General features: G+C 34.9%; 3 protein-coding genes and 1 long non-coding RNA gene across 4 annotated transcripts; all 4 read right to left on the bottom strand.

The window, feature by feature from the left end:
• Positions 1-5,681: 5,681 nt before the first annotated feature.
• Positions 5,682-15,254, bottom strand: LOC118280774 (homeobox protein B-H2-like). Its single transcript, XM_050699493.1, has 7 exons — positions 15,131-15,254; positions 12,879-13,006; positions 11,302-11,438; positions 10,961-11,003; positions 9,475-9,598; positions 7,796-7,946; positions 5,682-6,446 (listed from the first exon to the last, which is right to left on the bottom strand). Exons 2-7 carry the CDS (start codon positions 13,004-13,006, stop codon positions 5,782-5,784), a joined length of 1,248 nt encoding a protein of 415 aa, XP_050555450.1. The 5' UTR covers positions 15,131-15,254; the 3' UTR covers positions 5,682-5,781.
• Positions 15,255-17,870: 2,616 nt separating this feature from the next.
• Positions 17,871-22,939, bottom strand: LOC126911594 (uncharacterized). The gene is made up of 2 exons (XR_007706129.1): positions 19,753-22,939; positions 17,871-19,643 (listed from the first exon to the last, which is right to left on the bottom strand). It is a non-coding gene; the product is annotated as an uncharacterized LOC126911594 (long non-coding RNA).
• Positions 22,940-23,652: 713 nt separating this feature from the next.
• LOC118280576 (IQ motif and SEC7 domain-containing protein 1) lies at positions 23,653-109,126 on the bottom strand. The gene is made up of 19 exons (XM_050699532.1): positions 108,773-109,126; positions 43,289-43,464; positions 42,819-42,963; positions 39,777-39,997; positions 39,377-39,497; positions 38,106-38,235; positions 32,744-32,840; positions 31,020-31,170; positions 30,219-30,363; positions 29,460-29,618; positions 28,665-28,882; positions 27,924-28,104; positions 27,152-27,361; positions 26,514-26,651; positions 25,912-26,038; positions 25,069-25,272; positions 24,468-24,546; positions 24,071-24,198; positions 23,653-23,684 (listed from the first exon to the last, which is right to left on the bottom strand). Exons 1-19 carry the CDS (start codon positions 108,922-108,924, stop codon positions 23,653-23,655), a joined length of 2,814 nt encoding a protein of 937 aa, XP_050555489.1. The 5' UTR covers positions 108,925-109,126.
• On the bottom strand, positions 52,568-53,123 carry LOC118280577 (NADH dehydrogenase [ubiquinone] 1 alpha subcomplex subunit 5-like). Its single transcript, XM_035600686.2, has one exon. The coding sequence runs from the start codon at positions 52,964-52,966 to the stop codon at positions 52,607-52,609; it is 360 nt and encodes a 119-aa protein (XP_035456579.1). The 5' UTR covers positions 52,967-53,123; the 3' UTR covers positions 52,568-52,606.
• Positions 109,127-121,896: the final 12,770 nt, after the last annotated feature.

Below are 121,896 nucleotides of genomic sequence, written 5' to 3'. Positions count from 1 at the left end.
CGAAAAGCAGGAGAAGGAACGGGGTGGTTTTTAGTCAGTAAGAGTCTGACACTCCCTCTCGCCTCACCCAAGGCGAGAAAAGTCATTGGATGATTTTCCCCCTCAAAAAAAAAAAAAAAAAAAAAAAAAAATATCGGGTTCGTTCCAATTCAGATTGTCATTCACTGCACGGTTGGTGTGGTTGCTGGGCAACTGGCTGTCATGCAACATGTAGTGGGTTTGATTCACGGAGCAACTCTTTGTGTGATCTACAAATTGTGGTTGCGGTGGTGTATGTTTGTAATCGCACCCACGACACAGGAGAAAATCCTAGTACAAAGAAAGTAAAAAAATACACCGCAGCCCATGGATAACCTTTAAAGCCATTGCTACTACAGGTAAAATATATTTTGCTCAGAGAAGATATGATGGTTAATTTCTAATGTTCATATTTTAGGAATCGTTTTTCACTATAATTAAAACATTACTCTTCAATGATCACAACAGTAAAATCTTCATACTCTATCCAGATCCATCAAGCTAAATCTCTAAGCAAATACTCTCAAAATAATATTTTACATAATGGAAGCCAATTTCCCAAAATAGATCATCAATGTCTAAACATTTCACAGATGGTTGGATCTGCTACGTAAGTGTAGCAGGCGTAGCAGTGACGTCACGTAGTCGCTACGGCGTAGCACTTCGTAGGTCTATTTAATAAGCCGTTGCAGGGCCATTTTATTATAGGATCTTATGCAACAAACACGTCATGAATTAATTTTATACCTGCATATGTGTGAAGTATGTATGATTGTTACTAATTGCTGAAATAAGTAATTATGAGGGGCTTTGAGTTAACAAATATAAGTAATGACTGAAACTTACTGAAATTCATGCCCTTAGTTTTTATTTTATCTGCAGTTGTTTTTTATATAGGACTACCTTAAGCCCACAACTTCACTCGCGTTCTCATGGTATAAAAAATAGCTTATGTGATATTTCAGACCATAATCTACCCTTGTTCTAAATTTCATCCCAATTACTTAATCACGTCAAAATGGTCTTGCCATTTTAACAAACATACACACAAACACATAAACTCACAAAATTTCGCATGTTAAAGATTTTCACAAAAATCTTTTTCACGAACATTTTCACGAAAATCTTTAACTGAATCCCAAACCACTGAGAATCACAGACCCGAAAAAAAGATCAACAATATTTTACTTCAAAATAAAATCGAAATTGAGACCATTTTACTCATTAATTATGGTATGCTCTATTTAACAAGCCAGTAATCAACAGAAATACAAAATACTTCCATAATATACATTTAAAACTTATCAAATACCGGAATTATAACAATTTTACAAAATATGAAAAAAAAATAACAAAAAGCCTTAACAGACTAAATTAAAAAAAAATATGATTCAGTGTTCAGCTTTCATAAAAAATAAAACTATTTCAGTTCATAGCGTGACTCCAAACTGTAAGCCTGCAAACGTGTTTAAAGCAGGTTTTTTCAGCCGACGGGATTAATTTTAGGGCTATTACGCATATTACGATTACAGGCTTTATCGATTTTTTCTATGAAAGTCAGGTAAGTGGTAGTCTAAGGGCGAAACATGATAAGCTTATATTATGCTTCATATCAATCACACTATCACACATTATATTTAAAAAAATATATGTGAAAGATTGTTTGTTTGGATACTTGTCGGTCAGCCATGAAACTACTGAACAAATTTTGATGAAATTTGGTATACAGACAGAAATCCCGTGGGATGTAATCCTACGAACTAACTTGGGTAGTCAGCTCATAGACTTGGGTGATAGGATTTTAATCCATGGGAAGTCGCTGACAGATTCTAGTTAAAAATAAAACTTTTATGAGTCAGAGACTCAGAGACTCAGAGTTTAAATTTAGATTAATCTATCAGTTGTATATTGGACTTACTGTTTAAAATAATGTCACTGCGATTCCTTGTAATAATCACGAATCTATTAATAAACATCGATCGAATTCCAAAACGTAAACTATTATTATTTTTAGTGTTCAATATATTTATGTAAATTTCAGATAGAATTAAAAAATCTATTTGAACCACTGCCACCGGTAAAGGTCGACAAGTGAGTAAAAGTTAAGAAAAAAAATCTAAGAAAAAATATTCATCGTCATAAAATTATTACGTAAAATCGTATGTGTGTAACAAACCTTACCCCTCAGCACTAATGGTGTTTACATCAACCATAATGGCCGGCGCGCACTCGAGATTTAGATAAAGTTCACGTTTAAATTGTTAATTCACTCCTGTGGCCACTAATTGAACGTAATAAGCGGGTTTCTAAAGAATCCGTCTGAGAAAGTAGAATATATTCACATGGACGTGAAATATTACTAAACACATTGCAAATATTTTACTTGAAGAATTCGGTTTGAAGCACAAATACCGAAAGATTGAGCGTGCTAATATAATTAGAAATTATAAGCCTAGGTTTCCTCACGATACTGCGTCGCGCGCACCTCAAAGAGCCATCAGACCACCACAGATGAGGCTCAGTAGGACTGATGCCTGGTTCGGAGCTGCAGACTCCATAGCGGGTTTACCGGGGCTCCAGCTCGAAAAGCAGGAGTAGGAACGGAATAGTTTTTAGTCAGTAAGAGTCTAACACTCCCTCTCGCCTCGCCCAAGGCGGAAGAAGTCAATGGATGATTTTCCCCCCTCAAAAAAAAGATTTCCGTTTTCCTTCAACGTTTATCAGTGATGTCGAAAGAATCTAAGAAAGTACCGTACTTATAACTTTAAAAAAAGTCACATCGATACCTGCCGTTGGTAGGTTTCGAACCCGCACCCTTATGCATGGGCCACCATAACATTACAGTATACGAAACTAAAACTATTTCGTGCCAATAAAATTGCAATAATGCTTGATAAACTTTCTAAAATACAAGACCAATTCATAAGGATCACATTCAATGGGACACACATCGGGAGTCAAACCTGAGACCGCTGGCAAGCTGCCAAATTGCTACCGTCGGCAATACGACAGAAATGTGATCTGGACAATTTGTAGTTGATTTTGTATCTATATATTATAGTCATTAATTTGGTCTAGTTCAATAAAATATAAATGATTTTTATTTATTTGGATTTTTTATTTTATATTTTAAGTGTGGGAGAGCCATGCTTTGGCACGAATGGGCCGATTCGACCGGAGTAATACCACGGCCTCACAGAAAACCGCATTGAAATAACCGTTGTGTGAGTGGGGTTACTGGAAGCCCAATTACCCTTCTTTTCAATCCCTGATTCCCCAACAACCTCCAAATTCCTAACCCTCAAAAGACCGGTAACGCACTTCTAACGATGCGGCGGCGGCGGCAGCGATTGCGCTTACCATCAGGCGATCCGCAGCTAGTTTACCGGTTTCTAACATAAAAGAAATTCAATGGCATAGTTTTTATTACATATGTACATATATATGTTGTTAACATCGACCCCATATAAGAAACACATTGTAACTTCACGTCTAGAAGTAAAAGTATTAAATAGTTTTACTTGAAAACTTTATAACTAACACCTGTGCTCCATACAACACTACAACTCGTTTGAAGTCTTGTTCTCTAAGCGTTGTACAACTTTATTCAGCGGTTTGTTTTAATTATTTGTTCTTTCATTCGTAAATATTATTATATTATTTATGTATAGACGGCTACTTTCAGCTCTATGAAACTGTTAGTTGATATTTTAATTTTTACTTTGACTCAATATAAAATTTTGAATCTAAAGTGCACAAGAGTTTGCGCAAACACAGGTGCACGCTTTGTTGCCTCACTTTCTGAACCCGATGGGAGGGCAGATATACACAACCGGAGAGAGATCAGGCGCAGAACTAACGGCTTTACGTGCATGACTCCGGGCTAGTAATGATTATTTAATCACGTGATTTTTCACTCCATATAACATGGCATGGCTTTTTCAAACCAAGAGTCAATAAAAAAATGTTAAATAAGTATAAATCTATACTAATCTATACTTAATATTATAAAGCTGAAGAGTTTGTTTGTTTGTTTGAACACGCTAATCTCCAGAACTACTGGTCCGATTAGAATAATTATTTTTGTGTTGGATAGCGCATTTATCGAGGAAGGTTATAGGCTATAAAACATCACGCTACTATCAATAGGAACCGAGCAGAGCGGGTAAAACCGCGCGGAAGCAGCTAGTCTTAAATATTTAGTAACTTAACAGGTACAAAATCAAACAAGAAGGTCTCTTTTAAATGATTATTTATTTTTGACTAGATTAACCCTTAAATTGGCACTGTACTCCACTAATACCATACATTTAAAAAAAATCTTATGACCCAAATATTTAAAAAATCCAATTTTTTTTATATTAAATAAGTAGCAATAATTGTCATCTTGGTAGAAATTTATTGTAAATTGTGATAAAATCGAAAATAATTTGTCAAATTCAAAAGGTTTTCGAAACGGTCTGGTGTCTCTGCGACCCGGATAAGGTTTTTATTGTTTTCTTTTCTTTTTCGTTTGGGACTGCTGGGTTTTTGGCTTTGAGGCACAAGGGGGCCTAACAAGTAACATAAAATATTCGATATTATTGCTCTAATTTACGTAATAACAATATTATAAGCTAGAATCAAAGTATGTACTCCGTGAATACCGTTGCCAGATCAGTACGAAATAGACTTTGGTATACACGAAGTACATTGCCAAATGCATAGTGTTAATCAATATGTATTTTATTTCTATATTTTATATATTATAATGACAAAAGTGGAATTTTTTTTTTATTTTTGATGGGTTGACGTTTGACTGCTATCTCGCCTGTTCGTACGTGATGATGCGGCCTACGATGGAGCACGTCTGCCCATAAGCAACCTATTCACTCGGACTTTGAAGACACCCAGGTTAAACCCATCTGGAAACACAGATTCCGGCAAAGAATTTTACTCTCTAGCAGTTCGCATAAGGAAGCTTGAAACAAAGCGCTTGGTGTGAGTGGGTGGGATATCTACCATGAAGCGGTGGTGCTTCGCAGATTGTCTTGTGATTCAATGATTTAAAGGACTATGGGGAATCAAGTTGTGCAATTCCACCTCGCACTCTCCGAAATAATCTTGCAGAGTATGAACGTGACTGATGACGTCAATTTCATACTAAATAATTTTTGTTTGTGATGATTTTTTTATAAATAAAGTAATAAATTAACAAAATGAGTATTAGTGATATATTGGCAGTGTGCTACACGTAGTACAAACGTAGTTTACACTATAATTGGCAATGTACTCTCTGAAGTACACAGGTTTTCGCGAAAACTGTAATATACAGATTTTTTCCATAATTTTTTTCACTCCTCTGGGATCATAATAAATACAAAAATAACATTAAAATGACAAATTTAAGAAATAAAAGTGCTTGCCAGTTTAAGGGTTAATCGTATATTTACATATGAGAACAACATTATTAGATTATTGTAACAATATCACAACTTAATAATATTTGTGTAAAGATAAGAACTTACATTTAGATTAAATAATTCAACCTTTTCACTGTACATACAATTATCTACTCTTAAAATAATAATTATGCTTTAGTCTTTAAAACGATGATCAATAACTATACATTCCTTGTCTTTTTAATTTATTAAAATAACAATATACAACATACTACAATAAACCCTTATCGTAACATTAATTATGGATTACATTACATTAGTTATTATCTACAATAAATAAAATACCTTAATGAGATCACAATAAAGTTACTTATCCAACAACCTACAAGGCATTTTCAAAATTACTTATACCTACAGTATTATCACTATCTAAAAGATGGCACTCTTCGAATTCATTGCGTTTCTCGTCGACTTTTTCAAAATTATTCTTACAAAGAAAATCTCCATCGCACACAAAGTCATTTCTACCATCCTCCATGATGGAATCCTCAAAACTCTGTTCTCTAAATCGTTTCTCATTCTCATTTTGGTAATTTTGAAACCTTTGTATTTCAAAGTCCGGTGATATCGTCTGCCCTTCATTCACAGTCTCCTTACCAAGTAAATCATCAGTCTCTATAGCTTGCACCGTTTGTATTTCATTGAAGTTCACTCTATTTTCATTTTTCACTTCATATTTTAATTCCATGTCCACATTGTCTCTTGTTTCTATTAAAGGTTTTAGGTTCATCAGATTGAAATTAGGTATCATTCTAGTGTCCCAGTTATTTTGGTCTGTGGTTTCTAGATCTAAGTGAACGTCTTCGCCGATTTTCTTGAAGCTTCCTAGGTTGTATTGTAGAGGTATGGAAAATGATGGGAGGTCGACTTGAGGGTTCTGCCTCGTTGGCAGGGCTGATATGTGGATTGCTGGTGGTGATGGCTTGGACTTAGTTGCGTATACTTGTGTCTGAGTGTCGTTCAAGTTTATCATTTGAGTTGATGATACTGTAAAAGAAAATTTGTTATTAATAAGACAAGCAAAACGAAAAGTTTTCAAAAATAAACTGCTGGCTGAGCGGTTCGCCGCATCGTATGTTAGGCATAGGAAGCAAACGCAAAAAGGAGATGTCATAACTGGATTTCTCTTTAGCATAATGCGTGACAGTTTACGGAGAGCGTGGAACGTTAAAAACCAAGCTCATCTCTATTTTCCATCTAGCGATTCCATACTACAAAAACATCGTCAATTATGCACATTTTTTTAAATAGCTTTGTAACTAAAATTGTCTAAGCGCTTATAATCTATATACCTTTTTACTCATAATATCATAGGACAGGGCAAATTTTTTGTGTCACAGTGCACAATCACATTATGGCATCTCCTCTTTGTGCTTGCTTCTTAGTCAGGCAGTCCTTAGCGTGGCTTGAAATTAGTCAGTACCTCTACCATAAGTTTGAAGTAAATTTTAGTTCCAAATGTAACCGGTAGAGGCTTTGTAAAATTTGACATACAATAAAATTACGCAGTCGCTAGCAACTATCGACAAATACTTTTGATTAAAACTCATGATAGGAATGTACCCCTATCTCTCTCTTATCTCGCCAAACAGCTATTTGACTAAACCGTTAAACATATTAAAAAAATAAAACTACTAATGGACGCGATGTAATAATTTAAACTATATAAAATACTAAAACGTAGTTGATAATGTTGCTGCCAGTGGTAAGCGTTGAACTGAATAGTTATTCAATGTTTCAAACTTTTCCTTTTAAAACAGACAACTATTGTGAAGTGGTTTCGTGTTACAATGTTGTGGAACATTTCACATTGTATCTATACTAATATTATAAAAAGGAAAGATTTATGTGTTTATATTTTGCAGCGTAAAGGCTCCGAAATTAATAGAATGATTAAAAAAAATCCTTAGAAGGTTTTAGGTTTGGAAGAGCCATGCTTCAGCAGAGAATGGGCCGGCTCGACCGGAGTGGCCATGGCCTCATAGAAAACCATCGTGAAATAACGCTTGCGTGATGTTTCATTGTGACAGTGAGGTTACTGGAGGTCTAATTACCCTGTTCTCCATCTTCCCAATACCCGATTACCCAACATTCCTTAAATTCCTATCCCCCAAGAGGTCATGGGCGGTGACGATTGTTTACCATCGGATCTGTCTGCTCGTTTACCAGCTTATACCATATATTTGGCCCAAAATCTGTTCAATCATCAATATGATCATATCAACCATCACTGCTGAAGACAGGTTTCATCCAATGACTACCAGATAGGCATGTAGCAAGTGACCTGGATCTAGCCATTAGCCATTAGTTAAGATATTTTTAACTTCTCAACTTACCAGGTATAGTGATAAAATCCCTCATCTCCAAAGCTAATGCTGATGGTGATCTTTCATCAGGAGACCGTGGTCCTCTCGGAGCAGCGGAGTACCCTTCACAGCCAGCCTTCTGCTGCTTTCGCCATTTTGCTCGTCGATTTTGGAACCAGACCTAAGAAGTGAAGAACACAGAAGAAATAGTTAATTATACATACATCAAATTTAAACAAATCACAATTTGAACAATAGCAAAAAAACACAGCTGCCTCGTTGGCCAAGTGGTTGTAAGTGCGACTGCCAGGAAAGGGGTCTCTGGCTGAAGTTTTAGTGGCCTTTTCGGTTTTTTTCGAAAATTTCTCAGTAGTAGCACGGGGTCTGGAATTGTGTCCAGTATATGGTATAGGCTCACCACCTATTACATGGGACTTACAACATAAATTGTGAATAGTGGGTGTACATTGTACAGTGGAATTACGTGCCATAATGTGCACCTCTACCTACCCCTTCGGAGATAAAAGGCATGACGATATAAGAATAAGAATCAAAACAATATCAAAATAAGTCCAATCATAAATTATTCTATTTAGGCTCTGTCAATTACACAACAGTGTTGCCAACTAAAATAATTCACAGTTTGGACACTTTGTCACAATGGCCCATAAATGTCATGAAACTTCGTCAGATATTTATCAAGGCAAGAGGCGTATTTAATATAACAGGTATAAATAACAGATATTACAGAGATATTAGGTAACAACTTACTGTTCTCGTGGTTATAAGTTACAGGTATTTTACAGATAAACAATATTATGGTTTTTTTTTAATAAAGTTGCCCCACACTTAAATTTTCTTCTGTGTCGTGGGTGCATTTACAAAAACCTTCCATACAGTCATAGTTTATTCAAATTACAGTCATATATCAAACAAGAGCCTGTTATGCCATTGTCAATTAGGTATTATAATACCAAAGAATAAAATTTTATCAGAATCCGTTACTAAATAACAGGTATTGAGAACTGTGATTTTTCTAAAATGATAACGCGAACAACAGGTATTATGTTTGAGCTGTTACAACCCTAATTGTCTATTTTCGTAGACATCGTCGGGACGGCTGCAGTTAGCGGCTGCGTCCTGCAAACTATCCAAAAATGTACCCGATCATTACTCCGCTGGCTATATTTATTGAGACGCGCCGATCGATCTTTGGACTCTTTTTCTTTAATCGTTGACGATCTATCGTTACGAAATGTGACTTTTTAGAATAGTATAGAGTAGAATAGATTTATATATTTGGAATGAAAGAAGGTACAAATTATTAGGTGTTACTTTTTTGGTGTCACTCTAGGTGTCTCTTTTGAGTGATGTGTGCTATCGATAGCTTCCCTACTATCGATGCACCACATGCTCGAATTGCGCATCTTCCTCGCACAGCTACATAGCTTAGTTATCAGTGGAAACGATCATATAGTTTCACAGCTTAGCGTAGCAAAGCATACCACATCTCTGGAGGATAATCACCGTTATTTATAATCACACTGCATAACTATTAAAATATTATACGTATTGTGTTCCAAGTTATTTCACTGAGTGTAATTTCAGAAGTAAAAGGTAAATGCCGTAATGTGCACCTCCGCCTACCCCTTCGGGGATAAAAGGCGTGACGTTGGGTAAAGAGTAAACGCTTTGGCATCTCGCATTACCTGAACCCTGGCTTCAGTCAGATCGATCCTCATAGCCAGTTCCTCTCTGAAGAAGACGTCAGGGTAGTGTGTCTTATGGAAAGCTGCCTCAAGCTGCTCCAGCTGCACGTTCGAAAACGTGGTTCTGCAACAAGAAGGGATTATGCAAATGAGAGTGGCAAGGAATTACAAGATGCGCAAAGTGCAAGACGTGTGCAATTAAGATCTGCTCTATTGTCTGTTGAGAAGTGAGAATTTGTTTTGTTTGTTGAGTTGTAGCAATTCTTGAGTGAGGTAAAGTGTAATTATTATGAATTTCTTGGTTTTTTCACGGACTTGTTGTGGTAGTGCGGGAGAAAACACGGGAGTGAGGTGGACGTTTAAATACCGGCTATATCCATTTATCATGAACAACATCAGAAACCTGGGCTTATAATTTCTAATTATAAGTTTGAAATCGTGGTGAGCAATCATGGTGATTAAAGCTTAAACCTTCTCCGTATAAGAAGATTAGATACAATTTCGAACTGAACAAAAATATCAATAAAATTAAATAAATTATAACTACTGCCTCGTTGGCCGAGTCGCTGCAAGTGAGACTTGGGTTCGATTCCCGGGTTGGGTAAAGAATTGGTGGACGTTTTTCGGTTTTTCGAAAATTACTCAGTAGCATAAATTAACATAAATTGTGAAAAGTGGGTTTATATTGTACAGTGGCATAAAGTGCAAAAATATATACCTCTGCTTACCCCTTCGGGGATAAAAGGCGTGACGATAGTTAAATTATTACTATGACTGAGCCGACAATCATACCGAAAACCTCACAAAATACCACTTCTACGACACTATAAAACACACAATAAATGCACCCCCTAACAGACCACAAGAATAACAATGATAGTTACAAATGATGGAGTCCAGCAGTGGACCAAACGCCCAATTAATATTGTAGCGAGCGGTGCTGCTGTCTCTCTCATTAACTATGTAAACCGTAGCGCAGGAGCTCATTTGTCTTGCTGTTTCTTCTTATATACCTAATATATAAGTATAGAAGAGTAAGTTAGGAGAATTCTTCTAAGGTTGGTTTTATTTTTAAATATTATGATGAATTTTTAGTTTTTATACGTAGTAATATACATATATGTAGGTACTATGTAATATGATACTTGAAAGAATGTGTAAGGAATGCGCAGTTTACACTCAGATTTTTATAAAATTTTATGATTCTCTCATTATAGTATCGGGGTATATATTTTTCTGTTATAGTTCTATTCTTTTTATTGTTTTTTTTTATAGTGAAATTTTTTTTTAGATATCTCGATATAGATTTACGATAGAGTTTCTTACTCGTTCTTATCCATTTGAAGCTACACTTTAGAACGAGCACCTGGCTTCACTGACAGACAAACTGACGAACAATTCAGTTTGATGTTTCAAAAGCGCCTAATTCCGAAACTATTAGTACGGTACAGTAACGATAAACTCATGTAAAAAGATAAAAACAAACCTGTATCGTCTTTGTTTTCGTTTGGGAATATCTCCTTTGGCATCTGCAAATAAAACATTATATTTTAATACACTATGAAGTAATATTATTGTAACAATGGGTCGTATTGAAAATGACACATTTTTTAAGGTTCTCCTATGTCGTGGTTGCCTTTACAATCATATAATGCACATGCCACCCAGACCCGGAACAACAATTTGTGGATCTCACAAAGAGACCGACTGTTATTCCGTATGGAAATCGAACCCGAACACTTAGCACGGCAACCAGTTGCCAAGATCGCACTAACCGTGCAGTCAAGTCAATAAAACTTTCTAGATATGAATAAAATCTATCCTCACTTGATTTCGGAGAATACTCCTCATCATCTTCAAACTGCTGGTGCTCAGTAGTTTCATCAGTGGGTTCTACATTCGGTGTGTACGTCTCACTGGGTTCATTGTCTGAACGCTCACATAGGACGGATCCAGGACCCAGACTGGAAAGATAAAGATAAAAAACTTAAGATAGCAAGACATAAGATGTAACTAATTGTGGGAGAGCCATGCTCGACCAGAATGATACCACGGCCTCATGGAGAACTGACGTGAAACAACGCTTACGTTGTGTGAGTGAGGTTGCCAGAGGCCCAATTCCCTTCCCAATCCTCGATTCCCCAACAACCCTTAAACTCCTAACCCCCAAAAGTCCAGCAAAAAAAACTAATAACATAAGACATACCATAACTCTTTCACCGATAATATTGTAAGTAAAGGATAGGCCTATTTTTTATGTTATAAGTCAGTAAAGGAGCTGATGCATCACCTGATGGTAAGCAATCGGCGCCGCCAAAGACACCCGCAACACCAGAGGCGTTACAAGTGCGTTGTCGGCCTTTTAGGGGGTTAAGAATTTAAGGGTTGTTGGGGAATCAAGGATTGTGAAAGGGGTAATTGGGCCTTCAGTAACCCAAGTCTGAATCACTCCCACAACCGAAGCGTTGTTTCACGTCGGATTTCTGTAAAGCCGTGGTATTACTCCGGTCGAGCCAGCACATGCGTGCCGAAGCATTTCTGCATATCGGACACATTTTTTGTGCCTAATCCAAGAATGAAAACCGAATTTGCTTAGTACAAACTAAAAACTAAATTTTATACGCCAAAAGCCTTTGCTTACACGCTATTTCATTATTTACGAAACGACGTGTAAAAAATCACAGACGACTCTACAAAACATTGATTTTTCACAAGTACAATGTAAGGGCGAGTCGAATAAAAAGTTTAGAATAATAGGTTAGTAACTATGGTACCTATATGATAGTCTAAACCTCAAGGAGAAATAGTACGCACTGTCAAAGAAGTCAGACCAGACATCGATCAATAGAAAACTAAAGAATAATGACTTGCATGAAAATCAAATTTAAAATTTCCATTTAGTATGATGTAACTATCAAATTACCTTACATTTGATGTTACTAAAGTGTATATAATGTAATGAGTTACAAGGAGAATTTTAAAATAGGTACTATAAGCAATTACATGATTTGTTTTTATGGAATAGAGGGCAAACGAGCAGACGGGTCACCTGATGGAAAGTAACCAGCGCTACTCATAGACTCGATGCCTGCAGACTGCAACATCAGAGGTGTAACAGATGCGTTGCTGGCCTTTTAAACAGGAATACACTCTTTTCTTGAAGGTTTATTTAAAATTGATTTTTTTTTTTTACTTTTTTGAGGGGGAATATGTTTATCATCCTTACTTCTCTTACTGACTAAAAACTGCAGGTCCGGATATGTGTGATGCCTGCTGTTGCGTGTATACTTAAGCTATGGTGACCGTGATCAGATGAACCGTAAGTCCTGTTGCTGCCGACATTAGTTTAAAAAATACCCTACGATATACGATACAAGAAATGCAATAAATCTACAAACACTCACCTATTAAAAAGATTAGGGATGTTATAACAGAAGCTGGTAGTTGGTGATACGTCATCATTCAAGATGGCCGCCGAGTCGAAACCACTTGCGCCTGCGCCTCCCTCGCGACCGTCCAATGATTCCTCCATCTAAACAATGGAGTCACAAAAATAAAAGTTAGGAAATCTAAAGGAACTTGAATTACAGATACATAGTACGTAACAGACAAATCTTTGCCCAACCCGGGAATCGATCCCGACACTCTTTACTTATCAGTCGCTTTTTAAATACCCTAACAGACAATACTTTGCCCAACCCGGGAATCGATCTCAAGGCCCTTTACTCGGCAGACGCGATTGCGACCAACGAGGCAGGTCCTAAGATTGTATGAACAAAAACCTTGCAGAGAAAGAACAAAATTTTTATTCCTACTTTGTCCATATGACGCAAGCTCACAAACTGAGACTAGTTCATTTATTTTGTATGTGATGAGGAACAATGGAAGCAGACAGTCGAAGATGTGTAAATTACTTAAGTACTTGTATATCACACACACACACACACAACTTCACGCCTTTTATCCCCGAAGGGGTAGGCAGAGGTGCACATTACGACACGTAATGCCGCTATACAATGTACACCCACTTTTCACCATTTTTGTTATAAGTCCCATGTAATAGGGGGTGAGCCTATTGCCATATCTGGACACAATTCCAGACTCCGTGCTACTATTGAGAATTTTTTCTAAAATCCGAAAAAAGCCCAGCAATACTTTGCCCGACCCGGGAATCGAACCCGGGACCCCTTGTTCGGCAGTCGCACTTGCGACCACTCGACCAACGAGGCAGTCACTTATATCAAATATATAAATCTATCATTGTTTCAAGTAATTGAGTTTCATTTGCGTTTTCAGATTCAGACAGACTGACGGACAATTCATTTGATAAATGCCTTGACTTTGATTTTAAGAACTTCGATTTTTATGCTCATCCTTAAAACCAATTCTCAATCTCAAGTATAATAGAGAACCAACAAGGCCATTTTTTTTCTAAACCCTAGCAAGACGTGACATAATTATATCGCGTTGTTAACTTCCAAAGACTGCATAGTAATCAGAATACGTCAGTAAAGGGATTTACTGCAAGCATTCAAAGAAAATCATATTATCGTATTAATAAGTTAGCGGTAGTAGTAACACAATACTCCCAGGGTGGTTGACCCGCCCCTCGCCGTCGACCAGTCACTTAAATTGAATTAAATGCCTATAATTTAGTTAAGTTTATTAAATTACCACTAAATGAGTATAATTTGTGTTGTATTCCCATTGACTTGTTGCAACGAGAACGTTTGGATCGCGTCGCGTTGAGCGCCATTTTGGCACCGAAAAGTTTTGACAGCGAAATTGGCGGGAGTACGGATACGCGTTCGGAAATGAGTTTCGAATAGCGGTTGATATTTTGTCGCGGTTTTATTAAGTGGGGTTTTTATTTGATATTTCGGAAATATGTGTTAAAGAAACTGTTGCTTTTGAGTGTGAGTGAAAATAGTGCAAATACCTAAGTGAATATGGCAAAGGTTCTTAACTCGAAATTAAATTTTACAATAGCATAGCGTTATAGATAAAAAATGGTGAAGCTAGTGATTTGTGATAGCGCATAATCTGGTTCTGAATTGAAATAAATAATAAGAAAATACAACAATAAAATGTTTTAACCATTTTTGTTCCAAACCACAGTAATACAATGACAGTTTTTTTCATTGATTTACTACTACAATATTTTATTTAAAATACTGCAACATTATAATGTAAAGACGTCACTGGGACTAAGCTAGCCAAAATGAAATCGAAATAAAGACATTCCACCACGAGGATATTCCAAGGGGTCAAAAAATATAACATATTTTTTTACTGAATGTGTAATCTGGAATGTGTAGTTTTTATCAAAATTATTTGACAAGCCATTACAAGATTCTATTGAATTAAAACAAACATTTAGAACAACATTAGGTCTTTTATTAAAAACCCTTAAAGTATTTAGACACAAACTAACACAACATTTCCTATCATATTAGCATAAGTACAAATAAATATGGGGTTACCGAAAATTATTAAGTAAACTACTTTATTTTAAAAATTGTAGCTAACAGAACCAACTATAAATAAATACACAAACAGAACTACACAACACCCATACTATCTACTTCCTTAGGACATTTTTTTATCTAAAATCTATATAAAAAATCGAAAAATAAATCACAATTTTTTACCTTACCTCTTATTTCAAAAAATCCTTTCTTTATAAGCACATTGGAATATGATTTTCAATGGAATTTGTTCTGTGAGTGAGTATTGGAGACTGTAGACTATTGTCACGTGGTTGCTTCTACTGGACTGAGCGACGCGGGCATGCTTAGCTGTTCAGAATAGAGAAAAGTATGGAGCTGTTGTTGTGCATGTATATTTTTTATGTTGATGGTGTCTTTTCTTCAGTTTTGTGAATTGTTAGAACTTAGAACTGAAGTTTTCTTTAGTATCTTTAATGTAAGTCAGTCAATATATTGAAAGAAAATAATTACTTAAATTAAATAAGCTATTGACCTCTGTGGTCGATTGATCGCAAGTGCGACTACCGGGCAAGGGGTGTCAGGTTCGATTTCCGCCTCGAGCAAAGTATTGCTCAGCTTTTTTCGGCTTTTCGAAAATTTCTCAGTAGTAGCACGGAATCTGGAATTGTATATGGCAATAGGCTCACCTCCTATTACATGGGACTTGTAACATAAATGGTGATAATTGAGTGTACATTGTACAGCGGCATTAAGTGCGGTAGTGTACACCTCTGCCTACCCCTTTGGGGATAACAGGTGTGACGTTGTAAACTAATGACTTTTAATACATTAAATGTAAGACTTAATGATCAATTATGACGGTATTGGCGGGTTTAAAAAATAAGAATGTTATTAAACCTAATATAATTATTTTACCTACACAGGTAAATAGCTACGGTATCACCATCCATCTAATTAATAAATATTGTATTGCTACTAGGTAATGTATGTTCATGGGATGCGCGTGTTCGATTCCCATAGCAGTAAATAACTTGCACTTCGTGAATTTTTAATTATGATGGGTGTTGCTTTGCACATCGTTGGGGTCTTAAAATAAGTTCATTAATATAGGTACATTAACCGTTGATAAACCGAAAGAGGTATGTAAAATTCGTAGTAATTGGCGTTCCATTGTCTCTGCCTACCCCCATGGTAGACAGGCGGGAGGTTATGAATGTACGTATACATGTATGTCTAAGTATTTTTAATTAATTTCCAAATTAATTCCATCCAATAACATTTTTTTCGGATTTCTCTGAAACACTTTCACATTTACTATCAAAAACTTTATCCCAGATATTTCCGTACTTTGAAAACCAAAAAAAATTTTGATGTAACATCCACTCCACAGCTTTCCATCCACCTGCCTAGAAAAGTCATGACGTTTACTGTTACCGACATACATATACCGCGGGTCGTAGGTTCGTTCCGGAGCTAAGCACGGCTTAGGGCGGCGAACACCCACAAGTGCAGCTGTGTCGCTGTCAGATCCAATGTGGCTTTCACAAACTTACACATACCGTAGCGGTAAAAATAGGGGACATTGATTTTTGATCGACATATGTGAAATAATATGTTTTTGAAAAATTTTATTATGAGTTATCGACGGTTGTGTATATCTTAAGTCACGTATAAACTGACTCGTAATTCGAATTTTTGAAATACTAAATTATTAGATTTTGTTATTGTTATTTCATTTTTTATACTACTTCTTTGTTATTGTATCGTGGCTGCATCTACAGATGGGGCCCAGTAGGGCTGATGCCGACTCGGAGTTGGGTAGTGTCTAGCGGGTTGCCAGGACTCCGGCTCGAAAAGCAGGTGTAGGAACAGGGTGGTTTTTAGTCAGTAAGAGTCTGATTTAATTTAATTTAATTTAATTAATCTTTATTATCAGGCTACTTTGGCCCATAGATAAATACCTTAAGGACTAACATACATATTATTATAATACAGATTATGTTAGTATATAAACTTATAACTATGTTAGTATTACTTCCTAGGGCACTTTATTTGTACGGTCGTGTGGCACTTGTCCGCGGAAGCGTCGGAACACTGCGTCTGATACTCCCTCTCGCCTCGCCCAATGTAAGAGAAGTCATTGGGTGCATTTACAAATATACATATTACACCCAGACCCGAAGCAACAATTTGTAGATCTGACCAAGAATTATTCCGTCCAGGAATCGAACCCGTGACACGTTCCCCAGTTCCCCACTCACAATACCATCGTCAAGATTCTATGATTCACTACCAAATCCACAGCAACAATTTTCTTACTAAGAGTTATACCGTGCTGGAATCGAACCCGCGTCACGTGTGTGGTTCCCCACTCACAGTACCATCGTCAAGATTCTATGATTCACTACCAGATTTGCAGCAACAATTTTCTTACCAAGAGTTTTAAGTGCCGCGCAGGAATTGAACCCGCGACACGTGTGTGGTTCCCCACTAGTTATGGATTCAATTTCTTTTTCTGACATTGTTCACAGCCAATGAAGTTATTATTATTATTTTATTTTCAGCCATGATCGTCCCACTGCATGGCAAAGACCCTATCCCCTATCCTCCGTCCGCTCGTCTCTTCGTTGAGCTTTCTGTGGCCAATGAAGTATGACTATTAATTTCAGCCGTTCTTTTCAGTTAACTGCCATGTACAACAAATACTTACGGCAACAATTACCCATCATCATATTATACACGTAGAAATTACGTATTTGCTCCCACTCCTAAACTTTGATTCGTTTAATCTAAGTATTGTTATCTTATACGACAAAATAAAAAAATATGCGTCTAATATTTTTCCACTACCTAACTGACGGACTAAATAGATTTATAATTTTCATACCCCGTCATCATACCTATTTTGAACAAAACAAGGGATAAAACAAAAATAAAACACCAAAATACTCATGAATGTTAATTCATATTTAATAAATAAATACATTTTCATCGTTTTATGTTTTAAATAAAACTATTATTATGTGACTTAGTTGTAGCAACGTTCAACAACTTTTTTATCATACAACATGTAGACGCAATCGCGTTATAGCTTACATTCTAAGGTTTTTTTTAACAACTTTTAACTAAACAATATATATTAGAAAAACTCTTCAATATACATACAGAGAAATAAGTTAGTAAGTTTATTTATTTATACAAAAACTGAAAACCGCTTAAATCTATTACAACTTTAGAAATCTTTCGTATAGTTTTATTCAGTAATAAGACGTGATGTTTAAGATATTAATCATAGCAAATATTTGAAAAGTAACGGTCGAATAGGTAAGTAATAATAATTATTTTTATACAGAGAAATAAATCGTATAAATTATGAATAAAACTATACATACAGCCCGCTAAGATATATTTATATTGAGGCTTAAAACTCGAAAAATTATCGTAATTAAGAAAACAATTGTTTTCCCTTTAAACGTTCAGTGAGATTGAACACAAGGATTTATAAAATCTTTGGCGCCAAGCGAATCTACAAAAGCTATTCGATTTTTTTTCACATGCAAACTATGGTGTATTTCTTTGATGTTACATGACTGTAAAGTTATACATAGAAGCGCTATGGTAATTGCGCACGAGTGCTGTAAGGTTATAAGGTTCAAACTTGCACAGCAAATTAAATAAATCAGTTTCATGTATGGAAGTAGATAAGTATAGATTTCTGTTATATGGCATATTTATATTTGAAAGCAAATGTTAATAAATATTAATAATTAAAAATAAGAAAATGTCAGAAATACACCACGTCACCACAAAACCATACCATAACCCTATCAAAATAAAGACGCATTTCGCTTGAAATACGCTTACAAACATTACATTCGAGTCTCTTGACGAAACTTTATGGGATAATTATATATTTAATTCAAAAAGATCGTTAATACAATACACATTAGGATCAAAATCCAACGAAGTAACGTTTTACATCAATTCCTTTCAATTTGTCATGCATTACATTTTATTTTTTTAAGAACTAGGAAAGATGCTTAGAACACGTTTAAATTATAGCCGTACACACAAATAATATTAAAAAAAAATAGAGAAGGCGAAAAATTAAAAACAAAAAAGTTTTTTTTTATAATTTTGAAGAACTTAAAATTTTCTTTCTTATTGTTATGTGTACGACTATACTAAGTATACAAAAAATAGACAAACACAAAATTTAGAGATTCATCATCAAATTGGACAGATTATTTCTGGATTATATAAGAATTAAATAATGCATTAAAATCAATATCAATGTCGATTATAATTCTCATATATCAATTACTATATTCTGACGACATTAAATATTAATTTTAACCATAATTGGACATTTTCTAAGTCAAATCACATGACAATTTTTTCTTTCATTAAGAAAAATACTGCGTCATGCAAAATTGATCTTTAATTCAATGGAAGAAGATCCGTTATCCCATAGCCCTCGCCTATAACAAGTCGTTTTTATATTTCTCTATCTACCCTCGTATCAAATTGTAGAAACAACAAGCCTATAAACCGGTACAAAGTCAACAGTTTAGCTACTTTAGATTAGTCAACATTTTTTAACCTGGCCGGCCTAGGAAATACCTAAACTGAATAAACCTGGATTTTGTCTAAAAACCTAACATTTAGAACCCTACATTTTGTTCAGTGCAAAAAAGAGATAGAACTATTTGATTATACCTCTATCTCTTTCTTGCACTGTGGTCATAATGCGTCATTGTATCTTGGTTTCTATCACCTTGAGTTAAGGTTTTCAATGCAAAAAAGAGATAGAAACATTTGATTATACCTCTATCTCTTTCTTGCACTGTGTCATTGTATCTTGGTTTCTACCACCTTGAGTTAAGGTTTAATGTCATTTTGCATGGTTTTTAATTCCAGGTTTACTCAGCTAGTTTATAAGACGGACGAAAATTCTATGAATGAGTCTTATGACATATTAAAATACCATTTTTTAAGATTTAATATACTATAACAGTATTTCAGAGCCAATAAAAAGACAATTTTGACAAAAATCTAACTGTATTTTGTCTAACGTCCGTCTTTTAGAAGGAAAATGGAAACATGCGCATACGCAATTCAATCGGCCGGCCCACCAATACACGCTTACTACCTAGTTACATATTACAATTTACGGTAAAATCCAAGAAAATTACGAATCGGTAACGATAAGTTTAAATATACAATAATAAAATGAAAAATCAAAAGCAGCCTTCAGTGTAGTCGAATACAGAAAATCGTACATATTTTTGGAAGATATTTTATTTATTAATATTAAGTATTATAATTCTCTTTATAGACTTCTTAGTACCTGTATAGATGAGGGACTTAATACCAACTGACTGAACTGAACTGAGGGCTCAATACGAGTTGGTTTTACGTTTAACGAGATCGACACGAGAGCGCGTTTGGCGATCCTATTGGTTGGTTCATTCTAACCGGCCAATCAGAGCGCGCGCTCTCGTTTCGATTTCAATAAACGTAAAACAAACTCGTACTAAGAGTACTGCATCAAAGAATAATAGTCTCAGCAATTTTCATGATATAGTTATTTAAAAGTAAACCAGCAGACAGATCACTTAATTGGAAGCAATCAGCGCTGCCCATGGACACTCATAGCACTTAAAGGGAGTAAGAAGTGCATTGTCGGCCTTTGATGGCGGAGGGGGAGGGGGAAAGGGATTGGGCTTCCAAATTACAGATTTTTTCTTCTATGTAAATATGTAAAACATGTATGCAGTTGAGTCAAGTTCCCGGTGGATGTATTGTTTTTTTTATTTTTGTTTGGGTTCAAAAGCCCCTCATCTTCGCAGGTCGTTTTGGACATCATAATGGTGACGACAGGTCTCTAACTACTTCAGGAATCAAAAGGTTACTATCCTATATTAAAATTCCTCAAATCGCCTAATCTAATAAAATTCATCAACAATAGTGAATAAATTCGTATTTTTTATTTTTATTATAATAAATATTTTATTTAAACTGTGATGTCTATGTATTTCTCTGTGCTGAAATAATTTTGTGTACTCCAGAAACTCTATTGCATTCGCTATTCCAAACGTATGTACAATTATTCTACGGAAAATATCATGAACTTTCTAAAGATAAAATTTTCTTTTTTTTAATTATTATTTAAAAGTAATCTTTATAATACTTTTCGGTTGGTAACATGCAATGGAAATTATTTTTTAAATGTGAGAATCTAATAAGTGAATATTGATTTGACGCAATGTAATATTTAATTTAAATTTTATTTACCGCCGAATACTGAGACTACAGTTTACTTAATGAAGACTGTTTATAGCTTCAATTTAAGCTGTGTTTGAGTAATCGGCGGTTATTTTTCATTCGGTACCGTCCAGTAATTCCACATTTAACTCTAGCTAGATTTGGAACCACTACACTATTCCTGGGATACAAATGACTACATAGAGAGTCATTTGTAGTATTTTACAACTATCAATAAAGTAAACCAAAGTTTTTGATTGGATTATATAGAACGTTAGTGTTACCAGACTAGAAAATGTTTTGTTGTGTTGCCATTTAATTAATATTTCGATATTATTGTTTTATTATTGCGTCTGTCGCTTCAGAGAAAAGAGTTTAAGTAAGTTAAGTATTATTTAGGAATGTTTATTTGTAGCTTTTTCCTACAGGAATAGTGAGTGATTCACGCCAACATCTAAGAATTATATACCTTCAAATACGTGGACCCAATATTACGAGTATCTTCGATTCATACGAAACGCCATTTACCTATACATTTTCGTTATAATTACCTCTTTAATTAAAAATGAGGCTTATTCTTTTTATTTTTTCTACGTCCAAGATTTTTTTTTTTTCAGCTACTAACGTCGCTATGAAAATAAACGTCATATATTTCATTGAATAGCTACTTTTTTATTGAAGAAAAATATACTACATTTTACTGTATATTTGGGCTACGAGAAACAAATATGAGTAGCCATTTTATTAAAGTATTTCTTCATAGTCATAGTAAGTTTTCACGTCATTTCGTGTACGTATCATAGTCTGTCTGTATCATTGTTATATTAATAAATTCAAGTACCATATTCAAATTGGCACGTTTGTATATTAAAATACAAATTATCCAAAACCACCCCAAATGCCTATCAACAGTGACCTACCCTGGTTAGAACCGCAGTTACAAAAAGTGTCAAGTGTAGCCTAAATCTGACGCAGCTAAAGTCACATGTAGCTGCAATGCAACATTTAGCCAATGACCGTCATAGCTACAAGGAAGCTAGAAGGAAGTCAATTGTATGACTTGTAGTAAAATGTCAAGTGTAGCGTAAAGGCTACACGTGACCGAAGTGAGGGCGAAATGTAGTCATTGATAGATATTTTTACTAGAGTAAAAATTGTATCCGTATACCGTATCGAGGTATCGATGCGAATTTAAAATATTCACAAAGGACTTTACGCTTTCAATGGTCTTCAAGGAATCTAGTATAACGTCATAGTTTCCGAAGACGACCTATAATTACGACTTAACAAGGGAAAATAACCCTTCTACGTGCATAATATCATTTGTGAATATCATTATAATATAAATCACCTTAAAAATCAAATCAGCTTGAAGATTACAATCGAGTGCGTTGAAATAAAAGAATGGCACTTAGAAAATGAGGTACCCGACCATTTAAATAATGAAACTATTACATTTAATACGACAATCACCGTTTCGAGCAAATCTTTTTACTCAAAGAAAAAAAACGAAGGTTCCCGAATGCGTTCGTGAACGATCGGCTGAATTCGACCAATCAGGATCGAGAATTCGTTGGGAGTTCCAAATTCAAAATATAACGATGTATACCGTTGCGTTGTGATGTTTAGACTTCGGTGCTCTTGCCGACTTGTCCGTGCTTGTTGTCCGGAATTCCGGATGCGCTTAATTTACGTATACGTCCTGGGAATATACCGCTGATGCCGCTGATGCCTCCGAACAAACGACCTGGAAAATGAGAAGAAAAATCTTTAGAACTATTTGTCACCAGCTATATATATCTTGTTATTAACTAAGTAGTTGATTACGTATTATTATCCAATTTATTTATAGATGTCAAGTGGTTCATTGACCAGAAGATGGCAAGCAGATAATACACTTTATTTGATACAATCTTATTGATGACTTCAATTTTGCATAATACGTATTTGATTTTTTAACAGTTGTTTGTCTTGATACAAATTTAACGAATTCGACCGGATTTATTTGATGTTAAGCGATCAAAGACGCCCGTGTACATTCGCAAAACCAATACGCTGCTTTACTTGAAGCTCTTATTACAGGAGTACAATATCAATCTCTTCTTTACAGGTTTAATGGTCGCATCGGTTCGGAAATAACGCCGGAGATCGTTGTTCATTAGGATGCCTAGGTGAAGTAGCATGCAGTTATTACGTCAATGGACCCTTGTTACTATATTAACCGAGTATTTTTACTGTCCAGGGACCCCACGGAGCCGCGGACAACGCTGGAAGATTACTCGGCTGCCAATCAGGTCAAATCGGGGATGGGTTATGATGATAATTATTATTATGTTAGTCATTTAGAACAAAAAGAGTATTTTTACTCAACCTGGAGATCGCTGTTCATTGGGATGGCTAGCGTGACGTAGCAAGCAGTGCGCGTGACTGCACCCCTAGTTTGAAGGAGACCGACATCCCGCTAGTCCAGGTTAAGCCACAAAGCCGTTGTCGCTGGAGACGCTCAAATTTGAAAATGACACTGTTTATGGGTGATGGTGAGCCTTATTCGGTCCTTTTTTACTACAAATATCCTACACATTTAAAAAAATGGCGCGTTTTTTAAACGTTGCCCCCACACAAGGATTTTCTCTTGTGTCGTGGGTACGTTTACAAACATACAATTTCACATGCACATGACATCCCGAAACAACAATTTGGGGATCACACATGACAATTGTTCCTTGCAGGAATCGAACCTGCTACATGTTAACGGCAGCCAGTTGCCCAGCCATAAGCGTTATAGTCATGATTGTATAAAGATACATGATTGTATTGACAAAACTTTCTTTCATACTAAAACTAATTAATTTATAAGTATAACAAAATAAATAACTTACCCGGATCATTAATATCAACGAGTGAGTTGCTGAGCACGTTCCGCTTGATGATGGTGGTGGGGGGCGGGTTCTGGGCGCGGAGGGGAGCCGCGGGGGCCGGGCACGACGGGGGAGGGGGGACCACCACGCTGGAACATTGGGATTGTTACATTATTATGTGTCTTGTAATTTTATAGCAAATTTTCACATAAAATAAAGACGTGTTTCTTTACTAAAATTAAGAAGTTTCTAAAACGTAGAGGGAAGTAGCTCCAATCCTCGTAGAGGCACAAGAGGGTTATTTTTACGAAGAAATGAATTGAAAACATTTAGTTTTCTACATTTTCTTAACCCATTAATCTGACAACAAGTGACAAATCAATATTATATTAACTATACATATAAAAATTTAACTTACCCATGCATGTGAACATGATCCATGCACTGTTGATGATCAATTTCTACATCAGCCACTCCACTGTCTCTGTTCTCCATCACTGTTGATAATAAGTACATTTTTTTAACAACACAATGTACTATTTTGTTTGTCTTTTAACAATCGTATTGCTGCAGATTAGGAGTGATTCCAAAATCTATAGCATTAATTTATATAAAACTAGCGACCCGCCCCAGCTTCGCATGGGTGGAAAGGTGATATATTGTGCATGTATTACACATATAACCTTTCTCTTGAATCACTCTATCTATTAAACAGACATACATGACGAATCTATAAGGGTTTCGTTTTTGCCATTTGGCTACGAAACCCTAAAAAACGCTTCAAAATGCTGTTGCGTAGTTTTAAAGATTTAAGCATACATAGGGACATAGAGGCAGAAATAGCCGACTTTGTTTTATACTATGTAGTGATACTTGCTAATGTGTAAATTGCCTGAACACAGGTTTTACCTAGTTCAGGCAATTTACACCTTAGCATTTTATTTAGAAATAAGCAAATTACTGTAAAATTTTTGTACAAAGGGAGTAATAATAAACAATTTATTTATTTATATACTAACCATTCCTAGCAGAGTTCCCAGCAGATCTCCCCTTCCCCCTGTTGAGTTCTCCCTCGATCCTCATGGCCTCCATCTCGTCCATCTCGGCGATGCTCTCGCGCAGGTCCTCGGCGAACTTGCAGCGGTCGTGTTCGTTGCGGGCGTTGAACGTGGCCAGGCGACGGCTGTCCACGCGGCGGGACAGGCGGATGCCGAACGGGTAGTCTGGAAAATTGTTTTTTTTTTATTTAAAAAAAAAGCCCCACATTAGGATTTTCTCCTGTGTCGTGGGTGCGATTACAAACATACAAGTTCACATACACATGACACGCAGACCCGAAACAACAACTTGTGGATCACACAAAGAGTTGTTCCGTGCGGGAATCGAACCCGCGACACGTTGCACGGCGCCAGTTGCCCAGCCACCGCGCCAACCGTGCAGTCAAATTTGTTTATGTTATTGTTGAAATGGCTGGGTAGATTCCTCTACAAAGTCTATTTCTGTCACTATCAATTCTTTATAAAATGTCAGAGATAACACGATATTTAAGCACAACTTAAAATTGAGTAGCATTTCAGTATTCGGGCGTCAGACTCTTTCTGACTAAAAACCACACCGTTTCTGCTCCTGCTTTTCGAGTGTAGGGGTGTAGATGGAAGTGGATTTTATGCAAGGTACTGATAGTTAATTTGGTTGATATCAAGCTGACTCCAAACCAGTTAAAAAAAAACAAGCCAGCCAATAAGTCAGCTAGCCAAACTAGGTTTTTTGGGCATTTATCTTCCAACAAAACGGCACTGAGATATTCACACTTCTCCAATAGATTTCCAACCTTATTGCCTAAATATAAAGTATAAACTCACGTGGCACAGAGAACAGGTTGACGAGCATGCCACAGAGCGGGAAGGACTGGCGGAACGTGTACGTCACTGACGACTTCTTCTTGCTGAAGATCTTCGTAATCACCAGCAGATCGTTGAACAGGAACACCTGGAAGGGAGAAGTGGAGATTAGCGCTTATTTTTAGGACGATAAGGTTGATTTTTGTTTGCGCTTTGGTAGAAGTAAGAGAACATAATTATTTGATATTGTTATTGACGATTCCAAAGTTTAAAAAGCTGCAACACCACGCCTTTTATCCCGAAGGGGTAGGCAGAGGTGCACATTACAGCACGTTACGCCGCTACACAATGTACACCCACTTTTCACCATTTGTGTTATGTTATAAGACCCTATTGCCATTGCTGTTGTGCTACTACTGAAAAATTTTCAAAAAAATACAAAAAAGCCCAGTATTGCCTTGCCCGATCGGGGATTGTATTAATGATTCAGTAGTTATTTAACTTCATTTGACTCACACATGCGTACTTTATTAGCGCGATGCAAATTTTGTATAACTCCATCTGTTGGAATATTGTGTAACTTCTTGCAGCACTGGAATATATTGAAAAAGTAATATTATTACCTCTCTCTGATGGACGCCAGGCCGTTCCTTCTTGTGTATGTCTGGTATCTCGTAGAGCCGGCAGTAGCAGACGAGGCGGCGGTGCGGCAGGGCCAGGTGGGGCTTCTTGCCCACTATTGTTGCTTGGACTTTCATTACCTACACGTGAGGAAGAAATTGGTCAGATTCATAATAATTACGAACAAATTGTCATATACTTATATGTCAGTCTCATTTCTCATCTCTCGGTCTAATTTTACAGTACCCTTAGTAGAAGTTTATTTTACGTTTAATGATATCGAAACGAGAGCACGTTCGGCGCTTTGATTGGTTGGTTCATTCGCGCCAGCCAATCAGAGAGCCGAACGCGCTCTCGTTTCGTTTTCGTTCAACATAAAGCAAACTCGTACTAAACGTACTGATGTGTAACGCAAGACTATTCCCATTCACCTATAATTTTAAGATGTTTTCTCTCTATAATGCTCATTCACCGATCTCGGTGATTATACAGATACAAAAAATAATTGAGATGCATTCATGGTCTTGTATCAATACAAAAAATTGAGCCCACTTACTCTTTTAACTTCTTTTTAGGACAAAATAGAAGACCATCAATACAAAATGAACTGTAGTACAATACAAATAGAGTCCACAATCACCTGCGTAACATGATCACTGCCGGGTCTGAACTCGCTGGACTTGACCCGGTCGTATATACCCGCCAGCATGTCCCGGTCTATGTCGCCACAGTCGTCGATGCCGCGCAGGTTGCGTACGAAGTCGTCCAGCGACATCCGAGCCTCGGGCTTCAAGTTCGGTGTGTGCAAGTCCGTGTTCAACATTATTATGGCGAATGCTAGGACGAATATCTGTAAAGGAATAATGTAGTTATTAAATTGTGGATTAAAGTGTGTGAGTTTTTTTTTCATGCATTGATTTTGATGATAGTATAGGGTTTTGTATTGAAATGTATGTTTGCGATAAAGGTTTTTTTTCTGACTGTTGCTATTTAAGTTTGGTTAGTGGATTAAAGGGCGTGAGTTTTTTTTCATGAATTGATTTTGTATTGAAATGTATGTTTATGATAAAAGAAATCTTCTTTTATTTTTGACTGTTGGTATTTAACTACATTATAGAAAAAAATATACACAATAATCAAGTACAAAGGTGTTGCTATTTCCAGACAAAATCAGAAAAGTAGGAAAGGTATGCGCTACTTGTATACATCTGTTATTTATTATTCAGATATTATGTTTTATTTTGTATGATTTTTATTTTTTCATAAAAAATCCAATGAATTTTTAAAGGTTGTACAACCTTGGTTATGATGTTAGTAACCACATACTGTGAGGGTTTTACTGTTTTAAAGTAACCCTATATACAATATACATGTACCCTATGTTCATAAAGATTAAATAACTTCCCACTCACCGTATCCTGAGTCCTCAATCTCTGCACGAAGTCAGGATTACAGACGCAGTACCGCCTGGCGAAGGCTTCCACCAGCCGCTCGATCTTCTGTGCCTCGCCAGGCAGGCGGAAGTGGGCCTGGTAGCGACGCAGTGCCACGTCCACTGCCATACCTGACAGGTCTAACTCGTTCACGAAGCACCTGTAATATGGAAAGGAAGATTAAATAAATGCAATTTGACATTGTGTTAGAGATATTTATTTATTTAATAAATTTTTGTTAATCAACAAAAACGTTGGTCCTATGATGTTCTTGTGTGTTGTTCGTAATATAAATATATTATCACATTCATAACAACTATTTATGAATCACACAAAGAGTAGTCAAACTTTCATGATGCAGAAGACGGTCGGTAAACACATCGTACGCAACGGATTTTAATTTATCTTGAATAAGAACTCATTCAACTGCGTCCACTGATCCGCATCGTACGCACCGCATCATCAGCAATGCCTACATGCGATGCGTACTGATGATGTCATACGGAATGCGTACGATACGTGGGATGCGTACGATGCGGGCCTATGGACGCTTACCTTAAGACTCCGTACCAACCATGCAAACATCAGTCAATTTGCTGACGAATCATAAAATGCATTTCAACAGCATAATAACTAATTACATTCTGAGATTATTTACACTACCAAATATCATTTACTAAATTAATTTAAAGTCAAACTTAGATACAAAACAACACTCACTCAAGCACAGCCATATTGAATGGATTCTGCAGATTCCCAAGGTACTCTCCAATCATTTGCTTGCTGAGCCCCTTCCTCGTGATGAGGAACCTGGCGACTCCTCGAGGGGAGTTCTCAAGGAACCCACGGGAGATCAGGTAGGCAATGCCTCGCTCTGGCTTCTTGTTGAACAGGTTCAGACCGACGCGGTATTGCCGCTTGCGAACCGTTTCTGAGACCTGTTGATGAGAGTTTAGGTAAAGATATTGTTTTGGATGTGAAAGTGGTAAGTATAAAGTATATTCTCAAAGTAGAGAATAGAAATAGAAATAGGTTTGCATAAAAATATGGGCAAATATTACAGAAAATGTGTGTCAGAATGGTAGAAAAGAAGTTAGACGTTGGTTACAGATTCGGATTTGGTAACATTAACATAGCAATTTTATCTGTAACACTAAGAAATGGTAACATCCTTAGATACAATTTTATGAATAAAAGACAATAGAAAACATTCAGAAAATTTGGAAGACAAGACAAGTAAACTTGCAAGAAGTGCTTTTTGGGCAGTATAATAAAGTGATATTTTGTTTTATTTTAAGTGGGGAAAATCATCCAACGGCTTCTATCGCATTGGGCGAGGCGAGAGGGAGCATCCCATTCTTAATTTCACCCCCACTCCTGCTTTTTTAGCCGGAGCCCCGCTAAACCCGCTACTAGGTAGTACGCAGCTCCGGATCAGGATAAAGTGATAGAAAGATGATATATTGGAAAGAATGGTGGTATGTGTAGAAGGTTAGAAGGTGGTCGTGCATGGACCTTGAGCGGCTGGTGGTTGTGCGGCAGGTGGTCGTGCGCGGGCCGGCAGCAGGCGGCGGCGGGCGCCTCGTAGTACGGCGGCGCGTCCTGACGCTTCCACACGGAGAACCGCTCCTCGTACCCCGGCGCGCGACCGCCGTACGCCGCCTGCACGGGCTCCTACGGGGGCACATGCCACATTCAGGACTAGGTTCACTTGTACGCCATTCACAGTAATAATAATAGTTAAAAAGATACAAATCACATATCAACAGTAATAATAATAGTTATAAAGTCACAAATCACACAAAAAAGGTATGCCAAAAATTTGCTTACGATTTCAACCTGCTATGTTGCATTCAAAGAAAATGTTTAATGCAGTTAGTATATTACATTCATTTCTATCATTTTTCTTTTGGAACAGAATCCGTTTTCTCTACAAAATTAACTTTTTTATTATTTTCTTCCTTTTGAGCGCTACGGTCGGCTATAGAGACGCAAAACATACTCATAATAACGTTTTCATGTCGGCATTGTCATTCATAGGCAACCGTGACGCTCAAAAGTTTAAAATAATATTTATCTGCTGAGGGCTTAGTACGAGTTTGTTTTACGTTAAACGAAAAGAAATCGAGAGTACGTTCCACAATCTGATTGGTTGGTTCATTCGCGCCGGCCAATCAGAGCGCCGAACGCGCTCTCGGATTATTTTTGTTTAACGTAAAGCAAACTCATACTAAGGGTTTACAAAACAACTTTAGTATTATAGTTATTACTTACCGGAGCTCTAGGTTGGTACGGCTGGTGGTAGTGGTGGCGGTGTTCCTGCGAGGATGATGATGAAGAGGATTGCACTGAGGACATGGAGCCACCGCGGACCACTGCCCCGCATTCAGCTCGACGGAGCGAGACTGGGCTCTCCGCACTGAAAGTAATATTGTCGTTTGATTATTAACTTTATTTCTTGGGTATTTAAGATTAATTTAAGTTTGTTTTTATTTATTTAAACATTAAATAAATGGTAAAAAGACAATTAATGCTCGTTGAGATGTTAAAATATTTGTTCCCGAGTTACTGACATGCATTCTGTATTGGTTGATGATGTAATCAGAATTTTACGTCATTTTAGCCTTCGTATTTATTTCCTACATATTATCGTGACAAAATTGGCCTTAAAAATTATTCCAAGAGATCTTATAATAGTGTGAGGAAATCTTGAACAGATCAAACAAAACGAATATGATAACTGCCCTTTCGATAAAAAAGGCCATTTTGAAACCTAGGGTACGACACAGGTGCACTCTCTGTTCCCTCACTCTCTGAACCAGATGGGACGGCAGACCGACACGACCGGAGAGAGGTCAGTCGCAGGACCAACGGCTTTAAGTTCTTTCCGAGGCACGGGGGTGAAACACTGCCGAACTTCCTGACTCCTGGCTAATAATGGTAATTTTACTCAGAAAATGCCATTATCACTTTTTGGCCGGCGCGGAAATTAACATGCAACAGGCATGCTGCACACTGCACAGTAGCCGGTCACTCTAATTTAGACTTAAATGCACGTGATAATAGAATTCATACTTGAGTGTAATACTGCTAGTCCGCTTCGGTACTTCGGGCGGGAGTCTCCTGGCGTTGGCAGCTTGGATGGCGGCTAGCTGTTGTTGCTGACGAGCTGTTGGCGACGAGAGCGGCTTGCCGCCTGATGATAGCAGGTTGCCGTATATTGGGCCTGGAATGGAAAGACAATTTATTAATTGGTAATTCAATACGACTGTACGGTTGGCGCGGTGGCTGGGCATGATTTCCCCGTACGGAGCAAAATCTTTGTGTGATCAACAAATTTAATGTCAACAAAAAGTTGTTTCGGGTGTGGGTGTGATGTCTATGTGAACTTGTATGTTTGTAAACCCACCAACGCCACAGGAGGAAATTATAGTGTGGGGGAACGTTAAAAAAAATACTTTAAAAAATAATTTTTGGCGGTGCGTTTCGCCATGTGAGTAAGATTATCGGATCCTCAACCCTATTTCAAAATCCCCTAAAGACCAACAACGCTTTTCTAACGCTTCTGGTGTTGCGGGTGCCTTGCTTATCATTGCTGATCACTTTACTCTTAAAAACAACCATTGCACCAGATTTTACCAGAAGAATCGTTTATTTATTCATTTTGGTCCTAATTTACAAACGACGTAATAAATAAATACTTTTTTAATTCGTTATAGATCACCTTGTTTGTAAAATGGTGATTTATTAATTTGTAAATAGACAAACTCGTTTGTCAAGTGATTTCATAAGTATTGAAGTCAAAAGGTAAGAAAGATACATTTGTTTGGGTTTTTCGATTTAATACATGTTTTGTGTACATTATAGACTAGTGTATTTTAGTACTATATTTATTACCTACACATTATTAATAACGAGACAGAAGATTTCTGTCGATGCCCGCACGGAGCAACTCTTTGTATGATCTACCGATTGTTATTCCGGGTCTGGGTGTCATATGTATGTGAAATTGTATGTTTGTAAATGCACCCACGACACAGAAAACAATCCTATTAAGAGGCAACGTTTTTATAAAATAAGAATCATTTCGGATGAAGAGCATGAAGTAATATGGTATGAATATTTTGTCCAATCCAGAAATCAAACTCATAAACACACATGGTGACGTCACAGGGTCTGTTGCTTTCACTTTAAGAGTATCAGAAAACTTCACCAAAGAGCCACTATTAATTCTCATTCCCTATTATTTATGCTACACAATAAAATAGCCAAGATTTCCTTCTACTCGACTGATATGTTGACTCTATGTATCTTGAGTAAACACAGCATCACGAGAAAGTGTCTGCCTAAGATAAAATTCCTTATTATAATGTTTACTTTGCCATGTCGGGGTATTTTCGCGGAAACTAATGCCTAAAATCGCAAACTTGTAACTAAAAATAGTATAAGTATTTGCATTTCCTAATTCTGTATAACTGTTATCTTTTGTATAAATAATGATAATAAATGAATGTTGAAAACATCTGCAACTATTCGGTTAATTTGTTACTAAAAAGAAAATTATGTTGCTCTAGGTACACTATGATTTTCTCCTGTAGTTGTATAACATGCATTTACAAACATACAATCACACTCAGAACAACACTTAAACAAAACCTAAATTTTAACCTTCTCTATAATCTACTACAATCACCTAAACATAATCTAAAACCAACTCTATCTTCAATACACTAAAGTCGAAATTTCTTTACACTTCATACAAACAATAAAGTACATGATTTATTCAATACATTATTTACCTGTATTATTTAATAACTGATGGTTGTGTAGAGATTCATTGTGCGACGAGGACGTAGATATGTTGGTGACGGAGCCACTCACTGAACAACTGCACACCTGGAAAAGAGGAGAGGATAATTATTATTACTTCTGGATGTACAATTTTAATTTTAAGTGAAGGTAAAAGGAACGGTTGTGTTTTTAAACGGTTTTGTTTAGCTTGACCTGTTTGTTTGTTTGGGTCAAATTTAGTAATTGGAATTTCTCCCCCTTCTTGACGACAGATCAATCTGATTTTTGGTACAAATTGCAACGATAACTAGTATACACCAACACATCGACACAACTATCGCTACACAATATCCCTGTGTGGGTATTCCGTAGTAATGTGCATAAAAACGTTTGTCCAATACGCACACATTGGTATATACTACAAATTATTGTGTCGGTATACGTATTTTTATAATTTAATAGATGGGTAAGGTTAAAAATATTTACAATTGATGATATGATTCAACATTTTCACTAAACTAGACGTAGTGCTCGTGGACGAGTGGTATAACGAGCTTACTCTAATCGTCTCCCTCTACGCCGATGTGGGTTCGAAACCAGCAAAACGTATTTTTTAGATGTATTTTATTTCGTTGTTTGTCTTTGTTAAGTTTATTTTTGTTTTCTGTATAATAAAATCAGACTATAAAAGAAGCATTTAAGTCGGTAAATAAAACGATATCTATTTTTATTACATATAATTTATTTTTATAGAAATAAAGTATAAATATTGGATATAAATCAAATAAAAAATGTTATTAATTGTTTTCATAAACAATTTTTTGTTAATTAATGATTATTACAAAAAAATATATTATTATATAATAATGTTTATAATTAATTAAATAATAATAAATTAAATTTTAATATTCTTTATTACTTATTATTAAATAATAAGAAATATTATATATTTTTTTAATATTATAATTTAAAAAAAGGATTAAAAAATAAAATTATTATAAAAAAATATTTAAAACATTTTTCCAAATTTCCGCTCCACGCCAATATTGTTATTTGTTGAAATTAGTAAATTTTTGTTATTAGAATTCTCCATTATGTGTTTTAAGGCGGTTGCTATAAGATTCAATATTGAGTGGGCAATATGTTACGATTAATACAAACAAGTTTTTAACATTATAACATTTCAAATCATACTGTAAGTTGGTTAAGGATAAGCGTAAATATAATGCTTCTAACAAGTTGAACAGCTGTTACATAAGTTATTAAAAAATGAGAAGTGAAGTGAATCAACATGTTGAATAGAAAGAAATTATGACAATTTCTAACCGCATAACAATAACATCACTTCACCGTATTTTCTAGACTGCATTTTAATATTATTTTAAAAATATAAACATTGTAGTTAATTTGGACAATATATAATTTGGCTGATGGCTCAGTAACTGATTCAGAAATCGATATAAGTCAGCGCTGACCCAAAAAAAATTACAATACAAATGAATTTGAACTTTATGCTGCTAGCATGAAATGAAGTCTTTACATCGGTAAATATAACCACATTATTAGCCCAATCAAAATTTATAAAATTTCTGGCAAAATTTTATCGTGTGGATAATATCTTTTTGGCTGGCTTCCTGCACCTTAAACCAGAATGCAGGTGCCTCCTTATTGTTTGTGTGAAGACATCGAGTGCCGTTGCTGTAGTGCGCGTTGAAAAAGGGATCAGCCTTATGCCTGGCTACGATGTCGTAGTGCCGAGCTGACGAATTTGCCTTCGGCTTCGGCCCAGCTTGGCAATTTTCAATATCACCAGTCTCCGTATATCTGCGCACCCATAACTGCACGGACTTACACTATTAAAAAAAATATATATTATTTAAAATACCACGAAACACTATAAAGTTACTTATCAATAGGAATAAAATATAACTACAAGTAGCTTTAGTTGTAAACACAATTTTACAATATTTTATAATCAACATATATATAGGTTTACACAGTAATAAAATGCTACTAAAATCCTTAAATTACAACAGGATTAATAAAAAATTATCCATTATAAGGATATTTAAGAAAATATTATTATTAGTATCCTATTAATATAAATTAAAATAGATAATCTATTTTAATTTATTAAACAATAATTAAATAATTATTTATTCTTAATAATAAATTCATCAATAATAATAAAAAAGTATTCATTATTCAAATATTAATATTCATTAATTTTTTTATGTTATTATTTTATTATATTTATAAAACATAAAATAATAACATTATTTTATTATATTTAAAAATATAGAGAACTTTAAATAAATAAGTGAAAATAATTAATTCAATCAATTACCTAGAATATCAACATAATAATTATCTTATTTACTCACCGATATCGTTAAGCGCCTTTCTATTTCACTAAAGAAAAGATCTATCTAAAACAAAAGATCTATCTTTTGTTCGTGCAAAATAATTACTTCTGCCTTTTTCAAATTTGTGAAGTGTTGAGACATGTTGAGCTTTACACACGAATTATGTAGCAATAAACTATGAAAATGAAATGCTCATAAATTGACAACTAAGAATATAATTTTATTTTGTAAGTTGGGTGATTTGGAAAATATTTAAAGAATTGACGGTAGTTACTTTATAAACGGGCTAAATAAAATGACCCGAGAGTTCCGTGGTCGCCACAAACATTACAAATTTAATACTCAAGTATCGAATGATTAGAAATTTAGAATTAGATGTTGTTTAAAAATATTTGGTAAACACTACAAAAAGAACTCGTTGTTGCTGGGTTCGATCCTGCGACACTTTGTCTGAAGACTCAAAGCGTTAACCATTACGCCAAACGTGCAATTAATAAGAGTTTCGAAATATTGTAATGGATTCAATAACATAAATATACGACGAGAAGATTCCTTTAGATATATTTGTATGGGTATAATTTGTGTAGCTCGATCGTTCGTTGTTCGATTTATTAAATGTTTGTTAAGTATTATTTTTATCTCTACCCTTGTTTTTATTCATAAAATCTTTTACGAAATTCTTACATATACCGACACAATAATTTATAGTATATACCAATGTGTGCGTAATGAACAAACGTTTTTATGCACATTACTACGGAATACCCACACAGGGATATTGTGTAGCGATAGTTGTGTCGATGTGTTGGTGTATACTAGTTATCGTTGCAATTTGTACACTCTTATTCTTGATGACCATCCACATTAAATTGTTAAATATAAAAAAATGTTTATTTATTACTTGTTCTTAATTGAGAATGTATTCATTGATGTATCCTATCCGGTGTGATAAAAGGATCTCCATTTTCTTTTTAGATAGTGTCTTGGTATTTTTTTATAAACCAGCTTGCACAATTTAAGCAGATTAACTGCTAAAATTTTGTTTCAGGATATTTTGTTTCGTCGAAAGACTAATATTTGATATTGGTTTAGTATTTCGGGTTAAAATGAATGTAGAGCGTGGCAGATTGTAAAATCACTGTGTAAAGTACAATGACCTCACTAAATAACAGTTTAATTACACCACTTTTTATTTAAGAATTTAACCTAAGAGCATCTAGTTACGAATTAAAACATTTGCTGACTGCAACCCGGTAATACAATAATAAATAACTTAGACCCAAATTCTATGACCAATAGGAATCCAGAACAAAACGTATATTATTATTTTTTTATATATTTGATGGGTCGACTCTTGGCCGCTATCTTGCCTGGTGGTAACCTACGATGGAATCTATTCACTCGGGCCATGAAGACCCCAGGTTATACCCATCAGATATTTATTATCAGTTTTTCATTGGTCTAAAAGTTTGGGTCATAGTTACCAACGTCTAAAAACCCGATCTTACACTAAACTAAAATCATTTTTTTCAAAATTATTTACAATACAACACAGCAGAACACAAACAAACAAAAAATACACACACTTTGTAATTTCCAGTAAACCGCCACAATTTTAGTTTCTTAACTTTTTTCAAAATAACATTTTTATTCTTCACTACACTCCGAACAATATCTCTATTCTTTGATTTGTCCATTTTTGTTTATTTAATAACTTTTTAATGCAACTTGACGTCGTTTCACGTCGACGTCAGACTGTATAATGATAATATAATAATGTAACTTGATAATTAGCTGGGCAAAGTTGTCTTATGACATTATCAGTGACATGATAAAAAATGTATTTGATAATCGTGATATGGATATTATGAATGAAGTTTTTGCAAACATAATTAGGTACTTAGTTTACATAGTAACGGAAGTATTGAGATGGGTATGAGATAAAGTAACTCTTTATATTTAACTAGAATTTGTTTAAAAAAACAGAAGTCTTAATTTAAATATTTGCATAGTAACAAGTTCCTTGAAGAAATTATTTTCGCGGAACTATTTTTTTATTGTTTATGTAATTAAATAAATGTATTGTTGTCATGATGATACGATTCCTCGAAAGGAGGTATGCAGAATGGGATTGGATTTATTTAAGTTCTATACCTTAGATTAGACATAATTATTATTACACTGTTAGAGCCTGTCAAAAGACAGAAGAAATGTTTATCTTGACAGGAATTTGAATTCCAGAATCGACAACTCTACATCACGGTAAAAGGAATTGAATATATTAAAATAAGTCATCATCATCTGTCTATAAATGGCCACTGCTGACTAAAATGAGTGATGAAATGTTAATATTATTTAACTCACAAAATACCTGGCGCTTGATACGAGATTATCTTATCATAGAAATATGTCGCTAAATATTTTATGCATATAGTAATGTATTGATATTTTTAGGCTGACGTCATTGTCAAAATATGTGCTATGCTACAATCCCGGATTCAAAGGGGATGAACAATCAAATCTATTGGACAAATCAAAGGATATCTTTATTTAAAATCAATTAATTAAAATGAATCATAGCGTAATCATATTATCTACATGATTTAAAAACAGATAGTGACTATTTCAGCATGATTTACCGCCGAAATTGCCGTTTTGACAGCTGTCAGTTTAATGTGACAGATGTCAGCGTCAAAATGACAGCTGTCAACCAACGCATTTTTAATATTGTAGATTATTTATAATTTCGTGTGTGTTCTGCTGTTATGAATATAAAGTATGCTACCGAACCCCTATCTACATGGTTAGTCCAAATCACCTGAGACCAAGATTTAAAGGAAATCAAACCTTAACCAGTGGCATTAAAGCTTAATGTTACTATAGTTGTATTATTTACCGCCTACATAAAGTGCATAAGTGCAATATACAAGTGCCCAAATAGCATCCTTATCTACCAGCCTTAAGAGTGATGTTAGTGTAGCAAATAGTATGTAGTTGTGCTTACCCCACTGTCAGCATCTCCGCGGTGTAGGGGTGGCATGTCAGCTGCTATCATGTGGATCTGATGGGCTGACTGCTGGACTCTTGCCACCATAGCTTCCACCTCGCTTTGAGGGTCGCAGACCATGTGATTGCTGGAAATTAGATGAATATAAATTATATGACTGTTAAGTAAAATGCTGTATTATTTAAATCAAGTTTTGGAGTATAGTTATTGCTTCGAATGATTGGTTAAATAAATGTTGAGTACCAAAAGACTTTGTTTCACAATTTTTTCACCTTACGGCTGAAACGTCAACTTCCTAGGAACACTTCCCGGAACAAACAAAATATTTTTAAGTACCAAAAACTCCAAAACCTAGCATGATAACCCCCATAACAATGGCTGCCAAAATGATATACTAAAAAACGGACATAAACCTACTTCACACTACAGCGAACATGTATGATGAAATAAATAAACCTTTAACTTGACTTCATCGCCATTTATTCACAAACCACAAACTAAAAAACTACCTAAACCCTTACCAACATAAATATTAACAAACAAGTAATCGAATCCCTGAAAAACCCAATCATGGTCCTTTGGGACTCAAGTCACCTTACAACACATCTTGCAATATTTCACCAAAAGGACCAAAAAGGTCTTACTGCAAAATTGGACTTTATACCTTACGAAATAGAGTTCAAATTTCCATGTTCAGTGTTGTGAGAGTTAAATTATTTAAATATGCGCGCTACTTTCAGGCCGTAAAGATAACGGGCGTCGCCTGATTATAAATTAAGAGAGCAACCTCTGTTAAAGATTATTTGTATTTTAGTATTCATGGTGAGAACTTGTAACAAAATGATTCGTGGTTACCGTTTTTTATGTAATGTTATTTACATTTTATTTGTAAGTCTTAAATAAGGTCTTGACACAGTGGTTGTAAGTGTGACAATGTCCGTAGACGTTTGATAGAAAGTATTGTTGAGTTTTTTGGTTTTGATATTTTCTAATGGAATGGTATAGAGTCTGGTATCCTTTTCATACAGGTGGAGCTCCTTTTTTGTGGGAAACACATATTAACAAAGACTTTCAAATTGTTCACTACCTCTTACAAATTGTAGAAACGTGGCAAATTAGCCATAATGCTATTACCAGACTGTTTCAGGCAGTTTATATTTTTAAATGCCCAATAATCCCACCCATTTCTGCTTAAGCATGGGTACCTTTACCTTCATGACAGACGAACATGTTTTTGACAACATAAAGCCACATATATGTTTCCTTACCTCATATCAATGTCGTGTCGTTCTCGTAACGACATGGACCGCATGGGCCTGGTCAGTGCTAGGGACTTCTCCACCCCACCAGGACTCTTCTGTAGTAGCGTATTTGCGTATATATCTGTACCTAAAATCATAATAGAGTCAGGATTAAAGCAAGAAGAAAATTTTGTTTTGTAGTCGAAAACTGTTGTGAGTTTTTCATGTTTCGTAATTTCTAAGGGTCCAATATCCAGTTACAGCCCTTGCATGGGACTGATATGAAAACTAATACATATCATCGCATATTAAACAATTGTTAGACATAATAAAAATGCAGCCAAAATACTTTTTTTTTCACACAATACTTTTACATAGTTAGTTTAAAATTGTTAATAATTCTTAAGATAAAATAAGACACACGTACCATTGACTAGTTGCCCATGTTCGGGCCCATCCTGCAGCCTCCTCGCGTTCGAGTCAGCGGCCTTAGCCATAGCTGTGATGGCACTAAACTTCTTCAACAGCTGTCGTCTCCTAAACGCCCTCTGGATGGTCACCGCAGCCCTCCTTGCTCTCAACCCTCCGTACCTCCGTTCTAGGATCTCCGTTTGTTTGTCCAGAAGGTCTTGGGACATTTCATAACGGCTGGAAGGTGATTTTGTTAATGAATTTGGGGTTTAAGGGGATGGTAAAATGAACATCTTTGGTAAGCTGTGTCGTGTGTGGTCGGCTTAGTGCTGTATTGGATTTTGTGTCAGGGACAGCAGTGAGAAAGATGGTATGTATCTTTGTTTGGTATATGTGATAGTACAATTTGAAGTTACGCAAAAGATGATTTGTTGGCTCTGCTTTGAAATACAGAAGAAAGTGATTTTAAATTATACTGTTTTGTGATAAGTACGATTCAATCTTGCAAATGCTGTTTAAGACCTTTGGCTTTCTCTTATGCATTTTGAGGAAGGTCATATATAAGGGATTTCCTTCAAATTAAAACCTCGCGTGCCTTCATGAAATAAGACTTAGTTATGAGTGTCTGCGGTAATAGCATTATTTATGCACTTTCCACTATCATTAGGGAAACGTAATTCTTAGCAAATCCTAATTATAATTTCTAATTTGATTATAGTGTAATAAGCATTTGAAAGGTATGGAAGACCAATTATCTAAATGAATATTGTGATTAGGTAAACAAAGAAGGGTCTGATGGACTAAAATGATCGATGACTATAAAAGAGAGGCTTTGTTTTTATAATTTTGATATGGAAAAGCAAGATACAGGTTTGTGTGTATGGCGGGTGTTTTAACAATTTGATGTTCATTTTACCAATAAATGTACAGGGATGAAATTAGAAGGTTAGTGCTCATTCAAATGATAGGTTTTTGAAGAGGATTGTTTAATTTAAGTCAGATTAATTGATTAAATTATTTGATGAGAGTAAGATTCTTATAGTTCGTTTATAGTAATAAGACATATTTTATTAAAACCTGCATTCTAGTTAAAGTTGTAGTACTTAACTGCATTATTCACAAAAATACGTTAACCTTACTAGCGAAATGTTTTGTCAAATTCTTTTTTAATGAAGAAGACAAAACATTCCATAGCAAAAATTGGTTTAATATCTTTATGAATAAGATTGAAATTTTACTGAAGGATCTATTTACTTCGGTTCGTGTAATAGTGAGAACTAATGATATATTGCCAAAATCTAATAGACAGTAAATTGTCGTTGCAAGAAAGTTTTTCATAGCGCAATGAATGATTTCAATACTAGAAGAGGATTTCAAATTACATGTGAGTTTTTTAGTAAAAGATACATGCTGTTAACTTTTGAAGACTTAGTTAAAAAATTTAACTGGTTTTCAATCAAATTAGGTCCACTTTAATTGCATGTTTGGATGTCATTAGTAATTGTTCTTAATGACTTCAATTTATGGTTTTCTTTAATAGATAATAATAATAATTTGGCTGTCGATGTAAAAACTTCGAATATTAGACATATTTTTTTTCTAAACTAAAAACAATACCAAGTAAGGCTTCTCTTACTCTCATACTTCTTTTACGTCGAAAGTAATTTCTTTACTTATAATAGGCTCAAAAGAAAGTTAATAAAGCTTCTTCAATGAAAATCGTCACAATGATCTAGCAAAAATTGCAAACATAAATGCTGACATTGCTTCTGATGACGTAATTTACATTTTCGACGTTATCGTCTGACCTTGAATTAGTTACAAAGATTACAATATTTCCGATGCAATTATCACAAACATATTTATGTACCAACTAATTACTTTTTCATTGTCATTTAAAATTATACAAGTTATATCATGTTATAACACGTTGGATTTTCTTAAAAGAATAGTATAAAATTATCATTGTTCAATAATATTGAAAACAAGAGACAGGAATCTAACTAATGTAGTCTGTACTCCAGTCTTTAGACGGTCAGTCCTTTAGAGGAAAAGGACGTGTTTCCTAAAAAATGCTTAGAAATAAAGACCCATGCGAAAAAGTGGACCAGACCTTATAACTATTAAAATTCATGCCTTGATTTTAACAGGTGATTTGCGAAGTATTAAATTACTTATGATTTTGATACAAATTACATTTACACAAGGATATGTCCATATTAAAATCGTGAAAAATCCAGAATACACCGGAAAACACCAGATAATTTCGTACCGAAGGACCAATAAGGACCATTTTGTTATCGTCTGGCTTTGAAATTACTGATTGTGGATGCAAATGACAGCTGCAAGGGTAAATTAAATGTCAATCACTGATAAATATTGCAAAGATTGTGTGAATTAAATAGATTAGATTGCATAATATTGAGGTGTGGTAGTTATAGCGTTTTATAGAATTTTACCATTTTGATCGAGTTAGTTGAAACAAAGACTATTTTTTATTATGTGATAAGTCATTTTGATTTGGCAAATACAATTTAAATATAGACATAGCCGATTTCTGTAATTTGTATCAGCAGTGATTAGAATTCGATCTTTCATTTTATTTGAAAGAATAGGAAGTTTTATTTTCGAGTTTAGATAGGAGTTAAGTGTTATCTAAGTGTTAAGGGCACACAATACACATTCCTGAGGTTCACGACATACCCTCTAGTCAATTTACCCCTTTTTTGGGGTAAAGTGGGATCTTTTTGGGTGATCCCCGTCGAACCCATGCCCATGATGGACACATCTGTGCCTCGCCTATGGAAGGAATTAAAAAGTAAAGAAAACATAATACACATGTTAGTAAGACAATATCCCCCAACACATTTCCCATAAGACCATATAACCCAAACATTTATTTACAGACAAGACAACATTAAACATATACAATACATAAATTAATCACCAATGAATCTACACCCATTCCCATACATTTATATTGCAAATAAAATATACAAATGTGTCCCAATAGCTATGCACAGAAATGGTAATACTGCTGTGTTTGCATTCCACTGACCTGTTTGTATGAACTGCGTGTCCAAAGCCCTCTGGTGGGGCGGCGATGTACAGCGGTGGCGCCGGCTCGGCTGCGCCCACGCACAGCCCTGCCCCCGTGGACGCGTTCGACGCCGACGAGCATGACGAGTTCGAGTGGTTTAGAGCTGGAATTGCATTATATGGTATTCGTTGCTGGTACTTGCATGTACTTGTTGTCATATGAGAGGAATGTAGGCTATAATATTCAGTTGATATTTATTTACGTTTGAGATTGAAATTCAAGGAACATAGAGCTGTCTCGCCTATAGGGGTCGCCAAAAACGTGTTTAGATAGGTATTACAACATGCATCAAAGGCTTTTTCATATGCAATTGAAGTATGCTGTTTGAAACTCCTCAGCAAAAGTTCATTAATAAAATTACTATCACAAAAATGTTCTATTCTATTGACTGCTATCTTCCTTGACTAAAGACCAAAGTCTGTACTCACCAGGTAAGGGTCGATGAACAGCAGTGACATATCTGTTGCCCTCCATGTATCCTCGATCGGGTTCTGCAGTGTGGGCATGATGGGCGTGGATAGAATGCTGGTGGGTATAGAATCCGTCGGGGGGATGCAGAGCCACCCCACCCGTCCCTTCTTCTTCGTCTACCTTCTGAGAGAAGCTGTGGACAAGGAAAAGAGATGGTTAGAGAAGTTTAAGCAAAAAATTATGTTTTTGTACCAAAGGACCAATTTCTGAGGATATAGGTATATTTAATTTTATTAAATTTGGTTTTCTAGCTGTTTGGTTTGATAGAGAAATTTTACATACAGGTTTTAAGAACATCACGCTTAAACATTTAGGAATAGACTATGGCCACATGGCAGTAGTTTCATAGAAGACTCCGTATTTTTATACACTTAGTCTTTTGTATCATTAATCTGTCTTAGCACGTTCTAAATAAAATAGAATCCGAGTTTAAAGATTTCAGTTTCAAGTATCAAAGGTGCCTAGAAATTTTCCTCTTTCGCAACAAGCCCTTTGTAACTGGCACTTGTAAATATTTCCACTATCTCAGTTAAATATTTGCTTACTTGGACGTTTTTGGGACGCTTTTGCAACTGCTAGGAAATAGGGCAACATTACAGAGTGAAAGAGATAGAACGCTTAGCTGTCTCGCTTGAGGGAATGTTTTCGTTTTGAAATAGATTCTTTGGGAATGATGATGTGATTCCTAGTGTTATATGGTCTTTTCTAGCTTTTGGATGTAGGTATGCTAATTGACGTTATTTTAGAAATAACTTTTTATTTGCTTAACGAAGAAGTAAAGGTCATTTAATATGTGCATTAAATGACACTCACGTTTTACCAGTTATCGAGTCTCATGGCTCTCATCCAATAGGGGCCAATATATGAGCCTATTATATCTTATTAAATCGCATTTAGTATCAAGCAAAAACTTTTGCAGCGCACCTAACTATCATCAACTTTTTAATTCAATGGCCACTAAGCATTATGAAAATAACCTAGAAAAATACTTAGACCACGAAAGAAAAAACAAAACTTAAAGGAGATTAATGTTGAAACTTTATAATTTGAGTTAAAAAGCAACTGCAGTGTTCATACTAGGAGTATAATGAAAGTTAGCACTTACGGCAAGCGATTGTTTTAACTACGATATTTAACAGTTTGCTTACCGCTTAGTTAGTTACTAGTTAAAGTACTGCGGAGGTAAGAGCGAATGTTTGTTTGGGAAATTGTTTATTTTGTAAGATAAGTAGTTGTGGACAGTCTACTCATACAGCTATACAAAACCAGTTTATCATGGTCTCGCTTTGTATGATCTTTCAACACATTTAATGGTCAGTTTATATTGGTTTTTCATATGTTTATGTGTAGCTGTTTGTTTGATACTGTAACGGTTAAGTATGAAACTATATTTTCTTACTACCTGTATACTTTCCGAAGGGCCTTCACTAAGTACCAATTCTATATGCACATAACATGCAATTGACGTAATTCCAGGTTTTAAGTTACCGTTAAGAGTTTTTTAAAAGAAAAGTCTAACAATAGTAAAGATAGATTTGGCATTATTCTAATTTATACGCTTCCGGTACAACTATTATAAAGCAATGGGTACAGCTTCTTCTCCTTAAATATTTTATTATTACTGAAAGTTCCTACTCCTTATTGTGAACGAATGATATATATATAAGTGTGATGTGATATAATATAAAATTAATTAACACCGGATACAGCAACAATTACGTTAAATATTTGTATAGTACGATTATTACACAAAAATAAAAACAGAGATAAAAATTCTTATCTTTGGATAAGTAAGGAATTTGCATGGAATCCATCTGATACATGTGCTTAATAGATTAAATAACTTCGATTAACAGTGTTAATGCATTATTTTTATAATTATTTATACTTATTAGATAGTAATAGTGTTTGAGATAATCAACTAATGACTTTTGTGACGCAGTGCTGATGTAAAATCGGCATCGCAATTAATTGTAGATAATATACTTAGGTACGTCTTTTTTCTAGATTTATCTAATGGTCATTAATTTAATCTAGTTTTGGATCAACTCTTCGTCCGTTAACCCCTTAATATTATCTACTTTATTAACGGAACAATTTAATATCTGACCCTTTTTTCAGATTTGGGGATCGAAGGACCACCATAGGAGCCATCATAGGACCACATAAGAATGCAGACTAATAAGTAACACGGCATATATTTATTCCTTTAGAAAACTAAGGCACTTATCAAAATACCACTGAACTTGAAATTTTAGTCGCACAATGAGTAGCTACTTGTTACTGTTTTATCAATTCCAAATTCCGGTAAACGTAACGCAAAAATACGCTTTCTAATTGCAGATATCAGTTATGTCGAGCAGAACCTAATTACATATTAAAATGCCTGATAAAAACAGGTTCCGATTAGTTTTAAGTTACAAACGTTTAATTGGCAAAAGTCTTTTCGATTTCCTGTCAATTTGACTTTAAATTGGTGTTTATTTGTTGTTAGACTTTAAACATGGTGTAAAACAGGAGAATCTGGAAATTTTATGGACTTATATCCAAATTGAAAATTTTAGTTCTGCGTTACATGAACAGGGACCTCTTACAGTCAGTAAGAGTCTGACAGACCCCTTAGTCCAGCCATGAGGTACAACTAAAAAGAAGCCCAAGCCAGTTTAAATAGGAACATAGAAAAACCAGGAACTATAGACAATAATCGTGTCTCTTTATTTAGAACTTGGGTACGTCAATCATAGGTTGTCACGAAGTCGGAGAAAGTACGAAAAACACCACAATTTAGTATAGTTAGACATCTATAAAGTTTGCTGCATAACTAAATAATAGCTATTTGAGACTCGTGCCTAGAAAACGGAAAATGTGCAAGTTATAGTAATTGTGAAACTATCGAATTGTTATAAATTCGACGCCTGTGGCTGTAAAAGCGTGTTTATGGCAGCATAATTATTTATGAACATTGCTGTATTGTTTTAAAGAGAATAAATAACATATGAAAACTAGGTACATTGAACAATTAAACATGTTGTTTATAGTCAATAACTATAACTATGCGAAAATATGTACTTTTTGTTAAACACATAAAACTGAAATAACAGGTCATAGTAGAAAGAAAATGTAATTAAAACTAAATTAGTTTTTGCTCAACATGTCAAAGTCTAGATTGAACAACGTAACATGAAATACAAAGGACCAAAAACTCGATGCTCAAAAGACCAATTTCAAAATAAATTTGTAACTAAAATTCTAAATAGGAACAGTCGGTAGCACGTCAAGCTATCCTCTTTGTTAATATTATTCAACAGATTTTAATCTTTAATGTCTTGTAACAAAGTCGAAAATCTGTTTTAGCTTCCAGATAGCTTAATGTGCAGTATGAAAACAAAGACGCAGTTTGTGTACTTGTTAACTAGCGTTCGTTAGTAAATAATTTCACATATTAACTCGGATACCTGATACACATCTTTATTAATGAATGCATATCGGAAATACTGATGCTGTAAAGTTGTTTAACCAGTTTTATAATAGAAATAAGACCCTTTTGTTATATACTTCTGTTCTGGAAGAATATACTATCAAGTCTGTACAAGAAAACAGAAGACATTTTATATGCTTGTCTGGCTACTACGTGAAAATTCTGTAGTTTTATAAGGACACGATCATAAAATTCTTTTGAAATAAACGACATCCAATAATAAAATCCAGAATTCGAACAAAACATCCACATTTTAGTTGTAGTGCTACTAAAACATAGCTCTTTATAACCTCAAAACAATGTTTATTGTCCAGAGAAAAGCGTCCATAAACGCGTTCATATTATTCTTCCGCAGTTACTTTAGAAAAAAATATTTGTCCGATGCTCGTTCCACCCGATAAAGCTGTCAAGCGTCTGTTATAAAAACACTTAGAGGCGAGAGGTGGTCCTCATTCAGGGCTTGAGGACCAGAACGTCTATTCAAAGAACCAAAAGGACCAATATTTTGATTGGCTATTTTTAGAGACATTACCGGGATTGGGTTGTTATTTTTTTTAAGAAATCTGGAGTATGATGGTTTTTGAAGTTTTCTGCGTGAAAATGGGACGTGACATAGGGGTAAAATGAGCGCATATTCATTCAAAATAGTGAGTCGTAACCATAATTGCCGAACAAACGGTCTTTGTAGTACAGATTCGATATTCGGATATTAAACACCGGAGTTCTTAGAAAATATAACTATAACAATTGAACAATAGCTCTCATACTCAATTTTCAAACGTATTACTAGCCACAAAAGCGATTACTAGATTATCGAGGTTATCTCAACTGAAATACAAATAAACTCAGTATTACAAGATACGAAAGTAATCTAAAACGCTTGGAGCAGTAATAGTGGTGTGGCAGTTTCCCACAGATGCTGCGAAACTGAAACCACTCACGTAGAGATGTGCCAATTTCCTGGTAAACGAGGCGATTCGGATCCGACTAGGTATCGAGAGATTTTCAATTCGATATGTTTGATTATGGAGATTAAAGTGTTAGTTAATGTTTTTTTATAAATATTAAAATGGGAACCTTAACGTAGCGATTGTGAGGTAGGTACTTAGTATATTGAGTATTCCAATATGGAAGAACAAATTGTAATAGAACTAGAAATAGTTTAAATTCAAGCAACATTCCCCAATGTAAACGAAATAAACACTCGATATGAAATGTAGAGGAAACGCTATTGGAAGTTCTACCGCAGTAAATAAATATGAGAAAATTGGAAATCCTAGGAAATGCTGCTCTTGGATAACGGTTTGTAGAAGTATTTTATTTGTATGTTGTTATCATACTGATACTGAAATTATCTTCTAAATGTCATGTAGGTACATTACTTTAATTATTTTTATACAAGTATCCGAGTAAATATGTTTTCGTGCGACAGCAAACAACTCCTCAATTGTAAGAAAAATCTCGTAGAATCAACAACCATTTATCATTTACCAAGAAATATGCTCTTTGCCATTGTAAAAATCAACAAACAATTGTTTCGTTCTACACGTAAACGAACAAACGTCAGCGTCAATATTTTATAAATATTTAACCTCTTATTACTTCCATTACTTGGGTACGAAGCTTGCTCGATCGTGTTTAGGAAAATAAGCACCCAATTTATAAACAGATTTTGACAAACAACTCCAATTCTGAGCATCTTAAAACACTTAAATGGCGAAATTACTGGGGGCTTAGATACGGACGATTCTTAAGTCTAAGGCTTAAAAATTCGCTCCAAAAGTCAGCTTTAAACCATCAGAACGACGTTTACGATGGTTTTTACAATAAAAACGAAGTGCTTCCTAAAGATTTGCCATTCAATGACGACCGGCACAATGTTAAGAGTCGTATTTTTTTATTGTACGTTTAATTTTCGTGATAAAGCTTGCCAATTAGTCCGTTAGGCTCTTGACTCTGGCGCCCCGCCAAGTATTGTGGAACTATCCCTGAAGTAACTTACAACAGAGCTTACGAAGATTTTATGTCAGCAACATGCGTGCCATCTTAATAAATGCGCGCTCGACGCTTTCCGCGAGATATTTTTGTGCAAGTCAGAAGAAAAAAACGTGAGGATTATAAAATGAGACTGCTATTCTTAGAAACAAAGAAGAAAACGCTTTAACTTACAAATTACACAAGTCATTAGCGAGAAAACTGAGTCCCCGAAACAACAATTTTTCAAACTACCAACTAGCTGAACTGCGGGAGCACTAAGTGTTTCAAGTGCAGTTTATTTGTCAAATGGAGCGCGACATTCCCCCATTGTCATCGAGAGGGAGCCGGGGGGAGTTGGGAGTTCCTCTATTCAGTTGCACCGACTTGATTAATACGCCTGAATGCGCGCGCTCGTTGCAAAAACGACCCAGTTTCTGGGCCCAGCGAAAAATTGTAGGTTATTAGACTGGGCAATGCCTATGCCTGCGAGAGGCCGAGATTGCGCGGTTTTAAAAACAAAATGGGGGTTGTTGCTTTCATCATCCGCCTTTTAACGGAGCACAATACACCGAGTGTGAATTTTAAATCCTCAGTAATTGTTTTCGCTGTCTAAACAGTCATTTGCATTTTTTGTGTATTCATATTTATTGAGTTTGCCATTTTTTAATAGGATTTTGATGTATCGTTGTGACATATTGTTGAAGTTTATTGGACAATATTGTTAATAAGCTGATCAATATTTATTAGGAGACCTTGAAAATGATTTGTATGTAAATTACGTTGTACATGACAATACTTTAAACATTACATCATAATAATGATCCAAGCATTCAATACCTACACTAAGTTGAATAAGTACTAAAAAAACTCAACCATAAAAAAACGAACTTTATAGAATTTTCTTCAGCTGCTACAATAAATCGGTAAAGTTTCGCGTGAAAACGTGGAATTTTAAAACTAGCAATGTCCGTTGGCTCACGTCCAGGCTGTTGGCCAAACTAAGCCTTTCTCTGAAACCGTCGGATTTGTCAAAGTGGATTTACAACACTAGATCAAGACTGCATGCGCCCGATCTAGGTCATGTTAGAGCTGTGAATGACAGGCGATTTCAGTGGACTAAGCAAGAATGTTTCTGTTAGAACAATATTTTTGAAATCCTTCCTGATTTTGTAATAACACGTTCAGCTACTGATGCCAAGTTTGTCTTAAATATTACACAAGGAAACTGGCTGTTTGCGCGGCGATCAAAGTTATTGCTTTAAGATTATTCTAAGGATGTATTTCGTATGGCTGGAAGCCAAGTTCTGATTCGAAATGTTGCTTGAATTCGTTAGTATAGGAAGGGTTATTAACCACCAGGGATGTGCCATGTAGCTATATTACGAAGAAGTAATAGCTTTCTAAGCTATGAAACTATGTGACCGTTTCCATCGATACTAAGCTATGTAGCTGTCCGAGGAAGATGCGCAGCTCGAGTATGCGATGCATCGATAGTAGGGAAGCCATCCATAGCACACATCCATAGCACGTATCTTTTCATATAAAAAACATAGCTTAGTCGGTTCCATCAGTGATAAGCTATTTGGAATCAATGAATATGATTGGTGGAAGCTAACCACATCCACAGCAACGTAGCATAGCACATTTCTAGTGGAAACGCACACTTAGGTTTGCGTGCAATAAAAGATATACTTACTTCACAACATTTTTATGTTAACTTTTTTATCATAATCGTTTTATAAATAAGTGCAGTTATATCATCTGCAGTGAATTACGATAGTGCACTTATCTCTACAGCGTACAAGTACATAATGCATTCTCTAGCGCCAAGATATGAGTACTTCACCGCCATTTTAAAATGAAATCTCACATTTCTTTTAATGGATGGCGAGAAATGCTGAAACATTTTAATTTCACAAAGGTTTTGTGATAATTACGTTTCAAACAGGACTTTTAGGAGTCAGAAAGGAATGGGTGGATCATGAGATATTATTGCGTAATACATTTTTAAGCTTTTGCCTTTGAAGTTTATATAATTTTTATAGAGGGATGTTTCAGAACTATGTGTGCCTATGTCTTTATAGTAAGTATGTATATGTTAGTAATTTAGTGGTAACAGATTTTTATGGAATAGTGGGCAAACAAGCATACGGGTCTCCTAATGGTAAGCGATCAGCGCCGCCCATGAACATCCGCAACACCAAAGGAGACACAGTTGCGTTGCCGGCCTTTTTAAAATGAGTACGCTCTTTTCTCGAAGGTTCGAAAGTCATATCTATCGGTTCGGACATACCCCTGACAGTTATAACAGACGTGTGTTTTATAAAATTGACAAATTAATAGTAGATCAAATGTAATAATAACAATTCTTATCATTAAACCAATACTTAAACATAAATCTACCAGCTTATAATACTTTATTTGTTTTGCAAATAAAGTTATAAAAACATTCCTCAGACATAAAAACAAGGTAATTGCAATTTCATTTCCTTTGACGTATTTCTAGCCAAGTTTTGAGGACTTGGGCGGGGTTTAATTAAAGTTAAGGTAGAAAGAAGGTGGTAGCGTGTAGCTGGTTAAAGGGATCCCAAAGTTGGTCTTAAACTTTGAGGACCCCGAGAGTTTTCGAATTTTATTCAAGTAATTGTGTCTCATGGAAATTTTCGTACGGTATGTTGATTATACTAATTGCGAAATGGTGGGTGGAATTTTAATTCATTGAAGATACGTTTATTTGTTGGTTATTAGAGATAACTTGTTTTAGGTTGATTTCATGATCATCATCATCAGCCGAGAGACGTCCACTGCTGAACAAAGGCCCTTTTAAGTTGATTTGGGCCTGTTGAATTGAAAGAGTTTAGGCGTCCTATAAGCATAAATCTTAACACTGATAACATGTACTTTTTAACTTTAAAATCAAGAGTGTTAAGGAACTGTGCCTACTTAGAATACTTTACTATCTACGGCTAGATCTTATACTTATGTGCCTAACCACTAAGCTAACCTAACCGAGAGCCTTTACAAAATGTACAGATATTGAGAATACACCTAAAGATTTTATGAGGTAACCGACATGGCTTTAACATGCAAAACCTTTTTAAATAGGTACGTAGGAACAATGTTACTCCAAGGTTCTACCACATTTTTGTAACACATTATTTAGCTACCTTTATTTATTAAATATGGGTAGGAAAGGTTTATTCTCTAAGGATCGGCGTAGCGTTTACACCTACGTTATGACGAATTAAATGGTTGATAGAATTGAGATCAGATTTATTAGACCGTTAACAATACCCCAACCCTGTTAATGCTAACTAGGATAAACAACAAACTATCTACTAAATTCTATATTTATGTATCGTATCCTCACGCGTTTTTATCCCCGAAGTGGTAGGTAGAGGTGCACATTACGGCACGTTATTGCCGTTTATAATGTACACCCACTTTTCACCGTTTGCGTAATAAGTCCCATGTTATAAGGGGTGAGCCTAATGCCATATACCGGACACAATTCCAGACTACTGAGAAACTTTCGAAAAGCCAAAAAACGCCCAGCAGTTCGAACTCCAGACCTTTTGCCCGGCAGTCTCACTTGCAACCGCTCGACCAACCAAGCAGTCCATATTTATGCTGATAGAATATTCCAGAAAAATCTTAATGACAGCACAAACGCATATAATTTAGTACCTACTGAAGTAGAATAAAGAATCACTTTAATTTAATTTCTAGAAAATTAGCACAATACCATCGCAAGCCAAAACCGAAAATAACATTAAGCAAGTATAATTTCAAACTTTATTGCAATTACAATACAATATTATCAACAAGATTTAGGAGGAGGCCACGTCCATTGACCCGGAGGAGGCTTCTCTATCAACGGTTGCCATGGCTTCCAGTTCAGCATCTGTCGAGCCAACTTCAACTCATTTTCAGCCTGCACAATCAGCTCTTCAGCTTGTCCACCATTGATCTTGCATTCCAATTCAAGGAAATCCTTGCTCGTTTTAACGATTTTATTTCTCTCATTGCAAATAATTTCAGTGTACTTTCGATAAGCTGACTGGTACGGCATTTTTTTGATGATACGCAGTATTTTGCCGTAAAGGGAACCCAAGGTGTGACTGGGATTCGGATGGACGGCCAAGCCAACAAGACCCGTAGAAGTTTTTATCAAAACCATGATTTAAAACTGGATCACAATCCGTTTTCAATTCCCTTTCTCTTTATTGGTTATTGACACGAATATAAAACACAATTAACACGTTAAAATCGATTCGTAAAAGTGAAAAAACACGTATGACAGTGTCATTGTTTTATGTTTTTATTACTGACCTTTGCAAAAAGCCTTGAAGGTTTTATTTAATTTATCAAGCCAGTGATTGTCATAAAACTTTAGTTTTGTATTGTATTTTGAAATAACGTGACCTTTGAAAGTAATAAAAGTGTTTTTGAGTCAATTGTCTGAGATAACTTACCCGTATCCAGGCTTTTGGCAGAACCAGGACCTGGTAAGCTTTGCAGCTTCGAGCAAAACGCCCCCAAGGTCACCGATCCTCATGCCAGTGCAGGAGCAGCAGCCATCACCATCCCCATCACCCACTAGCACAACTCGCGACTCTGACTTCGCCACTTTGGACATCAAACGCACATAAACCCCCAAAACTTATTATTGCACTATTTGTATATCACTTCCATCAGTTATCCAAGAATCAAGTTCAATTTTTGTTGAAGTTTTTATTCACAGATTAGTACACTGCTTACACACTGCAGGTTACCATTCAAGAATGGATCTATAAAAAATGAAATAAAAAGATAATTAACGCCATCGACACGCGGAGGTCATAACTCGATATTGCTAGCAATAAACGCGATTGTATTCGTAATAAGCCTCGATACAAATGATCAAATAAACTGAGAACCATTTGCGGTTACAACTTGATGATGTAATGAATCACCATTTTTGGTTTGAAGAGCTGTTCAGATTTTTGTCACGCAGGAAGACTGCAAACAATGAAACTCACTAGAGAAACGAAAACAACGACTTCTTTGGAAAATAATGAATTTAATACAAAAGAAGATTTGAACCTAAAAATAAATGTAAAAGCAAGTATCCTTGGAGGAGTTGAAACGTAAAATATTAGCATTCTTGTTGAAGTAAATCGATGTATTCAAGATGATATATTAGACGGGTACAATATCAAAGAATATGAACAATGAGACAGCATCGCATCAAGTTTACATTATCGAATATAAATAATACAAAAAGATGGCGTACGTATACGTCTTTACCATTACCATACAGTATATATGACTGGCATGAAATACTGACCAACATTACAATAATGACCAGCAGAGCTATCAAAAGATGTTTTCACTATTCGAGAATTTGCGATGTATGTAAAGTTTGTATCGATTCTTACGTTGTCTGCTCTCTTTCCTTTATGCATTTATACCCCATTTCTATAAAATGGAATTACATTTGTGTCTTTACAATAAAAAGACTATACTTTCTACGAAATATCACTTGGTGAATTTAAAAATTATAATTTAAGTATCAGATTCCTAAATAAAACAACTCATCAAATTTAGGGACAACACAAAATGAATACTTAGGAAGAAATTATACAGAAAAAAGGTAAAAGAAGGAAATAATGTAAATTGGAGTACCGTTGGACCTTTGGGTCTCGGAGGTTTTTGGAGGAGCCTTAAGGAGCTTCAAAATGTATCCGAGACAGGTAGCGCGTAAAATAAAGTTACCGATATCCATTGTTCTGATTATACAGAAGCCTTGGATTAATTGGTTTTGTTAGGAATTTCGTTGTTTCACATATTTTTATTGCGATTACGTAGAAAATTTTCCATTTAAAGATTTTTGGGGAAATGCGAAGTATCTGTTTTATCATGCAATATATCTAAATAACTAATAGCCCATGTTGAATTTAGTTAATAAGTCATAATGTCATTATAATGACTATGTCTGCCTCATTGATAACAGTCTCAAGCACGACTGTTGAGATAGTGGGATTCGATTCCAGAGTAATTACAAAATACACTAAAACTAGTATAATAAATTACTGTTGACAGAACAGGTTGACTGATTACAGAAGATTACGTAAGTTGAAATTCATGGTGTGTGACTAATGAGTACAATTCATTGTTTTAAAAACGGTTTTTAAAATGAATTACTACAGGTTTAACAGATCTTAACGCAAGAGTTATTTTTTTGCATTTACCTACGTATTAAATTAACCTTCCTCGTTTGAACTCATAATTTTATTAATGCCATTTTTGTAAATATACTTGGAAGGTTAATACTTTGACTGCCTACAAAAATCTGTTGAAGGCAAATCCTACGCTAGCGCCGTTAATTTTTGCCTCCCATGGCGGTTAATGTGTTAAATGATGAAATACGATCACATGACAAATATAATAGAAAGAAGAAGAAAGGATCACAATGCATACAAAGATACCCAACGCACTATAGCAAACTAAAAAAAAATTAGTAAGTATGCTACGTGCTAAGTTACGGTACCTGTGGCAATATGGTCCATCTCCTTAATCACTAGCTAATTTTATTTATTTGCTGCTTTGAAAGAATTAGATTAAAAGATATCCATAATTCTTCTCTATAACAAAACAAGAAAACTTCCAAATCATTTAGCTAGAAATAAGGTCAAGACAATTCTGCCAACATTTCGTTGTCTCCATTTGTATCCAATAACATGAAGAGATGAGGTCAATGACCGTCTGAGAGGGCAAAGCTCATTCCTATACTGAACACATATATTACATCATAGAAGACAAACAAATACTAGAATTCCGTCTTACTAAGGAAAAGGCGATAAATAAGATAGTCATAACTAACATTATAAATGCGAAAATAAGTTTGTTTGTTACGCCACTTAATCAATCTTTTGGCATGATTGAAGTCGGTAGTTGTGAGAAGGACATAGGTTATATTAAGGCGGGCGAAGTCACAAGTAAAAGCTAGTTTCAGAACAAATACAACCTCCCATTTGATTTGTAGGAAATAATAATATATCAGAATCTAAGGCGTGTAGTAGTTGGATCGTATCCAGCTTACTGTTTTTTCTTACCGTTTCATGTAATATTAATGTAATGTATGATTAGGTTTTTTCTTCTTTATATGTAATGATGTTTTCTCAGTATACGTCTTTGTCTAAGTCGGTATGATCATAAATCTTTGTCTATCTGGATTCTTATTATGTATTTCAATGCTAGATTTTTCCAGTAACTACGAATTAACAGATGAGTGATGAGACACGTGTGAGTGGAGTATTACCGATTCTTGAGGGCCAATAAAACAATGATGACAAGTATTGAATCCATAAACCTATCACTAATATTCAGCCTAATCTGGTTTTAGAGCCGACCTCACGCTTATTGGTCAAAAGTCAGAAATTATTGGACACAAAACTATCAGCTTAGAATTAAAATAATTTATGATGATACAAAACTTTCTTTCGAGTAAATTATCTTATTTAAACTATTTTCTAAGTCGTACAAGTAGCTGCGGACTACCTAGCGGGTTACCGGGGTTCTGGCTCGAAGGGCAGAAGTAGGAATGGGGTGGTTTTTAGTTAGTAAAGAGTCTGACACTCCCTCTCGCCTCGTCCAAAGCAGGAGAAGTCATTGGATGATTATCCCTCCTTTAAAAAAGTCCTACAAGTAAAATGTACTTTACAGTCTTATAGCCGTAGAAAAACACTTCTATTTTGTGTTTTTATAGTTTGTTGGGAGTACCGAGGCGTGAATCGGACTGATCACAATAGATCGTGTCTCGTTGGCAAAATTTGAAAGCGAAACTGTACCTATTTTGTTTATCTATGTCGTTCACTTTTACATCAAAACAAAGGTCTTTGGTGTTATTTTTTTTGTACACTCTTACTCAAATGTTGTGTCATAGTTTTGTAATATATTATCCTACTGTATTGTTGTGTAGAACTCTTATTTGCTTGTTTAGTGACTTTGCTCTCCATAAATCTATATTTGAACGACTTTATACGAAGATAAATGTTTCAAATTGGTTTTGGTCTTATTTATGTTATCGAAATTCAAATGCCCATTTGTGTGAATTGATCTTTTGACCTAGAAATTATATTAATTTTAGATAGAAATTTGTGTGTTATGCGACTTTAACTAAACTATCACACAGTTTATATTAGTTGGAGATACATTCGAATTTATATAAATGTCCCGGTGTCTAATGTAGGAAAGTAAAGTAGAAAAAAAGGAGGTGGTTTTACTTAGCTAAGAATCTTACACTCTGTAGTCTTTTTCCCACATACTAGCTTACTAAAAGTTATCCCATCATCAAAAAAGATGTATCACCTTTATAGTTTACCATAACGCGGCAATTAACCCAAAACCCCCATTAATCAAAGAAATCCCATCTTTCCAATCCAGGGTACAGTGTAACCAGATTACCAAAAACAGTGTTTCTGCCTCTGGTAATCCGTAAGGCAATATTTTACGTCTCGGAATGTACTCGGCTGAGTTTTACCGCCTCGCTAAATGGGTAAAACGATTCAGACAAATGGCCTTCTATTGGATACGGCTTAGTATTCCCTGTGTCTCTCCAGGAATGTTTTGGAAATCAGATAATGGTGAAATAAAGAAACAAGTGATTTAGAAGGTTTATTACAGCCATTGATATTGAAAATATAAATATGAAAGACGAAGTTAAAATCTTCTGCAAAATCTAAGCGGCAGATTGTACAAATTCTCTCGTTACGAACCGTGAAAAGTTATGTTCAAAGCGAATCAAAAAATTACTTATTTCTAACAAAACCAGACCTCAAATTGAGGACAACGAAAATTCGTCACACACTGTAATTACAATTACCCAAATCGGGCACCAACTACACTGCAACAACGTAACATTGGTCGTTTATTTCAAGCGTGATAGACCAATTCTCGTGAAACAATGCAATTTGGACTCTGTTATAAAAATGTAAGTTTTAATTTTGTTTAGCATGTAAACGGATCTAGTTGTGATTGGAATTGTTTAACCTCAATAGTTCTCGAGATATTTTGCTCAGAGTAATTCTATCTGATACATCGAGTGTCGACACGACTCGGATTCTGAACTTTATAGGTGCTTGGAATCCTATTACTTTGTAGATTTACATGCATATTACTAGGACTGGTTTTCGAAAAGGCTGTAAAATGTTTTGTTCTAAAGATAGAGACTATTTTGGACAGGTGTCGTAACATTGTGTCTGTTTTTAATGTGATGTATTTTTAAAATAGGTTCTATGTAATTGGTGATGGACTTATTATCATAGATCGGACACAAACAAAGAAAATTCATAGTACCTACTTTTCTTGACCTGAGTGTCGAGACTTCCTACTCAACAGTTGTACTAGCGGTTACTTAACCAACAAGACAGTCAAGTTTGTAACTATTTATACATACATATATCTTTCTAACATGTCCTATACCTAAGATACAAGGAAAAAGTATACCACCAAAGAATGTAGTTAACAGCTTTCTCAGAGAAAGTTAAAATGTTAAGAGAAATACTATTTCATTCAAAAACTTTTAATTGACTTCGCCTACCATTAATATCTGAATAAATTAATAAGTTTAACGTTTATAAAAGTGCAATATATTCCGCTGTAGATAAAACTTTACGGAGCAAGTTAGTAGTAATAAAGAATGTGAAATAAAAAGCCAGTTTTTACTAGGGAAATGAACTCCGAAGTAGGGCAAACGGGAGGACATTATTTAACGTTAAATAAGACTGTTTTTCTGTGGAATTGTGGGTAATTTAGTAACGTAATACTAATTATCTAAGACTAACGAAACTACTGGGAAAATATAGACCAAAGGACCTATAAATGAAATACAGATTATTATAAGGATTGCTAACAGACTAATAGGTAATGTAAACAAGTCATTTAAAGTGCTATAAGACGTAAACATACATAACGTCACGTCTTTTGATACACGAAAAAATAAACACTCATTTTTCACCAGACACTAATATACTTGTTTTGAGTTCCACATTGCCTAACATTTACAACAAAATCTTTACAAAATAAAGCACGAAAAATCGTGTAATACTCAACTAAATAGTACTAAAACACTCATACGCAACACTCAAGAAACAGGGCAGACAACAAACAAAAAAAAAAAACAAAAACAAAACAATTTCGTTTCTATTACTTCAACGATTAAGTAAGACAATTATTGTTTGAACTTAGAATGTTTGAATCAGGTCAGAAAATGTGAAAGAAGTGTGAAACAAGGAAGTTCTTGCAAGGCCGTCTGATTATGTCAATTGTTCAATCAGCTGATTGTTGATCGGTTTCAGTTTTTTTTTGTTTTAGGGTTCTTGTGAGTTTATAAAAAAGAAATGTAAGTAGATTCTTTTTTTTAAATAGTAATTAAACTTGTAACACTACAGTCGAATTCTACAGCACCATTCATATCTCACTACTCGCTAGCTCTGTGCTCTGTGATATCCAAAAGAAATAGTAGAAATGTTTTTAGCTTTAAATCCTAAAAAGGGGTTATAAACGGTTAAACGTGATTGTAAGAAAGTCAGGGTTAAAACAAATATAACTGAGACCGACGAGATTAACTGATTACTGATTACATTTTGTTGTTATGCCAACCTTTGTTTTTGTTTGATTGAGAATTGTTTTTGTTTTTTGTTTAAATGAGATTTGTTTTTGTTTTAGCCTGTCTGTGATATTTTTGAATTAAGTGGATATTTTTGTGTGGCTTTGATTAGATAAATTATTAATTCTTCTTTGATTTTGATTATAATTTTATGATTTTATTGTAACTTGCGTGGGACATACTAAATTATTCGGCGATTGTCTAGTCAAGTTCCTCGTCAAACAGTTACGTGAATAAGTCGATAACATATAATAATTAATTTTAACATCTTTTAGGTAATAGTGAACCTCAAAAGACAAGTCAGATGAATTTTATCCCTGTTGGACAGGCAAAGCCGCTGGCAGAAGCCAGTCACCTCACAGAGTAATTAATCACACAGACTAATATAAATAAAAATTGCAAAGAAAGTAGAAATAGAAAACAGAAGCATTCGTAAATTAATAGTTTGTAATTAAAGATCATTCAATAAATCCCATTTTGACTGAGAATGTGATGAATTTCATCGATATTTTTATAGATTGTTAGATTAAAATCCATTTTAAGTGGATAAAAGAAAGTCCAATCAAACCACAGAATTCTACAGAACGCATTCATATCTTACTACTTTAAATCTCGAATTTGCTATTGGTTGTCACACAAACGTTTTCACCCGCTCTGTATGCTAGGGCGAGAGAAAGGTCGATTGTTGATATCGATAAAATTTAAGTAATCTTGTTTTTGTTTTACAAGTATTGTTGAATATTGTGAAATTGTATTCATGCGAAATAGAAACCAAGTAAAAGTAAAATAAATAAAAAATACATAACTGTTTTAAAACCACTCCAATAAGTTAAAAATCAGTAAAAAAATTAAATCACAAAAAGAATTATTAATTTCAGACCAGTAGTTCCGGAGATTAGGGCGTTCAAACAAACAAACTTTTCAGCTTTATACAATAAGTGTGTATAAGACTAAACGTTTTCCTATACACGTGTACTATGGTTATAAACGGTTAAACGTGATTGTAAGAAAGTCAGGGTTAAAACAAATATAACTGAGACCGACGAGATTAACTGATTACTGATTACATTTTGTTGTTATGCCAACCTTTGTTTTTGTTTGATTGAGAATTGTTTTTGTTTTTTGTTTAAATGAGATTTGTTTTTGTTTTAGCCTGTCTGTGATATAATGAGAATTAAGTGTGAATTATTGAGTGGATATATTTGTGTGGCTTTGATTAGATTGTAATTATTAAAGCACTTATTAGATTACTTTGATTTTGATTATAATTTTAGATTTATATAGAAACCGCAAGCTCTAAAGGCTTTTAATCATGTTTTTAGTTATCACTAATAAGCAGCAATTGAATGCTACATTTGGCATGAATACAATATATTTTTTGGTAGGTAATAGTCATTTTAGCTAATTACAGGGCTCTCACAAGTTGTACAGAACCATGAAATAACATGGTTATGAGTTGAATTTAGTATCCCTACCAGTTGGACAGGCAAAGCCTGGATCTGGCAGAAGCCAGTCATATTCTATATAAAAAAAAAACATAAAACTCACTCACAGTGTAATAAATAATAATTATTTTAATTATAAAGTGTGCAGACTGTATCATATAAATAAAAAAATGCAAAGAAAGTAGAAATAGAAAACAGAAGCATTCGTAAATTAATATCGCAAGCAATTTGTAATTAAAGATCATTCAATAAATCCACATTTTGACTGAGAATGTGATGAATTTCTTTTCCGACACGTTATAATAGCGCAAGACGGCATAATACAATATTTTTTGCGGAGATACGTACGCTGTCAAAACATGACAGCGATTGCTAGCCGGTAAGTATGAACATTTGAGCGTTACGACAGCGGTATGCACGTTCGTTCGCACCCTCGGCGCGTGTGGCCCGCCCACAAGGCCAATCCAGTCTCTTTCTTTTATCCATGAATCAAACAGAAAGGTTGCAGTTTCCATTTGTTTATCGAAACTCCAAAAATAATTATCGATCTCTAACAGACACAAAAACAAAAAAAACGGTATTCGTCTAGAAAGAATTTACAGACATAAAATAAAGTCCAATATCAAAGGCAAAGGCAGGATGCAATTTCTGTTTATTTTAGAAAACACAAAAATAATTACCGATCTCTAACTGACTCAAAAACAAAACAAAAAAAAACGATATTCTTCTAGAAAGACTACCATTCTATTGAATCCACAGCAGAAAATGAATGACAAACAAAAAATAAAACTAATTTACCTAATTTATCACACAAACTCGTTTTTTACTTCACTTTTTATAGTTACACACTCTTTCCTTAATTAAAAATACTTAAAAGTTTTTATATTAAAAAGAGAGGGATATTCACTTCGGTTAAAAAAAACACCATACATACAATAATCACAATATCTAATATTTTAATCACTCGATATTTTTTTCATTACAAACAATTTCCATTTTTTAATTGGATTTACACTAATACAGAGTGTCTCACAATTTCAAAAAAATCACTCGATATATTTTTATACCAAAAATAATTCCGATTAATTAAATTCGATTTAAAATTGATTGTAACTTGGAACACTATACAGAGTGTCATAGAAAGGTTAAGGTGCGCAAAAGACTTGCGATCGGCCTTCAAGTAATCAAGGTTCAAGCGACACTGGATTAAGTTGCAAGCGTACATAATGCAGTCAATTTGCCGTAGAGATTGCTAATTGTAGTGAAAAAAATATTAAAGGGTATTGATATTTCGTTTAGTTACTATTGAAGATCCTGTCTTCATTGCAGTACTGAAACCTGAGTTATGAACATGTTTAGTAGTTTAATAGAATTAAGTTTTTTCTGGTTTAATTAAGACAAATGCCTCGTTGGTCACAAGACCACCAACTAAAATTAACTATCAGTAAAAAAACGGAGTCTAGAGTTGCGCACGATATAATGGAAAATGTTCAACCCTATTTAATGGATCTCTTAACATAAGTGGTGAAATCTTTAAATTGAGATTTACATTGTATAAATATCCGTTAATGTAAAAGCCTTTTGCGGAAATACAATAAGAAACTTAAATGAATATTATCATAAAACTTGTTGGCGATAAAATCGCTTCCGCCTATAACTTGGAGTGTATCAGCTTATGTCACATTGAAGTGTAATCAGGTAGACCGATACTGCCCGCACCGGAGACGTCTCCGCCTTACACAGCACACATACAACGCAAAACAAACCTTACACAACGAGAAATAAAGACCAAAATCCAAAAAACCCACATCGATGCACTAAGGAAACAAACCAATAAAAGATTTTACATTGTCGCACCCAAAATTTATCAATCGACATTCAAATCTTTACCTTAACACATAAGTGTCATATTTGCTTGTATTTAAAAATCTATTTTCGGTATTAAAAAACCGGATTTGACGGTTTAATTTCGCACGAACTTGGTACATCTGTAATTGAAATCCGTTTGTAGTTAGGAGTATGATTTAATTAAAATTTTAATTATTAAAAACTTGGCTGCTTTGTATTGCGGCTGATAGGGAAATAAGAGGAAGTGTGATCTAATTACTGGATTGGAGGTTTAACTTTACACGTGTAATCTTTATATAGGGTAGGTAGAGATGTTTTATTGATCCACCATGTACTTAATTTATATGTTTTCACACTGCAAGTTTTACACTATTAGATTCGTCTCTTATAACTCGGCACTTAAATGTGGACTTCCTTTTACCTTTCGTGAAATAAAAATACTTCATTTTATACGCTCAACGTCCCATCTATCTCGGTACCAAATTTCATTGAAATCAGTCAAGCAGTTTAAGCATAAACGCGACAGAAACAAACACTATCGCATAAATAGTGTTTATATTATTTACTAGTCAGACAGGATTCCGTTTTCTGAACTAAATATTATGTAATAATGTCACCTCGAGACTTTAGAAGTAAACTATGATATAACAAGAAACCCGTTTATGGTAAAACACGTTATAGATAAGGATATAGAACAATAAAATTAATTTAAGTTACCGGACTTTAATAAAATGGTATTAAGTGTTATTTTAACTTGTATATTTTATGGTTTTGAATATATAGTTTGTAGTAGTGAAGATTTTATGGGTTCTATGAGTAATTAGGAAGATCTTAAGACTCTCTTTGAGTGAGAATTGATTTGATATTTCGTATGATAGCTAAATATCACAATATGATTTATTAATGTTTATTTAACTATCAAGGTTGTGGATAGTAGAATTTTACTGAAATAAAAGACAAAGGAAATCTTTCTTTCCTTAAACTCGTGCTTAAAAGTGATTAAAAAGGACGTCATATACAATAACCTTTTGAAAATGACGTTTCTTCAGAAACGAAAACTAATCAAGGTTTTATAACATTCATATAAGATTTTTGCCTTTAACACTAAACCTCATACATGGAGAACAACTGTATTTCATCATCTGAAAAGAGATCTACATCTCATTACACTACCCAGACAACTTGACACATTAACACACATAAATTAAGGTATAAAATCGCACGTCACCGATTGCTCTACACAGCAATGAGTATGAACGAATAGTGATGTGATCAAGTCGATAATATTCAATCGTAATCACTCGACTGTAAATGGGATGTTTCTCTAGGCTTTTACTTAAGTAAAAGTCGATATCTGTATAAGTGGATCATAAATTCTGAAAGATTATACACATGTATATTGTGTATACTTTCGAATACTTATGTGTCGATCAATCAAAATAAATCAAATAAATCGTATCGATAAAAGATAATCCAGAAATAAATCATTGAGTATAAAGGAGAATAAGTTAAGAGGTTTCCTTAAGGATGATACAGACTGGGCAGTTAATCTAACCTTCCTCATTATTGACAGGTCAAACATTATCTAATATATAAAATTTCCATGTCACAATGTTAGTTAACGTACTCCTCCGAAACGGCTTTACCGATTTTTACCAAGTAGGTCTGAGAATCGGCTACTATCTATTTTCCATACCTTTAAGTGATAAGGGTTGTTCTGTTCACCCTTAATTTTTTTTAAGAAATAATTTACATGGGTAAACAACTCTTGCCGGCTCAACTAGTATCATATAACATTACGAGAACATAATTAGTACCTCATCCACAACTATAACAATCTATTTCACAAGTAAAACTAAAATATCAAAAAATTCATTGTAACGACAAGAGCAGTGAAGAAAATCTCTGTATAATTAGCATTTACTGTGATAATTACGTACAATGGAGTAAAAAATGTCATTATACGTCGAGAACAATTAAAGTCGGTTTACAAAGAGCGACGATGTTAATGTTATGGCTTGCATCAGTACGTGAATTTGTACAATAACCATTTTTAAGTTTTGACTCATACTTGGGTCAAATTGTTAAACAAAGGACACAAGGATACATGGGTAAGGTAAATCAAGTATTATTGAGGTTTGAAAATATTGAAGTTCTTATTATTGACAGCATAGAGTCGATAATTTGTAATCTGACATTGGTATATACTTGAAACCTTTTAAATAGTATGTATCGTATGTATGAAAGTAGGTGTTTGACATGCATAAACATAATATGCACTGTGCACCTCCTCTCTTTAGGGAAGTAAAATGAAAGTTATAATAAGTTTTAAATCTCTCTGTATAAATGTGCAAGCTTGAATGACCCTCTTTATAATTCAGGCTGTGGTTAGTGGAATACGGAGGATGTCTTCCGCCATTTTGTTTTTTATTTTTATACCGCATCCGTGAGCTTATGTAATATTTTAGTTAGTATTATTTCATGACCTACTCGTGAAAGCTATGTGCGTCCTTACATATGAAATTTATTTACATGTTGAATAACACGATGTCCTGAATAGTCTAGCTGAAAAATGTTAAGTTCTACTTTATGAGTTATAAACTGTAATACTTAAGTTTACTAGAGACTACCTATGTTGAAGACTATAAAATCTTCAAAACTGCTATTGCTCAAGCTCTAGCTAGACAACGATGAAATTGAACATTCTTTATAACACTGAAGATGAAAAAATGTTCATGTTAAAATCGATATCGACAAACAAAAAACATTACCCCAACACTATTTTACATTATTTGCACAAATTGTCGTGTTTGTTAAATGGCTGCTGTTCATATATCGTTCATGGGTTTAATTGTGATGGAATTCACACTTTATACGGTATACGTTAAGGGTTATTGTTGTTTAATTTTGAACTGAATAAAGTTTCAAGGTAACATCAGCTGTTTGCCTTTTGATGGTGTCGGTAGCATGTTATGAGTTTGCAAACTCGCTGCCCATTTTCCTGTTGTAATGATAATAATGTTTGTAGTCTGTTTTTCTTTTTCATTTTTATATGGTTTTTTATGGTCGTTTATGATTCAGCACTCGTGTAAACTGAGTGCGAGCACTCAAGTTGTAATATGGTTGATTTCGTAGGACGAACTGACAATTACCTACACTGGGTAAATAAAAGTAGGTAATTGATTAAATAGGTATTTAATTTGATATTAAAAAAAGACAATGGTTTGAAAACTTCTCATTGAAATTCAGCATTGAAAAATATCATGTATGTAACGTTTTGATGTCATCATTAATGGATTGTCATAATGCAATGGTCAATTTTATAAACATACTTAATTAATTGAATAATTTCATACTAATTCGTTACATACATATCATTCCATTTTGCTATAAATAATGGAAATACCTAGGTACCTTTTATAAGAATAAAATTATTTTGAGTGAGTTATTAACTACTTACACGAATTATTAGATTTTAATTTGGTCGCCAACAAGCTCGGTCATCAACCCGCTACAAAATTGACACCAAGTCAACTTCAATTCTAATTACACAAACAAAAATCTACGTATGCAAAATCTACTACCTAATTTCTTGCAGGAAACAATTATGAACATAGAAAATAGTAATTAAAAACAAATAATAAGTTCTCAAGAGCGTTCATGAGAAAGATCATGCAGATACTCTAACGACCTGGTCGATGTGAAATTGTAACTACTATCGCTATATAAGTATTCGAAAGTAAATAAAAAGTAAGTAAATGTATCAAGAAACTTTTCATGAGATGAGGAGCAGACGGATCATTTGATGGTAAGTGATCAATGCCGTCCTTAGACATTCTCCAGATGCGCTTCTTTTTGAAGGGAAAAAATCTCCCGCATTGGACCAGTCGAGAAAGACTGTTAGACTCTTGCTGTAAAAACTACCCCGTTACAACTACTGCTTTATGAGCCGGAACCCCGGTAAACCTGTTAGATAGTCCGCAGCTCCAAAATACCAGAGAAGCAGCAGACAGACAGACAGAGTAATAGTAGAGGAAGTGCGTTGCGGGTTTCCAAGGAGACCCAAAGGAGAAAATGTGTCATTTAAATCGACAGCGTAATTAGCTATGATCTATATACCTAAATACATTTTCTCATGTCACGAAGACAACGTTAAGCCTCAGGGCCTGGTTGTAGCAAATAGATTTAGGTATAGCAGACGTTTTATATAAATTATTGAAATACAGCCTAATGTTTGGAAAACGTAAGAGAAAGAAGAAAACTATAGTTCCTGTAGAACAAATTTGCCCATATATCTACCATCAGGTTTAGGTATATTGAATTTTGATCAGACACGGATGTCTATTTATGTTCACGATCAATTGGCAATAAAAATCACGTTGATTCCCGTGCACCTTCACGCTATTGTGAGTACATTAGCAACCAATATAAGTTGAACCTTGTATTGATATGCAAATCAGTTGGCAAAAATACCACCAAAAACACGAATTAAACTTATATAAGCGTGGCAAATAAAAACCTTGTTCACTGTTTACTGTCTGATAATGCAGCATTCGTGTATGTAGGTATAGGATGTAACAATAAAAAGTCTTTAAAATTAAACGAGCCACCTGTAAAATGTAAATGATAGTCATTGTAGGTTTTTTTTTGAGGGGGGAACATCATCCAATGATTTCTCTCGCCTTGGGCGAGGCGAGAGGAGTGTCAGACTCTTACTGACTAAAAACCACCCTGTTTCTACTCCTGCTTTTCGAGCCGGAGCTCCGGTAACCCGCTAGGCAGTCCGCAGTTTAGCAGTCATTTTAGGTTAAGGTAATATTTGACCAATAGATCATTTTCTAAAATCAAGTCTTCAGTCAAACAACTTGTGACATCTAAGCTAAGTAATGTCATAATTTATACTAAAGATGAAATACGTCTTCAAGTCACGCTAAGTATTTCTGAAAAAAAAAAAGTATCCAATCAATAGTAACTGATTACAATCAAGTCACCTAACAAGGAACTGCAATTCGACAATTATTTACGGGGCACCCTATATTTTACACAGGTGTAATTATCGCGCACGTTTCCCTTGCTCGTGCGCAACGCACGCGGGGCTGCGCGTGCACACCTCGTCTCGGTCTGCTGCCCACTTTCATGTGTTTACGACCCTATGAGATGAAATTGTGATTGGTGGTGTCGCTATGGAGTTTGTGGTGTTTTGATTAGTAATTTACTTTAATATTAGCTACTAGTGCTGTTGCAAAATTGTGTTTCTGGAGTTATAGCGTAAGGAAGGAAAACCCGACTTGTTTTTATATTATATGTTATCTTCTACATATATTAGCATCTCTAAAACCTACAAAAACTATGTCATAGACTATGTTTTACATACAGACAGACACCCATTATCACAAAGTACGTGATACTTCCAGCGTTACTTGCTTAATATTTGTATATTGTGTATGAAAAACGTGTCAATTTCTAGTTTTCCTAATATAGAAGGTGCTATATAAATAAATTGAGTACATCAAATATTTTAGTGAAAAAATTGAGTTTAATAATACCTACATATCTTAAGAAATTATTTCGGTGTTAAATGGCAAAAATATCAATTATGGGAATTAAATAGCTACGAACGAAACAAGCCATAAAATTTTTCAGTTTCAAAATATTTTAGAAGAAAACCTCATGTTCATTTTCGCTACCTGTGGATTTAGGATGACAAGATACGACTTAGATACTGTCAATATTTCATCATAATCATTTCAATTCGACCCAATCTTTAAGATAATTATTGAATTTGTAACCACTCCAGTAGACGACTTAAAAATGAAACAAATTCTCAATAACCAACCCAATTAAAATCACTGACTCTCCAATTTGAAACACCGACTCTGCGTTGACAAAACACCAACAAATCCAACATGGCCGCCGAGCAATGACGTTTAGCTGTCAATTATAAATTGTCAATGTCATTGGGAAATTCCGGCCCCCATTAAATATGGGAGCGAAGAGGTCTTAATGTTTCAGTGTCATTATTCTGTTATGGCACCTAAATGGAAGCTGAATATTAAATCTGTGCTATAAGGAGATCTGAGTCATAATGAGTGGAACCTACTAGAGTTAGTAGGCTGCCACAAGGCCGTGATGGTTTAGTATATGGCTTAGAGTAAGCGTTTATGTAACCTGGTTTTCCTTGAAAGGATGGTTAAAGGACTATAATACATTACAATATAACAATATTATAATACAAAGGTTATTTTAAAGTGTAGTTATTAAACTCTTTTAGGATGAGAATCTTCTTTAAAATGTTTTCAGATTTACTAAAATCATGTGTCTGGAATCGAAAAGGATTGAAGTAGATACGTCTACACAGATCAGAGTTCATAAATGTAGATACACATATTTCGAAGAGACATTAAAGACAAAATTGCCATAGCAACAACTCCAAGAAACCAAGCAATTTCAGTGCGAATTAGCGTAAGCGAACAAAGTGAGATAATCTCTAAAGACTTGATTCGAAAATAATTTGACAACATCTTGCTTGTAACTAACCTTGACCCTTTGCTATCCAAAATATTTAAAGCATACGCTTGGGAAAATACTCAAAGATTTTTCAATTCGTGATTTTGAAAGAATAATTCGTAATTAAGTATAAAGAATTTGATTGAAACACGAAGTAAATTATGTGCGAAGGATGCATTACATAAGAATTAAGATAATTACTTTACATACAAATGTCAAGGTGTTAAATGGCCATCTTTAAATTCTTTTAACCTTGTATTTAAGCTTGTTTTGCTACATCAAACATTATAATGAACATCGCGTAATAGATGTTGCAAAATGTTGTGGCAACACTCGACAAGTGTACCTAATGATGAAAATCATAAGACTATCAGAAGTGTACCTGTACATAACTACGCTATTACAACCTCCAAAAATGGCGAGGATTTGCTTTAGTTGTACCGACTCGAAAGTCGCTATATGAGTATTAGGTAAGTATGAAACAAATAACTAAGTAGCAATATTAGTCTGATTATAAAAGAGGCTGCTGCATCTATCAGGCTCAATTCTAGACTAACAGGTCGTGTCTGTCACAAACTCCGCGTTTGGCTGTCGGGTTGGACCATTTTTTTTTCGAGGGGGAGAATCATCCAATGACTTCTCCCGCCTTGGAATGAGGGAGTCTCAGATTCTTACTGACTAAAAAACCACTCCGTTCCTTCTCCTGCTCGAGCCGGAGCTCCGGTAAACCCGCTAGGTAGTCCGCAGCTCCGGATCATCGGGTTAGACATTGCAGTTTAAAAAAGTTAAGACTTATCAGAGAGTGTACTCTGTCAAATGTGTAACCGTTTAGTCGGCTCTTATGACTAAAAGAGACAAAATTGAAAAGCCTTAATACTTTTATGAACACAGATTAGCTGTAACTTAGTACTTGATACACAAGAAGTTAATACAAGAACTGTTATGTATCACAATTCATGCTTGCAAGCATAACAGCCAATGGACCACGAAGCCGAGGTCACACTCAGACATTCGATCGAATAAAGCAATCGATACAGAAGCGATATATCGATTTAATTAGAACGATATTGAAATTATTACCTAAACAACGAATTAACTGCATTCCGTATGTTTCATAATATCGGTGCAAGGAAAACAGCGGTTTTCCTGTCCTACAGTTTGATAATATGTTTGTTTGTTGCTCAATTACTTCCTAAAGTTAATTTAAATGCTTGTTTTTAGTTTATTTTTCTCTAATGAGGCATTGAAGTCTATCCAGTTATGAAACGAATCCGCTATGTATTGTTATAAAGGATGTGTGAAAAAAAATTAATACTAAAAACTGTCAGATCATAAAATTTTACTTATGCAATTAGTAACTATTAGGTTTCTCCCACTTTCTATGATAAGAGCATCTAAAATCACCACTAAATCCGGACCTTGTCTGACTATTTATCAACTCAGTGGGTAAATTCAACAGTTTTTATTTTTATATACAAAATGACAATATCTGTCCCCTACTTTTTGACCTGTAAAGGCCAATATGTCATAACTTAAAAATGAAAATGTCAAGTGATCTATAAATTACTTATTTTAGTTCCTGTCTTCACTTCATTCAGTGCCATTGGCGTCTAAAAGGAAATCTATTTAAGCATAAAAGGTCTCTGTCAAGGATTTAGGAAGAACAACGAAAATTCCAGTACAGAATTAACTACAAATAAGTGTTGAGTTTGTGGACAAAATTTCAATGTCAATCATTGTTTTCCTTATCGAAAAATGCATGACAAGTAAAAAAAATTTTTGGTGTCAGTTTTTGGTCATTCGTATCACATCCACTAAGTTAGACGATATTATCCAGAATAAGGGACCTTTTCTAGCAGCGATGTGCTATGCTCCGTTGCTGTGGATGCGTTTGGCTTCCACCAATCATATTAATTGGTACATATAGCTTAGCACTGGTAGAAACAGGCTCAGCTAAGCTATATTTTTTATATGGAAAGATGCGTGCTATGGATGGCTTCTCTACTATCAAAGCACATCTCTTGTCGAAAAGCACCCGAATTTGTAACCCTTGAAATTTTTACATTTCGGATCAAAACAAAACATTGTCAACACACACAAGAATCGATCACTATCAAACAGAAGACGACATACAAATGTCAAACGCAATAAATTCACAAGATAACAACATAATTGTTGAAACAAAGATAGCATTGTCGATTAAGATCAACTAACAACAGTGCATTAAAACAAAAATAATGACCCTTTCACACGTACTGTTCGTCTTTGTTTTTAGTTCACACTTGACACGGCGTCGGCGAATCGCGTAACACCCATGAGAAGCAAAGGCGAGTTGTGTAACAAGAATTATAGACGGTAAACTATTAAATTTAGCAATATAGTACCCAAATTGTCCATTGTTGTGTAAAGTATGTAGGTATGGGTCAATACTCTTGTGTAACCCTCTTAGAAGGAAGTGGACGGTATCAGTTATCCAACCTAGCAAAGGTAGGCTGCGTAATTCTGATGCAAATCGTTCATAATTGCAGTTTAAAGAGATTGGGTGAAGAAAATCGATTTATATCATGCAACTAGGTAAATTAATTAGCTAACTGCAAATTAGATTGGTGATTGAATTGCATATTTGATCAAATTGAGTGACATGTAATATCAATTTTCTTGCTTTTATTTATCTCTTGTGTAAATATATTCAATATGTCAGTCACTATATTTTTATCAATACATCAAATACGACGGTACATTTGAAATTTCATTTGGCATCATCGCTTAACAGATGCAGTTATCTTTGAGACATGATAAAATAAACCTAATCTACTGCACTGAGTCACGTAAAACAGTCGTATATAATAATCTAAACATGGGCAGCGAAAGTTTAATGTGCTAAAGTTTACAAAAAATGTAAACACCTGGCACTAAATTAAATAACACTTTCCTTGCGTATTACGGTAAAAGCTAAATAAACCATGCACAAAATACGGCACGTCCGCACTCGGCGAGCGTTAGAACAGAAATAGCAGCCTATTAACCCGAATCTCACGCATGCGCTGTAGACGCCATATCGCGAGCACCTGCGTGCGCGCAATCTAAGGTGCTATGTTGATTACGTGTTTTGGTTAACGAATTAACGTGAACATTTTTCTTTGAACAAACCGTGTTGGATAAAAATAAAAAAATAACTTCAATCTGGACAATGCTTACGTGCGCACAGTTATATTTCAGTTGCATACAACGCATGCAAGTTCGTGCACTTTGTTTACCAAACAACGCCGGATGTTAGCGTGTTGAAATGTGCATTTTCCGAAAAGAAAACTGTTTTGTCCTCGATTTTCAAGATTTAGCCTTCACGAGGTAGGAAATCGATGTTATTGCGTGATGACTATTAATTAGTGGTGAGACAAAACACGAGAAAAGCGGATATTATGGTCTATTAACAGCATACTATGGTTTACATTACCATATCGCAAAAAATATATAGAATACAATTTCTTGCGTGGCACTACAGATTCTCAAATTCTACAAACCTGTCACTTAAATATCGAAAGTGGGTGATAAATGCCAGAGCAGATCAGCAAACAAGAAAAATCTCAAAGGGAAACTTTTACCAGTTTTTTTTTTTTTCGTTTTGTTTACATAACACAAATAAAAAACCATTCGAGTGTATTGATACGAAAAATATCTTTGACAAGAATAAGGTTAAGATGATAGCGGCGTTGGCATAGTGACAGATATTGTTAGTTTTTATTGGAGATCAGGCTTTTGGGGACAACATTATTTTAGTCTCAATAAACGATAATGAAAGGAAAAATTTTAGGTCATCATTTGGAAAGAAGAATCATGAATGAGATGGTATAATTGATATAAAGATTTAAAGTTAATGAATTGTAAGACAATGCCCTTGATTAAGATAATATTTTGCATTCATCATTCACCTCATCTATAAATAATAACCCTGAAGTAAATTACAATATAATTGATAATATCAATGCAAGTATCGTTCTGAAAGCAAAAAATCTAAATCACAAAGAAAAAGTACTAAAAGACGCTAATGAAAAATGAAACTTCCCAGTATTTTCCTCCATCTAATTCCCATAAGCTTTATAACCTTAATCCAGCTCACATCACCATGATTAACAAGCGACTTTCTACTTTATTATTAATACAATACAATTTGCTTTAACATGAAAAAATGTAGACTTCAAAGAAACATATTCAATTCGCAATTTTAATGGAATTGTTCCACATTTTTCTATTCCTTTATTGCTAACATAAATTCTGTAGCCACAAAGTTATGTTTTGTTCCGTTATGGAAAGTGTGGCGAAACAAATAGAAATGTATCAGTGCCTTGGTGTTCTTTGATAACCGTAACTGTTTTATTACAATCTTCATCTTCATCAAGTTGGCCTTCAACGGCTTTCAAATTACATTTTACTTGATCGTGAGCAATAAAATTTTCTTTTTATTTTTACTTCTCTCCTATATCAGTTACGCTTTTCTGTATTAAGTGTTAATCTGCTTTCGTGGATTTTACTACTTTATGAAAAACTGATAAAAATTCGCAGTTTTTTTACATTCCATTCATCTGATTGAACTAAAATCTGTTCGTGGATTGGTTTTTAAACTTTCTCTCAAATTTCTCATTTTATGATTTTGCGTGACCTTCTTAATCCAAATATTCGTTTATGCCTCTTCTTGCATAACCAGATTTAGGAACCAAATATCGACAAGTAACGTCTGATGGATGATAGTTTGACCAAACTTCTCAGTAGTTATTAACTAGCAAATATATTGTAATATATGTATAACATAAGGCCATCCTTTGATCAACCACGATTGCATATCTCAGTGCTGGGATGAAAGCAGTATGCATATTTAAATTTAGGTTTCATAGTTGAACATGCAAGCAATATGGAGGTAAATGAAATGCAAATATCACTTGTCGTTGGCTACCAGGGCTTTTAATAATAAGTGGATTTATTATGCACCGAGTCGTTGAACGTGAAGAAGTTTTGTTGAGAAGACAAGTCATTGTGAACCTTATGATATGCTGTATTTTGAGGAGTTTTTTTTTACGCTGACGGTCTCATAGGATAAAAAGTTTACTATGTGTTAGTCCAGACCAAAATTTTTTCTTGTTCCAAATTACATCTTGATCCCTTCATCCTTTTTGACGTGATCGAGTAACATATCATATTATTGGCCCTACTGGGTCAGCCCACAAGCATTACGTGTGGACCAACAATCGGTTCGATCAACCAATTTGGTTTATTTTATGTATGTTCATGAATGAATATTTCATTTACTACTATCAGTTACAAAATTAAATATCCCCGTGTATGTATATTTTCCTTAAAAAGAGAGGAAAAGTATTAACAGGTAAACCGATACATTCATTACCTAATTTGGTAATTTCCGTAACATTTTGAATTCAAATATAGGTACTATGACGTGGTTAAAACATTAATCATACAAACTTTTAAGGTACCTTTTTTCATATATTAGTAAGCGGGTAATTTTGGAAATGAAGCCATAAATAGAGTGCAAATATTAGATTTTGGTTTCAGTTACTAGGTACTGACTATACCTATTAACTTCAAAAAGTTTGCAAGCACATTACTTTTAAATACTTTATCAGAAAAGTTGTAGGTATAGTAAAATCGAGATAACGAACGACTTAAAACCTTAATGCATCAATAACATATAAATATAAACAAACAAACATGCATATAACTATCAATATACTGAACAATGCTACTGTACGGCCAGGAACAGGTTTGAAGTTCGGCGAGACACCGAGGTCGTGGAAGGTCGCGCCGGCAATGACCTCTGCCTTGGTTCCGTGTGTGAGATGCGTTTACCATAAGGAAAGAAATAACAATGTCTTCAACTGCCGAACTCAGAGACATTTAATGATCACTTAAACTATTCCTTAGTAACGATTTTGTATCGAAAACAATTGCTAAGGACTGGGTTAAGTAACCATTAAATGACTCAGTACTGCGGTAAGAGTAGTTTCTTTTGAGTCAGTCCCAAAAGGACATTTGGCGATAAGTGGTAAGTGTTCCAATATGTAGAATATAATCTCCATTTACATACATACCTACATAAGGACATACATGTATATGTATATTATGACTATAACTTGCACTTGACCACATTTGCTGAATGACTTGTATGGACTATATGTGTCCAATAACGTAATATTTTATTTTAAATACTAACAAATGAATATAGGTAATAATAATTGTAGTATGTAGTGTTTGCATATGGAGAGTTGCTCATCAATATGTACCGGACTGTCAAATTTCTTTAAAAAGTTTTAGACCTTAAGGTCATAGTTTTAAAATTGAAAATTCAAAAGTCGATGTCGATTCGGTGTACAGAAGTTTCTACAAGTGCCAACAAAGTCATTAAGGTGAACAACAACCCACTAATTTATTTAAAGCACCCTTGATAAATGCTTTAAAGTCACTTAAAATCTCACTACAAGGTAAATGTTTATTATTCACGATCGCTCTTCAACAAGGCCATGTTTTTTGACCTCCCGCAAAAAAAGGTACATTTAAATTGTTTTGACAAGGAAATCGTGAAGTTCCCTCTTAAGTTACCTATTTATTAAATGCACTAAAGACTCGAGAGTTCACGATTTATGAAACGTGGTTAAATGTCAAAGGTTTTGTTCGTACGTATGCAATAATTGGCCAATCGCTACCGACAAATTTAAATAAATTAAAGATGATTAAGACTTAATTGATTTGAAAACGCATTTACTCAGTACCAGAAACGATTAAAAACACAAATAAACAAAAAATCCTAAACTCAAGATAAACTTTCTGCTAAAAAACGAACACGATGAAATCGTTGCAAAAAAACTATAAACTAAATCGTTCCGAATTTAAAAATGATATTTCGAACGCGACCCGATCACGCTCGCCGATTGGCCGGGTGAAAGTGAGAGCGCCATCTATGCGACTAGCTGTGACGTAACGTAACAAATCGGCCATTGTCCGTTTGTCTGTAAGTTGCAACAACCGGTGATTGGCTAATGAGTGTCTCAAGATTGTGGACTAGGCCGAAGCTTTTGTATGTGATTAATAGTCCTTAACTAACATTGTCTTGGGTCTTGATTACATGCTTATTTAACACGGACATATTGCCTACAAACCTCGAAGAAACACAAGGAAGTTTGCATGTAGTTGTAATTTGAAATGTATGTCATAAGTCATAATCATAACATCTGCGTTCACGGTACATGAATATAGGTTATCTATTGAAAAATAAACACAAAACTGAGTAAGTAACGCGTAAATCTTATATCTATGACGAAGACAATAGATTACAAGTTAGTAATAAATATTAAGTGACCTCATTAAAACGCATAAAGGCATATGATGCCATAAAGGACATTTCCTTCCTGTTTTGTCAGTTGGCAACAGTAAAAAAGTATAAGAAAGAGTGGACAAAACAGGTCAATATTTCCGATTTGATTGCAACGAACATCACTAAATGATACGTAATAAAAAGCTCCGTTGCGTTTGGAAATTTGTATTCCTGTCAGATATGAGCCGGCCCCTTTATTGTCTTCCGTCTAGAAAGGACTTTGAACTGTCTGAAAATACGCACGCTACACCCCGAATAATAATACAATTTGCATAGTTAAAGTAAAGAAAGACAGATGACGGAATCGAGCGTCTGTTTCGCTTGGCCCGAGGTGTCACTTTCACGGAAAATATGGCGTGAATTTTAAATTATTTTATGTTTATCTTTTTATGTTGGGAACCTCTGACTCTCCGACAACTTATGCCATTTCATATTATTTAATTGTTGCTGTATATTTGTTTCGTGAGAGAGAGAGAAAGACTGTGTATATTTACATTACTTCTTGATATTTAAAGTTGCGGTACATTTACTGGCATTTAACTTTCTCCTTGCTTCCTTATTCTGCAATTATATCACCCTTTCTTACAAGAGATAACTTACTCGTAATATTTCTACCTTCAGTTTCCTTAATCATGTTATCTTTGATTGCATTCTAACTATAGCTTTAATAGAACTGCATATTTCTCTTCTAAACATATAGAAATGAAATTAGAACGCAAATCTAAAGTGACGCAGCTTGAGCAGAGATTAGGTATTATAGCTTCACCAACTTCCAAACTCTCGGTTCTAATGAGCCTGGTTAATGACAACCAGCTGACCTCCTATTACAAGGGACTTACGCCCAAATACACAAACGCTACTCAATTTTAAGTTGTACTTAAATATCGTGCTATCTCTGTCATTTTATAAAGAATTGATAGTGACAGAACTACATTTGAGAGCGTCTTAAAATTGAGTAGCGTTTGAGTATTCGGGCATTAATGACATAATTTTTCAAATAATAAGAATACCTATAACTTCTATTCTAAGCAAAAAATAAACTAGTATTCTTTAAGACACAATTCGAAGAACTAGTAAAATGATAAATTCTTAATTTTCCTGCAGCTCTCTTATTAAAAATACATTGAGAACGGGTTTAGATTTCCCCAAAGACCGAGTAGATTTTACTTAGTGTAAACAAAACTTTCATTGTTCTTTAATTAAGATCTGTTGAGCCCAAGTTGGTGCTAGAAATGCCAGTATCTCTAGAGGGACGCTCGCCTACACTGGACGTTGAGCGTGGGCGCACGTTTGAAAAGAAATGTAGATGGCACCACCATCGCTTTGTGTCCACAGGATCTGATTAGGAAGGCAAAAAAAGCCATATTTTGTAAGTTTTTTTTTGAAGTCAGATTTGTATGATATTGTCAAATATCATCTATATTCTTAAAACATTTTTGAATTTTAGAGTGCTGATAATATTCTTTTTATAAGGTCTTTAACTTGTCTGTAAGTAGAAAAATACTCATTTTTGAACGAGCATCACTTATTTTAGTAACAAAACAGCGTCTGTGCAAACATCAGACAGTAGTTTAAACAAATTTTTTGACCTTGGGTATCGAACCAAAGACATCGTATTACCTAAGCTCAAGATCGACTGTATATTTTAATCACATATTAGACAATTTGACTGCACGGTTGGTGCGATGGCTGGACAACTGGCTACCGCGCAACATGTAGCGGATTCGATTCTCGCACGAAGCAACTCTTTGTGTGATCCACAAATCGTTGTTTCGGGTTTGGGTGTCATGTGTATGTGAACTTGTATATTTGTAAACGCACCCACGACACAGGAGAAAATCTTAGTGTGAGGAGACGTTAGTAAAAAAATAAATCGATTACAAAATTAAAAAGCTACTTTAATTGATAGGTATCCAGAGACCACGTATCATGGAATTAGATCACGAAGTCAGACTGCGACAGTAAGGACAATCTATGGGCAACATAAATCATTTCTACTTCATAAGCCACGTATCCCCAGACTCCTTACTATAGAAACTCGAAGTTTTCATTACGGTCACGAATTTATCTAAGGCATTAGTTGAGAGTATAAATTCGTATTTAATACTGTTATTTAAGAGACTTTGGTAATATTAAGGTTCTTAGTTTTGTTTTATCAGATACAATTTATGGCCAAAAGGCTCGATTAAAAAAATAATTAGAAAAATAACTGTAACAACAGATAGCGAAGAGAGACAATTGCAGATTGGCCATATCCCCGGAGCTGCGGACTTCCTAGCGATTTTACAGGGGCTCCGGCTCCAAGCAGTAGAAGGAACGTGGTGGTTTTTATTCTGTAACAGTCTGACACTCTCTCGCCTCACCCATGGCGGGAGAAGTCAATGGATAAAAAAAAATTGGCCATGGCCAAAAAGATCTATAACCAGCTAATATGATAAAATATTATTTTTTGGAGACAATGTCACCAATCAATTAATACGCTCTGTTAAGTTAGGTACACTTTTTTAATTAAAATTCTACCTGATATCAATTTTAGATAGCTCAACCGCCATTCATATTATTATTAAAACACACCCACCCATTAAAATATAAACAATCAAAGTCATATTGATTAATGTTAGTGTTATTTCTGTTTGCACAAAGGAAAAGTACAAAGAGGATTTAATAATAACGATAGACAATAATTATTATTGTATTAATCAGTACATAGAGAAGGTGATTCAACTGTAATGTGATAAGAGGTTAAGGGATAAGCAGTGCCCTTAGTATGAGTTTGTTTGCCGTTTAACGAGAGCGCGTTCGGCGCTCTGATTGGTTAGTTCAATCGCGCCGGCCAATCAGAGCGCCGAACGCGCTGCCATTTCGTTTTTGTTTGACGTAAAGCAAACTCGTACTAAGGGTACAGGTTGGTGACACTTGTGAAGTAACAACTTGTATAAAGATTTGTTATTGTTAGATGACGTCACGAGACCTATTATTAAAAAGTTTGTTATTGTTTTAATCAATGATAGACCTGTTTTGTTACTGCATCGGTGTTATGACATGTTGAACGTAGTGTAACGTTCAAACGTGTAACTAATTGTATTGATTTACATCTGAATTGTATACACATTATCTTCGTAGCTGTCAAATCACGTAAATTGTTTCCTACAAGCAAATTGGATCACCACAAAAATCTCAAGAGGATCGTTCCTAAAAAAGCGAGTAGGTATTTAAGCAAACCAAAAAAAAAGTCAACCCTCCACAAAGGTCTTCCATGGGGATTACAGAGAATTATTATAATACTCACGTATTCCACATTTCCATGAGTTACCCTTGGTAATATCTGTGCCCCATAAATCATGGTGATGTGTACGGAAAACTGTCTTCTAACAATAGTTCGTTAACCTGCGACGATATGGAGGTAGCCCTGGATAGTTAGTATTGTGCATCTATCACTCTATTCAATCCCATTAGAAAGGATTAAAAATGTGTCTTATTGACTAGGTAAGAAAGTTAGAAATAAGATGGTGTAGATGTCTATTCAGAAGATGCTTTTTGGATCGTTGGTCAAAAAAGATTAACTATTTAAGGCATATTCATCCGAAGCTGCGGACTACCTAGCGGGTTTACCGGGGCTTCGGCTCGACAAGCAGGAGTAGGAACGGGGTGGTTTTTAGTCAGTAAGAGTCTGACACTCTCTCTAGCCTCGCCTAGGGCGGGAGAAGTCATTGGATGATTTTCCCCCCTCAAAAAAGGCATATTCATCATTTATCGCTTTCTTTTAAAAAACATACATTAATAAAGACGTCACACTCATGTTCCTTTTATATAATCCAATGTAAAAAGTAACATAAATAGACAAATAAATAGACGAAAGCCTTATAAACACAAGCTCATTCAAACACTATACACAAATAGAACAACCCACACAAACACATTATTCTCTTCACAATATTAGTACTGCAAGCACATGCGCGTGAGCACTGCATTAAGTTTTGACGTGTTTTATACAAATGTATGTTTGTGTGCATAAATACTTAGCGGTCGCCATCTTGCCTACAGTTTAAGCTTTACATTTTCTTCAGTTACAAGTAAAATGACAAATGTGTTACCTGACGTTCATTTTCTGTTACAAATGTGAAAATACTATTGTTGTTCTGTGTACTGTATATTTTAATTCATTTTACTTTTATTGCAATACTAGGTGTATGGAGAACATGATTATTGCATTTTTTTTTTATCGTATTAACCTTTTTTTGAAACTTGTTTGGTGTCAGCTTTGGGTTTAAACCAGATTTGACTGAATGTCAGTGAAACAAGTGCTTTCTGACCTTTTCCTAGCACAGTTTAATTTTTGTTTGGAAACACATTCGACAATAATGATTACGAACATAAAAGTAAGACAGATCAGTTTAATCTTTCTCCAACACAGTTTATCGACCTTATCCATAATGTAAACTGCATCGGCACTAAAAAGTATCGACAGCATAAATTCAGCTATAAAACAGTATCGATTGCACAAACGGTACTCGATAAATGTATCGGAAAACTGTTACAATTAGTATTAAAGCCTATCGCTTTGGAACTACAATGTGACAGAAGCGATACATTAGGGTAAACGAAATTGCATTACACTGCAGAATACAAGAGAAGTTGAAATACATAAATAGATGTCTGTAGCATGACCATTTCGGTAAAGCTATTTGGAAATTGAAACATCCATCAGTTACTAGTTTACTCGGAATGAGAATAGAACCCATAAATTCAGAGGGAAAATTATCCAATGACTTGGGACTCCTTGGGAGAGGCGGGAGGGAGTGTCTAGACTCTGACTGACTAAAAACCGTCCCTACACAGCTCAAATACATTGAGCCTGAAACTCAGTCGTTCTTATTCAAATAAAAAACCAAAACCATTTCTGAAAACCAAAAACTATCTTACAAGATCTCAAAACGCAAACCGACGACCGCAAACATGAAAAAGACATTAATATGAAAAATATGAATGAATATAAAGTGAAAGCGGACCACGGACATGACAGGAGCAAGATTCTTAATTAACATCAAGGACACTTTCTTTGAGATACGTACCAAGTACCGTATCTTGATAGCTCACTCAAAGGACGTTAGGTAACGTGCTTTGCTATAAAAGAACAATGGTTAACGATTAAGAGAATCCCATCAAAAACATCCTGTAAAAAACCCAAGTCTCGCAGCTCAGTCTTTCTACCGTCAAAAGTTGTGAGATCCATGTAATACCAAGTCGGTTAATCTATTTAGTGTCTACTTGAAGGACCTTCTGTCTTAAGTTATTACATAAGTTATTATCATGCCAATATTAAAAATATTTAACGTTTTAAACAAATAGATCGACTTGGACATCGCATGAAAACAAAATGAATATTACAATATTATATTAGATTCTTTAGTCTCTCGCGCCTCACGCGATTGAAACTCTCGTTCCTGTTGGTCGCTGGCCCGTAGTGCTGTGTAGTGTGATACATACTAATAATCAAATCAAGCGATGTCCAAGTCGATCTATTTGTTTAAAACGTTAAATATTTTTAATATTGGCATGATAATAACTTATGTAATAACTTAAGACAGAAGGTCCTTCAAGTAGACACTAAATAAATAGATTAACCGACTTGGTATTACATGGATCTCACAACTTTTGACGGTAGAAAGACTGAGCTGCGAGACTTGGGTTTTTTACAGGATGTTTTTGATGGGATCTCACTTCTTTTTGTAGAGCCTTTCTTTTTGATACCATCTACTTCTAAAGAATTTTGTTAAAGGTGTTATTAATTACTCTCTTATTAATAACACCACCAACCACCAACTGCATAAATAACTTTGTAATCCCATATATTTATATGGGATTACAAAGTTATTGATGCAGTAGGTGTATTTGGAAAACTGGACCGAAATTACAAAATATTTAAGTTTTCCCATGATTAAGACACTAAACTCTATATGTATTCCAAATATGAAGCTTCTAAGTCTGCTAGAAGTGCCTTGGACTTTTGATGATCGGTGAGTCAGTGAGTGACAAAATTTAGAAACTTTAACAAGTTGTCATTCTTAAACTACTGGTTCAAATTGACTGAAATTTTAAATATTCCGTGTTTATACAATGCCGGATTAGTTACTGAAGATTCAGGTTTCTTGCTTTATCCACAACCGAATTATAGGGGGTCGAAAAAGGCCCGAATTGCTTCGAGAAAAGGATGGTACGGCCGTGCCGCTTTTTTTTGCTCGACTTGGCGGGGGCACTGCCGTGCCCCCAGATAATAGGGGGACAGATCAAAAAAGGTAGAAACGATATGGTGGAATAATTACACATTGTGCTTAGAACAGCTGGTGTTTAATTGTCAACCATTCTTAGTAAGGTTTTCAAGTTCACGGTCAGATAGGGATATGTTTAAGTGGGACTTGAGTTTTCTGACTGGAAGAGGTTGGAGGAGGCTTAATATTATAATTGTTAAAGTGAGTTTGCGTGGTATGTTTTCTTCGAGACCAATAAGCCAGTTCTGATAGGGACAGGTCAGATTTTGACGATGAAAGTCACACAAACAAACAATACTTAATCAGGAGATTGATAGACTGTTGTAGCTGACGTCTTGTAAACAAACTTACAGTAATGAAAAGTAGTCCAGTAAGTACATGAGTGCTTTTAAAATTTAATTTTCGTAATCATTACGGTTGGCACTGTAACCCAAAATAGCTTTATAATATAGGTTACTACGTCTTGCCGTAGGTGACATAAGGAGCGGATAATCGATTATGCTAGCTGACTGGGCGGCTAAACCTTTACAATAATAGCTTTATACAATCCCATCCATAACCCACAAACAATATGTTCGTACATGATTATACAAAAGAGAAATATTTATTCAAAAATTTTAGTACCTATACCCGAAACCTAAATACTTCATAATCCATCCATCAATTATTTTTAATGAACTGCGAATTTTCAAGGACTATAAAGAGAAATAACATGAAAAGACAACAGCAAAATTACATCTTTTTCTCTTAAAAGTTGGCTATAACTAGTTTATTTGCGGCATAGACGACATCATTATAAGCTTGAGTGTACTTTTATAAAACGGCTTACGTCATACCTGACGTGTTTAGAAGTATTAAAAATAAAGCTGAGGAGGCTAAGAGTGGAGTTAAACCATCATGCTTTACGATACATTGTCTAAAAGATAAGCCTTTAATACACTGTTTACATCATACACGTCATTATAGTTTTTAATGGTAAAAATATCGCAACAGCAATAGAAAGGAATGAAGTTGACGTGGATAGTACAGAAAACATTAAAAGCAGTAATGTTGAACAAGAATTGGAAGTCAATAATAATGGGAATAAATGTGACAGAACCGATGCTGAAATACATTTAATTACAAAGTCAATAACAATTTGTAATCACGTATTACCAAACAAACTAAACGTTGAAATCACAAGTTACAGAATGAAACGAAACATCACAATGCCTTAAACAACAGTGATTTTTTTTTTCAAAAGTCATCCATTTAAAACTCCCACGAAGCGAGACGAACAGTATTATCAAAAACTAGCAAATAAATGAACAAAAACAGTTTCCGTATCGAACGCCACTGGTTTTTATACGATTTTGACTGTGGCAGTCGGAAATGAGCGATTCTCGAATAACTTCTAGAAACTATGTCAAACATGAGACTCTTTTCTAATAAAGTCCAAAGGAATACGAACTATGCAATAAAAGGGAATCTTCAAAGACATAAGATTGTAATAAAATTTAAAACGGATATCTAACATCAAAAAACGTTTCTATATCATCTACACTTCAGTGCAAAAGCATTCATCCAAATCGATGAGATTGCCGACAAAAAGTCGGAAGCTAAAAAATGATCAATACAACATTGCTGACCAATAACATCTATTGACGAAAATATATTAGGGAAGTGGAACAAGCTTGTTTTGATATCAAATGATCTATAAATCAGATTCATGGACTTTTCCTTGAGGAGGGAACAAGAACACTCCATAAATACATAAATTCACATAATAACGGGGTTCTTGGTGCCGCTAAGACTGCTTCTTACCCCATAAAGGAAAAGAGCGTGACGATAAATCAATTAGCAATATGAAACTCAACGGGGAAGGTGCATTACACCATATAGGCGAAACATGTGAGCCGAGTCCATAAAACACGCGCTAAATGCTGTACACGAAATAAAAACAACCATTTGTTGATGGGAAACTACTAATTATGGCGGAGAAACAACGAGAAAGTATGTACAAGCAAGAAAAACATGTCCAAGAGGTGATTGAACGGGTTGTTAGGAAAACACGAACATATCTTTCGACTTTGAAGACGAGGAAGATTGTTGGTCACATGGAGACAAAACCGCAAGACAAATTATAGCACTTATTTTAAAAGTCATATATGACGTCAAAGACACTTAAGATTCGACAAAGATTGCTTACAGAAAATTACGTTAGGTATAATCATTTAAAATAATACCCAAGTTATAATTTACATTGTTAAGTTTCCTTCCCCGCAGAGGTACAAATTTATAATATTTTTTGACATAACCTGATTATTCCAGCGGGAGAATGTTCACAACAAGGTAAACTTAACTTTCTTTACGAGTTCTAAAGTACAGCTGTTATAATTTTATTAAAACTCTTAAAGAAGTATTTTTGAGGATTCTTTATGCCCCAAATCTTTAAGTTAACTGAGCGGTAAAAGCCTCGGTAGAGCTGCCTTTTGTGGGAGTAATCTGTTTCAGGAATTGTTTGAGTTGAAGCCCCCAGAAAATATCGTTGTATCAAAGGGAATTATTGATATTCTGATACTTTTATTACGATCAGTTTCGTTCAATTTCAGATTGGCCTAATAAGCTTTATTCGTGGATGAGGAAGCGTTTGATGCTGTTTATCTTTCTTAGAATTCATAACTGACCTATTTAAAACTGTGTACATTTATGTCATTCCATTTATCACGTTACTTTAATCTCACGTCTCTGAGATTGCGACATATGATAAAAGGGTTTGATAAGTCGTGAGAAAATCGATACCTAACTATATGGAATTTATCATCTAGATAATAATCATGACACATGAAACTTGGTCTTAGGGTACGCAGTTTCGTGCTAATGTGTATTATTAGTCAAACATTAACGATTTTCTTATCATATACACGTTTTGTCTTCGTGACATTCAGCGTTGTTATTTTGTTTACGTTGTTTTATTATTATTCATAACACTTAATGCCAAAGCGCGATAATGTAAACGGTGACTAAAACACATATTTCATGCAGTTTTAATTTTACATACAAAGATTAAACGTTAAATAATAAGTTAGCTAATAATATATTTATGTAAATTGTTTCACTTTCAACCGTTCGTATTTGTGTGATACCGGATCTCAAGGTGATTTAGTGCTGAGATACAGCTTCCTACTCAAATCTCGTTTTAAGTTGCTAAGTGACGCATTCAATCTTCCATATTAAAACAAGCTTAATTTCCAAATTGTCAGAACACAATTGAGTCAGTCAGAATAACAATGACATTAATTTTCTTGGAAAGAAAATTCAGCAAATTACCAGCAAAGAATCTCGTTAATCGAGAGATCATCTAACTGGAACGTCCTTACGTTAATCGAGAATAATTACGAATACAATTACAGAAACACATAAATAAGAAACCTACATAAAAACAGCTCAAAGCGCGTGACGATGGCTGAGAAAAAAAATATACACTTGAGATCCTCCTGTTTTTGCAACACAACACTGCTAACCTTGGTAAGTTCCAAGTGTTTAATCACTAAATATTTGTTTTTGCACTGTGGACACTTTAACACTGGCTACTGACGTAAAGGCGGCGGTACGACCCGCCGACTGTTCGATTCGCGAATTTCTGATGTACCGACGCGTGCGGCCCCACTGAACGGCCGTGAGCGACTGGCTGGGCGCATGCGTAGTCAGCGACGCGTCGCTTGAGAGAAAGCAACACTCTTGCGCATAAAACCGTTGGAAACAAGAGTTTAAAGCGCTGTTTTTGCTTGAAACACTGAAGAAATGCTTTCTAAGAGACGGTCAGTTTCTTTGCTCGATGGACAGTAAACACGTACATATTGATAGGGGAAAAGCTGATGTGTCTGACAGGTAATCAAGTGGGTTGTTGCAAGCAGTAACCAGATATACGTCGGTAAATACATTTTGCTCGGTTATGTCAACATATGAACAAGTTACATGCCTCAGGACCACTTTGTGATCGTTTGCCATCTGGTCTTCCTGTCCGCGCTCAACCCGAAGCCTCACAACTTGGGTAGTGTGACCACCTGTCATACATAAAGCAAGTGTTCGTGCGTCATTTTACACAGTACTTGTAACAGCTGTGAATCGGGTACACAATAGAGCCTCAAGGTGATTTGTTTGCTTACGAAGGTCAATGGCATGGTGATATAAAGCTGATGACACTCACGCACATATTCTTGATTGCCATAATGATGGAGGTTATTTGCAAAGAATTACGAACAAAGAATGAGCCTTAGACTGACTAAATTCTAAATTCACATTGAAATCCGCTTAAGAGATTGAAAATCGATCAAAAGACCAGTTGCCATATTGGTACAAAGCACCAATAAACAAATGTTACGAAGCCTCAATCTATAGATCAGTAAGTGAACGTGCGCGGACGCAAGGTCGTTCGAGAACCGGTCCGGGGCTGACCGAATGCGACCGTACGATCGCTTTTTAATAACATTGTATGTACATTTAATTGACCAATATAGAACAAGTCAGGCGACATATTTTATTGTTCTGTTTTATTTATTGACTGTGACTTATTATTTTATCACTAGATTTTCGAAACTTTACCTCATTTTAAGAAAGTTTTCATAGCTTATTTTAATTGAAAGCTATATATGGGTAAAAGGATCATTTAATTTTGGTCCTTTAATCTACATAGTCTTAAAAAACTTAATTAAAGACACATTCTAAGTCTATTTAGAGCGTAAGTGATTCAAAGTATTGGAAACATTTATGCGGCGCCGGCGCAGCGGACTGTGGTTGACCCACTGCTACATTTACCCGTTTGTTACTGAGATCGTGACGGACCAAACAGTTGTCTGTCTACTACAACAGGTGGAAGAATCCACATACTAGTTTAGTTTCTAGTATACCTTTTATAATAACTAAGAACAGGTGATACGATTCACCTGTTAGATATACAATAAATACTCGTACTTCTAATATATCAACAGTGACGTTTCTTGACAATCAGATGTCAAGGTATAATATAATGATAATTACAAAAACAATTAATGATCAGTAGTCATAATAAAAATGGCAGATTAAGTGTTGACTGTGACATAATTATTGCTGTTGATATTAACGGTGTTTTTAATTAGAATTTATTATGAATTTGTGATTACGTGACGGACACGGATATTATTGATGGATAAAAAGTGTCGATAAACTGAATAATTTATTTGATATGCTTCTTGGTTTAGTTGCTTTGAGTTGCGTTTTTGTTGGTTTATTGTATCTGAGCAGCCAACCTTGTAACCGAATTATTGATAGTAATTTTTATAGGAACTTAGAATGAGGAAATAAGTTAGGGCTGTATGAAAAGATAGTAGTTAAATACTAACTTAACCAAACATGTAATTCTTTCATAACAATAGTATGTGAAGTTTAGTTAAATGTGATTTTTATTCAAATAAATCTATCGTATCGCAGGACCAGAATCCATGGTATGAAACCATTAGAAGGGTAAATGAATCAGCAGAAATTTTATAGCGTAATATAAATTTTGTCACCAATAAGGGTTAGCCCTTATTCATAAGCACTGTTATGTGAAAGGTATCAGCAATTCGAATTGTTAATTCCTTAGTATACATTTTTTTATAATAAATTCCTTAACCCGACTGGGTTAAGTAACCATTAAATCCTTAGCAATTTTTTTCGAAACAAAATTGTAACTGAAGAATAGTTTAAGTAATCATTTATATGTCTCTGAGTGTGACAGTAAGGCGACTGTATTTAAAATATCGGTCAAAAATTCCACCAACCTAGTTCAAAACAAACCAGAACCAGATAACCAACATTCCAAAGTAGACAAGATTAATAATATCAATGAACTAGATCAGTTCTGATAGGTTTTAGATATTACCATCAATCAAACATCGTCTTTACAAGTCCATGAAGAGTCAGTAGTTAAATCCGTCACTAATATTATGCTAGTCGCGTTCTAGTAAACTGGACTGGTCGGTAACTGGTGTATGTTAACGGCGAGCGGTGCTTTGAAGCTTGCAAGGTTAAAACTGTGTAATTTTACTTATTGGTTCGAATACACTGGTCGAATGGTCACAGGTGGGTGAAATGAGCAAGGGTTTTAGTAGGTCACGCAGAATTTTAGTGGGCTTCTTGGTTTTTTAAATTCTCAGTAATGTCATGGAGTATGCAATTCATTATCATCATTATTTGTATACAACCGAGAGATTGTTTTCTATTGATAAAAATCTGAAAGGACTTCATATGATAGTCAATTTGAGAAAACATACAAATTTAATCTCCGTTTAGTCTGCGTATGGCCACCAAACCGCTTACTGCCAGAACGGCGAAACGAAAATGTGTACAACAGTTGAAATCCTCATTCAAATTATTTCATACCAGTGCATTTTTGGTGCATAAAACATTAAACACATGGCTATTGGATTAGCAACTGTTGGCTCAATGCAAGTGCCAATAAACGCAAACCAGACCTTTATAATCGTTGAATGATTTGTTGTTGATATTACAAAAGGGTTCGATTAAAAAGAAGGAAGCGTTCAAAACATTGCATCACTTAAATTAGATTGTTTATCTATTTTGAGGAGCATCTCTCATTAACCTTCTTTCGGGTTGGGCATTGTTTACTTTTTCTTTACGAAATCGTTCATTAACGAACTGAATTTTAATATTAATGAAGCTATCGATGTTTTTAGGTGGTCTTCAAAGCCAATACTTTACTTCTGTAGCAAGGGAAATTAACTCGGGTGTTTTCTTGATTGGAAAAAGTATACATTTTCAAGTTCTCAGCAACAATTCAGTAGAAATACTCGACAATAGCATCATCAATTACTACAAGCTTATACAAGACATAAAACTAAATAAACTAAAACTACAAGAAAGTGACTACAACAAGTAAGTTATGATTCATCAAAAAAAAAACATGTTGGTCACGAAAAACTTTTAGGGCAACAAGAAGAAAAAAGCCACTATTGAACCCACTGGGAAATACATTGACATTTTCAAAGTACTAACATGTTTTCTATACACATAGTTAGGTACGAACGGACGACCTTTACATAAACAAGCCCCCACATTATGTACTGTAGGGTTGTCACGCGCTTTTGATGTGTAACCCCTGTTTGTCACCGTGACATTCCAGAAACTAGGTACGCAACGGAAAGCCTCAAGTTTTTACGCATAGTCTGCATAGTACGTTGTTAGGGTTAGTCGGTCTCCGGTTTCGAAAATCTTTTTAGCAAAAACTAGGACAAAGTTAGAGGAAAGTCGAATAAATAAAGACTGGTTTTGCGAGTTGAAATGGAAATCCAAATAAACGTCAGCATATTTTAAAAAACGTAGCTAAAGACAAGATATACCATACAATGCCGGCAAAAGTGAATTCACAACACTAATTTTCCGCCAGTTATGTTTTTAGAATGTCTTATTTAATTATAAAACTTATTATATGTATAGTTTAATTTTCATATATGATCCTTCTGAATAGAGCCACGAAAGTATAGTCGTGAATAAAGACCAGCGTCTATAAAAGAGCAATAAGTACAATAGGACCATAATATTTCGGTACAGCACATTTAAAAAGAAACGCAAAAACAACATCTCAGAAGAAAAAAGAAGAATTCTCAAATTACGCAATTTATTTTACATAATAAGAAATGTATAATAATTATCTATTTGTAATATTATAAATGTGAATATTCATAAGTGTTCACTATTCATAAAGAGCTAATTTGAATTCTCTGTGATCTCAAGACTGTAATATTCTATGACCAAAAATATTATTTTGGTAACGAGATAAGTTTCTTAGAATTTCTAAAATATACAGCGTTGGAAAATAAAAGAAATATACTTCATGGTTTACGTAAAGATGTATATTTTACTCTCATTGGTTTAATGGATGTAGGTAAATGTTACTACAGACGACGATGTTTTATTTTTTGACAATATCAGACAATTTTGAAGTATCGCGTGTGTCGCGCGACGTTGCCGCGTCTCCGGACACTGCTCATGATGAAGAGTCCCCCTGTGACTCGAAACTAGTTTTAGTTAATTTAATATGTCTCACGATAGTAATTATAAAAATATTGCGTATAATTAGCAAAACATTACTTCCCTTTTTGAAGAAAAACTAACGCAATTCTAAGTATTCAAAATGTTTTTAATGTACATATTCTCAGTATTCAATATTTCCAAGAAAACTCCTTTGCATTCTAACTCTACATCTTTATTAAACCTTCATAAGAAATTGGTGTAACTAATATGAGTTCATATACTAACACCAATTTCACAAATTCTTCCAAACATTGCAACTCTATGTCAATATTAGTCTTCAACATTGGAACAAAGCCTTGGGCACCCACGTACGATTTTTCCTAACCAACTGCCTTGGGAATTCCATACCTGTGCGGTTAGCTTACTCAGAATATTTCACATTCAGTTAGCAACGAGTTCTTTGTATAATGTGATGTTATTAAATAAAAACTTGATTGTTTATTAGATGAAGAAAACATTAAAAAAGTATAATCAAAATTTTCTAATGATACTAAGGTCCAATGGTTTGTTGATAGTCCCAGCGTAGCTGTAATTGATATTGTTTTTTTTTTTGTGTTGTTAGTCTATTACCTCAGTAATAACGTAATATTATATTATTGTATTCTATGGCTTTTAAAGCAATAAAAAAAATATACTTAAATGACTTATGGGTACATTTTATTTTTGCTTGAAGGCGAGGTACATCGAATGCTTTACCCAAATCTAAAAAAAGACCCTAATGATTGTTCACTGTATAGACTAAGAGTTTATATTTTATGGTTAGCTAATTTTTTTCAGTGGCAAAATGTTCAGCAGCCGCCCATATGTTGTTGCAAACCATAATGTATCTCTATTCCAAATTTCATCCTGATCCCTTCAGTAGCTTTTGCGTGGAGTAATAACAAACATCTCTCACAAACTTTCGCATTTCTAATATTAGTAGGATAGCTGTAAAAGGTCTCAATAATAACTTCATGGCTGGAATAAAAGCCAGATTATGTCTAATCTAAAATAAAAATCTTATTATCCTAGCTTATCATAGAAATGAAACTGTAAAGGTTAGGTACCAATTTTGGAAAATTATAAATAAAACCACTTGATCCCTTCGAAAATATTGTTTGGAGAGCACCCATGAATAAAATATGATTAATATGATTTAAAATTCTGATTGATGATTAACATAAAGGACTATCGGCTTTGGGCTTGTTCGAGAGATTATTTAGAAAACTATTCATAAATTATGATGTTTCAAAATTGACCTTTCCTTAGAGTATTGGGATTAAAATTTTCCTTTGCGATCAGTATCCTTAGTACGAGTTTGCTTTACGTTGAACGAAAACGAAACAAGATCGCGTTCAGCGCTCTGATTGGCTGGCGCAAATGAATCAACCAATGAGAGAGCCGAACGCGCTCTCGTTTTGATCACTTTAAACGCAAAACCAACTTATACTAAGGGTACAGAATACAGATTAAGGCCCATGTATACTTTAATCGGGTCTTTTGCAAGTTTATAAATTTTTAAGTGCGACATAAGTATTCAAGTTGTGTATGCCTCGTTAGTCTAAGTAGTGGCAGCAAGTGACTACTAAATATAAGGGTTTGATAAGTTTGATTCTTCGATCGGGTAAATAGTATTACATTTGCTGTTGCAGAATTTTAATGAAGAAGTGAAGATAGGATAAGAAGGAAAGGCTAACTCTTATGTGAAGTATTAAGAATAATAAAATTTATTGAAAACATTTTTAAGGGAAAAGTGACAAATCAGACAGTTATTTGAGTGCTTAAAATACAAAGAATAGGAACGTAACTTTTAACGTTACATGAACCAAACCCGCTAGTAACAGTTCTAACGAGCTTCGCATTGCTGCAAAAGTATGTCAAATCATATTTGTAACAACCACAAAAGCTAAGGCTTTCGTTGAAAAATGCAAGAATTTCTAGCGGAAAAGTAGAAACGAGTACTGTCTCGTATAACAGCATATGGAGGCGTGTTCGTGATCACAACCATCAAAATTCAGATCACCTCGAATAGTGCATTAATTACTCGATTCACAGTAGTGACACGGAATTTGGATTTGTGTACGTGTTAGTAGTGATAAATATGGATTCTTATAATAAGACGACTCAAAGACAGAAACTGAACTCTTCTCTCCTTCTCTTCTTATAATTATGTTTTTTATATGGAAAGATGTGTGCTATGGATGGTTTCCTTATTATCGATACATCGCATACTCGAGCTGTGCATCTTCCTCGTCCAGCTACTTTGCGCCACATCTTTATAGTACATCTTCCTCGCACAGCTACATAGCTTAGTATCAGTGGAAACGGTTACATAGTTTCACAGCTTAAGGGTGATGACATATGTTTCCTAATTTGCCACACACAAACTTTAAATAAATATGTACACTAAATGAAATAACACTATTCAGTGACTTAACTAACGCATATCTAATTACAAGTATTAATTAGGTGACATTTGAGTGTCCCACAACCGTTTGGACATATCGAAATACGATCTCGATTTCAAGGTGAGACTGCACACAAGTTGTGGTTCACACTCTAATGTACTGTTAGAATTAGCACCATTTCTGTGGCTAGCGTTCAAGAATAGTTTTTTATGTATTAAGGTGGCTGTCATTGTTTCAACGCATCTATTTTGTTATATTTTTGAATTGTTTCATATAAATTCTGAATTTAATGTTTTGTTTTTTTTTTTATTTCGACCTATTGGTGAGTTTTTTGAAAACTAAATCCTCTGTTCCATTCTCAGCCCCTAAATGGGAAGGCACTTTTAACAAATCTGGGGTTGCTAGTATCGATGGGCGGCACCGATTGCTTACTATCATCTGACTGTATGTTCGTTTGGTGCCCTATACAATAAAAGTAATATTGACGAATTCCGCAGGTGTGTAAGTAGTAAGTAATATTGACCATTCGCATTTCGATGTCTTGTTTTAAGACAATTTTTTACCGATAACCTTATTTTTGAATGGGGAAAATTTTCTTTGGTGAAGCGAAGGAGTGTCAGACTTACAGACTAAAAACCAGGCCGTTCCTTGTCCGATCACCTGGATAACGTATATGTTTAGGATTCGTTTTTAAATACTCCAACATAAAGTTGTAATATATATACATATACAGTTGAAAAGCTTGTTGTTTTCAAAAAGCTATCGAGTTTTGCTTCCTTCCCACACTGTAATAGTTTCCGTTTATTTTTATTTCCTCGGGGACGTTGTGTAGCAGTTCTCTATATCCACTGTTTCCGTGATCAAACTTTATTGCAGTAACTTTGAACAACTTTCCAAGTGTTGTGATGTGTTTTAGAGAGTTTATTTCTACTATTGACCACTCAAATATTAGTGGGAAAAGTTCACAAATCTAGCGAATACTTATGAGAAAATAATAATTGCAATACCGTAATTGTTTCCATTAATTTAAAATAACTGACAATTACGGACTAATTTAATACTTAGGTCAGTAAATCAAAATATTTCCAGGTCATTATGATTTTATCTAAATTTCCACCTGGGCACATCTCACCACACACAATCTAAAAAAATCCATACCCATTGCAATCTTTTACCTCCAAAACCTACGCCAAAAAAATACTACTAATCGAATTTAAGACCTCCATATTTGCAATCACAACATTAAACTACAGACCAATGAAGCATACAGCAGTTGCACAACTGTCGACAATATTTTATTACGTCCTACACGGAAATAATCCAAACAAGAATTAAGCGTCAATTTCTGACGACATTACATCTCGCAACATCGTTTATGGTGCGAAATAATCACTTAAGATAAAAGTTGAGACTTGACATAAATAACTTAAGGCTCAGTTTACATTGGCGGAGTAATTAATAGCTGGACGTTCCAGCACTAATACTAACATTAGCTCAGTGTAAACGCTCCTCTGTGCACTAGTTTAAAGTCTATCAAGCTAGATTAAACGGGGCTTGGAAAATATATTGCGGAATGGAAAGTAATTTTAATATTAAACGCTGTTTATACTGTTTTACATATGGTGAAGAATACGTGGTCAGTTTGTAGGCAATGCAAGGAATATTATTATACAGTACAGCTAGATAGCGAGTTATTAATAAAACATGAAAAATAAATGAAGATGATGTAAGAAATACTGTGAAACCGAAGGATGTTGATGTAAGGTCAGTTTTTATTGAGGGAGGAAAATCATCTAAGGTCTTCTCTCGCCGTGGGCGATGCGAGATCCCCCTTGGCTCGCAATAGACTCTTACTGACTAAAAACCAACCAACTCCCGTGCGTACGCCTGCTTTTCGAACCGGAACCCGGTAACTAAGCCGCCAGGCAGTCCGCAGCTCCGGCATCAGCCCAACTGGGTACCATCTGTGTTGGTCTGATGGCTTTTTTAGCCCTCGGGTCTGGTTAAAGATACTGATAATGCTACTAAAAATTTTTGTTGCAAAAATAACCTAAAATGTCTTTAAGTTATTAGGCACTACAAAGCTGAATCACAATGTCCCAAGCCAAGATAGTAAAACTGTTAAAATATGTTCTCTACGTGTAGACGTAAATAGGACCTAAAATACCTTAATACTTTTACTAGGAGCATGTAACCTAGGCTTAGGTCTTTGACTCAAGTTACCTACGTATCTTATATCACCTCGGAGTACATTACCGTTCTAGTTACGAACGAACAGGTTTCATTAGCTATATTACGTAAACATAATATAAATCTACGAGTTTTCTTTAAGCCATTTTCTCTTACGCTAAGATATACTATTGAAAAAGACATATGGCAGACGGGTTTTTGAAGAATTTGTACGTAATAAAGTCATTGCAGAATGTTGGTTTTTTTTAAGAAAATAATATGTTGAATACACGAAAGCGGAATTGTGGTCCTTCGGATGTTGAAAAAATGGTCCTTCCACACGCACAACATTAGAGAGATTTTTATATCTTTTTGTTATAACATAGTTTTAACAACTATTTGAATACTATATTTTTTGTCATAAAAGACAGACATGTAGAGAGCGCAGAGCGAATAGTGCAGATTATCTATAATGCATAAATAATCTTTAGGTAAACCAGTCTCTTAAAGTCATGTTCAAATAAAGACATTAAGTACTCAAAAGAGATATTGGATGTTAAAAAATGGTAAGAAGAGTTGACATCAAAATGAAAAAGTTTGATTCATGTTCAATGTCAGTAGTGATTGAGCGAGCAGAGAGTCGCGTTTTCATGAAGAAGATTGATACTCGTAATAATTTTCAATCCGTTTCTTTATCTATTTAGCGACATGTTATCAACAAGTTATCTGCTGTTCGTCTGGTTAGATTATTTTGCAGTCATGTTTTGTGCAACTTGTGAAGAGGCTGTCTCGGAAAAAAATGTGTTTGAAGTACCCAAATATAAAATTATTACTAGGTACCTACTACGTCCACCACTACCGTATGTGATCTTTTTTAAGGATTATAATATTATGCTTCAACAGTTGCACGTAAGTATTTTTTCTCATCTATTTGGCATTTCCATAAACATTTAACCATGTCTAAAGTCCACATGGAAACCACATCCATAGTTGGATTATGTGCTTCCTCTACATAACTGTCTTGTTATAATCACCAAGCTTGCAGAAAGGTTCAGGTTTATCAAAGAGTGCAGCTGCCCGTTCATTAAATGTCTTAGCGTCGTCCTCAGACTCATTTAATCGTTACTTAATCCAGTGCTTATCAATTCTTTTCAGAAAAAATCGCTATTAGGAATAGTTTAAGTAATCAATAAATGTCTCTGAGTACGGCAGTTAAAGCAACAATAAACAAACAAAAAAAACTCACCTCTTATATCCACACTCACACTCCTCAGACACACAAATAAAAGGAAACAACTTATTAGCCATTTTGAGACTTCGTACACTCATTTTTGGTCACAAATTCCACTGTTGATTATTTACACTAAAGTTTCACTTTTCCAGCCGTTTCCCCGTATCCGTTGGGTTCCGTATTCCATACAAACTGTGTGAAGGACCGTCGGTTTATATAAAATCAATAACAGTGTGTAATTATGTGGGTGGACGTGCCCAGACGTCACTGGCAGTGGGCGGATCCCTATCAAGTGATAAGAGGAGTTATCAATGGATAGTTTCTTTTTAATGCGGTTTTTTGTTTGTATTTGTTGAGATGGATTGGATTATCTTTGCAATGTTTGATAACTGTTGCTTCGTTGTGGCAGAAAAAAAAATATTTGCAAGATTGTTGGTGGCTGGTTTATAACCGTTAATAATACAAATGCTTAATTCACTAGGAGGTTTTATTAAATTAACAAAATTAACCAATCTTCCTGTTTACTGGCAAAGATACTGAGACCAGGTTAAATACGCGGGCAAAGCCGTGGGTAAGAGCTAATGCTTTAAATATGTTGCTGGTTCTAACTCCGAAAATGGGGATAAAAGGAATAAATAGAAAAATATACTCTCATATCTGCAACAATATTTTGATATTCAACGTTAGGTTTTAATACGGATTTATGTTTTTTATAACACCTATTAGTGTTTCATATTTTATAGTAGAGTGCAACAATAAAACTACAGTGTTCTAACAGCTTTTCCGACTAACAACTACTAAATAAGCAACAGTTCTGATATGGCGCGAAAATCCGATCAACCGTCAGATCAAACGCCGCAAGTGGGGATGAATAGACCATATTCCCAAGCAGGCCTTGGACTGGAATCCCCAAGGGAAAACAAAGATTGGCCGTCCTCAGTAAACTTGGCGGCGTACACTGATAGCAGAAGCGGCAGGCATGGGAATGACGTGGAGTGAGGTGAAGCGGGAAGCTTAAGACCGATCAAGATGGAGGATCTTCGTGGACGACTCTGCCCCATCTAGGGGACATAGGACTTTAAATCATACACATCTTTATCTGGTATGCAAAACAATTTAAACACACTAAACTGTCACTTTCCACCAGTTATGTTTAGTTTCATGTAAGTAATTGAGGATGAGTCTACTGCTATATACTCGCGTATGACCAGTTATGGAATAACCGAAAAATCACAAATAGCACTTTGCCCGATCCGGGAATCTAAAGCGAGACGCATTGAACTCACAATATCACAGCAGTCATTATGTTTATTGCAGAACACAATTTCCACAACGCAAAGAAGAAGTCCTTTCGCATCAGAAAAAAAGGAATCTCAACTTCATTTTTAACTGGAAACTCGTTAAAGTTAATAAATAAAATTCTTTAACGTTAGTTTCAAAGAACTTAGCACTCTCATTTCCCGAGAAAACTTGCTTTGGATCGCATTGTCGACACTGAATACCGTCGCATTTTTAATCATATTTTCATTTGGTCTTCAAAGTAATTTTGATTTATTTTTTATCAAATCAGTAATGATAAAACATTTGGAAACAAATGTATAGATTGATCTTATTGAAGTAATTAATGTTCTACGCACATAATGTTCAAGATAACAGAACATTACAGGTACCTCTGCAATTATTTAATTTACAGACACGTCATTACATACATTGCATGCCGAAATTCAGATAATCAGAAAACAACTATGGTTTAGCACACGACTAACTATCAGGGTGTTTACTCTTGAAATCAATCTCAGTGTCAATTCAATAAAATCTCAATAATGATTCAATGTACAAACCATACAACCCTATCGTAGCTGTTAAAATCGAATTCAGAATACGGAATTTAAAGTTAAACTCAATACTATTTAGTTCATTCAATATCCACGCAATACGGATAAATGGGCACTGCGCTAGTATTACAACTCAAGAGTACGAAATTTCACAATATCAATGTCGATCGGTAGGAATTGGATTCTAGAGTAAGCCCTCCGGTGTCCACAGAACTTCGGAAATAGCGAAATCCCAGGTTCTCCATCCAGCTGAAGATCAGTAAATAGAGATACCAACATTTAGATAAACACTTCCACCAAAGCTGCTGCAATCTTCAACAGTAAGGACACAACGATATATGGACGAGGAATCATTTATTTGTGTTGTCTTAAATACAAGTTATGGCTGAAAGTTTTACCCTATTCGGGACTATTGGTATGATGTTGTGAGTAAACACAGGTCTCCTTCTTATAACTAACTACAGAGTAAAGAATTTGAAATAAGTAATTCAATTACTAAGTATTACGTTTCCACATTTCTTTGAATCACATGTAAGTATGTACATAACAACCATCAACAAATATGAAATAGCCATCACATAACACAAGATGTGATCGATGTTTAGACATTAATTAATACTCCGTCCTGAGCAATAATAACCTCAAATTAATAACGTCTGTTTGGACCCAATTTATTATGTCAAAGGCCCGAATGGACTGTGTTAAGCTATTCATTTGTCACAGTAAGTAGTCATGAAATCTGAAGGGGAGTGGGTATTTATTATGTATTATGTAGGTCAGAGTAATCACACACATCACATCTACAGCCTATAAGTGGCCACTGCTGACCAAAGGCTTTTTCTCGCACGGAGAAGGTTTGAGCATTAATCACCATGGTGGCTCAATCCGGATCGGCGATTTCAAACTTATAATCAGAAATTATATGCCCAGGTGTCCTCAAATTTATGAACTCCTTTAGTCAACTCTTACGACACCGAGAACCATAAGAGACAACTCTTACCGTACGGGAAGAGGGGGTAACAAATATATTCTACACCACATGGCTACTGGTGGATGGATATTCGTATATATTGTGTAGGGCAAGGCAATATGGCCGACTACTTACGGACTTAAAGGGAGAAAAGTTTTGCTAAAGTAATAAAAAGGTAGTACCTAAGTGAATTTTGAAGGAGACCGCCAATGTTGTTAGGGTAAGTTTTTACATAAGAATCGTATAGTCATCTTATGATTTAATAGTAATATATATCTTATAGTTGTTACAAGGAGTTTCATATCAATAAACTAGATATACAACCTGAAAATCAGAGCTCGGTAATCAATTAAACAATGGAAGAATTGTAACCACGTGTGGAAAATCAAAGTCAAAGCATTTATTTTCGAACAGTTGATTAGACAACACTAAGGACAAATAGTGTCTAAAAATATTTCAAACAAGTACAAACGTTACCTAAGTTATATCTTCAATTACTACTCTTTTTCTTTAATTTATTTCTAAAAGGTTAAAGACAATGTTACATAATACTGAAACTAATGTCATGCACCATGCACAATTTCAATTTCCAAGCTACTTTCATTTGAACTCAATAATTTTTAGACTCTGGTCCTTCTTGGTCTTTCAATACGAATATTTTATAAGACATTTAATATTCGCCCACTATTAGACAAACACTGGACTCTTTGAGGTCAGCTAAAATGTCACTAAAGAAGATTTGAAGTTATAAAACGTAGGTAATTTCAACTTTCCTTTAAATGTTTTGAACCAATGACATTTAGAGATATTGAATAGTTTATAAAAATATTCTTATATCTCTTCAGAGCAATGTTATTATCAAATTATACTCTCGTAACTGTTCGACTAGTTTCAAGCCACGACCGGAACCCATAATCATGGGTAGTACGTGCAACAATAGAGATAAAGTAACCCTGACGAAAAACTGTTCGTACTACGTAAATCAGGTAATTAGTTACGTTAATAATATCTCAAGATAGTCCGATACGAAATTAATGCTAATTTACATTATTACCTACATTCTTTTACACACACCTTACAAGGAAAATAGTAGTATTTGCTTAACCAGCTAACCCACGACGATTCACATTTAAGGCTTCGTTGCAAAATTATCAAAGTTTTAGTAACACAGATTAAAGTATCATTAAAAAAAGATTACGTAATTCTGGTTAATGCTTGGGCGTTGAACCAAATTATGTCACAGTCAAATTGACGATTAAATAACGTTGAACAGGCGACTGTTACTATGGGTTACTGTAGATTTAAGTAATTATAACATAGTAGTTAATTTTCAAACAAAAACCAACTCTACTATATTATAGCTAAAGTTGGTTTTCGAATAGTTAAAGGAAATTAAAGATTTATTGCAAAATACTTACATTTTATTAGGAGACAATAAATTTATAGTTCTGTATTCATATTAGGATTTCATTAGCATCGTTTGATTGGGAAAAGCGATTAAATATTAATATGTTTCCTTTCGAAACATTATAACATTTGAAAGACCTTCCACACCCAGTCAAAATTATAATTATTCACAAAATGTCAACTCAAAATTCCAAACAGCCAAACAGCGAACTTATTTACCCAACCCTAAAGGATTTATGACTTTCTATATGTACTCAAGTACTTAAGCATTCATCATACAAGCCACCCACCATAGTTACAAACTTATAACAACCGGGAATACAAAACATTTAATTTAACCAAGTTAATTTAACGAGAAAATCGTATACAAAGCGCCATATTAGCTGCTTTTACAAAAGCGTGGGTATTCTGTTTATCTAGTTTTGAGTCCAAAGGAACATGCCCTGGGGAATGTATTTGACGATCCCTGGGCCGGCAACATGTTTTTATTAAGCCCCGGGCAATCCAGAGGTCACGTTAAAAGAGGTCCTGCTAGGCGTTTGTGGTCCTTTGATTGAATTTTAGTGATATAATGGATGACTTGAGTGGTTATCGGTCAAACGGTGACTGTTTTGTATCTTTTTGGATCATGCAGAAGAATAAGAAGAAGGCTTTTGTTTCTTTTGTTTTGTATTTATTTGTAAGGAGCTTAGCTGTTTTGTTGATCCATAGAATAAATAACAAGAAGACGGGTGACCACAAGGACCAAATTTTAATTTTTGACTTTCGCAATAATTACTTCATTGTCCACATCATTATGAACAGCCCGTATCAATCTACTGCTAGACTATGTGGCTCCACTCCACGCTTCACCATAAGAAATCTCTTTACCTGGCAAACAGAATGGAGATAACAGTTCAAATGGTTCAGCTATATCAGAGAGTACAACTTCTACCATATCAGGCAGCGGATAGAGTGAGGGCGGTTACAAAACTTCTCTTATTAAGTAAATCCAAGTTTTTAAAAGTACCTACTAAACCTACGCTCTACTAAAATACCAACCAAAATATTATGCTACATAACCTACGCCCCAATAGTTAGTATAACAGACATCTTGAATATTTAATTTTGTAATTTTAAGATGTTAGTTCTCATCTCATTAATAAAGATGCTTCGATATTCTGAGTTGAAGTTTAGACATTAGAATAACAGACTATTACTCAAGCAGAAATATTCAAACCAGCCGATTGGATACGATTATTTCGGAATAAGCCATGAATTTAGCAATAATAAGTATGAAGAGATTTTCAGTTTGTTTGAATTTTCAAACTCTCCTGCCAATTTGAAATGTTTGTAACTCTTTAAAAAATCGACTATAGGTAATACCAATTTGTAGGATCTTTATAGGTTCTTGGTTGGTTGCTGTAAAAGGTTACCGGGGTTCTTCACTTACGAGTCTGACTTCTTAAAGGCGACAAGTGTAATGTGATTTTCCTCATGTACTGTTAATAGCTAATTAAAAATTGGTATAGGAAATAATATTACCTTGTCCAAACCGGACCGTGACATCTATCCGTGGGCAGTGGTCACCCTTCGTTGGGAATTAAGGTCAAATATTTTATATCACAGTTAGCCCTAAAAAGTAGCATATAGCTTATATAGCTGTTGTCATCATTATATTATACCACTGCAGATTCAGGACTATTACAATTAATCGAATAAAGGGAATGAAAACTAAAGATAAAAATCAGGCTATCTCACTATAAGACTAATATTTACAGAGATATCGTCATAAACGTATACAAACATGATGCAATTAATAAAATATTTGCACCTGCCAAAGATCAAAAACATTACAAAATCGGACAGTAGGCACAAAAGGTTAAGATAGAATAATTACATTGGAGGTCACTGTTTAGCAAGTGTTTCTAAGGTCGTAGACCGCAAAAAGATGGTCAGTTTGTTACCACATCTAGTCACAATGTTTAATTCATCATTAATAAACAGTTTGCTGTTGTAAATAACTTATAAAGAATAAGTTATTTGGCTTTTGTATTTCGTAAGCAGACGGGTAGGTGACAAAGCAGTATTACAGTCGGAATTATTAATAACTTTTCTTCTTTACTTTTAAGATTAGTGGAGCTTAAGACCTACTTAGGCTTTCTGTGGTATTATTTTTTATTCTTTGAATTTATGTACCTATTTCGAGGTTATTCTACGGCAGATGAAAATCCAGATTAAATGTCAACTGTAATTTGAGTTTCATTTCTTAAGCATTAGAGGATTTTTAGTATTAACTATACGGTTGTACGTATTCGTTAGTCTTATAATCTTAAATTACGAGGTAACTATGTAATGTTTGGATACTTAATAGTTTAGGAACGAATGGGCCGGATCGACCGGGGTGATACCACGGCCTCACAGAAAACCGACGTGAAACAACGCTTGCGTTGTGTTTCGTTGTGTGAGGGATTATTTACCCAATCTTCCCAACTCCGATTCCCCAACAACCCTCAAATTCCTAAACCCCAAATGGCCGACAACGCACTTGTAACGCCTCAAGTGTTTCAAGTGTCCATGGGCTGCAGCGATTGCTTACCATCAAGTGATCCGTCTGTTCGTTTACCGGCTTATTCAAAACATATCCAAGACAGTTTATTCAACAAATATGTTAGCAATGCAGATAACTCCATATCACATTAAAGAATTGCCACCAACATATTTCCTTTTAATCTCTTACGTATTCAAAACCAAATCTTTTACAATTGCCAAATGTTTGTAAATCTTATTGTTATAACCTTTGAAGTCATTTTCGAAAAACAATGTCGAAACCCGCATGTTTTTACTGATAAGTTATGTTTTAAATAATTCTCGAGTCGTGAATATATTTTCGGTTTGATGCCGAGTCCTACAAGGTTGTGTGTAGGTTGTAAATTTGCAAATCTCTTGTTGTATTCAATTAATTAAATCTTATTAGGAATAGTTAAAACATTACATAGTGCCTGTCCTTATTATTTTATGCAACTGCCTTAAATATTTTCATAGTCTATTTTGACTAATGAGGAATTGATGTCAAGAGACAGTTGCCAACTTTTTACGGCTTTTTGAATTTATCTTTACTCATCTTTATTACCAAGATTGTATCGTACAATATTTTTTTAAGTGAATACTTTGCAAATTAAAAAAAGAATTTATATTTAAAATCAGCTCATTTATTTATAGTCTCAAATGTTAGTAGTGACGTGGTACTTGCGTACGTAAATGCGTCATAAATTAAAAATAACTCAAAATTTTTAATAGAAACAACAAAAACACCTATCTCAGTTCCTAGAAAATATGAATAATAGTCAGTTTAATATTTTGTATACAGAATACACTACAAATAACATTAATTAAATCAGTTAAATAATATATCAAAACTGCATTCAAACAACATCAATCAAAAAGCGATTCTAATGTCCACCACACAAGGTCGAAACGTATGACGTAATAGCAACCTGCCCACGTTTTAAACAAGCTTTGTGACGTCATAGACGGGGGCGGTTGTTCTCTTTGCCACAATGTGTACACATACGATGAAAAATATACAGAAGGGATATTAGCAAAAAGTGAAATTATTTTGAGCTCGTTTAAGGAAATTAAAAGCCTCTGGCTGTGTATATAGAGCATATATTGCGTAGATACCGCGTCTCTATATCATGTATAAGGCTTTTATATCTGTCTAAAACGAGTGTATTGAATATTTAGGACAGAATATTGAAAAGAAGAATCTATTATTCAAGTCTTAAGATTTGCTTTTCTCTTTCAATGTTGAAACTTAGGTCATTTATGTTCTAGAAAAATATTACCTACTATTAATTTTTAACGTGGCTCTAAAATCGATTTTTGTCCTTCATCGTGTGTACAATTAGAAACATATTTTAGCTCAATTTACCCCCTTCCCAATACCTTGCCCAATTACCCCTCTTCCCAATCCCTCAGGTGATACCCCCGTTTAACATCAACCCTTAAATCAACTTATGGATCACATGCTGAAGCCCATAAAAGGCCGGCAACACACTTGTATCGCCTCAGGTGTTCTCAGATGTTTATTGCAGCGATGCTTACCATCGGGTGATTCGTCTGTCCGTTTATCGGCTTATTCCAATAAAAAAAGCTCAAATTACATTTAGATCCAGTATAACAATTTTTGGATCACATGCTGAATTGTTTCGTTCGGGAATCATACCCACGACACGTTGCGTAGCGGTCGCCTACGCACTGTTTAGACATCGTTACTTATTACATATAAGGTTAGTTTTTCCCTTTTAAGGTAAATAAAGAAGTAAAGACTAATCTTCTGAATCATCTGTCTCGTTTCCATAATGAGCATAGAACTATTAATACACAAGTGGGTAGTAGAATTAATTTTATTGCTTTACACACCCACCATTAAGGTAATATGGGACACTATGGCCAGTCTATTAATATTTCGTAGCTAAAATCATAAGATTTCTTAATATTGCATAATTTCCCAATATTAGTTTTATTGCGTACCGAAGGACCATTTTAATTCGTTTTCAATATTTTTCAATTTATATACCGATGCTAGAATTTTGTGAAATGTTAGAGTTGTGATGTTCGAAGTCATTGGAGGAGGCCTATGTTCAGAAGTGGACATGTTATGGCTGATGATGATGATGATGAAGTTGAGACCTTCAGAACATATAGAGAGTACCTAATACTCACTTTAGACCACAAATTAAGAAGACACAATGAACAATTCAAATAAATTACCTTATTCAAAAAACAATTTTGCAATAATCTGTCGCCACACAAAATCACATACTATTTACGAACACTACATAAAAATAATCATTTAATTATACACTATTAAGGCAGTCATTTTCTTTGTCTGCAATTTTTCTCTAACTCATAACACTTTCCTCATATAACCACCGTGACGACAATTATTCGTGATGTACTTATACAATCAAGCAATGTATAACCAGTATAAACTGACCGTGAAATATACGGAAAGATCATACAAAGCGAGTTCATGATAAACTGGTTCTGTATAGCTTAATATGTTACTTATACTGTATAAAAAAATGTCCATAGCTCAAGTGACATATTACGTGATATAGTAGCATAACGCCATAGTTTCACTTTCACGGGTAACTATGTAAATCAAGCAATGCAAGGAGAAAGTTTTTTTTAGTTGGGTAGGTACGTACTATTTATTCAAAGTACATAGTTAATTCATAAATTAAATGTTTTTAGTGAGCCATTTAAATGCTTCTTTGGGTTGGTAATTATTTTGGTCTTTATATACTCTGATGTTTTAATGTATAAGAGCATCACGTTCAAGAACGAGATGCAGGTTCAACCTGATCTGATATTTGTTGTTATTTTACACAAGAGCACAGATCCTATAAACAAGGAGAAAAAAGAACATTCATAACACATTGAGAAATTATCACAATCCACGTCAAAGATCATGGAAATAGTCTCACGTCTCGAAGGACCATTGAGTACAGTCCACTAACACTAGTATTAGAACTCGAAACGGGATATTTACCATGTTTTTCATCCGTGATCATGGCGCTTGCAACAGTGCCGAAATATCGGAAACTCATAGAAATAGAAAAACATGGTAAATATCCCGTTTCGAGTTCTAATACTAGTGTTAGTGACCATGTCAGTTTAAAAACTTATACAGTCCACTTACTATGACAATTTATAATTTCGAACCACTGCATAAACTGGGCTGTGCAAAAATCCAACATACTTTCAAGACAATATGGCGCAGGTATATCATTGTCTACATTTAAGGAAAATCAGAGGGCCAAATTATAAATTCAAAAGACACAAAAAAGAGGAAAAATTCAAAACAAGAGAGTCACAAAGGTTAATGCATAATAAGTCCCTATCGCTGGGGTGAATCTTAAAAGGAGGCAGTATGATCCTTGTGGCTTCTTTAAGTTATAAGCCACAGAAAATCAACAGCTGTTTCTGAGGGATGGGGAAATGAGTAAAGAAAACAATAATGTTTAGTCAACAGCTGTTTCTGAGGAAGAGGGAAACGAGAGAAGAAAATAATTATGTTTATTTAAAGGTGCATTAGTTACCACATTGTTTAGTGCTTCTAAACGAGCTATGGCACTTTTTCTGCGCATTTTCCGGCAATATCAGGCAACATTATTATATCCCGGAGATTTACTCAAATATTTTTAAGTGATACACGGCCACACAGAAAACTGACGTGAAACAACGCTTGTGTTGTGTGAGTGAGGATACCGGAGGCCCAACCCCGTACTCCCCTTGCCAATCCCCCATAGCCCAATAACCTTAAAATTCTTTAGCCCCAAAAGGCCGGCAACGCACTTGTAACGCCACTGGTGTTTCGGGTGTCCATGGGCGGTGGCAATTGCTTACAATCAGGTGATACGTCTACTCGTTTACCGGCTTATACCATTAATCTAAATTATTTGGACTGAAATCGGTTTTTAATATCAACCGTAAGCAATGTATGGTCGACACGGCTGCGCAATGACTTAGCATTGTATTGCAGAAAAATATTGCCCGTTTAGCACACCTTTAAATAAACATAACAACAATTCTTCGAAGTCATTTCAAGATGTAACTATAGAAATATAAATACAATGCATCACTATTATATCTTCCCATGCACTAATGACTCAGTTGAGGAAAATAACCAGTGTACGTACATAGTTACTGTTATTATTTTTAAACTATGATCTTTACACAGGAACAGATTTATTACAGAGTTGCTGTAATTATTTCTTGAGTAAGGTGGAAACAATACCTATCGTTTATAGAAACTGCTAACTAGATTATCTTAGTATTGAAATGTAAGGAAACATCAGAAATCGTAGTGGAGTATGTTGCAATTAGGTTGCAGGGTGCTGCTGAATGCAGATCGCTTCCATCTGGCCTAAGTATTCCCAACAGATATTAGTCATTATGATAATATTGCAATTTGTATCACTACTATTTTCAACTTTCTTAATTCTTATCCAAACTCAGAACTAATACAACGCAACAAATCACGTTTAATACAATATTTTCCGTCAGATAATAAACCGAATCATTACGTATTACACTATAATAACTCTACCTAGGTACATATAAGAATAAGTACTCCACAAAAAAAAGTAATTACCTCAACAATTCGTCAAAGTTTACGATGCGAATTATAAGACTCATCTCTCTTTTATTGTGGTCCTATGTTAGCGATACGCGGCCACGTCAACATCGCCTTTATACGGTGTTCACGTCGACTTGTGTAAAAGACTCTTTTCAAAGTCAGGGAGGACCTTCTGACGTCACTGTCGACGGAAACCTCCTTAACAATGGGAGTAATAGGTACGCGAGGGAGCTTGGGGCAAGGAGGGAGCGATAGCGTTTGTAAAGACGCGAATATTTTTAATAGGTTAAGTAGGTAATGTTCAGTAATTTTAGGCTAATTGGTTTGTATTGTGATACTAATGTTAATTAGATAACAACTTTAGAATCATCGATAAAAATATTTTATGAAATCTTCGTACTTATAGTACAATAATTTGCAAATGAGAAAAAAATTGGTTCTAAAATTATTTTGAGTGAATAATTTCCACAAACGCTTTAATATTTAAATGCTTAGCTTTCAGTATGTCACTTGGACCTCATCATTGTCTGTGGCATGAGAGGTCCCCGACGAACTGTCGAGCTTTTGAAAGGACCTACAAGACGAAGGCACCCTTTGTTTGCTCGGAAACGGTTGTTATGTACAAAGATTGTATGTGGAACGTTATCTTCTATGTGAACGCTACCTTCCAAGAACGTTTTATTAAATTATGAAGTTATAATGACTTACCTGACGTCATCTTGCAAGTGTTTCAACTCGCTCAGTTCCAGCTCCCGCCTCAAGTTGGAGACCTCACAGAGGAGCATGTCTCTCTCTGTGGACACCTTCTCCAGCTCCGCCCGCAGGCGGATCACCTCGTTGGTGAGATCCATCGTCGCCATTTTGACGACTATCGATAACCACTATCGACACAACACATCACTAATCACATTAACACTCGGCGCAATAGCCAATCACCGTCGCGCATTTTAAATTTGGAGCTCAAACGCCACAACACAAATAAGGATGGGAATTTCAAAAACGTTCACTGGCTCGTCAAACTTTTCACCGTTCTGTTTTGAAGTTGTTCAATCTACATCGTTGGCATCTGAAACAATAAATCATTCCGTTAGGGTCGAAACGAAAAAGAAAATTGCTCTGTTGGTATGAGAACCTGAAATATTCCGTTCATAAACTGAGTGGAATACAATAGCGAGCGTATGAAGTTACAACTACGTGGGGCATGATAATACAGGGGCCATGAATAACTGGAATTGTTCCTCTTATTGGTTGTTTTCAGCGAATGTAGTTTTTGCTTTACATAACTTACTTTTATTGCTTTGTAGTGAATGTTAAAGGGTTGTTTTTAATAATAAGTACTCCATAAAGTAACGCATATTTTTCTGTGAATGTTTACCACATTTGTGGCTTCTATTTTTGTGGCTTAATCTTATCGTATTTTTGTTTGAGGTGAGTAAATGTGCTATAAATAGTAATCTTAAGATAACATTGATTGGCATCTACACAAATAACATGACATGAGAAAACATCTCGGTATTGTTATCATGGTGACTTAAATAGAGTCAGAAAAGGTTATAATTTTGTTTGTATAATGACTAGGTCTTGTCACGTAGTACACAAATTAGGTAACTGTCAAGGCATATTTTAAGTGGCAATAAGCACTAATTAAATGAAAAGTGGAGGACAAAATTACAAAAAAAAAAACGTCATTAAAGTAAGAAGAAATACTTAAACTGGTTTTTATTCAATGAGTTTAAAATTGGACGCAATAACCTACTATTAAGATTATAGATAAGTTATTTCTAAAACATGTAGCAACTTGTTCTTCCTAGGCTCAACCAGTTTGATCCTAAAATATACCATGATCAGCTAGTTTAGGTACAAAAAACTACTTAATATTAAAGCGTACATATACCTATTCTATTGTGTTGAATTGAATAGGTAACTATAAAAGATAATAGCATTAATAAGAGCAGATGATATATTGAGAAGTACGGCTGATATCGAAGAATCGGAGAGAAATGTTAAAATAAATTGCCTGGTACCTATAATGAAAATACATTAACCGCCGTACTCAGAGTCATTTAATGGTTACTTAACCCTATCCTTAGCAATTGTATTCGGAACAAAATCGTTACTAAGGAATAGTTTAAGTAATCATTAAATGTCTCTGAGTACGGCAGTTAGGTAGTTGGGTACACCTCGTACTCTAACGTGCCAAAACTCAATCATCAACTAGAGTTTAATTGAGTTCCAATTCCAATAATGGTCTAGTAACTAGTTCAGAATATCTACTAGTCGTACAAAGTCTAGATATGTTACTGCTAACTTCCCACCTACGGCTTCGCTCGTGTGGTCAAAGAAAACAAAGCTCCGTTTTCATTTTCATTTTTAAAAACGTTGTCCCACACCACAGTAGGATTTTCTCTTGTGTCATGAGTGCATTTACAAAAATACAATTTCACTTGCACATGACACCCAGACCCGAAACCACAATTCGTGGATCACACAAAGAGTTGTTCGTTGTACGGGGCAGCCTTAACCTAGCCACCGCGCCAACCGTGCAGTCAAAATTGAGACGTTAAAGACAAACAAATAATTTCGCATTTGTAATATTAGTGGATTGTCTAGCGATAGTCAATAAGGACCAGATTTCCTTAGCCAGCAATGTGAGCGTACACTGTACAGGTATATAACTACTACCGTTACAGTATTTGGAAAGAAATAAAGTCATTACGTAGTATTATTTCTCAAAAACTTACATCCTCTTCCTTCTAAATGCAAGAGACAATAATGAATTAGTCTCGCAATCTAGTCGTCAGCGTCAGTGTGATTTTATAATTAATTCACTCTTAACTCGGTTAGAGACGCATCAGTTACATCGCCGGCCGGAAGAATACGTGATAAATGCTCTTCATGTGTGGTACAAGTCAAACGCTTTGTGAGATTGAGGTACATTGAATACGTTGTGGAAATGAACGAAATAAATAGTCCACTGTCAACTATGGGCCTCCTATCATAAAAAGGTTTTGCCATAATATCCAATCTTGGCAGGTAAGTTTAAAATCGCATTTTAATAGGTTTCAAGATTTAAAGAACACTGTGTCCCGGTTGCTATCAAGGATGTATAGACTTTTACGAAATAAGAAGGAGTGGTGACGAATAGGTATATTTTATTCTGATACATGTAGGTAAAGTGGCAATCTCCGGGACACAACACTTTGTGAATTAATATAAAAATATTCATAAAAAATTAATTAAATTCAGTAAGGTTTACAACAGGCATGTAAAGATGTGAACTCTCAATGATGACTTTCAATAAAACTTCATTATACAGTCATACTAGTCAATTGAAGCAATAGTTTCTCAAACTCGCTAGCTCTCACGTACTTGTACCACAGAATCACTTTGATTCCGGGTGTCGTTCGCCTTGGCCGGACTCAGATGAATGAGTCGGCTACTCTGTACACTCTGAGAACTTAATTTTACAATTACCGTCGTTCTGGACGTAATACGCGTGAAGATTAACCGTGGCCAATCCGAGAGTTTCACTATCTATTGGTAGTTGCTGTGATCTGTGAAGATATTATTGTTGTAGTTCGATTTCTTTCCTTTGGAGTTGGGGGTAAGTAGGTACTGTTTGTAGACTCCATTCTTGACTTGCAGTTAACAAGAAGGAGGGGTTTTGAGAGTTTGAGGGAGTTTGAGGGGGAGGGTTTGCCATAATCCCCACGATTGGCAGGCAGGTTGATAAATGCAATTTATAAGATGTATCTGAGAACGTTGCCGCTCTGGCATATGTATAGTTCGTTAGTCAGATCTTAAGACACACCTTACCCCATTTTTTTAGGCCTGGCGAGGTTTAGTGTCAAGACTCTTACTGACTAAAAGCCACCCTGTTCCTACTCCTCCTGCTTTTTGAGCTGGAGCCCCAATAACCCGCCAGGCAGTCCGCAACTCCCGGTTACCTACATATCTAATGTTATTTATTTCTATTTTATACTACCTTATTAAAATAGTATTAAAGTTGAAAGTGTAAAGGGCGACATACGGTTTCTAGTTCAGTACGTAAACACATAAGTTTCGTAGAAAACGGGATTTAGATTCTCACCCTTTTAGGTAAATCCCGGCTTATCCAGCACAGAATAACTTGCTTATGTTAGATTAATTAAGGGCTTCATTACAATTTAAACTTAACTATCCCACGTAAATTAGGCTTATTATTGTAGGCTACTAAATTTACTTTATAGAATTCATTTTATTGAAGTGCACTGCAAGTGTGGGAGAGCCATGCTTCGGCACAAATGGGTTGGCTGGACCGGAGTGATACCATCAGGTGATCCGACTACTCGTTTACGGGCTTCACCATAAAAAGAAAATTGTAGGTGGATGCCTGATAACTGGCGTAGTACGGCTTTGGCTTTACACATTTCCAGACTTCTTGTACAAGTATATCGTTACACTTGTTTTCCATAGGTAGAAATAAATAATGTAACACCAAATAACGTTAAGCCTTCATGGAAACGATTCAGCTTTAACAATTGCAGAATCTAAGTAAACATCACTAGTGAACCTTGGAAATTGAGTTGCATTAGTTATAGTGTCTTCCTTATTGAGTAGCATTTGATTTATTATACCCGTTATTCTTTTAAGAAACTAATGGCAAAAAGAAAGTTAAGTTGGAAACATTAATTTTAATCATAGATCTCCACCGATCATTACTAACAGTCTATAATTTTGGAATTACTGCTTGACTGTGGGAGAGTCTTTTGAGTAAAAAAATACAATTGCGATGGAAGTGTGAATTAATTTGGCCAGGTCAATAACATTTGATAAACGTGAACTACTGAGAAATGTTTAAGTACCTACTCAATATATCTATAGGAATGTATCTTGATTGTTTAACGACATAGAAATAACCAATTTTCAATTGATGACAAATATTTTCACCCATACAGTTAATAAAGATACCTTTTATAAAAAATACAAAACAAGATTTCAGTTGAATACACTAAATCCTAAAATCATCTAAGTGTCTACTGAACACCTCTCAAAATCAATATAATCACGGTAATAAATTACAAATACCAAGACTAGTTAACATAGGACCAAAATCAAGCAAAAAATCCTTCGAAAATCAGATAAAACGTGATTTTAATAAAATTAAATGTTCGGAAGCGAGCCGTTTTACTAATGAAGTTAGTTTGCGCACAGGTAACTAACTATGCACCTGTTAAATTCAATATGTTAGAGATTTGGATGTGATGCTGCAAATAAGGGAGATTTTGCAGTCGTTAGTTCCAAAAAGGACTATTCCTGATCCAATGTTGATTATGAAATAAAGTAAGCGTATCTTTGCCACAAGACAGGTAACTCTGAAGCTTCATTTACTAACTAAATGCAGAAAAATCAAGGAAAGAACCTAATAAACCACAACTAATTACTAAAATCATCAAAACGAACAATTTTCTCCAAAAAACCACTTTATAAGAACCCATACTTAAAATATGGAAGTCATACAACAGCCAAAAGATGACGAAACTCCCGTTGAAGGAAGAGGTAATATAAAATATTTTGCCCAACCCGGATGAGGTGTTCCTCAGGGATATAAAAACGAAATAAGGCTTCATACCTTTACTCAATCATGTCCTGACAGGAACGTACGTTTATAAGAGGTTTGATCCATTGTCAGGTTGTTTTAGTGGAAGAGAATGGTTTAAGGACCAAATATAAATCAAATCAGTTACCTTTGCTGAGTAATGTCAATGTTTAAAGTAGCAGATGTAATAGAAACGTTAAGAAAAATAATTCTAGAAACATAATGAAATAAACCGAACTGATACGACCTTTAAACCTTCAAGAAAAGAGCGTATACCTTTTTAAAAGGCCGGCAACGCATCTGTGACTCCTCTGGTGTTGTGGGTGTCCATGGGCGGCGCTGATCGCTTACCATCAGATGAACCGCCTGCTCATTTGCCCCCTATTCCATTAAAAAAATAATGAACTATGTTCTTTACAAATTATTTAACTTCTCTCTGTAAGTTTCCAAAGCTCCTTGATGAGCTAGTGAGAAATTACATTAACCAGACTTCTCAAAACCCCTTCCCTCGTTTCGTTAAATCGAGCTTCCGTATAATGATCAATCTGTATAAGCAAAGGAACCACAATCTAAATTAGACGTTGACTTGATAAGTACAGAGGCTAATTCAGTTTAACACGTTAGACGCCTTGCTAATGAAATTATCTTACAGGCTGCAACAGTAATTATATTTGGGGAGACAAGGGGAGTGATACATAAGGGGTATTAAGAAAATGGTGCATTGCAGTAATAGAATTTTGTTTTAAATGAAGATATTGCTGTTGAACATAATGTTTGATGTAACTTTGAAACTTTTGTATTCAGCACTAAAGAAATTATTCACAAGTTCAGCAATAAAATAAGTTCTAAAGAAAAAATATTCAACCAACTCTAAGTGTACTAAAATAACGAAAGTCAATAACTCCATACTACTAACGCCATCTCTGAACGATCTATAACAACGCGCGAATCACGCGCCGATCAGCTGAGCGCAGCGTAAATGAACATGACATTCACAGATGTCTCTAGTTGTACCGACAACAATAAACGTCAAACAGATTTATTTACTCCGTGGGAAACTTAGTTGCCGTACTTGAGTTATATATCTACAACGGTTAAGACATGTTACGGAAAAATATTGGTTTACAGTACGTAATATATTTTATTAACTTGTTTGCTTGTGTGTTTAGGAAATATAGGAGTTGACATTGGGACTATATCCGGTTGACTTACGTCATTCATCATCCGGTCGACGGCCGATCGTATCGCCAAGGGACTTGGAAGCACAATTTTTGTTTTATTTTCTTCACGCACCTTCGAAAAAGGTTGACAGGTGACAATTATAGTCTGAACACAATGTTTACTGAATTAACAACGTACGTACACGCTACACGTGTCGTGTGTGAATTATCTAAAATATGTAAATATCTGGACAAAACTTATCGATTTGATACAAAACTGCGTAAGAACTTACTCTATCTTTATCATAAAATCCAAGCATATAAAACATAAATGGCGTATTTACTACTCTTTTAATCCCAGATAAGATCAGTTCAAAATCAACACTTCCGTTTTCGAACCATCTTTTTGAGAATGGAGCGGCCAGTATATTTTGATATACGGTTTGAAAGGCTACTGTCAGTTTTACGGCAGATTCTATTCCCTCGTGTGTACTCAGTTACACTGGCTACTTGCATACAAGTGGGCCTCAGGGATTTGCTTCCCATGATCATGACCGATTGATCCCTTCTGTAGCTAGCCGGTTTTACGAGATCCCCTCGCAAACAAACAAATAAACTTTCCTTTCTTTGGTATTTGTGTGATACGTTTTATTTTTATCAAAGTTAGAAACTTTATCGTGCTGTTGTTTGTTGATGTTCGGTTCATTCCGTGTATTATTGTTACTGTTGAAACTTCCAATGCAGTTAACGCCAATGCATTGGCAAAAGCTGTTGGGTTTTACGTAACAGAACTCAAATCTAACGACTTGTAAACAAGAGAATGGATAGCAGCGCCCTAATGAAAAGTAAACCAAGTCCAATTAATCCAGAAAAAGAAACTAACAGAGAAAAATCTAGTTGAAACTTGAAATGTTCCAACAAATCCAATTTTACCAAAATACATACCTATGCCCACGTCCACAGAACAAAGCGACACGACCAAAAACTAATCTAGGCTAGTCAAATAAAAAAATGGGATAGCCACACGTTGGCCACAAATATCAAAATGGCTGAAACGACCTTTCCGATCGAGAACCAATTAAAAAGTTCCATCTACCTGGTACAAAAGTGAAATTGGGTAGACGACGCCCCACCACTCACCCACTTCCCGGTTGGTAAAGTAAACATTGTTCAACTATGTGGGATTCTGGAACGGGCTTAGAGGAACATACGGTTTTATAGTTCCTACGAAATGTGTTCAATGTGAAACGTATTCGATATTAGGCAATAATCTGATTCTACCAATTTTTGCTGTTTACAACTCATTTTATGTGTATTATTTATTTCATCACATTTTTACTCATTCTAAATGACACAACACTGATGACAAGAAGCTAGGTAACAATTGAATTAGCTGAATAATAATGATGACAAACGCGATAGTTCAAAATACAATTTTCAGTAATAAATCAACGGGCTCAATAGATTAAGCTATATATAGGTAAGGCTATAAATATCCACAACGACAGATGAAATTATGATATTATCCAGAGAAACTTTAATAGGCAGATGGTCTCAACTAACTTAGTAAATGGAAAATACTTTAACGCAAATTGACTTAGTGTTTATGACAAAGAAGAAATATAAATGAAGATATTTCATAAACACGAAGATCGTTAGGATATAGAAGAGAAAAATGCAAAACAGAATAAAAGAGGGAAGTTCCTTAGACCTCTTTAATTCTCACGACATCAAATTTAGTGGGGAACGATTAGATAAATCTTGAGGAATGACTAACAAGAAGATTGCAATCTTGATAGATTTAAATAGAACAGACGTGTATAAAGAAGGCATTTTACGCGAAATAAATGTTAACGATGCTGTAAAACTTTCAAACACGTAAACCAATGTTTAGAGAAGAAAGTATTGCAAAGAGGCTCATTTTGAATTGTAATTTTTGGGAACGATTTAGTACTTAAGGGACTACAACAGTATTGGAAGTAGATTGGTTTTTAGTTTGTAAAACTAGAGATATTATTGCAGCCAAATGATTCTTTATTTTCTATAGTTCAGAGAATTAACATACTTTGCACTTGCACTAATTCACTTAAACAACAGACTAAGCCCCAACAAAATTAAATTAAAATTCAATACCAAGTTTTTTAGCCCCGCTCCCTCCATAACCCACGTATGCACAACTTCGTTCGACCCAATTAATAATTAGTTGCACACCACGTGATTGCCCATACAATATTCATGGGCCAATTAATAGTTAATTTTTATTACGACCAGCCATAGTAATTGAATCGGTAACTTTTAAAAACTATTCGTAGTTACTTTCTTTTTCTTTATCCACTTTACTTGTTTTAATGGTTTCTTTTAAGTTCTCGAACGTGCTGAGTTTTTCTTTAGAAGTATTGAGTGTGTTAAGGACATTTTTATTTTATACGTTTTGATTAGCTCATTACTGATTTACTTCATCACCGACAAGCCATCATACGTCTATCGTATTATGGCTTATCGTATCTTACATTTATAATTTTGGTTTCGCTATTCTGTAACGATTTTTTTTGGGGTACGTATCGTACAAAATTCTATTCTTGAGTTTTCATTCCTATAAATATTCATTTCATTTTATGCAACAGCATACAACATCTATTCGCTTGACTATTGACGTCTCGTGTGTCTGGTTAAGCGGTTGTGAGTGTGACTCGGCATTAATCTTTCGGGCCAAATTTTGACCCCATGTATCTATGGGCCCATTATGGAAGACATACCTTTACTCAATTACCGAACAAACGAGCGTCAGAAATGAAAATCGAAAGTGATGGAAAGCGAGATATTCGTTGCTTGTAAAGATTGTGTTAATGTCAATAGAAGTAAAAGATACGAAAAAGAATGCTTGATCTTAAGCAGATATTACAATAAAACATTTTATCATTTGTTCGAAACGAAACAGACAGACATTTCGACACAGCCGTAAAAATACCGCACCAAAACGTAGGTATGGCGAATTCTTTGCAAATGATTCCCCTCAAATATAGCTCAGCATGTCATAATCAAATTGATGTGCTTACGTCAGTTTAACACGGATTTAATTGATATATCAGTTGCGCACGCGATCCGAGTGTATTCGTGTACAATAATGAATTAAAGAGTTCAAGGCTGTGTATCAATTGATGCCCTTATTAAATGAAACAATAAGTGTAATTGACCAGAACGAATCACACGCTCATTGTTTTAGGGGCTCAGAAAATTTTCGGTAAGTGTCTCTAATTGAATTGGTTTTCTTTTACAATCTTTATGGGGATCAGGTTAGTTGGGGCCAATGGTTATAGTGTCGTTGATAAAGAAATCTGAAACGTATTTTGGATTCCTGACGTGCGATTGATTGCGTTAGGTTTGCCTATGTGGGATTTATGTAAAAGTAGTGTGACTATGATTTTTCTTTTTGTTTTCAAAGTATCAAAGTTATCTGTTATTATCATTGATATATTTTTCAGCAGTTATATGGACTAGCATTGATGTATCTCTTTAGCATTAATGGACCTCACCTTAAGTGAATTTATTGTTAAATGCTTGATGTGTCACTTAATTTGAATAATTTTATTCTTTATTAATAAGAAAAGTTACATTGCTGCAAAAGGGTGTATGCTCATAGGTATATTTTTTTTTAATCTATATAAAAAACAGTGTGAGATTAACTTTGTGTACCTACAAAAGAAAACATTTTCATGTCATAAAATAAATGAAATGATTGTTCATTCTATAATTCACCTAAACACAGTCCCACAACTCTCCAAACCTATAGTTCCCCTACTGTCGCGTCTGGATACTTTTACTCGCATTCCTAATACATCGGCGCGGGCGCAGTTTTCACTCGCCGCGACTAGCATACCAACATGGCTGTGATTTACTACCGGTGGCGACCGGATAATTATATCTAAGGGCGGTTATATATTACTTGTTTTTATTCGTATTAAATTGGATTATGTTTTTAGTCATTCGTTTTGTTTTGAAGTATTTGTTGGGTGTTGTTATTGTTTAAGGCATTGTTGAATCCCCCTTAGATTAGGCAACATCTACTGTTTATGAATACCGTGTAGGTTACAGTAATAGAGGGTAGGTCTAATTCTAGTGCTTCTGTTATCCGAGATTTTTTATAATTTGCAATCCCAGCAATACTATATTGGACCAGATCGAACTGTGACCCCAAGAACCCTCGCTTAACAGTCGCTCTTGCGATCTAGACCAGCGGGATAACAAAGACTTAACGAAACATAACTTCATACAACAACTCAATTAACTTAATGATGTCATAATTCTAAGCTTGAAATTGTACTTAGGCTGTAATAGCATTCTGTGGTAATAGTACCACCCAGCATCGTAATAGCACACATTACGAACTAGTACTAAGTAGAGCTATTAGGATAGATGAATCAGCTCCACGTGTTCCACGCCCGCAAGTAATCACAATTTCATAAACAATAGGATATCACCACTAATATATTCACGTGTGTCATAGATGATTAATCACCAGACAAGTATGGTGATGAAGACGGTCCTATGGGCATCAACAATGGAGTTTTTATTGCTAATACAGTGTTCGGTATGCTTCAAACGTTTTGCATTGTGACTGGGTTATTGAATAGTAATGGGTTAGTGTTTTTGTTTTGTTTCACTTTCGAAAATTTACTGATTATATAAATGCAGAATAGTTATAACGGTGAAAGAAAACATGGTAAGGAAACCTTTTTTTTAAGGGAGGGAAATCATCCAACGACTTTTCTCGTCCTATCCTTGGGCGAGACGAGGAGTGCCAGGCTCTGACTGACTAAAATCCACCCCGTTCCTACTCCTGTTTTTCTAGCCGGAGCCCCGGTAAACCCGCTAGGTAGTCCGCAGCTATGGTAAAGAAACTTGAGCTTATAATTTCTAATTATAAGTTTGAAATCGCCAACTCGCATTGAGCAAGCACGGCGATTAATGCTCAAACCTTCTCTGTGCGAGAAGAGGCCTCTGCCACCAAAAGCTAAAGGTACTGGATTTTCACAGCTGCCTACAAACCTTCTTTTCCAAATTATACATAGAATGGAAATAATTAATTGTACCCACCGAATTTAAGAGTGCTGTTATTTTGTACTTCATTATTTCTACGCAATAATTTCTGATAAATTACTCGTATATCAGTACATTTAGAATGAAGGTCAAAAAACAAAAAAAAGTTACGAAAATTTACAGAATCGGTACGTGGGTGCAACCGTGGGGCAGAACTAATTTATAATAAGGCAGGCAGCGGTGTAAATTTAGCGTTCCAGCTATTTTACGTTTTATTTTTTGACATTTTAAGCATCGGGTTTCTAATTGTGGATGATATTTATTTTAGGGTATTAAATTTAAATGAGACTATTTTTATTTTCATACGTATATTAGAGATACCTATCATGGGCATGTTCTAAACCTACGACCAACCACTAAGGTATAGACAGCAGTTTCCACAGATCCCTGCAAAGCATGAGGGTTTTGGCTTAACCTCTCTTAATAGAGTTGCTCTGGACGGACTGTATTTGACAGGTAATGATGAATATCTGTTATTGCTTCTATCAAAAAAGTATTTATAAGCATATGCCAAACAAAATCTATCCAAAAGATAAGCTACATCCAAGTACAAAGAAACTCTTTACTCTAGAAAATGACGTTCCCAAGCCATTTACATTTCACCCACATCCCGACAGAACTCATAAGCACAATATTACGTAAATCTTGAATGAATTATGTAGCACGCGGTAGGAAGCAAGAATATTCTATTCCTACAATGTGTCAGAGGTCGTAATCTCCCGTCTGTACCGTATCTCCAGTGGCATCGTTTATCACTGTCCACACTTTGAGATTTCTCTTCTTATGCTGTGGGTTGGTGTGGTGGTTGGGTCGACTGTGCAACGTTTTGGGGCTAAATATCAATAAATAACATATTTTTTTCTTTAATGTCTTCATTCGCCTTGGGCGAGGCAAGAAGGAGTATCAGGCTCTTACTGACTAAAAACTACCCCGTTTCTACCCCTGCTTTTCGAGCCGGAGCCCCGGTAAATCCGGTAGGTAGTCCGCAGCTCCGGCTCAGACGATCTGTGGTGGTCTGATGGCTCTTTAAGGGCGCACAGGTGAAGTTACCTTAGTGTAGTAGAACAGAGTCTCAAAAATCGATAGTATATGCATAACCCTCGTGCTTTAGATAACAAGGTGAACTATCAGTATCAGTGGTTATGACGAAGTTAAAAAATCTGCCGTATAGTTTTGGACGGTACATGACATTCACTTCATATTAAAAATATGTACTGAAATTCAATCGAATCCGCTTAAAACTTAACACCAATTTCAAAAACTAGCTGGGAAAAGCCAGGAAAAATAAGCTAAACTCTCCAGCATGTCAACTGTGAAGTTAGGATTGCGATTTTATCTTAGAAGATACAAATCGTAGGATGTTGGTAACGATGTGTCTCCGGTGTGTATTGAGTTTGAAAGAAATCGTGCTTCGATATCGGAATGACTGCTCTGCTTTCTGTGGCTGATAGGAATGATGTGGAAATACTCGTAGATGTGAGACATAAAAGATTATAATATTACGATATGAAAACTAGGGCCTTAAAATCCCAAAACAGTCTTAGATTATAGAGTAAGCCGTGGTGTAAGTACCACTATTTTCACTGGAATTATAACCTAAAATATTATGTTAATATTTCAGAGTAATAACTGTGGATTATGTTAGAAAGTGGTACGGTATCAGAATAGATTTTGTCTCAGCATATTAAGACAACCTCAAATCTCCGAAACCGCAACGTTAAACAAGCCATAAACCCCTACAAATACTTGTGTACCAATAAACACGACAAAGCCTTGAAAGTTGCTCTACCTACGACCTCGCAAAATAGATAATTCAAAAAGGTTACGTGCCGAAAGGTACTCGACAACGTGGTTCATAAAATTGTAACGGTTTTCAGCGCTTCCGTTTTCATTACACAAATTCTGTAAGGTTTTCCTCGAAGCAAAAAGCCTATCGAGACAGCAGCTATGAAATATAAACAAAAAGACACGCCTTCCTATTTAAGATTGTTATTTCT

This window comes from Spodoptera frugiperda, chromosome 16 (assembly GCF_023101765.2).
Source record: "Spodoptera frugiperda isolate SF20-4 chromosome 16, AGI-APGP_CSIRO_Sfru_2.0, whole genome shotgun sequence".
Lineage (NCBI taxonomy): Eukaryota > Metazoa > Arthropoda > Insecta > Lepidoptera > Noctuidae > Spodoptera > Spodoptera frugiperda.
The sequence above is the reverse complement of the archived record's forward strand: the minus strand, read 5'-3'. Positions and strand labels throughout refer to the sequence as shown.

Bases quoted from the DNA above. Each gene is read 5' to 3' on its own strand.
- LOC118280774 (XM_050699493.1), bottom strand. From the start codon at position 13,006: ATGGAGGAATCATTGGACGGTCGCGAGGGAGGCGCAGGCGCAAGTGGT. The intron at 11,439-12,878 runs GTGAGTGTTTGT...TTATCTTTCCAG, and splicing joins ATCCCTAATCTTTTTAATAG to TCTGGGTCCTGGATCCGTCC. The intron at 9,599-10,960 runs GTTTGTTTTTAT...TTCTTGTTGCAG, and splicing joins CGAAAACAAAGACGATACAG to AACCACGTTTTCGAACGTGC.
- LOC118280577 (XM_035600686.2), bottom strand. From the start codon at position 52,966: ATGGTTTTGATAAAAACTTCTACGGGTCTTGTTGGCTTGGCCGTCCAT.
- LOC118280576 (XM_050699532.1), bottom strand. From the start codon at position 108,924: ATGGCGACGATGGATCTCACCAACGAGGTGATCCGCCTGCGGGCGGAG. The intron at 31,171-32,743 runs GTAAATAATGTA...TTTCCATTCCAG, and splicing joins TCAGTTATTAAATAATACAG to GCCCAATATACGGCAACCTG. The intron at 26,039-26,513 runs GTAATAATATTA...TCTCCCTTCCAG, and splicing joins CTGGCGTCCATCAGAGAGAG to GTGTTCCTGTTCAACGATCT.